Here is a 144,179-nt window from a genome sequence, read left to right as displayed (position 1 = left end):
TGCAGTGCTCGTGCTGTGGATGCAGTGTTGCACAAGGTGGATGCAGTATGTTGTGACGGAAGATACAGTGCCAAGACTGTGAATGCAGTGTGACTCCATTGATTGCTGTGCGCCTGCAGTGCCACTTCATCTGTATACAGCGTCCCTGCAGTGGTTGCAGTGCTGCCAGCATATCCAGGAATGCACATGCTGTGGCCAGTCAGTGTATGCAGTGTCACACAAGCTGGATACAGTATGTTGTGACAGAGAATGCACTGCCCATGAAGGTGGATGCAGTGATCCTGCATTGGTTGCCTTGCACACTATTTTGTCCTTGAATGTGGATGCAGTGAACATGAAGTGGATGCAGTGAATATTCAGTTTTTGCGGTGCACCTGCAGTGCCACTTCAGCTGCAATTGTGTCCCTGCAGTGGTTGCAGTGCTGCCTGCATTGTCCGGGAATGTGGATTCAGGGCCCAGGCAGCCTCTGCAGTGTGACCCAAGCTTGATGCAGTATGTTGTGACGGAGGATACAGTGCCACAACTGTGAATGAAGTGAGACTCCAGTGATTGCAGTGAGCCTACAGTGCCACTTCAATTGTATACAGTGTCCCTGAGTGGTTGCAGTGCTGGCTGCATTATCCAGGAATGTGAATGCAGTGCCCAGGCAGTGTATGCAGTGTCACACAAGATGGATCCAGTATGTTGTGACAGAGGATGCAGTGACCATGAAGGTGGATGCAGTGATCCTGCAGTGGTTTCTGTGCACGCTGTAGTGTCCCTGGATGTGGATGCAGTGAACATGAAGTTGATGCAGTGCACATTCAGTGATTGCGGTACAACTGCAGTGCCACTTCAGCTGCATACAGTGTCACTGCAGTGGTTGCAGTGCTGCCTGCAATGTCTGGGAATGTGGATTAAGGGCCCAGGCAGGCTCTGCATTGTGACCCAAGGTGGATGCAGTATGTTGTGAAGGAGGATGCAGTACTCATGAAGGAGGATGCAGTGATCCTGAATTCATTGCAGTGCAACTGCAGTGTCAATTCATCTGGATGCAGTGTCCCTGAATGTGGATTCAGTGCGCATGCAGTGATGATGTGTGTTGTCATGGAGGACACTGTGCCCATGAAGACAGATGCAGTGATCCTGCAGTGATTGCAGTGCATCTGCAGTGCCACTTCAGGTGGATCCAGAGTCGCTGCAGTGTTTGTAGTGCCTGTTGCACTGTCCCTGAACGTGGATGCAGTGCCCATGGAATGGCTGCAGTGTCACTGAAGGTAGATGCAGTATGTTGTGTTGGAGGAAGCAGTGGCCATGAAGGTGGATGCAGTGATCCTGCAGTAGTTGCAGTGCCCCCTGCAGGGTCCATGAATGAGGATGCCATGCCCTTGCAGTGGGTTCAGTGTCCCACAAGGTGGATGCAGTATGTTATGACGGATAATGCATTGCCCATGAAGGTTCATACAGTGTTCCTGCACTGGTTGTCGTGACCCCTTCTGTGTCCCTGATTGTGGATGCAGTGCCCATGCAGTGGATGCAGTGTCCCACAAGGCAGATGCAGTATGTTGTAATGGAGGATGCAGTGCCCATGATGGTGGATGCGGTGATCCTGCAGTTGTTGCAGTGCCCCCTTCACGTTCCCTGAATTTGGATGCAGTGCCCATGCAGTGGATGCAGTGTTGCACAAGGTGGATGCAGTATGTTGTGAGGGAAGATGCAGTGCCCACGACTGTGGATGCAGTGAGACCGCAGTGATTGCAGTGCACCTGCTGTGTCCCTGTAGTGGTTTCAGTGCTGCCTGCATTATGCGGGAATGCGGATGCAGTGCCCAGGCAGTGGATGCAGTGTCACACAAGTTGGATGCAGTGTGTTGTGACAGAGGATGAAGTGCCCATGAAGGTGGATACTGTGATCCTGCACTGGTTTCCATGCACACTGCAGTGTCCCTGAATGTGGATGCAGTGATCCTGCAGTGATTTCCGTGCACAAAGCAGTTTCCCTGAATGTGGATGCACTGAACATTCAGTGACTGCAGTGCACCTGCAGTGCCAGTTCAGCTGAATGCAGTGTTGTTGCAGTGGTTGCAGAGCCCACTGCAGTGTCTCTGAATGTGGATGCAGGGACCATGCAGCCTCTGTAGTGTGACCCAAGGTGGATGCAGTATGTTTTGAAGTAGGATGCAGTACGCATGAAGGAGGATGCAGTGATCCTTCATTCACTGCAGTGCACCTGCAGTGTCAATTCATCTGGATGCAGTGTCCCTGAATGTTCACTCAGTGCTCATGCACTGGTGATGTATGTAGTCGTCGAGGACACAGTGCCCATTAAGACAGATTCAGTGATCCTGCAGTGATTGCAGTGTGCCTGCAGTGCCACTTCAGCTGAATGCAGTGTTGCTACAGTGGTTGCAGAGCCTACTGCAGTGTCTCTGAATGTGGATGCAGGTCCAATGCAGCCTCTGCAGTGTGACCAAGGTGGATGCAGTATGTTGTGAAGTGGGATGCAGTAACAATGAAGGAGGATGCAGTGATCGTGCAATCATTGCAGTGCACCTGCAGTGTCAATTCATCTGGATCCAGTGTCCCTGAAAGTGGATTCAGTGATCATGCACTGATGAAGTGTGCTGTCATGCAGAATGCAGTGACCATGAAGGCAGATACAGTGATCCTGCAGTGATCGCAGTGCATCTGCAGTGCCACTTCAGGTGGATCCAGTGTCCCTGCAGTGCTTGCAGTGCCCCCAACATTGTCTGGGAATGTGGATGCAGTATGCATGCAGTGGATGCAGTGTCCCACAAGGTGGATTCAGTATGTTGTGATGGAGGATGCAGGGCCCATGAAGGAGGATGCAGTGATCCTGCAGTGTCGCATCACACCCTGCTGTGTTGATGAATGTGGATGCTGTGAACATGCAGTGGATGCAGTGATCCTACAGTGATTGCAGTGCACCTGCATTTCCACATCACATGGAAACAGTGTCCCTGCAGTGGTTGCAGTGCTGCCTCTGTGTCCCTGTAGGTGAATGCAGTGCCCATGCAGTTGATACAGTGTACCTAAAGTTTTATGCAGTATGTTGTGACAGAGGATGCAGTGACCATGAAGGTTGATGTAGTGTCCCTGCAGTGGTTGCAGTGCCCCCGGCATTTTCCTGGAATTTGTATTTAGTGGTCAAGCAGTGGATGCAGTGTCTCACTTGGTGGATGCAATATGTTTTTTTGGAGGCTGTAGTGCCCATGAAGGTGAAAGCAGTGAACATGCAGTGGTTGCAGTGATCCGGCAGTGACTGCAGTGCACTTTCATTTCCACATGACCTGGAAGCAGTGTCCCTGCAGGCGTTGCCATGCCACTGTGTCCCTGATGGTGAATGCAGTGCTCATGCAGTGGATGCAGTGTACCTAAAGGCTTATGCAGTATAATGTGAAGGAGGATGCAGTACCCATGAAGGTGGATGCAGTGTTCCTGCAGTGGTTGCAGTGCCCCCGGCATTGTCCCAGAATGCAGATGCAGTGGTAAAGCAGTGGATGCAGTGTCTCACAAGGTGGATGTAGTATGTTTTGTCCGAGGATGCTGTGCCCATGGATGTTGAAGTGGTGAACCTGCAGTGGGTGCAGTGCCCCCTGCATTGGCTGGTAATTTGGATGCAGTGCCCAGGCAGTGGATGCAGTGTCCCACAAGGTGCATGCAGTATATTGTGATGGAGGATGCAGTGCCCATGAAGGAGGATGCAGTGATCCTGCAGTGGTTGCAGTGCACACTGCTGTGTCGATCAATGTGGATCCTGTGAACATCCAGGGGATGCAGTGATCCTGCAGTGATTGCAGTCTGCCTGCATTTCCACATCACCTGGAAGCAGTGTCCCTGCAGGGGTTGCCGTGCCACTTTCTGTGTCCCTGATGGTGAAAGCAGTGCCCAGGCAGTGGATGCAGTGTGCCTAAAGTGTTATGCAGTATGTTGTGACGGAGGATGCAGTACCCATGAAGGTGGATGCAGTGTTCCTGCAGTGGTTGCTGTGCCCCCGGCATTGTCTGGTAATGTGAATGCAGTGCCCAGGCAGTGGATGCAGTGTCCCAAGCTGAATGCAGTATGTTATGACGGATGATGAAGTTCTCATGAAGGTGGATGCAGTGTCCCAGCAGTGCTTGCAGTGCTCCCCGCATTGTCTGGGAATGTGGATGCAGTAGTCATGCAGTGGATGCAGTTTCCCACAAGAGGATGCCGTACGTTGTGATGGAGGATGCAGGAACCATGAAGGTGGATGCAGTGTGCCTGCAGTGGTTGCAATGCCCCCTGCTTTGTCCTGGAATGTGGATGCAGTGCTTATGCAGTGGATGCAGTGTCCCACAATGTGGAGGCATTTTGGTGTGTTGTAGTATGCAGTGAGAATGCAGGTGCATGTAGTAATCCTGCAGTGATGGCAGTGCGACTGCTGTGCCACGTCAGCTGGATGCGGTGTTGCTGCAGTGGTTCCAGTGCCCCCGGCATTCTCCTGGAATGCGGATGCAGTGGTCAAGCAGTGGATGCAGTGTCTCACAAGGCGGATGCAGTATGTTTTGTTCGAGGATGCAGTGCCCATGAAGGTGGATACAGTGTCCCTTCAGTGGTTGCAGTGCCCCCGGCATTTCCTGGAATGTGGATGCAGTGGTCAAGCAGTGGATGAAGTGTCTCACAAGGCAGATGCAGTATGTTTTGTCAGAGGATGCAGTGCCCATGTAGGTGGAAGCGCTGAACCAGCAGTGCTTATGGTGCCTCCAAGAGTTTCCCTGAATGTGCATGCAGTGCCCATGCAGTGCATGCAGTGTCCCACAAGGTGGAGGCAGTATGTTGTGACGGAGGATGCAGTGCTCAGGAAGGTGGATGCAGTGATCCTGCAGTGGTTGCAGTGCCCCCTGCAGTTTACCTGAATGTGGATGCAGTACCCATGTGGTGGATGCAGTGTCCCACAAGGTGGATACCTTATGTAGTTATGGAGGATCGAGTGATCATGACAGAGGATGCAGTGATCCTGCAGTCATTGCAGTGCACTGGCTGTGCCACATCAGCTGGCTGCAGTGTCCCTGCAGTGGTTGCAGTGCCCCTTACATTTCCCTGAATGTGGATGCAGTGCCCATGCTGTGGGTGCAGTGTCCCACAAGGTGGATGTCTTATTTTGTGATGGAGGACTCAGTGATCATGAAGGAGGATGCAGTGGTCCTGCAGTCACTGCAGTGCACCTGCTGTGTCACTTCAGCTGGCTGCAGTGTCTCTGCAGTGGTTACAGAGCACCCTTCTGTGTCCCTGAATGTGGATGCAGTTCCCATGCAGTGGATGTAGAGTATCAAAAGTTGGTTGCCATATGTTGTGACAGAGGATGCAGTGCCCACGTGCTGGATGCAGTGAGCTGGCAGTGATTCCAGTATGCCTTCAGTGCGACTTCAGCTGGATGCCGTGTCCATGCAGTGGTTGCAATGACCCCTGCATTGTCCTGGAATGTGGATGCAGTGCTCATGCAGGGGGCACTGCAAGCACTGCAGGATCACTGAATCCATCTTCATGGGCACTGCTTCCTCCCTCACAACATACTGCATCTATATTCTGTGACACTGCAGCCATTACATGGGCACTGCATCCACATTCATGGACAGTGCAGGGGCCACTGCAGCCAGTGCACGGACACTGCATCTGGCTGACGTGGCGCTGGTAGAGCACAGCAATCCCTGCTGGATCACTGCATCCACCTTCATGGGCACTGCATCAACCGTCATAACATACTGCATCCACCTTGTGGGACACTGCATCCACTGCATGGGTACTGCGCCAACGATATGGGACAATGCAGTGGGCAATTCAAACCATGCGGGGACACTCCATACTGCTGAAGTTTCACTGCAGGTTCACTGTAATCACTGCAGGCTCGCTGTATCCACCTTTGTGAGCATTGCATCCTCTGTCACCACATAGAGCATCCAACTTCTCTGACACTGCAGCCACTGAATGGGCATTGCATCCACATAACCGGACATTTCAGGAGGGACTGCAACCACTGCAGCAACACTGCATCCAACTTCATGGGCTCTACATAATCCGTCATAACATACTGCAACCAACTTATGGGACTTTGCATCCACTGCATGGGCACTGCATACAAATTAAGGGACAATGCAAGGGACACTGCAAAAACTGCAGGGACAATGCATACAGCTGAAGGGGCACTTCAGGTGCACTGTAATCACTGTAGGCTCACTGCAACCTTCTTTGTGGGCACTGGGTACTCCGTCACAACATACAGCATCCACCTTCTGTGACACTGCACGCACGGTGTGGGCACTGCATCCACATCCTGGCGCACTGCAGCATGCAGTGCAACAAATGATGAGACACTGCATACAGCTGAATTGGCATTGCAGGTGCCGTGAAATCACCGCTGCATCACTGCATCCTCCTTCATGGGCACTGCATCTTCTGTCACAACATACTGCATCCACCTCATGGGACAGTGCATCCACTGCATGGGCACTCCATCCACATTCAGGGACAGTGCAGTGGGCACAGCAACCACTGCAGTATCACTGCATCCTCCTTCATGGGCACTGTATCTTCCGTCACAACATACTTCATAAACCTTGTGGGACACTGCATCCACTGCCTCGGCACTGCAATCCACACTCAGGGAAACTGCATGGGGCACTGCCACCATTGCAGGATCACTGCAACCACGTTCATGGGCACTGCATCCTACTGCACAACATGCTGCCTCCACCTTCGTGAGCAGTGCATCCTCTGTCACAGCGTATGGCATCCACCTTCTGTGACACTGAAGCCACTTCATGGGCACTGAATCCACATTCAGGGAAGGTGCAGGGTGCACTGCAACCACAGCAGGGACACTGCATCCAGCTCAAGTGGCACTGCAGGCTCACTGAAATCACTGCAGTATCACTGCATCCAACAACCTGGGCACTGCATCTTCTGACACAACATGCTGTATCCACCTTTTGGAACATTGCATCCACCTCTTGGGCACTGCAGCAACATTCTGGGACAATGCAGGGGCCACTTCCACCACTGGAGCTTCACAGAATGCAGTGCATGAGTACTGCATCCACATACAGGGAAACTGCATTGGGCACTGCAACCACTGCAGGATCAGTGCATCCTATATCCTGGGCACTGCATCTTCCTTCACAACATGCTGCATCCACCTTTTGGGACACTGCATACACTGCATGAGCACTGACTGCAAATTCAGGGAAACTGCAGGGGGCCCTGCAACCACTGCAGGAACACTGCATCCACCTTCATGGGAACTGCGTCCTCTGTGACAACATACTGCATCCACCTGGTGGGACACTGCATCCACGGCATGGGCACTGCATTTGCCTTACCAGACATTGCAGGAGGCTCTGCAACCACTGCAGCAACACTGCATCCACCATCATGGGCACTGCATCCTATGTCACAAGGTACTTCATCCACCTTGTGGGACACTGCACCCACTGCATGGGTACTGCAGCAACATCCTGGGACAATGCAGCGGGCAATGCAAACCAAGCATGGACAATTCATACCGCTGAAGGTGCACTGTAGGTGCACTGTAATCACTGGAGGCTCACTGTATTCACCTTCATGAGCATTGCATCCTCTGACACAACATACAGCATCCAACTTCTCTGACACTGCAGCTAGTGCATGGGCAGAGAATACACATTCAGGGAGATTGCGGGTGCCACTCACAGCACTGCAGAGACACTGCATCTGCCATCATGGGCACTGCAACATCCGTCATAACAGACTGCATCCACCTTGTGGCACACTGCATCCACTGCATGTGCACTGCATCAAAATTCAGCGACAATACACAGGGCACTGCCAACACTGCAGGGACAATGTATACAGCGGAAGGGGCACTTCAGGTGCACTACAATCACTGCAGCCTCACTGCATCCTCCTTCGTGGGCACTAGATCCTCCGTCACAACATGCTACATCCACCTGTGGGACACTGAAAACACTGCATAAGCACTGACTACAAATTCCGGGAAAATGCAGGGGGCCCTGAAACCACTGAAGGGACACTGCATCCACCTTCATCAGAACTGCGTCATACATCACAATATACTGCATACACCTTGTCGGACACTGCATCCACTGCATGGGTACTGCAGCAACATTCTAGGACAGTGCAGCGGGCAATGCAAGCCATGCAGGGACACTGCATACCACTGAAGGTTCACTGCAGGTGCAGTGTACTCACCGCAGGATCCCTGTATCCACCTTCATGAGCCTTGCATCCCCCGTCACAACATACAGCATCCAACTTCTCTGACACTGCAGCCACGGCATGGGCACTGCCTCCACATTCAGGGACAGTGCAGGGGGCATGGACACAACTGCAGGGATACTGCATCAACCTTCATGGCACTGCATCATCCTTCATAACAGCCTACATCCACATTGTGGCCCACTGCATATACTGCATGTGCACTGAATCAAAATTCAGGGACAAGGCATGGGGCACTGCAAACACTGCAGGTACAATGCATACAGCTGAAGGGCCAATTCAGGCGAAGTGCAGTCATTTCAGGCTCAATGCATCCTCCTTCAGGGGCACTGGATCCTCCGTCACAACATATTGCCTCCACATTCTGTGACACTGCATCCATGGCGTGGGCACCGCATCCACAATCTCGGACACTGCAGTGGGCAATGCAACCACTGCAGGATCACTGCATCCACGTTCATGGGCACTGCATCGTCCATCACAACATACTGCATCCATCTTGTGGGACACTTCATCCACTGCATGGGCACTGCATCCACATTACCAGACATTTCAGGAGGCACTGCAAACACTACAGAGACACTGCATCCAACTACATGGGTACTACATCATCTGTCATATCATACTGCATCCAACCAGTGGGACTTTGCATCCACTGCATGGGCACTGCATAAATATTCAGGGACAATGCGGGGGGCACTGCAACCACTGCAGGTTCACTGCATCCAGTCCATGAGCACTGCATCCACATTCAGGGAAACTCCAGGGGGCACTGCAACTACTGCACGATCAGTGCATCCAGCATCATGTGCACTGCATCATCTGACACAACATATTGCATGCAGCTTGAGGTACAATGCATCCACAGCATGCGACAGCACCCACCTTCATGGGCACTGCATCATCCGTCATGACATACTGCATCCACCTTCTGGGACACTGCAACCATTGCATGGGTACTGCAGCAACATTCTTGGACAATGCAGTGGGCAATGCAAGCCATGCACGGACACTGCATACTGCTGAAGGTTCACTGCAAGTGCACTGTAATCTGTGCAGGCTTGCTGCATCAAACTTCGTGAGCATTGCATCCTCTGTCACAACAACAGCATCCAACTACCGTGACACGGCAGCCACAGCACGGGCACTGCATCCACATTCATGGACAGTGCATGGGGCACTGCCACCACTGCAGGGACACTGCATCCAACTTCATGGGCACTACATCATCCGTCATAACAGACTGCATCCACCTTGTGGCACACTGCATCCACTGCATGTGCACTGCATCAAAATTCAGGGAAACTGCATGGGGCACTGCCACCATTGCAGGATCACTGCATCCATCTTCATGGGCACTGCATCCTTCATCACAAAATGCTGCATCTACTTTTGTGAGCACTGCATCCCCTGTCACAACGTACTGCATCCACCTTCGGTGACACTGAAGCCACTGCATGGGCACTGAATTCACATACAGAGAAGGTGCAGGGTGAAGTACAACCACAGTAGGGTCATTGCATACAGCCGAAGTGGCACTGCAGGCACACTGAAATCAGCGCAGGATCACTGCATCAACATCCTGGGCACTGCATCTTCCGTCACAACATGCTGCATCCACCTTCTGGGACACAGTATACACTGCCGCAGCACTGCAATCCACACTCATGGAAACTGCATGTGGCACTGCCACCATTGCAGGATAACTGCATTCACCTTCGTGCCCACGGCATCCTATGTGACAACATGCTGCATCCACCTAATGGGACACTGCATACACTGCATGTGCCGTGCATCCACACTCAGGGAAATTGCAGGAGTCCCTGCAACCACTGCAGGATCACTGCATCCACCTTCATGGGCACTGCATCCTCCCAGACAACAGTTTGCATGCACGTTTTGGGAAACTGCATCCACTGCATGGTCACTGCAGCAACATTGAAGGACAATTCAGGGGCACTGCAAACCATGCGGGGACACTGCATGCAGCTGAAGGAGCATGGCAGGCGCACTCTAATCACTGCAGGCTCACTGCATCCCTCTTCATGAGCACTGCATTCTCCGTCACAACCTACTGCATTCACATTCTGTGACACTGCATCCATTGCATGGGCAATGCATCCACATTCAGGGACAGTGCAGGGGGCACTGCAACCACAGCAGAGACATTGCATCAAGCTGAAGTGACACCGCAGGTGGACTGCAATCCCTGCAGCATGACTGCATCCAACTTCATGGGCACTGCATCCTCCACGACAACATACTGCATCTACCTGGTGGGACACTGCATCCACTGCATGGGCACTGCACCCACCTTACTGGACATTGCAGGAGGCACTGCAACCAATGCAGCAACACTGCATCCAACTTCATGGGCACTACAACGTCTGTCATATCATACTGCATCCAACTTGTGGGACACTTCATCCACTGTATGCGCACTTCATCCACATTAGGGGACGTTTCAGGAGGCACTGCAACCACAGCATACACTGCATCCAACTTCATGGGCACTACATCATGTGTCATATCATACTGCATCCAACTTGTGGGACTTTACATCCACTGCAGTGGCACTGCATCAAAATTCAGGGACAATGCAGGGGGCACTGCAACCACTGCAGGATCAGTGCATCCACCTTCATGGGCACTGCATCATCTGTCAGAACACATCACATCCACGTTGTGGGACAATGCATCCACTGCATGGGTACTGCAGCAAGATTCTGGGACAATGCAGTGGTCAATCCACACCATGCATGGACACTGCATACCGCTGAAGGTTCACTGCAGGTGCAGTGTACTCACTGCAGGATCCCTGTATCCACCTTTGGGAGCATTGCATCCTCTGTCACAACATACAGCATCCGACTTCTGTGACACTGCAGCCACTGCATAGGCACTGCATCCACATTCAGGGACAGTGCAGGGGGCACTGCCACTACATTAGTTTCACTGCATCCAGTGCCTGAGCACTGCATGCACATTCAGGGAAACTGCCGGGGGCACTGACACCACTGCAGGATCAGTGAATCCTCCTTCATGGGCACTGCATCATCTGTCACAACATATTGCATACACATTGAGGGACAATGCATCCACAGCATGTGCACAGCATCCACCTTCCTGGGCACTGCATCATCCATCATAACAGACTTCTTTGACCTTGTGGCACACTGCATCCACTGCATGTGCACTGCATGCACATTCACAGAAACTGCAGTGGGCACTGCAGCCACTGCAGGATCAGGGCATCCACCTTCATGGCTACAGCATCCTCCATCAGAAAATAGTGCATCAATCTTGTTGGACTCTGCATCCAAGGCATGGGCACTGCATGCAGATTCTGGGAATCTGCAGGGGGCACTGGAACCACTGCAGAATCACTGCATACAATGCAATAGCACTGCATCCACATACCCCAACTATGCAGGTGGCAATTCAACCACTGCAGGATCAGTGCATCCACCTTCATGAGCACTGCATCATCTGTCACTACATATTGCATACACCTTGAGGGACTATGCATCCACAGCATGCACAAAGCATCCACCTTCGTGGGCACTGCATCATCCGTCGTAACATACTGCATCCACATTTTAGCACACTGCATCCACTGCATGGGTACTGCAGCAACATTCTGGGACAATGCAGCGGGCAATGTAAACCATGCAAGGACACTGCATACCGCTGAAGTTTTACTGCAGCTGCACTGTAATCTCTGCCAGCTCGCTTTACCCACCTTCATGTTCATTGCATACTCTGTCGCAACATACAGCATCCAACTTCTCTGACAGTGCAGCCACTTCATGGGCACTGCATCCATATTTAGGGACAGTTTAGGATGCACTGCCACCACTGCAGGGACACTGCCTCCACCTTCATGGGCACTGCATCATCCGTCAAAACAGACTGCATCCACCTTGTGGCACATGGCATCCACTGCATGTGCACTGCATCAAAATTCAGGGACAGTGCATGGGACACTGCAAACACTGCAGGTACAATGCATACAGCTGAAGGGGCACTTCAGGCTCACTGCAATCACTGCAGGCTCACTGCATCCTCCTTCGTGGGCAATGAAACCTCTGTCAACACATATTGCATCCACCTTCTGTGACACTGCATCCACGGTGTGGGCACTTCATCCACACTCTGGGACACCGCAGCATGCACTGCCACCACTGCATACAGTTGAATTTGCACTGCAGGTGCAGTCAAATCAGTGCTGCATCACAGCATCCTACTTCATTGACACTGCAGCCTCTGTCACAACATACTGCATCCACCTTGTGGGACAGTGCATCCACTCCATCCACATTCAGGTACACTGCAGTGGGCACCGCAACCACTGCAGGATCACTGCATCCATCTTCATGGGCACTGCATCTTACATCATAAAATACTGCGTCCACCTTGAGGGACACGACATACACTGCATGAGCACTGCCTCCAAATTCAGGGAAACAGCAGGGGGCCCTGCAACCACTGCAGGAACACTGCATCCACCTTGATGGGCACAGCATATTCCGTGACAAAATACTGCATACACTGCATGGGCACTGCATCCACCTTACCGGACATTGCAAGAGGCACTGCAACCACTGCAGCAACACTGCATCCACCTTCATGGGCACTGCATCCTCCATCACAACATACTGCATCCACCTTGTGGGACACTTCCTGCACCTCATGGGCACTCCATCCACATTACCAGAGATTTCAGGAGCAACTGCATCCACTGCAGTGAAACGTCATCCATCTTCATGGACACTACATCATCCGTCATATGATACTGATCCAACATGTGGACTTTGCAGCCACTGCCTTGGCACTGCAATCCACACTCAGGGAAACTGCTTTGGGCACTGCCACCATTGAAGGATAACTGCATCCACCTTCTTGGGTACTGCATCCTACGTCACAACATGCTGCATCCACCTTCGTGAGCATTACATCCTCTGTCACAACATACTACATCCACATTCAGTGACACTGAAGCCACTGCATGGGCACTGAATCCACATTCAGGGAAGTGGCTGGGTGCACGGGAACCACAGCAGCGACACTGCATCCAGCTGAAGTGCACTGCAGGCACACTGATATAACTGCAGGATCACGGCACCCAACATCCTGGGCACTGCATCCTCCATCACAACGTGCTGCATCCACCTTGTGGGACACTGCATGCACTTCATCGGCACTGCAATCCACAATCTGGGAAAGTGCATGAGCACTGCCTCCAAATTCAGGGAAACTACAGAGGGCCCTGCAACCACTGCAGGATCACTGCATCCACATTCATGGGCACTGCATCATCTGTCACAACATACCATATCCACCTTGTGGGACACTGCATCCACTGCCTAGGCACTGCAATCCACACTCATGGAAACTGCATGGGGCAATGCCACCATTGCAGGATCACTGCATGCACCATCATGGGGACTGCATCCAATGTCACAACATACTACATTCACATTGTGTGACACTGCATCCACTGCATGAGGACTGCAGCAACATTCTGGAACAATGCAGAGGGCAATGAAAACCATGCAGGGACACTGCATGCCGCTGAAATCACCGCAGTGTCACTGAATCCAACATCCTGGGACCTGCATCCTCCGTCACAACATGCCGTAACCACCTTCGTGAGCATTGCATTGTCCATCAAAACATACAGAATCCGACTCCTCTGGCACTGTAGCCACTGCATGGGCACTGCATCCACATTCAGGGACAGTGCAGGGCTCAGTGCCACCACTGAAGGGACACTGCATCCACCCTCATATGCACTGCATCATCCGTCACAACAGACTGCATCCACCTTGTGGCACACTGCATCCACTGCATGTGCACTGCATCAAAATTCATGGACAATGCACGGTGGACTGCACACACTGCAGGGACAATGCATACAGCTGATGCGGCACTTCAGGCACACTGCAATCACTGCTGGCTCACTGCATCCTCCTTCGTGGGCACTGGATTCTCCATCACAGCATATTGCATCCACCTTCTGTGACACTGCATCCACAGCGTGGGCACTACCTTCACATTCTGGGACACAGCAGCGTGCACAGCAACCACTGCAGAGACACTGCATACAGCTTAAGTGGCACTGCAGGCACAGTGAAGGCACTGCTGCATGACTGCATCCTCCTTCATGGGCACTGCATCCTCTCTCACAACATACTGCATCCACATTGTGGGACAGTGCATCCACTGCATGGGCAATGCATCCGTATTCGGGGACACTGCAGTGGGCACCGCAACTACTGCAGGATCACTGCATCCACCTTCATGGGCAGTGCATCTTCCATCACAACATAAGGCGTCCACCTTGTGGGGCACTGCATCCGCTCCCTCCGCACTGCAATTCATACTCAGGGAAAGGGCATGGGCCTTGCCACCATTGCAGGATCACTGCATCAACCTTCATGGGCACTGCATCCTATGTCACAACATGCTGCATACAGCTTGGTGAGCACTGCATCCTCCATCACAAGGTATGTCATCCAACTTCAGTGACACTGAAGCCACTGCATGGGCACTGAATCCACATTCAGGGAAGGCGCAGGGTGCATTGCAACCACAGCAGGGGCACTGTGTCCAGTTGAAGTGGCAATACAGGCACACGGAAATCACCGCACGATCACTGCATCCAACATCCTGGGCACTGCATCCTCTGTCACAACATGCTGCATCCACCTTGTGTGACACGGCATACACTGCATGGGCACTGCCTCCAAATTCAGGGAAACTGCAGTTTGCCCTGCAATCACTGCAGGATCACGGCATCCACCTTCATGGGCACTGCATCCTCCGTGACAACATACTGCATCCACCTGGTGGGACACTGCATCCACTTCCTTGGCACTGCAGCCACCTTACTGGACATTGCAGGAGGCACTGCAACAACTGCAGCAACACTGCATCCACCTTCTTGGACACTGCATCATCCGTCACAACATACTGCATCCACCTTTTGGGACACTTCATGCACTGCATGGGCACTGCATCCACATTACCAGAGATTTCAGGAGGCACTGCAACCACTGCAGTGACACTGAATCCAACTTCATGGGCACTACATCATCCGTCACATCATACTGCATCCAACTTGTGGGACTCTGCATCCACTGCATGGGCAGTGAATCAAAATTCAGGGACAGTGCAGGGGCCACTGCAACCACCGCAGGTTCACTGAATCCCATGCAGGAGCACTGCATCCACATTATGGGAAACTGCATGGCACACTGCAACTACTGCAGGATCACTGCATCCACATTCATGGGCACTGCACCGTCACAACATATTCCATACACATTTTGGGACAAAGCATCCACAGCATGCACACAGAATCCATCTTCATGGGCACTGCATCATCCGTCATAACATACTGCATCCACCATGTGGGACACTGCATCCACTGCATGGGTACTGCAGCAACATTCTTTGACAATGCAGCGGGCAATGCAAGCCATGCAGGGACACTGCATACCATTGAAGGTTCACTGCAGGTGCACTGTAATCACTGCAGGCTGGCTGTATCCACGTTCATGGGCATTGCATCCTCCATCAAAACATACAGCATCCAACTTCTCTGACACTTCAGCCACTGCATGGATACTGCATCCAAATTCAGGGACAGTGCAGGAGGCACCGCAACCACTGCAGGATCCCTGCACCACCTTAATGGGAACTGCATCTTCCATCACAAAATACTGCATTGAACTTGTGTGATTTTGCATCCACTGCATGGGCATTGCATCAAAATTCAGGCAAAATGCAGGGGGTAGTGCAACCACTGCAGGTTCTCTGCAACCAGTGCATGAGCAGTGCATCCATATTCAGGGAAACTGCATGGGGCTGTGCAACCACTGCAGTTTCACTGCATCAAGTGCAGGAGCACTGCGTCCACATTCAGGGAAACTGCAGGTGTCACTGCAACCAGTACAGGATAATTGCATCCACCTTCATGGGCACTGCATCATCTGTCACAACATATTGCATAGAACTTGTGGGACAATGCATCCGCAACATGCGCACAGCATCCACCTGCATGGGCACTGCATCCTCTGTCACAACATACTTCACCACTATGTGGGACAGTGAATGCACTGCATGGGCACTGCATCCACATTCAGGGACACTGAAGTGGGCACAGCAACCACTGCAGGATCACTGCATCCACCTTCATGGGCAATGCATCTTCCGTCACAACATACTGCATCCACCTTGCTGGACACTGCATCCACTGCCTCGGCACTGCAATCCACACTCAGGGAAACTGCATTTGGCACAGCCACCATTGCAGGATCACTGCATCCACCTTCATGGGCAGTGCATACACATTCGGGAACCTGACAGTAGACACCGCAACAACTGCATGATCACTGCATCCACCTTCATGGGCACTGCATCCACGGCACGATCACTGCATCCACCTTCTTGGGCAGTGCATCCTACATCACAACATGCTGCATCCACCTTCATGAGCACTGCATCCTCCATCACAATGTACTGCATCCACACTCGGTGAAACTGAATCCTCTGCATGGGCACTGAATCCACATTCAGGGAAATTGCAGTGTGGACTGCAACCACAGTAGGGACACTGCATCTAGCTGAAGTGGCACTGCAGGCACACTGAAATCACCGCAGGATCACAGCATCCAACATTATGGGCACTGCCTCCTCCATCACAACATACTGCATCCACCTTGTGGGAAACTACATCCACTGCATGAGCACTGCCTCCAAATTCAGGGAAACTGCAAGGGGTCTTGCAACCACAGCGGGAACACTGCATTCACATTCATGGGCACTGAATCCTCCTTGACAACATAATGCATCCACCTGGTGGGACACTGCATCCACTGCATGGGCACTGCATCCACGTTACCGAACATTGCAGGAGGCACTGCAACCACTTCAGTAACACCGCATCCACCTTCATGGGCACTGCCTCCTCCATCACAACATACTGCATCCACCTTGTGGGACACTACATCCACTGCTTGGCACTGCATGCACCTTACCTGACATTTCAGGAGGCTCTGCAACCACTGCAGCCACACTGCATCCACCTTCATGGGCACTGCATCCTCCATCACAATATACTTCCTCCACCTTGAGGGACACTTCAGCCACTGCATGGGCACTGCATCCACTTTGCTGTACATTTCAGTGGGCATTGCATCCACTGCAGCAACCCTGCATCCAACTTCATGAGCACCACTTCATCCAACATATCATACTGCATCCAACTTGTAGGGCTTTGCATCCACTACACGAGCACTGCATCAAAATTCAAGGACAATGCAGTGGGAACTGCAACCACTGCAGGTTCACTGCATCCAGTGCATAACCACTGCATCCACATTCTGAGAAACTGCAGGGGGCACTGCAACCACTGCAGGATCCGTTCATCCACCTTCATGGGCACTGCATCATCCGACATAACATAATGCATCCACCTTGTGGGACACTGCACCCACTGCATGGGTACTGCAGAAACATTCTGGGACAATGCAGCGGGCAAGGAAAACCATGCAGCAACACTGCATACCGCTGAAGGTTCACTGCAGGTGCACTGTAATCATTGTTGGCTCTCTGTATCTACCTGCATGAGCATTGCATCCTCCATCACAACATACAGCATCTGACTTCTCTGACACTGCAGCCACTGCATGGTCACTGCATCCAAATTCAGGGACAGTGCAGGGTACACTGCATAAATATAAGTGCCACTGCAGGTGCGCTGCCATCACTGCAGCATCACCACATCTGCTTTCACGGGCAGTGCATACTACAAGACAAAACACCTGATCACCCGTGATTGATACTGCATCCTCAGAAAGGGCACGGCATTCTGAATCAGGGACACTACAGGGGCACTGCAACCAGTGTAAGGACACTGCATCCAGCTGAAGAGTCAATGCAGGTGTACTGAAATCACTGCACGGACACTGCATCCCCCTTAATGGGCACTGCATCATACGTCATAACATACTGCATCCACCTTTTGGGACACTGCATCCACTGCATCGGCATTGCATCAACATTCAGGGACAATGCAGGCAGCACTGCAAATACTGTAGGGGCACTGCATACCACTGATGAGGCACTGCAGGCACACTGAAATCACAGCATGCTAACTGCAGCCACATTCGTGAGCTCTGCATTGTCCGTCACAACAAACTGCATCCACCTTGTGTGACACTGCAGCCAATGCATGGGCACTGCATCCACATTAAGGGACAGTGCAGGGGGCACTGAAACTACTGCACGCAAAATGCATCCTGCTGCAGTGACAGTTCAGGTGCACTGCAATCACCACAGGATGACTGCATCCACTGCATGGGCATTGTATGGGCACTGAATGCACATTCACAGAAAGTGCAGAGGGCACTGCTGCTACTACCTGATCACTGCACCTACCTTCGTGGCCACTGCATCCTCCGTGAAAACATACTGCATCAATCTTGTGGTACACTGCATCCACGGCATCGACACTGCATCCACATTCAGGGAAACTGCAAGGGGCACTGCAACCACTGCAGGATCAGTGCATCCACCTTAATGGGCACTGCATCATCCATCATAACATACTTCATCCACCTAGTGGGACACTGCATCCACTGCATTGGCACTGCAGCAACATTCTGGGACCATGCAGGGTGCAATGCAAACCATGCAGGGACATGACATACCACTGAAGGGGCACTGTAGGCGCACTGTAATCACTGCAGGCTGACTCCATCCACCTTCCTGAGCACTGCATCCTCCGTCACAACATACAGCATCCACCTACTGTGACACTTCAGCCAATGCATTGGCACTGCATCCCCATTCAGAGACAGTGCAGAGGGCACTGCAACCACTGCAGGGACAATGCATCCAGCTGAAGTGGCACTGCAGGCCCTCTGCAATCACTGCAGAATCACTGCACCCACGGCCTTGTCACTGAAACCACATTCAGGGAAACTGCAAGGGGCACTGGAACCACTGCAGGATCACAGCATCCACTGCATGGGCACCACATCCACATTCCCGGACATTGCAGGTGGCACTGCAACCACTGCTGGACACTGCATACGGCTGAGGAGGCACTGCAGGCGCACTGTAATCACTGCAGGATCACTGCATCCACCTTCATGGGCACTGCATCCTTCATGACAACATACTGCATCCACCTTTTTGGACACTGCATCCAGGGCATCGGCACGGAAATGCACATTCAGGGAAACTGCATGGTGCACTGAAAACACTGCAGAATCACTTCATCCACATTCATGGGCACTGCATCCTCTGTCACAACATACTTCATTCACCTGATAGGAAAATGCATCCACTGCATTGGCACAGCATCCAACTTCGTGGGCACTGCATCATCCGTCACAACATATTGCATTCACCTTCTTTGACACTGCATCCACTGCATGGGCACTGCATCCACATTCATGGAAACTGAAGGGGACACTGCAACCACTGCAGAGAAACTGCAGTCAGCTGAATGTGCACTGCAGGTGAACTGCAATTGCTGCAGGCTCACTGCCTCCACCTTCGTGGGCACTGCATCCTCCATCACAACATACTGCATCCACCTTCTGTGACACTGCAACCACTGCATGGGCACTGGATCCACAGTCAGGGACAGTGCAGCAGACACTGCATAAAGCTGAAGTGGCACTGCAGGTGCACTGCCATCACTGCCTCCACCATCATGGGGAGTGCATACTACAACACAAAACAGTTCATCTGCCTTGTTGGACACTGCATCCACAGAAATGGCATGGCATTTTGAATCAGGTACACTGAATGGGGCACTGCAACCACTGCATTCACACTGCCTACAGCTGAAGTGTCACTGCAGGTGCACTGTAATCACCACACAATCACTGCATCTGCCTTCATGGGCACTGCATCCTCCGTCACAACATACTGCAACCACATTGAGGACAGTGCATCCAATGCATCGACACTGCATCCACATTCAGGGACAGTGCAGGGAACACTGCAACCACTGCAGAGACACTGTATACAACTTCAGTGGCACTGAAGATGCACGGTAATCACCACAGGATCACTGCATCCACGGCATCGGCAGTGCATCCACATCAGGCATACCGCAGTGGGCAGCGGAACAACTGCAGGATCAATGCATCCTCCTTCATGGGCACTACGTCCTCCATCACAACATACTGCATCATCCTTGTATAACACTGCAGCCACTGCATGGTGACTGCAATCCACATTCAGGGAAACTGCATGGGGTACTTCATCCCCTGAAGATTCACTGTATCCTCCTTTGTGGGCACTGGATCCTCCGTCACAACATATGGCATCCACCTTCTGTGACACTGCAGCCACTGCATGGGTACTGCAGCAAAATTCTGGGGCAATTGTGCGGGCAATGCAAACCATGGAGGGACACTGCATACCGCTGAAGGGTCACTGCAGGTGCACTGCAATTACTGCAGGCTCGCTGTATCCACCTTCATGAGCTTGCATCCTCCATCACAACATACTCCATCCACCTTGTATGACACTGCATCCACTGCATCGGCACTGCATCCACATTCAGAGACAGTGCAGGGAACACTGCAACCACTGCAGAGACAATGAATACAACTGAACTGGCACTGCAGATGCAGTGTAATCACCACAGGATCACTGCATCCACTGCATGAGCAGTGCATCCACATTACCGGACGTTTCCTGAGGCACTGCAATCACTGCAGCGACACTGCATCCAACTTCATGGGCACTACATCATCCGTCGTATCTTACTGCATCCAACATGTTGGACTTTGCACCCACTGCACAGGCACTGCACCAAAATTCAGGTACAATGCAGGGAGCACTGCAACCAGTGCAGGTTCACTGCATCCAGTGCATGAGCACTGCATCCACATTCAGGGAAACTGCATGGGGCACTGCAACCAGAGCAGGAACAGTGCATCCACCTTCATGGGCACTGCATCATCCGTCATAATAGACTGCATCCACTGCATGTGCACTGCATCAAAATTCAGGGACAATGCACAGGGCACTGCAAACACTGCAGGGACAATGCGTACAGCTGAAGGGGCAGTTCAGGCGCATGCACTCACTGAAGGCTCACTGCAACCTCCTTTGTGGGCACTGGATGCTACGTCACAACATATTGCATCCACCTTCTGTGACATTGCATCCACGGCATGGGCACAGCATCCACCTTCATGGGCACTGCATGATCTGTAATAACATACTCCATCCACCTTGTGGGACACTGCATCAACTGCACGAGTACCGCAGCAACATTCTGGGACGATGGTGTGGGCAATGCAAACCATGCAGGGACACTGCATACCGCTGAAGGGTCACTGCAGGTGCACTGTAATCACTGCAGGCTCGTGGTATCCACCTTCGTGTGCTTTGCATCCTCCGTCACAACATACACCATCCAACTTCTCTGACACTGCAGCCATGGCATGGGCACTGCATCCACATTCAGGAACAGTGCAGGGGGCACTGCCACCAGTGCAGGGACACTGCATCCACCTTCATGGGCACTGCATCATCCGTCATTACAGACTGCATCCACCTTAGGGCACACTGCGTCCACTGCATGTGCCCTCCATTAAAATTCAGGGAGAATGCATGGGACACTGCAAACACTGCAGGGACAATGCATACATCTGAAGGAGCACTTCAGGCAATCTGCAATCACTACAGGTTCACTGCATCCTCCTTCTTGGGCACTGGATACTCTGTCACGACATATTGCATCCAACTTCTGTGACATGGCATCCACAGCGTGGGTACTGAATCCACATTCTGACACCGCAGCATGCACTGCAACCATTGCAGAGACACTGCAACAGCTGAAGTCTTACTGCACGTGCAGTGAAATCACTGCTGCATCACTGCATCCTCCTTCATGGGCACTGCATTCTCTGTCACAACATACTACATCCACATTGTAGGACACTGCATCCACGGCATGGGCACTGCATCCACATTCAGGGATTCTGCAGTGGGCACCACAACCACTGCAGGATCACTGCATACACCTTCATGGGCACTGCATCTTCCATCACATCATACTGTATCCACCTTGTTGGACACTGCATCCACTGTCTTGGCACTGCAATCCACACTAAGGAAACTGCATGGGACACTGCCCTCATTGCAGGATCACTGCATCCACCTTCATGAGCACTGCATCATCCGTAACAATGTATTCCACCCATGTTAGGTGAAACTGACGCCACTGCATGGGCACCGAGTCCACATTCAGTGAAGGTGCAGGGTGCACTGCAACCACAGCAGGGGCACTGCATCCAGTTGAAGTGTCACTGCAGGTACAGGGAAATTACCACAGGATCACTGCATCCAACATCCTGGGCACTGCATCCTTGCCTCCACCTTGTGCTACACTTCATCCACTGCATGGGCACTGCATACACATTAAAGGACAGTTCAGGAGGCACTGCCACCACTGCAGTGATACCGCATCCAACTTCATGGACACTACATGATCCGTCATAACACACTGCATCCATCTTGTGAGACACTGCATCCACTTCATGTGCACTGCATCAAAATTAATGGGCAAGGCACGGGGCACTGCAAACTCTGCAGGGACAATGCTTACAGCTGAAGGGGATCTTCAGGAGCACTGCAATCACTGCAGGATCACTGCATCCACAGTCATGGGCACTGCCTCCTCTGTCACAACGTCCTGCCTCCAGCTTTGGTGACACTAAAGCCACTGCATGGGCACTGAATCCACATTCAGGGAATGTGCAGTGTGCACTGCCACCACACCAGTGACACTGCATCCAGCTGAAGTGGCATTGCAGGCACATTGAAATCACCACAGGATCACTGCATCCAACATCCTGGGCACTGCATCCTCTGTCACATCATGCTGCATCCACCATGTAGGACACTGTATACACTGAATGAGCACTGCCTCCAAGTTCAGGGAAACTGCAGGGGGCTGTGCTACGACTGCAGCAACACTACATCCACCTTCATGGGCACTGCATCATCCGTGAAAACATACTGCATCCAGCTTGTGTGACATTGCATCCACTGCATGGGCATGCCAGCCACCTTACCGCACATTCCAGGAGGCACTGAAACCACTGCAGCAACACTGCATTCAACTTCATGGGCACTGCATCCTCCATCACAACATACTGCATCCACCTTGTGGGACAGTGCATCCACTGCATGGGCACTGCATCCACATTCACGGACACTGCAGTGGGCACCACAACCACTGCTGGATCACTGCATCCACCTTTCTGGGCACTGCATCCTCCGTCGCAGCATACTGCATCCACCTTGTGGGACACTGCATCCACTGCATGGGTACTGCAGCAACATTCTGTGACAATGCAGCGGGCAATGCAAACCATGCAGCAACACTGCATACCGCTGAAGGTTCACCGCAGGTGCACTGTAATCAAGGCTGGCTTGCTATATCCACCTTCATGAGCATTGCATCCTCCGTCACAAAATGCAGCATCTGACTACTCTGACACTGCAGCCACTGCATGGGCACTGCATCCAAATTCAGGGACAGTGCATGGGGCACTGCCACCACTGCAGCGACACTGCATCCACCTTCATGGGCACTGCATCCTGCGTCACAACATGCTGCATCCACCTTTGTGAGCACTGCATCTTCCGTCACAACATACTGCATCCACCTTAGGTGACACTGAAGCCACTGCATCCGCACTGAATTCACATTCAGTGAAGGTGTAGAGTTCACTGCAACCACAGCAGTGACACTTCTTCCAGCTGAAGTGGCACTGCAGGCATACTGAAATCACCACAGGATCACAGCCTCCAACTTCATGGGCAGTGCATACTGCAACACAAAACAATTCATCCTCCTTGTGGGAAACTGCATCCCCAGAAAAGGGACGGCATTCTGAATCAGTGACACTACAGGGGCACTGCACCCACTGCATGGACACTGCATCCAGCTGAATTGGCAAAGCAGGTGCACTGAAATCACAGCACGATCACTGCATCCCCCTTCATGTGCACTGCATCATCCGACATCACATACTGCCACCACCTTGTCAGACACTGCATCCACTTCATCGGTAGTGCATCAACATTCAGGGACTATGCACAGGACACTGCCAACACTGCAGGGACACTGAATGCCACTGATGAGGCACTGCAGGCGCACGGTAATCACTGCAGGCTCACAGCATCCACCTTCGTGAGCACTGTGTCCTCCAATACAACAAACTGCATCCATCTTCTGTGACACTACAGCCAATGCATTGGCATGCATCCACATTAAGGGACAGTGCAGGGGGCACTGCAACCACTGAATGCACAATGCATCCAGCTGACGTGACAGTTCAAGTGCACTGCAATCACCACAGGATCACTGCATCCACTTCATGGGCACTGCATCAAAATTCAGGGACAATGCATGGGGCACTGTAACCACTGCAGGATCCATGCACCCACCTTCATGGGCACTGCATCATCTGTCACAACATATTGCATGCAGCTTGTGGGACAATGCATCCACTGCTTGGGCAAAGCATTAAAATTCAGAGACAATGCAGGGTGCACAGCAAACACTCCAGGGACAATTCATACAGCTGAAGGGGCACTTCGGGTGCACTGCAACCACTGCAGGCTCACTGCACTCTCCTTCGTAGGCACTGGATCCTCCATCACAAGATATGGCATCCACGGCGTTGGCACTGCATCCAAATTCTGGGACACTGCAGCATTCACTGCAACCACTGCATAAATACTGCATACAGTTGAAGTGGCACTGCAAGTGCTGTGAAATCACCACTGCATCACAGCATCCTCCTTCATGGGCACTGCATCATCCGTGACAACATAATGCATCCAACTGGTGGGACACTGAATCCACTGCATGGGCACTGCATCCACCTTACCGCACATTGCAAGATTCACTGCAACCACTGCAGCAACACTGCATCCAACTTCATGGGCACTGCCTCCTCCATCACAATATACTGCATCCAACTTGTGGGAGACTTCATCCACTGCATGGGCACTGCAACCAAATTACTCGACATTGCAGGTGGCACTGCAACCACTACAGCGACACTGCATCCAACTACATGGGTACTACATCATCTGTCATATCATACTGCATCCAACTTGTGGGACTTTGCATCCACTGCATGGGAACTTCATCCAAATTCAGGGACACTGCAGGGGGCACTGCAACCAAAGCAGGTTCACTGCATCCAGTGCATGAGTACTGCATCCACATTCAGGGAAACTGCAGGGGTCAGAGCAACCACTGCAGGATCATTGCATCCACCTTCATGGGCACTGCATCCGCTGTCACAACATATTGCATACAACTTGTTGGACAATGCCTCCACACCATACGCACAGCATCCATCTTCATGGGTACTGCTTCATCCATCATAACATACTGCATCGACCCTGTGGGACACTGCATCCACTGCTTCAGCACTGCAATCCACACTCAGGGAAACTGCATGGGGCACTGTCACCATTGCAGGATCACTGCATCCACCTTCATGTGCACTGCATCCTACATCACAACATACTGCATCCACATTTGAGAGCACTGAATCATCCTTCACAACGTACTGCATCCACCTTTGGTGACAATGAAGCCACTGCATGGGCACTGAATCCACATTCAGGGATGGTGCAGGGTGCACTGCAACCACACCAGCGACACTGCATCCAGCTGAAGTGGCACCACACACACACTGAAATTACCACAGGATCACTGCATCCAACATGCTGAACACTGAATCCTCTGTCACAACATGCTGCATCCACCTTTTGGGACACTGCATACACCTCATGGGCACTGCAGCAACATTCAGGGACACTGCAGACGCACTGTAAACACTGCAGGCTCACAGCATCGCTCTTCGTGAGTACTGCATTCTCCGTCACATCATACTGCATCCGCCTTCTGGGAAACTTCATCCACTGCATGGGCACTGCATCCACATTGCCGGACATTTCAGGAGGCACTGAAACTACTGCAGCGACACTGCATCCAACTTCATGGGCACTAAATCATCCATCAAATCATACTGCATCCAACTTGTGGGACTTTGCATCCACTGCATGGGCACTGCATCAAAATTCAGGGACAATGCAGAGGGCACTGCAACCACTGCAGCTTCACTGCATCCAGTGCATGAGTACTGCATCCATATTCAGGGAAACTGCAGGGGACACTGAAACCACTGCTGGATCAGTGCATCAACCTTCATGGACACACCATCATCTGTCACAACATATTGCATACACCTTGTGGGACAATGCATCCACAGCATGCGCACAGCATCCACCTTCATGGGCACTGCATCCTACGTCACAACATGCTGCATCCACCTTCGCTGAGCCTGAAGCCACTGCATGGGCACTGAATCCACATGCAGAGAAGGGGCAGGGTGCACTGCCACCACATCAGAGACACTGCATCCAGCTGATTTGACACCTCTGGCACACTGAAATCACTGCTACATCACTGCATCCAACGTCCTGCGCACTGCATCCTCCATCACCACATGGTGCTTCCACCTTGTGGGACACTGCATACACTGCATGAGCACTGCCTCCAAATTCAGGGAAACTGCAGGGGGCCTTGCAACCACTGCAGGAACACTGTGTACACCATCATGGGCACTGCATCCTCCGTGACAACATAGTGCATCCATCTTGTGGGACACTTCAGCAAATGTATTGGCACTGCATCCACCTTACTGGACATTTCAGGAGGCACTGCAACCACTGCACTGCCACTGCATCCAGTCAAAGAGGCACTGCAGGCGCACTGCAATCCCTGCAGAATCACTGCATCCATCTTCATGGACACTGTATCCACATTCCAGAACACGGCATTCGGCACCACAACAACTGCAGGATCACTGCTTCCACCTTCATGGGCACTGCATCCTCTGTCACAATATACTGCATCCACCTTGTGGGACACTGCATCCACTGCCTCGGCACTGCAAGACACATTCTTTGAAACTGCATGGGGCCATGCAACCAATGCAGGATCACTGCATCCAACTTCATGGTCACTCCATATCCGTCATATCATACTGCATCCAATTTGTGGAACTTTGCATCCTCTTCATGGGCACTGAATCAAAATTCAGGGACAATGCATGGGGTACTGCAAACACTGCAGCGACAATGCATAGAGCTGATGGGGAACTTCAGGCTCACTGCAATCACTGCAGGCTCACTGTATCCTCCTTCATGGGCACTGGATCCTCCTTCACAACATTTGGATCCACCTCCTGTGACCCTGCATCCACGGCGTGGGTACTGCGTCCACAACATGGAGCACAGCAGCATGCACTACAACCACTGCAGAGACACTGCATACAGCTGAAGTGGCACTGCAGGCGCATTGAAATCACTGCTGCATCACTGCATCCTCCTTCATGGGTACTGAATCTTCCATCACAACATACTGCATTCACCTTGTGGGACACTGCACCAATGCCTTGGCACTGTTATCCACACTCAGTGAAACTGCAGGGGGCCTTGCAACCACTGCAGGAACACTGCATCCGCATTCCTGCACACTGCATCCTCCGTGACAACATACTGCATCCACCTGGTGTGACACTGCATCGACTGCCTGGGGACTGCATCCACCTTACTGGACATTGCAGGAGGCACAGCAACCACTGCAGCAACACTGCATCCCCATTCATTGGCACTGCCTCCTCTGTCACAACATAGTGCATCCACCTTGTGGGACACTTCATCCACTGCATGGGTACTGCAGCAACATTCTGGGAAAATGCAGCAGGTAATGCAAACCATGCAGGGATACTGCATATGGCTGAAGTTTCACTGCAGGTGCACTGTAATCACTGCAGGCTCGCTGTATCCACCTTCGTGAGCATTGCATCCTCTGTAACAACATACAGCATCCAACTTCTCTGACACTGCAGACACTGCATGGGCACTGAATCCAACTTCATGGGCACTGCATCATCCATCATAACAGATTGCATGCACCTTGTGGCACACTGCATCCACTGCATTTGCACTGCATCAGAATTCAGGGACAAGGCACGGGGCACTACAAGCACTGAAGGGACAATGCATACAGCTCTAGGGGAACTTCAGGTGCACTGCAATCACTGCAGGCTCACTGAATCCTCCTTCGTGGCCACTGGATCCTCCATCACAATATATTGCATCCACCTTCCGTGACACTGCATCCACGGCATGGGCACTGCATCCACATTCTGGGACACTGCAGTGGGCACCGCAACCACTGCAGGATCACTGCATCCACCTTCATGGGCACTGCATCCTCCGTGACAACATACTGCATCCACTGGGTGTGAAACTACATCCACTGCATGGGCACTGCATCCACCTTACCGGACATTGCAGGAGGCACTGCAACCACTGCAGCAACACTGCATCCACCTTCTTGGCCACTGCATCCTCCATCACAACATACTGCATCCACCCTGTGGGACACTTCATCAACTGCATGGGCACTGCATCCACATTATCGGAGATTTCAGGAGGCACTTCAACCACTGCAGCGACACTGCTTCCAACTTCATGGGCACTACATCATCCGTCATATCTAACTGCTTACAACTTGTGGGACTTTTCATCCACTGCATGGGTACTGCATCAAAATTCAGGGACAATGTATGGGGCACTGCCACCACTGCAGGTTCACTGCATCCAGTGCAGGAGCACTGCATCCCCCTTCAGGGAAACTGCAGGGGGCACTGCAACCACTGCAGGATCACTGAATCCACCTTCATGGGCACTGCTTCCTCCCTCACAACATACTGCATCTATCTTCTGTGACACTGCAGCCATTGCATGGGCACTGCATCCACATTCATGGACAGTGCAGGGGACACTGCAGCCACTGCATGGACACTGCATCCACCTGAAGTGGTGCTGGTAGAGCACGGCAATCCTCATGGTTCACTGCATCCACCTCATGGGCACTGCACACTACAACACAAAATACTTCATCCTTCTTGTGGGACAATGCATCCGCAGAAAGGGCACGGCATTCTGAATCTGGGACACTGCAGGGGCACTGCAACCACAGCACGGACACTGCATCCAGCTGAGGTGGCAATGCAGGTGCACTGAAATCACAGCACGATCACAGCATCCCACTTCATGGGCACTGCATCATCCACCATCACATACTGCCACCACCTTGTCATACACTGCATCCACTGCATCAGCACGGCATCAACATTCAGGTACTATGCACGGGGCATGGCAAACACTGCAGGGACACTGCCCACTGCTGATGAGGCACTGCAGGCGCACTGTAATCACTGCAGGCTCACAGCATCCACCTTCGTGAGCACTCCGTCCTCCAATACAACACACTGCATCCACCTTCATGAGCACTGCATCCTCTGTCACTACATACTGCATCCACCTTGTGGGACGCTGCATCCATTGCAGGGGAACTGCATCCACATTCAGGGACAGTGCAGGTGGCACTGCAACCACAGCAGGATCACTGCATCCACCTTCATCGGCACTGCATCATTCATCACAACATACTGCATCCACCTTGTGGGAAACTTCAACCACTGCCTCGGCACGCAATCCAAATTCTGGGAAACGGCATGGGGCACTATATCCACTGCAGGATCACTGCATCCACAGTCAGAGACAGTGCAGGGGGCACTGCAACCACTGCAGTGACACCTCATCAGCTGAAGTGACACTGCATGTGCACTGCATCCACCTTCATGGGCTGTGCTTTCTACAAAACAAAACACTTCATCCACCTTGTTGGACTCTGCATCCAATGCACGGGCACGACATTCTCATTCACAGACACAGCATGGGAACTACAAGTGCAGGATCACTGCATCCACCTTCATGGACACTGCATACTCAGTGAGAACCTACTGCATCTACCGTCTGTGATACTGCAGCCATTGCATGGGCACTGCATGCACATTCAGGGACAGTGCAGGGTGCACTGCAACCACTGCAGGATCTCTGCATCCACCTTCATGGGCACTGCCTCCTCCATCACACCATACTGCATTCACCTTGTGCGACACTGCATCCAATGTATGCGCACTGCATCCAACTTCACGGGTACACCATCATCAGTCATGACATACTGCATCCACCTTGTGGGACACAGCATCCACTGCATGGCACTCCATCAACATTTAGGAACAATGCAGGGGGTACTGTCCCCACTGCAGGGACACTGCATACCGCTGATGAGGCACTGCAAGCCCACTGAAATCACAGCAATGTCAATGCATCCACCTTCGTGAGCACTGCAGCCTCCATCAGAACAAACTGCATCCACCTTCTGTGACTCTTCAGCCAATGCATGGGCACTGCATGCACATTCACAGAAACTGCAGAAGGCAACAGAGCCAATGCAGGATCACTGCATCCACTGCAAGGGCACTGCATCCCCATTCAGGGAAACTGCAGGGAACACTGCCACCAGTGCAGGATCACTGCACCCACCTTCATGGGCAGTGCATCCTCTGTCACAACATACAGCATTCACCTGGTTGGAAACGGCATTCAATGCATGTGCACTGCATCCAGATTCACGGACAATGCAGGCGGGCACTGCAACCACAGCAGGATCACTGTATCCAGCTTCATGGGCACTGCATCCTCCGTGACAACACAGTGCATCCACCTTGTATGACACTGCATCCACTGCGCGGGGACCGCAATCCACATTCAGGGAAACTGCATGGGGCACTGCAAACACTGCAGGATCATGGCATCAACCTTCATGGGCATGGCATCCTTTGTCACAACATACTGCATCCACCAGTGGGACACTGAATCCACTGCATGGGTACTGCATCAAGATCAAGGGAAACTGCAGAGGACACTGCAACGACTGCAAGATCATGGAATCTACCTTCATGGGCACTGCTTCCTCTGACACAACATACTGCATCTACCTTCTGTGACACTGCGGCCATTGCATGGGCACTGCATCCACTTTCAGGGACAGTGCAGGAGCCACTGCAACCATTGCACGGACACTGAATCCAGCTGAAGTTGCACTGCAAGCTCACGGCAATACCTGCTAGATCCATGCATCCACCTTCATTAGCACTGCATCCTCCAACACAACATACAGCATCCACCTTCTGGCACCTGCATCCACATTCATGGAAACTGTGGGGGGCACTGCCGCCACTGCAGGGACTCTGCAGTCAGCTGCAGGCACACTGCCTTTGCACTGCAATCACTGCAGGCTCACTGTATCCACCTTTGTGGGCACTGCATCCTCCATCAAAACATACTGCATCCACCTTCTGTGACACTGCAGCCACTGCATGGGCACTGCATCCACATTCAGGGACAGTGCAGGGGACACTGCATCAAGCTGAAGTGGCACTGCAGGCACGCTGCCATCACTGCAGCATCACCACATCCGCTTTCATGCGCGGTGCATACTACAAGACAAAACACCTCATCCCCCTTGATGGAAACTGCATCCTCAGAAAGGGCACGACTTTCCTTAACATGGACACTGCAGGGGCACTGAAACCACTGTAAGGACACTGCATCCAGCTGAAGTGGCAATGCAGGTGCACTGAAATCACCGCACGATCACTGCATCCCCCTTCATGGGCACTGCATCATCCGTCATAACATACTGCATCCACATTGTGAGACACTGCTTCCACTGCACGGGCACTGCATCCACATTCACCGACAATGCAGCTGGCACTTTAACCACTGCAACATCACTGCGTCCACCTTCATGGTCAGTGCATTCTCCATCACAATATATTGCATCCGCCTTGTGGGATATGGTATCCACTGAAAGAGCACCGCATCCACATTCGCGGACATTGCAGGTGGCACTGCAACCACTGCAGTACCACTGCATTCAGCTTCATGGGCAGTGCATACTACAACGCAAAACACTTCATCCGCCTTTTGGGAAACTGCATTCACAGCAAGGGCACGGCATTCTCATCTAGGGACACTGCAGGGGACACTGCAACCACTGCAGCATCACTGCATCCACCTTCATGAGCCCTAAATCATCCATCACAACATACTGCATCCACCTTGTGCGAAACTGCATCCACTGCCTCGGCACTGCAATCCAACTTCAGAGAAACTGCATGGGGCACTGCATCCACTGAAGGATCACTGCCTCCACCTTCATGGGCACTGCATCCTCTGTCATAGCATACTGCATGCACCTTTGGGACACTTCATCCACAGCATGGGCACAGCATCCACCTTCGTGGGCACTGCATCCACCATCACAACATATTGCTTCCACCTTCTGTGACTCTGCAGCCACTGCATGGCGACTGCATTCACATTCAGGGACAGTGCAGGGGGCAGCACAACCACTGCAGGGACAGTGAATCCAGATGACGAGACACTTCAGGGGCACTTCTATCACTGCAGGATCACTGCCTCCACCTTCATAGGCAGTGCATACTACAACAAAAAACACTTCATCCTCCTTGTGGGACACTGCATCCACTGCATCAGCACTACATCAACATTCAGGGACAATGCAGGCAGCACTGCAAATTCTGCAGGGACACTGCATACCGCTGATGAGGCACTGCAGGCCCACTGAAATCACAGCATGCTCAATGCATCCAAGTTCGTGAGCAATGCATCCTCAGTCACAACAAACTGCATCCACCTTCTGTGACACTGCAGCTAATGCATGGGCCCTGCATCCACATTAAGGGACAGTGCAGGGGCCACTGCAACCACAGCAGAGACATTACTTCCAGCAGATGTGGGACTGCAGGCGCACTGCAATCCCTGCAGGATCACTGCATCCACCTTCATGGGCACTGCATCATCCGTCAGAACATACTGCCTTCACCTAGCATGTCAATGCATCCAATGCACGGGCAATGCATCCAGAAGAAGTGGCACTGCAAGCACACTGAAATCACCACAGTATCACTGCAACCTCCTTCATGGGCACTGCATCCTGGGTCACAACATACAGCATCCATATTTCAGACACTGCATCCACTGCATGGGCAGTGCATCCAAATTCTGGGACTCTGCAGTGGGCACCGCAACCACTGCAGGATCACTGGAACCACCTTCATGGGCACTGCATCCTCCGTGACAACGTACTGCATCCAGCTTTGGTGACACTGATGCTACTGCATGGGCACTGAATCCACATTCAGGGAAGGTGCAGGGTGTGCTGCAACCACAGCAGGGTCATTGCATCCAGCTGAAGTGGCACTGCAGGCACACTGAAATCACCACAGGATCACTGCATCCAACATCTTGGGCACTGCATTCCATGTCACAACATGCTGCATCCACATTTTGGGACACTGAATACACTGCATGAGCACTCCCTCCAAATTCTGGGAAACTGCAGGGGGCCCTGCAACCACGGCAGGAACACTGCATCCACCTTCATGGGCACTGCATCCTCCGTGACAACATACTGCATCCACCTGGTGTGGCACTGCATCCACTAAATGAGCACTGCATCCACCTTAGCGCACATTGCAGGAGGCACTGCAACCAATGCAGCAACAGTGCATCCAACTTCATGGTCACAGCATCTTCCATCACAACATACTGCATCCACCTTGTGGGACACTTCAGCCACTGCATGGGCACTGCATTCACATTACCGGACATTTCAGGAGGCACAGCAACCACTGCAGCGACACTGCATCCAACTTCATGGGCACTACATCATTCGTCATATCATACTGCATCCAACTTGTGGGACTTTGCACCACTGCAGTGCCACTGCATAAATATTCAGGGGCAATGCAGGGGACACTACACACTGCAGGTTCACTGCATCAAGTGCATGAGCACTGCATCCACATTCAGGGAAACTGCAGGATTCACTGCAACCACTGCAGGATCAGTGCATCCACCTTCATGGGCACTGCATCATCTGTCATAAAAGACTTTTTTGGCACACTGCATCCACTGCATGTGCACTGCATCAAAATTCAGGGACAATACTTGGGGCACTGCAAACACTGCAGGGACAATGCATAGAGTTGAAGGGGCTCTTCAGGTGCACTGCCATCACGGCAGGCTCACTGCCTCCTCCATCCTGGGCATTGGATCCTCCTTCCCAACATTTGGATCCACCTCCTGTGACACATCATCCACACCATGGGGCACTGCAGCATGCACTGCAACCACGGCAGTGACACTGCATAGAGCTGAAGTGGCACTGCAGGTGCAGCGAAATCACCTGTGCATTACTGCATCCTCCTTCATGGACACTGCATCCTGTGTCACAACATACTGCATCCACCTTTTTGGACAGTGCATCGTCTGCATGGGCACTGCATCCACATTCAGGGACACCTGCAGTGGGCACCGCAACCACTGCAGGATCACTGCATCCACCTTCATGGGCACTGCATCCTAAGTCACAACATGCTTCATCCACCTTTGTGAGCACTGCATCCTCCGTCACAATGTACTGCATCCACCTTCGGTGACACTGACGCCACTGCATGGGCACTGAATTCATATGCAGGAAACATGCACGGTGCACTACAACCACAGCAGGGACACTGCATCCAGCTGAAGTGGCACCTCATGCACACTGAATTCACCGCAGGATCAATGCATCCAACATCCTGGGCACTGCATCTTCCCTCACAACATGCTGCTTCCACCTTGTGGGACACTGCATACAGTGCATGAGCACTGCCTCTAAATTCAGGGAAACTGCAGGGCGCCCTTCAACCACTGCAGGATCACGACATCCGCCTTCATGGGCATTGCATCCTCCATGACAACATACTGCATCCTACTGCTGGGACACTTCATCCACAGCATGGGCACTGCAGCAATATTCAGGGACAATGCAGGGGCATGGCAAACCATGCAGGGACACTGCATATAGCTGAAGGAGCACTTCAGGTGCACTGTAATCACTGCAGGCTCACTGCATCCGTCTTCTTGAGCACTGCATCCTCCGTCACAACCTACTGCATCCACATTCTGTGACACTGCAGCCATTGCATGGGCAATGCATCCACATTCAGGGACAGTGCAGGGGGCACAGCAACCACAGCAGAGACACTGCATCCAGCTGAAGTGGCACTGTGGGCGCACTGCAATCCCTGCAACATCACTGCATCCACCTTCATGGGCACTGCATCCACCTTCATGGGCATTGCAACTTCCATCACAACACACTGCATCCACGTTCAGGACACTACATCCACTGCCTCAACACTGCCATCCAAACTCAGGGAAACTGCCTGGGGCAATACCATCCACCTTCATTGGCACTGCATCGTACATCACAGCATGCTGCATCCACCTTCGGTGACAGTGAAGCCACCGGATGGGCACTAAATACACATTCAGGGAAGGTGCAGGGTGCACTGCAACCACAGCAGCGACACTGCATCCAGCTGAAGTGGCAGTGCAGGCACATTGATATCACTGCAGGAGCACTGCATCCAACATCCTGGGCACTGCATCCTCCATCACAACATGCTGCATCCACCTTGTGGGGCACTACATACACTGCATGAGCACTGCCTCCAAATTCAGGGAAACTACAGGGGGCCCTGCAACCACTGCAGGAACACTGCATCCAAATTCATTGGCACTGCATCCTCCGTGAGAAAATACTGCATCCACCTGTTGGGACACATCAGCCTCTGTTTGGGCACTGCATCCACATTACCGGACATCTCAGAAGGCACTGCATCCACTGCAGCGACACTGCCTCCAACATCATGGGCACTACATCATCCGTCCTATCATACTTCATCCAACTTGTGGGACTTTGCATCAACTGCATGGGCACTGCTTCAAAATTCACAGACAATGCAGGGGTCACTGCCACCACTGCAGGTTCAGTGCATCCAGTCCATGAGCACTGCATCCACATTAAGGGAAAGTGCACGGGGCACTGCAACCCGTGAAGAGACAATACATAAAGCTGAAGTGTTGCTGCAAGTGCAGTGAAATGACCGCTGCATCACTGCATCCTCCTTCATGGGCACTGCATCTTTCGTCACTACATACTGCATCCACCTTGTGGGACACTGCATCCACTGCCACGACACTGAAATCCACACTCAGGGAAGCTTCACGGGGCACTGCCACCATTGCAGAATCACTTCACCCACCTTCATGGGCACTGCATCCTACGTCACAACATGGTGCATCCACCTTTGTGAGCACTGCATCCTTTGTCACAACGTACGGCATCCACCTTTGGTGACACTGACGCCACTGCATGGGCACTGAATCCATATTCTGGGAACATGCACGGTGCACTGCCACCACAGCAGGGACACTGCATCCAGCTGAAGTGGCACATCAGGCACACTGAATTCACCGCAGGATCACTGCATCCAACTTACTGGACACTGCATCCTCCCTCTCAACATGCTGCATCCACCTTTTGGGACACTGCGTCCTCTGCATGAGCACTGCCTTGAAATCCAGGGAAACTGCAGTGGGCCCTGCATCCACTGCAGGATTGTGACATCCACCTTCATGGGCACTGCCTCCTACGTGACAACATACTGCATCCACATTTTGGGACACAGCATCCACTGCATGGGCACTGCAGCAAAATTCAGGGACAATGCAGGGGCACTGCAAACCATGCAGGGACACTGCATACTGCTGAAGGAGCACTGAATGTGCACTGTCATCCCCGCAGGCTCACTGGATCCCTCTTAATGAGCAATGCATACACCATCACAACATACTGCATCCACCTTATGGGAAACTTCATCCACTGCATAGGCACTGCATCCACATCCTGGGGCACTGATGCATACACTGCAACCAATGATGAGACACTGCATACAGCTGAAGTGGCACTGCAGGCACGTGAATTCACCGCTGCATCACTGCTTCCTCCTTCATGGTCGCTGCATCCTCTGTCACAACTTACTGCATCCACCATGTGGGACAGGACATTCACTGCATGGGCACTGCATCCACATTCAGGGACACTGCAGTGGGCACTGCAACCACTGCATGATTACTGCATCCACCTTCATGGGCAATGCATATCTGTCACAACATACAGCACCCACCTTGTGGGACAATGCATCCACTGCCTCGGCACTGCAATCCACACTCAGGTAAATTGCATGAGTCTCTGTCAAAATTGTAGGATCGCTGCCTCCACCTACATGGGCACTGCATCCTACATCACAACATGCTGCATCCACAATGTGGGACACTGCATACACTGCATGAGCACTGCATCCACATTCAGGGAAACTGCAGGGGCCCTGCAACAACTGCAGGATCACTGCATCCACCTTCATGGGCACTGCATCCTCCATGACAGCATACGACATCCACCTTTTGGGACACTGCATCCTCTGCATGGGCACTGCATCCACGTTCAGGGATAGTTCAGGGGGCACTGCAGCCACTGCAGAGACACTGCATCCAGCTGAAGTGGCACTGCAGCCACACTGCAATCCCTGCAGGACCACTGAATCAACATTCATGGGCACTGCATCCACATTCTGAGACACGGCAGTTGGCACAGCAACAACTGTAGGATCACTGCATCAACATTCCGGGGGCACTACGTCGTCAATAAGAACATACTACATCCACCTTGTGGGACACTGCATCCCCTTCTCGACACTGCAAGAAACATTCATGGAAAGTGCATGGGCTAATGCAACCACTGCAGCAACACTGCATCCACCTTCATGAGCAATGTATCATCTGTCACAACATACTGCATCCACCTAGTGGGACTCTTAAGCCACTGTATGGGCACTGCATCCACATTCAGGGAAGGTGCAGGGTGCACAGCAACCACTGCAGGGACAATGCATCCAGCTGATGTGGCACTGCAGGCACACTGAAATCACAGCAGGATCACTGCGCCCAAAATCTTGGGCACTGCATCCTCCGTCACAACATGCTGCATCCACCTTGTGGGACACTGCATACACTGCATGAACACTGCAACCACCTTATCGGACATTGCAGGAGGCACCGCAACCACTGCAGCAACACTGCATCCACCATCATGGGCCTCACATCCCCCATCACAACATGCTGCATCCACCTTGTGGGACAGTGCATCCAGTGAATGGGTACTGCATCCACATTCAGGGACACTGAAGTGGGCACAGCAACCACTGCAGGATCACTGCATCCACCTTCATGGCCACTGCATCCTACGTCACAACATGCTGCATCCACCTTCGTGAGCACTGCATCCTCTGTCACAACGTACTGCATCCATTTTCAGTGACATTGAAGCCACTGCATGGGCACTGAATCCACATTCATGGAAGGTGCATTCTGCACTGCAACCACAGCAGGGACAGTGCAGCCAGCTGAAGTGGCACTGCAGGCACACTGAAATCACCACAGGATCACCAGATGCTGCATCCTGTGCACTGCATCCTCCATCACAACATGCTGCATCCACCTTGTGGGACACTGCATACACTGCATGAGCACTGCCTGCAAATACAGGAAAACTGCATGGGGCCTTGCAACCACTGCAGGGACACTACATCCAGGTTCATGGAACTGCATCCTCCGTGACAACATACTGCCTGCACCTGGTCAAAACTGCATCCACTGCATGGGCACTGCATCCTCCATCACAGCATACTGCATCCACCTTGTGGGACAATTCATCCACTGCATGGGCACTGCATCCACATTACCAGACATTGCAGGAGGCACACCAACCACTGCAGCGACAGTGCATGCAACTTCATGGGCACTACATCCTCCATCATATCATACTGCGGCCAATTTGTGGGACATTGCATCCACTGCATGGGCACTGCATTAAAATTCAGGGACAATGCAGGGGGCACTGCAGCAACTGCAGGTTCACTGCAGCCACTGAATGGACACTGCATCCACATTCAGGGTCAGTGCAGTGGGGACTGCCACCACTGCAGGGACACTGCATACACCTTCATGGGCACTGCATCATCAATCATAACGGACTGCATCCACCTTGTGGCACACTGCATCCACTGTATGGGCACTGCATCCACATTACCAGACATTTCAGGAGGCACTGTAACCACTGCAACGACACTGTATCCAACTTCATGGGCACTACATCATCCATCATGTCATACTGCATCCAATTTGTGGGACTTTGCATACTCTGCATGGGCACTGCATCAAAATTCAGGAACAATGCAGGAGGCACGGCATCCACTGCAGGTTCACTGCATCCAGTGAATGAGCACAGCATGCACATTCTGGGAAACTGCAGGGGGCACTTCAACGACTGCAGGTTCAGTGCATGCACCTTCATGAAAACTGCATCATCTGTCACAACATATTGCATTTCCCCTGTGGGACAATGCATCCACAGCGTGCACACAGCATCCACCTTCATGGGCACTGCATCATCCGACATAACATACTGCATCCACTTTGTGGGACACTGTATCCACTGCATGGGTACTGCAGCAACATTCTGGACAATGCAGCGGGCAATACAACTATGCAGGGACACTGCATACTGCTGAAGGTTCACTGCAGGTGCACAGTAATCACCGCAGGCTCGCTGTATCCACCTTCGTGAGCATTGTATCCTCTGTCACAACATACAGCATACAACTTCACTGACACTGCAGCCATTGCATGGGCACTGCATCTACATTCAAGGACAGTGCAGGGGGCACTGCCATCATTGCAGGGTCACTGCATCCACCTTCATGGGCACTGCATCATGCATCATAACAGACTGCGTCCACCTTGTGACACACTGCATCCACTCCTTAAGCACTGCATCAAAATTCATGGACAATGCAAGGGGCACTGCAAACATTGCATGGACAATGCATACAGATGAAGGGGCAGTTGGGGCGCACTGTAATCACTGCAGGCTCACTGCATCCTCCTTCTTGGCCACTGGATCCTCCATCACAAGATATTGCATCCTCCATCTGTGACACTGCATCTATGGCACGGGCACTGCATCCACATTCAGGGTCACTGCTATGGGCACAGCAACCACTCCAGGATCACTGCATCTACCTTCATGGGCACTGCATCTTCCGTCACAACATACTGCATCCACCTTGTGAGACACTGCATCCACTGCCTAGGCACTGCACCCACACACAGGGAAAACAGCATGCGGCATTGCCACCATTGCAGGATCACTGCATCCACCTTCATGGGAACTGCATCCTACTCACAACATACTGCATACACCTTCGTGAGCACTGCATCCAGCGTCACAACGTACGGCATCCACCTTGGGTGACACTGAAGCCACTGCATGGGCACTGAATCCACATTCAGGGAAGGTGCATGTGCACAGCAACCACAGCAGGGACACTGCATCCAGCTGAAGTGGCACTGCAGGCATAATGAAATCACTGCAGCATCACTGCATGCAACATCCTGGGCACTGCATCCTCCGTGACAACATGCTGCATGCACCTGGTGGGACACTGCAACGAATGCATGAGCACTGCGTCCAAATTCAGGGAAACTGCAGGGGGCCCTGCGACCACTGCAGGAACACTGCATCCACCTTCATGGAACTGAATCCTCCGTGACAACACACTGCATCCACCTGGTGGCACACTGCCTCCACAGCCTCGGCACTGCATCCTCCGTCACAACCTGCTGCATACACCTTCGTGACCACTACATCCTTCCTCACAACGTAATGCATCCACCTTCATTGAAACTGAAGCCACTGCATCGGCACGGAAACCACATTCAGGGAAGGTGCAGGGTGCACTGCAACCACAGCAGCAACACTGCACACAGGTGAAGCGGCATCTGAGTCACACTGAAATAACCGCAGGATCACTGCATCCAACATCATGGGCACTGCATCCTCCATCCCAACATGCTGCTTCCAACTTGTGGGACACTGCATACACTGCATGAGCACTACCTCCAAATTCAGGGAAACTGCAGGGGGCCCTGCAACCATTGCAGAAACACTGCATCCACCTTCATGGGCACTGCATCCTCCTTGACAACATAGTGCATCCACCTGGTGGGACACTGCAACGACTGCATGGGCACTGCATACACCTTACTGGACATTGCAGGAGGCACTGGAACCACTGCAGCAACACTGCATCCACCTTCATGGGCACTGCATCCTCCATCACAACGTACTGCATACACCTTGTGGGACACTGCATCCACTGCATGGTTACTGCAGCTACATTATGGCCCTATGCAGCGGGCAATGCAAACCATGCAGGGAGACTGAATACCGCTGAAGGTTGACTGCAGGTGCACTGTACTCATTGCAGGCTCACTGGATCCACCTTCGTGAGCATTGAATCCTCTGTCAAAACATACAGCATCTGACTTTTCTGACACTACAGCCACTGCATGGGCACTGCATCCACATTGAGCAACAGTGCAGGGGGCACTGCCACCACTGCAGGGACACTGCATCCACCTTCATGTGCACTGCATCATCCATCATAACAGACTGCATCCACCTTGTGGCACACTGTGTCCACTGCATGTGCACTGAATCAAAATTCAGGGACAATGCATGGGGCACTGTGAACACTGCAGGGACAATGCATGCAGCTGAAGGGGCGCTTCAGGCGCACTTCAATCTCTGCAGGCTCACTGCATCCTCCTTCGTGGGCACTGGATGCTCTGTCACAACATATTGCATCCACCTTCTGTGACACTACACCCAGGGCATGGGCACTGCATCCACAATCTTGTTTACAAGCATGCACTGCAATGAATGCAGAGACACTGCATACAGCTGATGTGGCAATGCAGGTGCAGTGAAATCACCGCTCCATCAGTACATCCTCCTTCATGGGCACTGCATCCTCTGTAACAACATACGGCATCCAGCTTGTGGGACATTGCATCCAATGCATGGGCACTGCATCCACATTCAGGGACAGTGCATGGGCACTGCTACCACCGCAGGATCACTGCATCCACCTTCATGGGCACTGCACCTTCCGTCACAACATAGTACATCCACCTTGTGAGACACTGCATCCACCTCCTCGGCACTGCAATGCACACTCCGGGAAACGGCATGGGGCACTGCCACCATTGCGGGATCACTGCATCCACCTTCATGGGCACTGCATCCTACGTCACAACATTCTGTATCCACCTTTGTGAGCACTGCATCCTCCGTCACAACATACTGCTTCCACCTTCGGTGACACTGAAGCCACTGCATGGGCAATGAATCCACATTCAGTGAAGGTGCGGGGTGCACTGCAACCACAGCAGGGACACTGCATCCAGCTGAAGTGGCACTGCAGGCACAATGAAATCACTGCAGGATCACTGCATCGAACATCCTGGGCACTGCATCTTCCGTCACAACATGCTGCATCCACCTTGTCGGAGACTGCATACACCGCCTGAGCACTGCCTCCAAATTCAGGGAAACTGCAGGTGGCCCTGCAACCACTAAAGGAACACTGCATGCACCTTCATGGGCTCTGCATCCTCCATCACAACTCCACTGCATCCACCTTGTGGGACACTGCATCCACTGCATGGGTACTGCAGCAACATTCTAGCTCTATGCAGCAGGCAATGCAAACCATGCAGGGACACAGCATACAACTGAAGGTTCACTGCAGGTGCACTGTAATCACTGCAGGCTCGCTGTATCCTCCTTCATGAGCCTTGCATCCTCTGTCACATCATACAGCATTCGACTTGTCTGACACTGCAGCCACTGCATGGGCGCTGCATCCACATTCAGGGACAGTTCAGGGGGCACTGCCAACACTGCAGGGACACTGCATCCACGTTCATGGGCACTGATCATCCATCATAACAGACTGCATCCACGTTGTGGGACACAGCATAAACTGCATGGGCACTTCGTCAAAATTCAGGGCCAATGCAGGGGGCACTGAAAACACTGCAGCAACAATGCATATAGCTGAAGGGCCAATTCAGGCCCACTGCAATCACTGCAGGCTCACTGCATCCTCCTTCGTGGGAACTGCATCCTCCGTCACAACATATTGCATCCACCTTGTCGGACACTGCATACACTGCATGAGCACTCCCTCCAAATTCTGGGAAACTGCAGGGGGCCCTGCAACCACTGCAAAAACACTGTATCTACCTTCATGGGCACTGCATCCTCCGTGACAACATACTGCATCCACCTAGTGGGACACTGCATCGACTGCATGGGCCCTGCATGCTGCTTACTGGACATTGCAGGAGGCACTACAACCACTGCAGCAACATTGCATCCCCCTTCATGGGGACTGCATCCTCCGTCACAACAGACTGCATCCACCTGGTGATACACTGCATCCACTGCATGGGCACTGCATCAACGTTACCGGACATTGCTGGAGGCACTGCAACCACTGCAGCGACACTGCATCCAACTTAATGGGCACTACATCATCCGTCATATCATACTTCATCCACCTTGTAGGACACTTTATCCACTGCATGCGCACTGCTTCCACATTACTGGCGATTTCAGGAGGCACTGCAACCACTGCAGTAACACTGCATCCACCTTCATGGCCACTGCATCCTATGTCACGCCATGCTGCATCCATCTTCATGAGCACTGCATCCTCCGTCACAACGTACTGAATCCAACTTCAGTGACACTGAAGCCACTGAATGGGCACTGAAACCACATTCAGTGAAGGTGCAGGGTGCACTGCAACCACAGTAGGGAAACTGCATCCAGCTGAATTGGCACCTCAGGCACACTGAAATCACCGTAGGATCACTGCCTCCACCTTCGTGGGCAGTGCATACTACAACACAAAACACTTCATCCTCCTTGTGGGACACTGCATCCACAGAAAGGGCACATCATTCTGAATCAGGGACACTGCAGGGGAACTGCAACCACTGCAGGGATACTGCATCCAACTGATGTGGCAATGCAGGTGCACTGAAACCACCGAGAGATCACTGCATCCCCCTTCATGGGCACTGCATCATACGTCATAACATACTGCAATCACCTTCTTGGACACTGCATCCAGTGCATTGGCACTGCATCAACATTCAGGGACAATGCAGGGGGCACTGCAACCACTGCAGGATCATTGCATCCACCTTCATGGCCACTGCATCCTCCATCAAAACATAGTGCATCGATCTTATGGGACTCTGCATCCAAGTCATTGGCACTGCATTCACATTCAGGGAAACTGCATGGAGCACTAAAACCACTGCAGAATCACTGCATCCACTGCAATGGCACTGCAGCTACATTCTCTAACAATGCAGGTGGCAATCCAACCTTTGCAACATCACTGCATCCACCTTCATGCTCAGTGCATTCCCATCACAATATGCTGCATCCGCCTTGTGGGATACTGCATCCACTGCACGAGCACTGCTTCCAACTTACCAGACATTGCAGGAGACACTGCTACCACTGCAGCAACACTGCATCCACCTTCATGGGCACTGCATCATCCGTCACAGCACTATGCATCCAAATTGTGGGACAATTCCTCCACTGCATGGGCACTGCATCATCTGACATAGCATACTGCATCGACCTTGTGGGACACTGCATCCACTGCATGGGTACTGAGGCAACATTCTGGGACTATGCAGTGGGCAAGGCAAACCAAGCTGGGAAAATTCATACCGCTGAAGTTTCACTGCAGGTACACTGTGATCACTGCAGGCTTGCTGTATCCACCTTCGTGAGCATTGCATCCTCCATCACAACATACTGCATCCACCTGGTGGGACACTGTATCCACTGCATGGGCACTGCACCCAGCTTACCGGACATTGCACAAGACACTGCAACCACTGCTGCAACACTGCATCCAACTTCATGGGCACTGCATCCTACGTCACAACATACTGCATCCACCTTGTGGGACAGTGCATCGACTGCATGGGCACTGCATCCACATTCATGGAAACTGCATGGGGCAATGCAACCACTGCAGGATCACTGCTTCCACCATCATGGGCACTGCATTCTCTGTCAAAACATACTGCATCCACCTGGTGGGACAATGCATCTACTGCCTGGGCACTACATCCACCTCCGTGAGAACTGCATCCTCTGTCACAGCATATTGCATTCACCTTCTATCACACTACAGCCACTGCATGGTCACTGCATTCACATTCAGGGAAAATGCAGGGGGTGCTGCAACTACTGTAGGGACACTGCATCCAGGTGAAGTGGAACTGCAAGTGCAGTGTAATCCACTGCCTCCACCTTCATGGGCAGTGCATCATCCGTCAGAACATACTGCTTTCACCTAGCGTGTCACTGCATCCAATGCACGGGCACTGCATCCCGCTGAACTGGCACTGCAAGTGCACTGAAATCACCACAGGCTCAATGCAACCTCTTTCATGGGAACTGCATCCTCAATCACAACATACTGCAACCACCTTTGGGACACTGAATCCACTGCAGGGGCAGTGCTTCCAATTTCAGGGAAACTGCAGATGGTACGGCAGCCACTGCAGGAACTGTGCATCCACCTTGATGGGCACTACATCCTCCGTGACAACATACTGCATCCACCTGGTCGGACAATGCCTGCATTGCATGTGCACTGCATCCACATTACCAGACAGTACAGGAGGAACTGCAACCACTGCAGCAACTATGCATCCACCTTCATGGGCACTGCATCCTCCGTCACAACATCCTGCATACAGCTTGTGGGACTCTGCATCCACTGCATGGGCACTGCATCCAAATCCAGGTAAACTGCAGGGTGCACTCCAACTACTGCAGGATCACTGCATCCACCTTCATGGGCACTGCATCATCTGTCACAACTTATTGCATACACCTTGTGGGACAATGCATCCACAGCATGCACACAACATCCACAGTCATGGGCACTGAATCATCCGTCATAACACAATGCATCCACCTTGTGGGACACTGCATCCACTGCGTGGGTACTGCAGCCATATTCTGGGACAATGCAGTGGGAAATGCAAACCCTGCAGCGACACTGCATACTGCTGAAGGAGCACTGCAGGCACACTGTAATCACTGCAGTCTCACTGCAACCCTCTTCGAGAGCACTGCATCCTCCTTCAAAATCCTACTGCATCCACATTCTATGACACTGCAGCCATTGCATGGGCAATGCATCCTCATTCAGGGACAGTGCAGGGGGCACTGCAGCCACTGCAAAGACACTGCATCCAGCTGAAGTCACACTACAGGTGCACTGTAATCCCCACAGGATCACTTCATCCACCTTCATGGGCACTGCATCCTCCATCAGAACATACTGCATTCACCTAGCATGTCACTGCATCAAATGGTCGAGCACTGCATCTGGCTGATCTGGCACTGTAAGCGTGCTGAAGTCACCGCAGGCTCACTGCAACCTCCTTCATGGGCACTGCATCCTTGGTCACAATATACTACATCCACCTTGTGGGACAGTGCATCCACAGCATGGGCACTGCATCCACATTCAGGGACACTGCAGTGGGCACTGCAACCACTGCAGGATCACTGCATCCACCGTCATGGGCACTGCATCTTCTGTCACAACATACTGCATCAATCTTGTGGGACACTGCAGGGGACACTTCAGCCACAGCAGGTTCACTCCATCCAGCTCAACTGGCACTGTAGGCACACTGCTGTTACCACAGCATCACTGCATCCACTGCAAGAGCAGTGCATCCACATTCAGGGACAGTACAGGGGATATGCAACCACTGTAGAGACACTGCTTACAACTGAAGTGGCATTGCAGATGCACTGTAATCACCACAGGATCACTGCATCCACTGCATTGGCAGTGCTTCCACATTCAGGGACACTGCCTTGGGCAGCCCAACAACTGCAGGATCACTGCATCCAGCTTGATGGGCAATGCATCCTTTGTCACAACATACTGAATCCACCTTGTGGGACACTGCATCCACTGCCTCGGCACTGCAATCCACATTCTGGGAAACTGCATGGGGCACTGCAACCACTGCAGGATCACTGAATCCACCTTCATGAGCAGCGCCTCCTCCATCACAACATACTGAATTCACCTTGTGCCACACTGCATCCAAAGCATGCGCACTGCATCCACGTTCACGGGCACTGCATCATGAGTCATTACATACTGCATCCACCTTGTGGGACACTGCATCCACTGCATGACACTGCATCAACATTCAGGGACAATGCATGGGGCAGTTCGAACCATTCAGGGACACTGCATACCACTGAAGGATCACGGCAGGAGCACTGTACTAACTGCAGGCTCACTGCATCCATCTTTGTGAGTACTGCATCCTCCGTCAAAACATACTGCATCCACATTCAGGGACAGTGCAGAGGGTACTGCAAAAACTGCAGGGACAGGGCACCCACTGAAGTGGCACTGCAGCCGTACTGCCATCACTGCAGGGTCCCTGCATCCACATTCATGTGCAGTGCATATTGCAACACAAAACACTTCATCTGCCTTGTGGGACAATGCATCCACTGCACAGACAGAGCATTCTCATTCAGGGACACTTCAGGGGGCACTGAAACCACTGCAGGATCACTGCATCCACCTTCATAGGCACTGCACCCTCCGTCACAGCAGACTGCATCCATCCGTGGGACAATGCATCCTCTGCATGGGCACTGCATGCACCTTAATGGGCACTGCATCATCCGTCATAACATACGGCATCCACCTTGTTGGACACTGCATCCATTGCATGGTACTGCATCACTATTCAGGGACAATGCAGGGGGCATTGCAAATCATGCAGGGACACGGCATACCACTGAAGAGGCAGTGCAGGTGCACTGTACTCACTGCAGGTTCACTGCATCCACCTTCGTGAGCACTGCATACTCCGTCACTACATACTGTATCCACCTTCTTTGACACTGTAGCCACTGAATGGGCACTGCATCCATAATCAGGGAAACTGCAGGGGGCACTGCAACTACTGCAGGATCACTGAATCCACCTTCATCGGCACTGCTTCCTCCCTCACAACATACTGCATCTATCTTCTGTGACACAGCAGCCATTGCATGGGCACTGCATCCACATTCAGCGAGAATGCAGTGGCCACTGAAGCCACAGCATGGACACTGCGTCTGGCTGAAGTGGCGCTGGTAGAGCACGGCAATCCCTGCTGGATCACTGCATCCACCTTCATGGGCAGTGCATACTACAACACAAAACACTTCATCCTCCTTGTGGGACACTGCATCCACAGAAAGGGCATGGCATTCTGAATCAGGGGCACTGCCGGGGCACTGAAACCACTGCATGGACACGGCATCCAGCTGAAGTGGCAATGCAGGTGCACTGAAATCACAGCACAATCACTGCATCCCCCTTCATGGGCACTGCATCATCCGCCATCACATACTGCCCCCACCTTCTCGGACACTGCATCCACTGCATCGGCACTGCATCAACATTCCGGGACTATGCACGGGGCACTGCAAACACTGCAAGGACACTGCCTACCACTGATGAGGCACTGCAGGCGCACTGTAATCACTGCTGTCTGACTGCATCCACCTTCCTGAGCACTGCATCCTCCATCACAACATACAGCATCCACCTACTGTGACACTGCAGCCAATGCATTGGCACTGCATCCCCATTCAGGGCCAGTGCAGAGGGCACTGCAAACACTGCAGGGACAATGCATCCACCTGAAGTGGCATTGCTGACCCTCTGCAATCACTGCAGTATCACTGCATCCACTGCATTCTCACTGAAACCAGACTCAGGGAAACTGCAGGGGGCACTGCAACCGCTGCAGGATCACTGCATCCACTGCATGGGTACTGCATCCACATTCTGGGACAATGCAGGTGGCACTTCAACCACTGCAGCATCACTGCATCCACCTTCATGGGCAGTGCATCCTCTGTCACAACATACTGCATCCACCTTGTGGGACACTGTATCCACTGTATGGGCACCGCATCCACAGTCCCACACATTGCAGGTGGCACTGCAACCACTGCAGTATCACTGCACAAACCTTCATGGGCAGTGCATACTACAAGACTAAAAACTTCATCCACCTTTTGGGAAACTGCATCCACAGCAAGGACACGGCATTCTTATTCAGGGACACTGCAGGCTGCACTGCAACCACAGCAGGATCACTGCATCCTCCTTCATTGGCCCTGCTTCGTCCAGCACAACTTAGAGCATCTACCTTCTGTGACACTGCATCCACTGCATGGTCACTGCAGCCACATTCAGAGACACTGCAGTGGTCACTGCAATCACTGCAGGATCACTGCATCCACCTGCATGGGCACTGCATCCTCCGTCACAGCTTACCAAGTCCACCTTTTGGGACACTGCATTCACTGCCTCAGCACTGCACTCCAACTTCACGGAAACTGCACGGGACACTGCATCCACTGCAGGATGATTGCATCCACCTTCATGAGCACTGCATCCTCTGTCACTACATACTGCATCCACCTTGTGGGATGCTGCATCCATTGCATGGGCACTGCATCCACATTCAGGGACAGTGCAGGTGGCACTGCAACCACTGCAGGATCACTGCATCCACCTTCATGGGCACTGCATCATTCGTCACAACATACTGCATCCACCTTGTGGGAAACTGCAACCACTGTCTCGGCACTGCAATCCAAAATCTGGGAAACTGCATGGGGCACTACATCCAATGCAGGGTCACTGCATCCACAGTCAGAGACAGTGCAGGGGCACTGCAACCACTGCAGGGACACCTTATCAGCTGAACTGACACTGCAGGCGCACTGCATCCACCTTCATGGGCTGTGCTTTCTGCAACACAAAACACTTCATCCGCCTTGTGGGACACTGCATCCAATGCAAGGGCAAGACATTCTCATTCACGGACATGGCATTGGAACTAAAACCAGTGCAGGACCACTGCATCCACCTTCATGGGCACTAAATCCACCATCACAACACACCACATCTATCTTCTGTGACACTGCAACTGTTGCATGGGCACTTCATCTACATTCTGGGACAGTGCAGGGGCCACTGCAGCCACTGGAGGAACACTGCATCCAACTTCATGGGCACTGTATCTTCCATCACAACATACTGCATCCAACTTCTGAGACACTGCAGCCACTGCATGGGAACAGCATCCATATTCAGGGTCAGTGGATGGGAGAGAACACCACGCTGAAGTAGCACTGCAGGGCACTGCCATCACTGCAGGATCACTGCATCCACCTTCATGGGCAGTGCATGCTATAATACAAAACGTTTCATCTGCTTTGTGGAACACTGCATCCCCTGCAAGGGCACGGTATTCTCAATCAAGGACACAGCTGGAGTCACTGCAACCACTGCAGTGATGCCTCATCCACCCTCAGGGGCACTGCATCTTCCGTGATAACATGCTGCATCCACCTTGTGGGACACTGCATCCACACCATGGGCACTATATCCTCATTCAGGGACAGTGCAGGGGGCACTTGAATCACTGCAGGGACACTGCATCCAGCAGAAGTGGCACTGCATGTGCAATGCAATCAGTGCAAGATCACTGCATCCACCGTCACATGCAATCCATCCTCCATTACACCATACAGCATCCACCTTGTGGGACACTGCATCCACTGCATTGGCACTGCAATCCACATCAGGGAAACTGCTTGGGTCACTGCAACCACTGTAGGATCACTGCATCCACCTTCATGGGCACTGACTCCTCCATCACACCATACTGCATTCACCTTATGCTACACTGCATCTAATGCATGCACACTGCATCCACCTTCACGGCCACTGCATTATCAGTCATGACATATTGCATCCACCTTGTGGGACACTGCATCCACTGCATGTCACTGCATCAAAATTCAGGGACAATGCAGGGGGCACTGCAAACACTGCAGGGACACTGCATACCGCTGATGAGGCACTGCAGGCCCACTGACATCACAGCAGGCTCAATGCATCCACCTTTGTGAGCACTGCAGCCTCCGTCACAACAAATTTCATACACCTTCTGTGACTCTCCAGCCAATGCATGGGCACTGCATCCACATTAAGGGACAGTGCAGAGGGCACTGAAACCACTTCAGGGACAATGAATCCAGCTGAAGTGGCAGTGAAGGTGCACTGCAAACACCACCGGATCACTGTATCCACTGCATGGGCACTGCATGCACATTTACAGAAACTGCAGGGGGCAATGCAGCCACTCCAGGATCACTGCATCCAACTAAGCTGGCATTACAGGCACACTTCATTCACTGCACCATCACTACATCCACTGCATGTGCTCTGCATCCATATTCCGGGAAAGTGCAGGGACACTGCAACCACTGCAGGATCACTGCACCCACCTTCATGGGCACTGCATTCTTCATCACAACATATGCATCCACCTTGTTGGACATGCATCCAGTGCATCAGCACTGAAATCCACATTCAGGGAAACTGCATGGGGCACTGCAAACACTGCAGAATCACTGCATCCACATTCATGGGCACTGCATCCTCTGTCACAACATACTGCATCCAGCCGATGGGACAATGCATCCAATGCATTGGCACAGCATCCAACTTCGTGGGTACTGCATCATCCGTCACAACATATTCCATTCACCTTCTTTGACACTGCATCCACTGCATGGGCACTGCATCCACATTCATGGAAACTGCAGGGGGTACTGCAACCACTGCACAGAAACTGCAGTCAGCTGAATGCGCACTGCAGGCGAACTGCAATCGCTGCAGGCTTACTGCATCCACCTTCGTGGGCACTGCATCCTCCATCACAACCTACTGTATCCACCTTCTGTGACACTGCAGCCACTGAATGGGCACTGCATACAAATTCAGGGACAGTGCAGCAGACACTGCATAAAGCTGAAGTGGCACTGCAGGTGCACTGCCATCATGGCCTCGACCACCATGGGAAGTGCGTACTACAACACAAAACAGTTCATCTGCCTTGTTAGACACTGCATCCGCAGAAAGGGCAGGGCATTATGAATCAGGAACACTGCAGGGGGCACTGCAACCACTGCCAGGACACTGCCTCCAGCTGAAGTGTCACCTCAGGTGCACTGTAATAACCACATGATCACTGCTTCCGCCTTCATGGGCACTGCATCCTCCGCCACAACATACTGCAACCACATTGTGGTACAGTGCATCCAATGCATCAGCACTGCATCCACATTCAGGGACAGTGCAGGGAACACTGCAACCACTGCAGAGACACTGCATACAAGTGAGTGGCACTGCAGATGCACTGTAATCACCACAGGACCACTGCATCCGCTGCATGGGCAGTGCATCCACATCAGGCATACTGCAGTGGGCAGCAGAATAACTGCAGGATCACTGCATCCTCCTACATGGGCACTACATCTTCCATCACAACATACTCCATCCACATTGTGTGACACTGCATCCACTGCATGGGGACTGCAATCGACATTCAGGGAAACTGCATGGGGCACTGCAACCACTGCAGGATCACTGCATCCACCTTATGGGCACTGCATCCTTTGTCACAACATACTGCATCCACCTTGTGGGACACTGCATCCACTGCATGGGCACTGCATCAAAATCAAGGGAAACTGCAGGGGGCACTGCAATGACTGCAGGATCACGGAATCCACCTACATGGGCACTGATTCCTCTGACACCACATACTGCATCTACCTTCTGTGGCAGTGCGGCCATTGCATGGGCACTGCATCCACGTTCAGGGACAGTGCAGGCACCACTGTCACCAGTGCACGGACACTGCATCCAGCTGAAGTTGCACTGCAAGTGCTCGGAAATCCCTGCTAGATCCATGCATCCACCTTCATTAGCACTGCATCCTCCAACACAACATACAGCATCCACCTTGTGGGACACTGCATCCAATACATGGGCACTGCATCCACATTCATGGAAACTGCGGGAGGCACTTCCGCCACTGCAAGGACACTGCAGTCAGCAGCAGGTGCACTGCCAGTGCACTGCAATCACTGCAGGCTCACGGCATCCACCTTCGTGGGCACTGGTCCTCCATCACAACATACTTCATCCACCTTCTGTGACACTGCAGCCACTGCATGGGCACTGCATCCACATTCAGGGGGAGTGCAGGGGACACGGCATAAAGCTGAAGTGGCACTGCAGGTGCACTGCCTTCACTGCAGCATCACCACATCCACTTTCATGGGCGGTGCGTACTACAAGAAAAAACACCTCATCCCCCTTGATGGACACTGCATCCTCAGAAAGGGCACAACAGTCTGAATCAGGGACACTGCAGGGGCACTGCAACCACTGTAGGGACACTGCATCCAGCTGAAGTGGCACTGCAGGCACACTGAAATCACCACATGATCACTGCATCCCCCTTCACGGGCACTGCATCATCCGTCATAACATACTGCATCATGTGGGACACTGCACGGGCACTGCATCCACATTCACTGACAATGCAGCTGGCACTTCAACAACTGCAACATCACTGCATCCACCTTCATGGGCAGTGCATTCTCCATCACAATAGACTGCATCCGCCTTGTGGGATACTGCATCCACTGCATGGGCACCACATCCACATTCGCGGACATTGCAGGTGGCACTGCAACCACTGCAGAACCACTGCATCCACCTTCATGGGCAGTGCATACTACAACACAAAACACTTCATCTGCCTTGTGGGACACTGCAACCACTGCGAGGGCACAGCATTCTAATCTAGGGACACTGCTGGGGGCACTGCAACCACTGCAGGATCACAGCATCCACCTTCATGGGCCCTGCATCATCTGTCACAACATACTGCATCCACCTCTTGGGAAACTGCATCCACTGCCTCGGCACTGCAATCCAACTTCAGGGAAACTGCTTGGGGCACTGCATCCACTGAAAGATCACTGCCTCCACCTTGATGGGCACTGCATTCTCTGTCATCGCATACTGCATCCACCTTGGGGGCACTTCATCATGGCATGGGAACAGCATCCACCTTCGTGGGCACTGCATCCTCCTTCACAACATATTGCATGCACCTTCCGTGACACTGCAGCCACTGCATGGGAACTGCATCCACATTCAGGGACAGTGCAGGGGGCACCTCAACCACTGCAGGGACAGTGAATCCAGCTGACGAGACACTGAAGGGGTACTTCCTTCACTGCAGGATCACTGCCTCCACCTTCATGGGTAGTGCATACTACAACAAATAACACTTCAGCCTCCTTGTGGGACACTGCATCCATACAAAGGGCACAGCGTTCTGAATCAGGGACACTGCATCCAGCTGAAGTGGCAATGGAGGTGCACTGAAATCACCACACGGTCACTGCATACCCCTTCACGGCCACTGCATCATACATCATAACATACTGCATCCACCTTGTGGGACACTGCATCCACTGCATCGGCACTGCATCAACATTCAGCAACAATGCAGGTGGCACTGCAAATACGGCAGGGACACTGCATACAGCTGATGAGGCACTGCAGGCCCACTGAAATCACAGCATACTCACTGCATCCACCTTCGTGTGCACTGCCTCCTCCATCAAAACATACTGCATCAATCTTGTGGGACACTGCATCCAAGCATGGGCACTGCATCCACATTCAGGGAAACTGCAAGGCACACTGCAACCACTGCAGGATCAGTGTATCCAGCTTCATGGGCACTGCATCATCCATCATAACATACCACATCCACCTAGTGGGACCCTGCATCCACTGCATGGGCACCGCATCCACATTCCTGGACATTGCAGGAGGCACTGCAACCACTGGTGGACACTGCATACTGCTGAGGGGGCACTGTAGGCACACTGTAATCACTGCAGGATCAGTGCATCCACCTTCATGGGCACTGCATCATCTGTCACAACATATTGCATATACCTTGTGGGAGACTGCATCAACTGCACGGGTACTGCAGCAACATTCTGGGACAATGCAGCGGGCAATGCAAACCATTCAGGGACACTGCATACCGATGAAAGTTCACTACAGGTGCACTGAAATCACTGCAGGCTCACTGTATCCACCTTCGTGAGTATTGCATCCTCTGTCACAACATACAGCATCCAACTTTTCTGACTGTGCAGCCACTGCATGAGCACTGCATCCATATTCAGGGAATCTGCACGGGGCACTGCAACCTCTGCATGCTCACTGCATCCACCTTCATGGGCACTGCATTCTCTGTCACAACATACTGCATCCACCTTGTGGGACACTGCATCCACTTCATGGCTACTGCACCAACATTCTTGGACAATACTGCGGGCATTGCAAACTATGCTGGGGCACTGCATATGGCTGAAGGTTCACTGGAGGTGCACTGTAATCACTGCAGGCTCACTTTATCCACCATCGAGAGCATTGCATTCTCCATCACAACATACAGCATCCAACTTCTCTGACACTGCAGCCTCTAAATGGGCACTGCATCCAAATTCAGGGACACTGCAGGGGGCACTGCCATCACTGCAGGGACACTGCATCCACCTTCATGGCACTGCATCATCTGTCATAACAGCCTGCATCCACCTTGTCAGACACTGCATCGACTGCATGGGCACATCATCCGCATTCAGGGACAGTGCAGTGGGTACTGCAACCACAGCAGGATCACTGCATCCACCTTCATGTTCACTGCATGCTCCGTGACAACATACTGCATAAACCTGGTGTGACACTGCATCCACTGCATGGGCACTGCATCAGAGTTCAGGGACATGGCACAGGGCACTACAAACACTGCAGGAACAATGGATCCAGCTGAAGTGGTGCTGCAGACACGCTGAAATCACTGCAGGATAACTGCATACAACATCCTGTGCACTGTATCCTCCCTCACAACATGGTGCATTCACCTTGTAGGACACTGCATCGACTGCATGGGCACTGCATCCACATTCAGGGACACTTCAGTGGGCACCACAACTGCAGCAGGATCACTGCATAAACCTTCATGTTCACTGCATCCTCTGTGACAACATACTGCTTAAACCTGGTGCGACACTGCATCCACTGCATGGGCACTGCATCCACCCTACCAGACATTGCAGGAGGCACTGCAACCACTGTGGCAACACTGCATCCACATTAATGGGCACTGCATCTTCCGTCACAACATACTGCATCCACCTTGTCCCACAGTGCATTGACTGCATGGGCACATCATCCATATTCAGCGACACTGCAGTGGGCACTGCAACCACTGCAGGATCACTGCCTCCACCTTCATGGACACTGCATCCTCCACCACAACATACAGCGTCCACCTGTTGGGGCACTGCTTCCACTGCATGGGCACTGCACCCAGCTTACCAGACATTGCAGGAGTCACTGCAACCACTGCAGCAACACTGCATCCAACATCATGGGCACTGCATCCTCCATCACAACATACTGAATCCACCTTGTGGGACACTTCATCCACTATATGTGCACTTCATCCACATTACTGGACATTTCAGGAGGCACTGCCACCACAGCATACACCTCATCCAACTTCATGGGCACTACATCAGCCATCATATCATACTGCATCCAACTTGTGGAACTTTGCATCCACTGCAGTGGCACTGCATCAAAATTCAGGGACAACGCAGGGTGCACTGCAACAACTGGAGGTTCATTGCATCCAGTGCATGAGCACTGCATCCACATTCAGGGAAACTGCAGGAGGCACTGCAACCACTGCAGGATCAGCGCACCCATCTTCAAGGGCACTGCATCAACCTTCATCGGCACTGCATCTTCCATCAAAACATACTGGATCCACCTTCGGACACTGCATCCACTGCCTCGGCACTGCAATCAACACTCAGGGAAACTGCATGGGGCAATGCAACCATTGCAGGATCACTGCATCCACATTCATGGGAACTGCATCCTCCGTCATAACAGACTGCATCCACCTTGTGGCACACGGCATCCACTGCATGTGCACTGCATCAAAATTCAGGGACAATGCACGGGACACTGCCAACACGCAGGGACAATGCATACAGCTGAAGGGGCACTTCAGGCTCACTGCAATCACTGGAGGCTCACTGCATCTTCCTTCCTGGGCAATAGATCCTCCGTCACATCGTATTGCATCCACCTTCTGTGACACTGCATCCAGGGCGTGGGCACTGCATCCACATCCTGGGACACAAGCATGCACTGCAACCACTGCAGAGACACCGCATACAGCTGGTGTGGCACTGCATGTGCAGTGAAATCACCACTCCATCACTGCATCCTCCCTCATTGACACTGCAGCCTCTGTCACAACACACTGCATCCACCTTGTGGGACACTGCATCCACTGCATGGGTACTGAAGCAATATTCTGGCCCTATGCAGTGGGAAATGTAAACCATGCAGGGACACTGCATACTGCTGAGGGTTCACTGTAGGTGCACTGTAATCACTGCAGGCTCGCTGTATCCACCTTCTTGAGCATTGCATCCTTCGTCACAACATACAGCATCTGACTTCTCTGACAGTGCAGCCACGTCATGGGCACTGCATCCACATTCTGGGACAGTGCAGTGGGCAATGCCACCACTGCAGGAACAATGCATGCACCTCATGGGCACTGCAACCTCCGTCACAAAATACTGCATCCAACTGGTTGGACACTGCAACAACTACATGGGCACTTCACCCTCCATCAAAACATACTGCATCCACCTGCTGGGACACTGTATCCACTGCATGGGCACTGCATTCAACTTACCAGACATTGCAGGAGGCACTGCGACCACTACAGCAACACTGCATCCACATTCATGGGCACTGCACCCTCCGTCACAACATACTGCATCTACCTTGTGTGACACTTCCTCCACTGCATGGGCACTGCATCCACATTACCAGAAATTGCAGCAGGCACTGCAACCACTGCCATGACACTGCATCCAACTTCATGGGCACTACATCATCCGTCATATCATACTGTACCCAACTTGAGGGACTTTGCATCCACTGCATCGGCACTGTATCAAAATTCAGGGACAGTGCAGGGGGCACTGCCACCACTGCAGATTCACTGCATCCAGTGCATGAGCACTGCATCCACATTCAGGGAAACTGCCAGGGGCACTGCAACCACTGTGGGTTCACTGCATCCAGTGCATGAGCACTGCATCCACATTCAGGGAAACTGCAGGGGGCACTGCAACTACTGCAGGATCACTGCATCCACCATCATGGGCACTGCATCATCCATCATAACATACTGCATCCACCTTGTGGGACACTGCATCCACTGCATGGGTTCTGCAGCAACATTCTGCGACAATGCATTGGGCAATGCAAACCAAGCAGGGACACTACATACTGCTGAAGGTTCACTGCAGGTGCACTGTAATCACTGCAGGCACGCTGTATCTACCTTCGGTGCATTGCATACTCCGTCACCTCATACAGCAACCAACTTCTCTGACACTGCATGGGCACTGCATCCACATTCAGGGATACTGCAGTGGGCACCACAACCACTGCAGGATCACTGCATGCACCTCATGGGCACTGAAACTGCCGTCACAAAATGCTGCATCCACCTGGTGGGAAACTGCAACCACTACATGTGCACTGCATTCAACTTACCGGACATTGCAGGAGGCACTGCAACCACTGCAGCAACACTGCATCCTCATTCATGGGCATTGCACCCTCCATCACAACATACTGCATCCACCTTGTGTGACACTTCCTCCACTGCATGGGCACTGCATCCACATTACCGGAAATTGCAGCAGGCACTGCAACCACTGCCATGACACTGCATCCAACTTCGTTGGCACTGCATCATCTGTCATAACGTACTGCATCCACCTTTTCAGACACTGCATCCACTGCATGGGTACTGAAGCAACATTATAGGACAACGCAGCGGGCAATGCAAGCCATGCAGGGACACTCCCTACCGCTGAAGGTTCCCTGTAGGTGCACTGTAATCACTGCAGGCTCTCTGTATCCACCTTCGTGAGCCTTGCATCCTATGTCACAACATATAGCATCCTACTTCACTGACACTGCAGCCACTGCATGGGCACTGCATCCACATTCAGGGACAGAGCAGGGGGCACTGCCACCACTGCAGGGACACTGCATCCACCTTCATGGGCACTGCATCATCCGTCATAACATACTGCATCCACCTTGTGGGACACTGCATCCACTGCATTGGTTCTGCAGCAACATTCTGCGACAATGCATTGGGCAATGCAAACCAAGCAGGGACACTACATACTGCTGAAGGTTCACTGCAGGTGCACTGTAATCACTGCAAGCTCGTGGTATCTACCTTCGGGTGCATTGCATCCTCCGTCACCTCATACAGCAACCAAGTTCTCTGACACTGCAGCCACTGCATGGGCACTGCATCCACATTCAGGAACACTGCAGTGGGCACCACAACCACTGCAGGATCATGGCATTCACCTTCATGGGTACTGCATCTTCCATCACAACATACTGCAGCCACTGCCTCCACACTGCATCCACATTCAGGGACACTGCAGTGAGCACTGTAACCACTGCAGGATCACTGCATTCACCTTCGTGAGCACTGCATCCTCCATCACAACGTACTGCATCCACCTTCTGTGACACTGAAGCCACTGCATGGGCACTGGATCCACATTCAGAAAGGTACAGGGTGCACTGCAACCACAGCAGGGACACTGCATCCAGCTGAAGTGGCACTGCAGGCATACTGAAATCACCGAGGTATCACTGCATCCAACATCCTGGGCACTGCATCCTCCATCACAAGATGCTGCATACACCTTTTTTAACACTGCATCCACATCATGGGCACTGCCGCAACATTCAGGGACAAGCTAGGGGCACTGCAAACCATGCAGCGACACTGCATACTGCTGAAGGAGCACTGCAGGTGCATTGTAATCACTGAAGGCTGACTGCATCCCTATTCGTGAGCACAGCATGATCTGTCACAGCCTACTGCATCCACATTCTGTGACAGTGAAGCAGATGCATGGGCGCAGCATCCACATTGAGGGAAACTGCAGGCACACTGCAATCCCTGCAGCATCAATGCATCCACCTTCATGGGAGCTGCATCCACTTTCCGGGACATGGCAGTCGGCACTGCAACAACTGCAGGATCACTGCATCAACCTTCATTGGCACTGCAATATCCGTCACAACATACGACATTCACCTTGTGGCACACTGCATCCACTGTCTCTGCACTGCAAGCCACATTCATGGAAAGAGCAGGGGGCAATGCAACCACTGCAGGATCACGGCATCCACCTTCTTGCGTACTGCATCATCTGTCATAACAGACTGCATGCATCTTGTGGAACACTGCATCCACTGCATGTGCACTGCATGAAAATTCAGGGACAATGCAGCGGGCAATGCAAACCATGCAGGACACTGCATACTGCAGAAGGTTAATGGCAGGTGCTCTGTAATCACTGCAGGCTCACTGTATCTACCTTCGTTAGCATTGAATCCTCCATCACAACATACAGCCTCCGACTTCTCTGACACTGCAGCCACTGCATGGGCACTGCATCCAAATTCAGGGACAGTCCAGAGGGCACTGCAACCACTGCAGGATCCCTTCTTCCACCTTAATGGGATCTGCATACAATTTGTGGGACTTTGCATGCACTGTATGAGCATTGCATCAAAATTCAGGCACAATGCAGGGGGCAATGAACCCACTGCAGGTTCACTGCATCCAGTGCATCAGCACTGCATCCACAGTCAGGGAAACAGCAAGGGGCACTGCAACCCCTGCAGGTTCACTGCTTCCAGTGCAGGAGCACTGCATCCACATTCAGGGAAACTGCAGGGGGCACTGCAACCACAGCAGGGACTCTGCATCCAACTGAAGAGGCACTGCAGGCACACTGAAATCACGGCAGGATCACTGCATCCAACTTCCTGGGCACTGCATCCTCCTTCATGACATGCTGCATCCACCTGTGGGACACTGCATAGACAGCATGAGCACTGCCTTGAAATTCAGTGAAACGGTAGGGGGCCATGCAACCACTGCAAGAACAGTGCATCCACCATCATGGGCACAGCATATTCCACGACATCATACTACATCCACCTACAGGGACGCTGCATCCACTGAATGGGCACTGCATCCAACTAACTGGACATTGCAGCAGGCACTGCAACCACTGCAGGGACACTGCATCCACCTTCATGGGCACTGCGTCATCCGTAGTAACAGACTGCATCCACCTTGTGGCACACTGCATCCACTGCATGTGCACTGCATTAAAATTGAGGGACAAGGCATGGGGCAATGCAACACTGCAGGGAAAATGCATACAGCAACAGGGGCACTTCAGGCGCACTACCACCACTGCAGGGACACTGCATCCACCTTCATGGACACTGCATCCACCTTCATGGACACTGCATCCTCCATGACACATACTGCATCCAACTGGTGGGACACTGCATCCACCTTACCGGACATTGCAGGAGGCACTGCACCCACTTCAGCAACACTGCATCCACCATGATGGGCACTGCATCCTCAGTCAGAACATACTGCATCCACCTTGTGGGACACTTCATCCACTGCATGGGCAGTGCATCCACATTACCAGACATTTCAGGAGGCATTGCACCCACTGCAGAGACACTGCATACACCTGAAGTGGCACTGCAGGAGCCATAAAATAACCGCTGCATCACTGCATCCTCCTTCATGGGCACTGCATCCTCTCTCACAATATACTGCATCCACCTTGTGGGACAGTGTATCCACTGCATGGGCATTTCATCCACATTCAGGCACACTGCAGTGTGCACCGCAACCACTGCAGGATCACTGCATCCACCTTCAGGTGCACTGCCTTATCCATCACAACATACTCCATCCACCTTGTGGGACATTGCATCCACTGCTTCGGCACTGCAATCCACACTCAGGGAAACTGCATGGGGCACTGCCACCATTGCAGGATGACTGCATCCACCTTCATGGGCACTGCATCCTCCGTCACAATGTACTGGATCCACCTTCGGTGACACTGAAGTCACTGCATGGGCACTGAATCCACATTCAGGGAAGGTGAAGGGTGCACTGCAACCACACCAGCGACACTGCATCAAGCTGAAGTGGCACTGCAGGCACACTGAAATCACCACAGGATCACTGCATCCAGCATCCTTGGCACTGCATCCTCCATGACAACATACTGCATCCACCTGTTGGGACACTGAATCCACTGCACGGGCACTGCATCCAAATTACCGGACATTGCAGGAGGCACTGCAACCACTGCAGCAACACTCCATCCACCTTCATGAGCACTGCATACTCCTTCAAAACATACTGCAAACACCTTGGTGGAAACTTCAGTCACAGTATGGGCACTGCATCCACATTACCGGACATTTCAGGAGTCACTGCAACCACTGCAGCAACACTACATCCAACTTTATGGGCACTACATCATCTGTCATATCATGCTGCATCCAACTTGTGGGATTTTGCATCCACTGCATGGGCACTGCATCAAAATTCAGGGACAATGCAGGGGGCACTGCATCCACTGCAGGTTCACTGCATCCATTGCATGAGCACTGCATCCACATTCAGGGAAACTGCAGAGGGCACTGCAACCACTGTAGGATCAGTGCATCCACCTTCATGGGCACTTCATCATCTGTCACAACATATTGCATACACATTTTGGGAGAATGCATCCACAGCATGTGCACAACATCCACCCTCATGGGCACTGCATGATCCGTCATAACATACTGCAGACATCTTGTGGGACACTGCATCCACTGCATGGGTACTGCGGCAACATTCTAGGACAATGCAGCAGGCCATGCAAACCATGCAGGGACACTGCATACCGCTGAAGGTTCACTGCAGGTGCACTGCAATCACTGCTGGCTTGCTGTATCCACCTTCAAGAGCATTGCATCCTCCATCACAACATACAGCATCTGACTTCTCTGACACTGCAGCAACTGCATGGGCACTGTGTCCACTTTCAGGGACAGTGCAGGGGGCACTGCCACCACTTCAGGGTCACTGCATCCACCTTCATGGGCACTGCATCTTCCGTCATAACATACTGCATCCACCTTGTGGCAAACTGCATCCACTACCTCGGCATTGCAATCCACACTCAGGGAAACGGCATGGGGCACTGCCACCATTTCAGGATCACTGCATCCACCTTCGTGAGCACTGCATCCTCCATCACAACGTACTGGATCAACCTTCAGTGACACTGAAGCCACTGCATGGGCACTGAATCCACGTTCAGGGAAGGTGCAGGGTGCACTCCAACCACAGCAGGGACACTGCATCCAGCTGGAGTGGCACTGCAGGCACACTGAAATCACCAAAGATCACTGCATCCAACTTCCTGGGGACTGCATCCTCCATCACAACATGCTGTGTCCACCTTTTGGGATGCTGCATACACTGCCTGAGCACTGCTTCCAAACTCAGGGAAAGTGCAGGGGTCCCTGCAACCACTGCAGAAACACTGCATCCAAATCATGGGCACTGCATCCTCCATGACAACTTACTGCATCCACCTGGTGGGACACTGCAACCACTGCATGGGCACTGCATCCACCTTACCGGACATTGCAGGAGACACTGCATCCACTGCAGAAACACTGCATTGATCTTCATGGGAACTGCATCCTCTGTACAAACATACTGCATCCACCTTGTGGGACACTTCATTCACTCCATGGGCACTGCATCCACATTACCGGACATTTCAGGATTCACTGCAACCACTGGAGTGACAATGCATCCACTGCATTGGCACTGCATCCACCTTCGTGGGCATTGCATCCTCTGTCACAACATATTGCATTCACCTTCTTTCAAACTGCATCCACTGCATGGTCACTTCATCCACATTCAGGGAAAGCACAGGAGGACTCTACACCCACTGCAGGGACACTGCATCCAGCTCAAGTGGCACTGCAGTCGCACTGAAATCCCCACAGGACCACTGCATACAACTTCATTGGCACTGCATCCTCCGTCAGAACATACTGCATTCACTTAGTGTGTCACTGCATCCAATGCACGGCCATTGCACCCAGCTGAAGTGGCACTGCAAGTGCACTGATATCACCGCAAGATCACTGCAACCTACTTCATGGGCACTGCATCCTTGGTCACAACATACTTCATCCACCTTTGGGACACAGCATCCACTTCAGGGGCAGTGCATCCACATTCAGGGACACTGCAATGGGCACCGCAACCACTGCAGGAACTGTGCATCCACACTCATGGAAACTGCTTCCTTCATGACAACATACTGCATCCACCTGGTGGGACACTGCATCCACGGCTTGGGCACTGAATCCACATCCTGTGCCAGTGCAGCATGCACTGCAACCACTGCAGAGACACTACGTACAGCTGAAGTGGCACTGCAGGTGCAGTGAAATCACCACTGCATCACTGCATACTCCTTCCTGGGCACTGCCTCCTCCGTCACAACATACTACATCCACCTTGTGGGACACTGCATACACTGCATGAGCACTGCCTCCAAATTCAGGGCAACTGCAGGGGGCCCGGCAACCACTGCAGGAACACTCCATCCACCTTCATGGGCACTGCATCCTCCGTGACATCATACTGCATCCACCTTGTGGGAGACTTCAGCCACTGTATCGGAACTCCATCCAACTTACTGGACATTTCAGTAGGCACTGAAACCACTGCAGTGCCACTGCATCCAGCTGAAGTGGCACTTCAGGTGCACTGAAATCCCTGCAGGATCACTGCATCCACCTTCATGGGCACTGCATCCTCCGCGACAACAAACTGCATACACCATTTGAGACACTGCATCCACTGCATGGGCACTGCATCAACATTCAGGGACAATGCAGGGGCACTGCAAACAATGCAGGGACAATGCATACTGCTGAAGGAGCACTGCAGGCGCTCTGTAATCACTGCAGGCTCACTGCCTCCCTCTTCATGAGCACTGCATCCTTCGTCCCAACATGCTGCATCCCCCTTGTGGGAGACGGCATACACTGCATGAGCACTGCCTCCAAATTCATGGAAACTGCCGGGGGCCCTGCAACCACTGCAGGAAACCTGCATCCACCTTCATGGGAACTGCATCCTCTGTCACAACATACTGCATCCACCTTGAGGGACACTGCATCCACTGCATGCGCACTGCATCCAAATTACTGGACCCTGCAGGAGGCACTGCAGCCAAAGCAGCAACACTGTATCAAACTTCATGGGGACTACATCATATGTCATACTCCATCCAACTTGTGGGACTTAGAATCCACTGTCTGGGCACTGCATCAATATTCAGGGACAATGCAGGGGGCACTGCAACCACTGCAGGATCACTGCATCCACCTTCATGGATACTGCATCATCCGTCATAATATACTTCATCCACCTTGAAGGACGGTGCATCCACTGCATGGGCACGGCATCCACCTTACCAGATTTTGCAGGAGGCAGTGCAACCACTGCAGCCAACTGCATCCACTTACATGGGCACTGCATCCTCCATCACAACATACTGCATCCACCTTGTGGGACACTTCCTCCATGGCATGGGCACTGCATGCAAATTCAGGGCCAATGTATGGGGCACTGTAAACATGGCAGGGACAAGGAATACAGCTGAAGGGGCACTTCAGGCACACTTCAATCACTGCAGGGTCACTGCATCATCCTTCCTGGGCACTGGATCCTCCATCACAACATATTGCATCCACCTTCTGTGACACTGCGTCCACAGCTTGGGCACTGCATCCACATTCTTGGACACTTTAGCATGCACTGCAACCACAGCAATGACACTGCATCCAGCTGAAGTAGCACTACATGCACAGTGAAATAACCGCAGGATCAATGCATCCAACATCCTGGGCACTGCCTCGTCCGACACAACATACTGCATCCACCTTGTGGGACACTTCATCCACTCCATGGGCACTGCATCCACATTACGGGACATTTCAGGAGGCCCTGCAACCAACGCAGCAACACTGCTTCCAACTTCATGGGCACTACATCATCCATCATATCACACTGCATCCAACTTGTGGGAATTTGCATCCACTGCATGGCACTGCATCAAAATTCAGGGACAACGCAGGGGGCACTGCAACCACTGCAGGATCAGTGCACCCACCTTCATGGGCACTGCATCATCTTTCATAACATACTGCATCCACCTTTTGGGACACTCCATCCACTGCATGGGTACTGCAGCAACATTCTCACTCCATCACAACATTCTGGGACAATGCAGCGAGCAATGCAAACCATGCAGGGGCACTGCATACCGCTGAAGGTTCACTGCAGGTGCACTGTAATCACTGCAGGCTCGCTGTATCTACCTACATTAGCATTGCATCCTCCTTCAAAACATACGGCATGCAACTTCTCTGACACTGCAGCCACTGCATGGGCACTGCATCCACATTCAGGGACAGTGCAGGGGGCACTGCAACCTCTGCACATACATTGCATCCAGCTGAGTGGCACTGCAGCCACTTTGAAATCCCTGCAGTACCACTGCATCCACCTTCATGGGCACTGCATCCACATTCTGGGACAGGGCAGTTGGTAGCGCAACCAGGGCAGGATCACTGCATCAACCTTCATGGGCACTGCACCGTCTGTCACAACATACTTCATCCACCTTGAGGGACACTGCATCCACTGCATGGGTACTGCAGAAACAGCCCGGGACAACACATCAGGCAATGCAAAGCATGCAGGGACATTGCATACCACTGAATGTTGACCTCAGGTGCACTGTAATCACTGCAGGCTCACAGTATCAACCTTCGTGAGCATTGCATCCTCCGTCACAACATACTGCATCCACCTTTGGGGACACTTCAGCCACTGTATGGGCACTGCATCCACATTACCGGACATTTCAGGAGGGACTGCAACCACTGCACTGACACTACATCGAACTTCATGGGCACTACATCATCCGTCATATCATACTGCATCCAACTTGTGGGACTTCGCATCCACTGCATGGGCACTGCATCAAAATTCAGGGACAATGCAGGGGGCACTGCAACCACTGCAGGTTCACTGCATCCAGTGCATGAGCACTGCATCCACATTCAGGGACACTGCACGGGGCACTGCAACCACTGTAGCATCAGTTCATCCACCTTCATGGGCACTGCATCATCTGTCACAACATATTGCATACACCTTGTGGGACAATGCATACACAGCATGCACACAGCATCCACATTCATGGGCACTGGATCATCCGGCATAACATAGTGCATCCACATTTTTGGACACTGCATCCACTGCATGGGTACTGCAGCAACATTCTGGCACAATGCAGCAGGCAATGAAAACCATGCAGGGACATTGCATACCGCTGAAGGTTCACTGCATCCACTCTCATGGCCACTACATCATCCGTCATATCATACTGCACCCACCTTGCGGGACACTGCATCCACTGCATGGGCACTGCATCCACATTCAGGGACACTGCAGTGGACACCGCAACCACTGCAGGATCACTGCATCCACCTTCATGGGCACGGTGTCTTCCATAACAACATACCGCATCCAAGTTGTGTGACACTGCATCCACTGCAAGGGCATGGCATACTCTTTCATGGACACTACAGGGGACACTGTAACCACAGCAGGATCAATCCACCCAGCTCAAGTGGCACTGCATGCACACTGCAATCACCACAGGATCACTGCATCCACTGCATGAGCAGTGCATCCACATTCAGGGAAACTGCTGGGTACACTGCAATGACAGCAGGATCACTGCACCTAACTTCATGGGCACTGCATCCTCCATCAAAACATACATCATTCACCTTGTGCAACACTGCATCCACTGCATGGGCACTGCATCCACCTTACCAGACATCGCAGGAGGCACTGGAACCACTGCAGCAACACTGCATCCACCTTCATCATCACTGTATCCTCTGTCACAACATACTGCATCCAGCTGGAGGGACAGTGAATCCAATGCATGGGCACTGCATCCAAATTAAGGGACAGTACAACCACTGCAGAGACACTGCTTACAACTGAAATGGCACAACAGATGCACTGTAATCACCACAGGATCATTGCCTCCACTGCATTGGCAGTGCTTCCACATTCAGGGACAATGCCTTGGGCAGCCCAACAACTGCAGGATCACTGCATCCACCTTCATGGGCACTGCATCCTCCATCACAACATACTGCATCCACCTTGTATGACACTGCATCCACTGCATGGGCACTTCAATCCACATTCAGGAAAACAGCATGCGGCACTGCCACCACTACAGGATCCCCTCATCCACCTTCATGGACACTGCATCCTTTGTCAAAACATACTGCATCCAACTTGTTGGACACTGCATCACTGCATCGGCACTGCAACCCACATTCTGGGAAACTGCATGGGGCACTGCAACCACTGCAGGATCACTGCATCCACCTTCATGAGCACTGCCTCCTCCATCACAGCATACTGCATTCACCTTGTGCCACACTGCATCCAATGCATGCGCACTGCATCCAACATCATGGGCACTGCATCATCAGTCATTACATACTTCATCCACATTGTGGGACACTGCATCACTGCATGGCAGTGCATCAACATTCAGGGACAATGCATGGGGCAGTGCAAACCATGCAGGGACACTGCATACAGCTGAAGGATCATGGCAGGAGCACTGTACTAACTTCAGGCTCACTGCATCCATCTTTGTGAGTACTGCATCCTCCATCAAAACATACTGCATTCACATTCTCTGACACTGCAGCCACTGCATGGGCACTGCATCCACATTCAGGGACAGTGCAGGGGGTACTGCAACAACTTCAGGGACACAGCATCCACTGAAGTGGCACTGCAGCTGCACTGCCATCACTGCAGTGTCCCTGCATCTACATTCATGTTCAGTGCATATTACAACACAAAACACTTCATTTGCCTTTGGGACAATGCATCCACTGCATGGACACAGCATTCTCATTCAGGGACACAGCAGGGGACACTGAAACCACAGCAGGATCACTGCATCCACCTTCATGGGCACTGCACCATCCGTCATAGCAGACTGCATCCATCCGTGGGACAATGCATCCAATGCACCTGCATGGCATGCACCTTCAAGGGCACTGCATCATCCATCGTAACATACTGCATGCACCTTGATGGACACTGCATCCACAGCATGGTACTGCATCACCATTCAGGGCCAATGCTGGGGGCATTGAAAACCATGCTGGGACATGACATACAGTTGAAGAGGCAGTGCAGGCGCACTGTACTCACTGCAGGCTCCTGCATCCACCTTCGTGAGCCCTGCATACTGTCACAACATACTGCATCCACCTTGTTTCACACTGTAGACACTGTATGAGCATTGCATCCATATTCAGGGAAACTGCAGGGGCCACTGAAACCACTGCAGGATCACTGAATCCACCTTCATGGGCACTGCTTCCTCCCACACAACCTACTGTATCTATCTTCTGTGACCTTGCAGCCATTGCATGGGCACTGCATCCCCATTCAGGGACAGTGCAGAGGGCACTGCAACCACTGCAGGGACAATGTATCCACCTGAAGTGGCATTGCTGGCCCTCTGCAATCACTGCAGTGTCACTGCACCCACTGCATTTTCACTGAAATCAGACTCAGGGAAACTGCAGGGGGCACTGCAACCACTGCAGGATCACTGCATCCACTGCATGGGTACTGCAACCACATTCCGGGACAATGCAGGTGTCACTTCAACCACTGCAGCATCACTGCATCCACCTTCATGTGCAGTGCATCCTCTGTCACAACATACTGCATCCACCTCATGGGACACTGCATCCACAGAAGGGACACGGCATTCTAATTCAGGGACACTGAGGGTGCACGGCAACCACTGCAGGATCACTGCATCCACCTTCATGGGCCCTGATTCATCTGTCACAACATAGAGCATCTACCTTCGGTGACAATGCATCCACTGCATGGTCACTGCAGCCACATTCAGAGACACTGCAGTAGTCTCTGCAATCACTGCAGGATCACTGCATCCACCTTCATGGGCACTGCATACTCCATCACAGCATGCTGCATCAACCTTGTGGGACACTGCATCCACTGGCTCGGCACTGCAATCCAACTTCAGGGAAACTGCATGGGGCACTGCATCCACTGTGGGATCATTGCAACCACCTTCATGAACAGTGCATCCTCTGTCACTACATACTGCATCCACCATGTTTGATGCTGCATTCATTGCATGGGCACTGCATCCACCTTCAGGGACAGTGCAGGTGGCACTGCAACCACAGCAGGATCACTGCATCCACCTTCATGGGCACTGCATCATTTGTCACAACATACTGCATCCACCTTGTGGGAAACTGCAACCACTGCCTCGGCACTGCAATCCAAATTCTGGGAAACTGCATGGGGCACTACATCCACTGCAGGATCACTGCATCCACAGTCAGGGACAGTGCAGGGGGCACTGCAACCACTGCAGGGACACCCCATCAGCTTAAATGACACTGCAGGTGCACTGCATCCACCTTCATGGGCTGTGCTTTCTACAACACAAAACACTTCATCCGCCTTGTGGGAATCCGCATCCAATGCATGGGGATGACATTCTCATTCATGGACACGGCATGGGAACTACAACCAGTGCAGTACCACTGCATCCTCCTTCATGGGCACTGCATACTCAGTAAGAACCTACTACATCTACCGTCTGTGACAATGCAGTCATTGCATGGGCACTGCATGCACATTCAGGGACAGTGCAGGCGGCAGTGCAACCACTGCAAGGACATTGCATCCACCTTCATGGGCACTGCATCCTCCATCAGAATATACTGCATTCACCTTGTGGGACACTGCATCCAATGCATGGGCACTGCATCCACATTCACGGAAATGTCAGGAGGCACTGCAACCACCGCAGGATCACCACATCCACCTTCATGGGCACTGCATCCTCCATCACAACATACTGAATCCATCTTGTGGAGACTTCATCCACTGCATGTTCACTGCCTCAACAGTAAGGGACATTTCAGGAGGCACAGCAACAACTGAAGCGACACTGTATCAAATTCATGGGCACTGCATCATCCGTCATATCATACTGCATCCAACTTGTGGGACTTTGCATCCACTGCATGGGCACTGCATCAAAATTCAGGGACAATGCAGGGGGCACTGCAACCACTGCAGGTTCACTGCACCCAGTTCATGAGCATTGCATCCACATTCAGGGAAACTGCAGGTGCACTGCAACCATTGCATGATCTGTGCATCCACCTTCATGGGCACTGCATCATCTGTCACAACATATTGCATACACCTTTTGTGACAATGCTTCCACAGAATGTGCACAGCATCCACCTTCATGGGCACTGCATCATCCGTCAAAACATACTGCATCCACCTTGTGGGACACTGCATCCACCACAGGGGTACTGCAGAAACATTCGGGGACATTGCAGTGGGCAATGCAAACCATGCAGGGACACTGCATACCGCTGAACGTTCACTGCAGGTGCACTGTAATCACTGCAGGCTCACTGTATCCACCTTCATGAGCATTGCATCCTCCCTCACAACATACAGCATCCAACTTCACTGACACTGCAGCCACTGCAAGGTCACTGTATTCACCTTCATGGGCACTGCATCCTCCATCATAACAGACTGCATCCACCTTTTGACACACTGCATCCACTGCATATGCACTGCATCAAAATTGAGGAACTATGCACGGGCACTGAACACACTGCAGGGACAATGCATACAGCTGAAGGGTCAGTTCAGGCACACTGTAATGACTGCAGGCTCACTGCATCCTCCTTCGTGGGCACTGGATCCTCCGTCACAACGTATTGCATCCTCCCTCTGTGGCAATGCATCCACAGCATGAGCACTGCAACCACAATCTGAGACAGAAGCATGCACTGCAAAAACTGCAGAGACACTGCATACAGCTGATGTGGCACTGTATGTGCAGTGAAATCACCGCTCCATCACTGCATCCTCCTTCATGGGCACCGCATCCTCTGTCACAACATACTGCATCCACCTTGTGGGACACTGCATCCAATGCCTTGGCACTGCAATCCACACTTCAGGAACCTGCATGGGGCACTGCCACCATTGCAGGATCACTGCTTCCACCTTCATGGGCACTGAATCCTACGTCACAACATGCTGCATCCACCATCGTGAGCACTGAATCATCCGTCACAACGTACTGCATCCACCCTCGGTGACAATTAAGCCACTGCATGGGCACTGAATCCACATTCAGGGAAGGTGCATGTGCACTGCAACCACAGCAGGGACACTCCATCCAGCTGAAGTGGCACTCCAGGCACACTGAAATCACCGCAGGATAACTAGATCCAACATCCTGAGCACTGCATCCTCCATCACAACATGCGGCATCCACCCTGTGGGACACTGCATACACTGCGTGTGCACTGCATCCACATTCAGGGACACTGCAGTGGGCAACACAACCACTGCACCATCACTGCATCCACCCACATGGTCACCGCATCCTACATCACAACATGCTGCATACACCTGCGTGAGCACTGCAAGCTCCATGACAACATACTACATTCACCTGGTGGGAAACTGCAACCACTGCAAGGTCACTGCATCAACCTTCATGGGCACTGCATCCTCCATCATAACAGACTGCATCCACCTTGTGACACACTGCATCCACTACATATTCATTGCATCAAAATTCAGGAACAATACACGGGGCACTGCAAACACTGCAGGGACAATGCATAAAGCTCAAGGGGCACTTCAGGCACACTGTAATCACTGCAGGCTCACTGCATCCTGCTCCTTGGGCACTGGATCCTCCATCACAATGTATGGCATCCTCCTTCTTTGACGCTGCATCCACAGCATGAGCACTGCATCCACATTGTGGCACACAAGCATGCACTGAAACCACTGCAGAGACACTGCATCTAGTGGAAGTGGCACTGCAGGCACAATGAAATCACCACAGGATCACTGCATCCAACATCCTGGGCACTGCATCCTCTGTCACAACATGCTGCATCCACATTGTGGGACACTGCATACACTGCCTGAGCACTGCCTCCAAATTCAGGGAAACTGCAGGGGGCCCTCCAACCACTGCAGGAACACTGCATGCACCTTCATGGGCACTGCATCCTACGTCAAATCATGCTGCATCCACCTGGTGGGACATTGCAACGACTGAATGGGCACTGCATCCTACGTCACAACATGCTTCATCCACCTGGTGTGACACTGCAACCACGCATGGTCACTGCATCCACATTACAGGACATTGCAGGAGGCAATGCAACCACTTCAGCAACACTGCATTCACCTTCATGGACATGCATCCTCCATGACAACATACTGAATCCACTGGGTGGGACACTTCATCCACTGCATGGTCACTGCATCCATCCTACCGGACATTGCAGGAGGCACTGCAACCACTGCAGCAACACTGCATCCACCTTCATGGGCACTGCGTCCTCCGTCACAACATACTGCATCTACCTTGTGGGACACTTTATCTACTGCTTGGGCACTGCATCCACATTACCGGACACTTCAGGAGGCACTGCAACAACTGCAGCGACACTGCATCCAACTTCATGGGCACTACATCATCCGTCATGTCATACTGCATCCAACTTGTGGGACTCTTCATACTCTGCATTGGCACTGCATCAAAAGTCAGGGACAATGCAGGGGGCACTGCAACCACTGCAGGTTCACTGCATCCAGTGCAAGAGTAATGCATCCACATTCAGGCAAACTGCACTGGGCACTGCATCCACTGCAGGATCAGTGCATCCACCTTCATGGGCACTGCATCCTCTCTCACAACATATTGCATACACCTTTGGGACAATGCATCCACAGCATGTGCACAGCATCCACCTTCATGGGCACTGCATCATCCGTCATAACATACTGCATCCACCTTCGGTGACACTGAAGCCACTGCATGGGCACCGAATCCACATTCAAGGAAAGTGCAGGGTGCACTACCACCACAGCAGCGACACTGCATCCAGCTGAAGTGGCACTGCAGGCACACTGAAATCACCGCAGCTTCACTGCATCCAACATAGTGGGCACTGCATCCTCTGTCACAACATGCTGCATCCACATTTTGGGACACTGCATCCACATCATGGGCACTGCAGCAACATTCAGGGACAATGCAGGGGCACTGAAAACCAAGCATGGACACAGCATACTGCTTAATGAGCACTGCAGGTGCACTGTAATCACTGCAGGCTTACTGCATCCCTCTTCTAGAGAGCTGCCATCTCCGTCACAACCTACTGTATCCACATTCTGTGACAGTGAAGCCATTGCATGAGCACAGCATCCACATTCAGGGACAGTGCAGGGGGCACTGCAATCCCTGCAGCGTAACTCCATCCACTTTCGTGGGAATGTATCCACATTCCTGGAGACAGCAGTCAACACCGCAACAACTGCAGGATCACTGCATCAACCTCCATGGGCACTGCAGCCTCCGTTACAACATACTGCATACATCTTGTGGCACACTGCACCCACTGCCTCTGAACTGCAAGCCACATTCATGGAAATTGCATGGGGCAGTACAACCACTGCAGGATCACTGCATCCACATTCATGAGCGTGGCATTCTATGTCAAAACATACTGCATCCACCAGGTGTGGCAAGGCATCCACTGTCTGGGTACTGCAGTCAAATTCAGGGACAGTGCAGGGGGCACTGCCACCACTGCAGGGACACTGCATCCACCTTCATGGGCACTGCATAGTCCGTCATAACAGACTGCATCCACCTTGTGGCACACTGCATCCACTGCATGTGCACTTCATGAAAATTCAGGGATAATGCATGGGTACTGCAAACACTGCAGGGACAATGCATACAGCTGAAGGGGCACTTCAGGCTCACTGCAATCACTGCAGGCTCACTGCATCCTCCGTCTTGGGCACTGGATCCTCCAGCACAAGATATTGAATCCACCTTCTGTGACACTGCATTCACGGCGTGGGCACTGCATCCACATTCTGGGACACCACAGCACACACTGCAACCACTGCAGAGACACTGCATACAGCTGAAGTGGCACTGCAGACGCAGTGAAATGACCACTGCATCACTGCATCCTGCTTCAGGGGCACTACATCCTCTGTAAATACATACTGCATCCATCTTCTGGGACAGTGCATCGACTGCATGCGTACTGCATTCAAATTCAGGCACACTGCAGTGTGCACCGCAACCACTGCAGGATCACTGCATTCACCTTCATGGGCACTGCACCTTCCATCACAACATACTGCATCCAACTTGTGGGACACTGCATCCATGCCTCGGCACTGCAATCCACACTCAGGGAAACGGCATGGGGCACTGAAGCAATTGCAGGATCACTCCATCCACCTTCATGGGCACCGCATCCTACATCACAACATGCTGCATCCACCTTCGATGACACTGAAGCCACTGCATCAGCACTGAATCCACATTCAGGGAATGTTCAGGATGCACTGCAACCACAGCAGGGACACTGCATCCAGCTGAAGTGGCACTGCAGGCACACTGAAATCACCACAGGATAACTGCATCCAACATCCTGGGCAATGCATCCTCCAGCACAACATGCTGCATCCATCTTGTGGAACACTGTATCCACTGCCTCGGCTCTGCAATCCAGACTCAGGGAAACTGCATGGGGCACTGCCACCATTGCAGGATCAATGCATCCACCTTAATGGACACTGCATCCTATGTCACGACATACTGCATTCACAATGTGGGACACTGCATCCATTGCATGGGTACTGCAGCAACATTCTGAGACAATGCAGCGGGCAATGCAAACCATGCAGGGAGACTGCATACCGCTGAAGGTTCACTGCAGGTGCAATGTAACCACTGCAGGCTCACTGTATCATCCTTCATGAGCATTGCATCCTCCGTCAAAACACAGAGCATCTGACTTCTCTGACAGGGCCGCCAATGCAGGGGCACTGCATCCACATTCAGGGAGAGTGCAGGGGCACTGCCACCACTGCAGGATCAGTGCATCCAACTTTATGCACACTGAATCATCTGTCACAACATACTGCATGCATCTTGTGGGACAATGCATCCAAATAATGCACACAGCATCCACCTTTATGGGCACTGCATCATTTGTCATAACATGCTGCATCCACCTTGTGGGACAGTGCATCCACTGCATGGGCACTGCATCTGCATTCAGGGACACTGCAGTGGGCAACGCAACCACTGCAGGATCACTGCATCCACCTTCATGGGCACTGCATTCTCTGTCACATCGTACTGCATCCACATTGTAGGACATTTCATCCACTGCATGGGCACTGCGTCCACATTACCAGGCAGTTCAGGAGTCACTGCAACCACTGCAGCGACAATGCATCCAACTTCATGGGAACTACATCATCCGTCATATTATACTGCATCCAATTTATGGGACTTTTCATCCACAGCATGGGCACGGCATCAAAATTCACGGACAATGCAGGGGTCACTGCCACCACTGCAGGTTCACTGCATCCAGTTCATGAGCACTGCCTCAACATTCAGGGAAACTTCAGGGGGCACTGCAACCACTGCAGGATCAGTGCATCCATCTTCATGGGCAATGCAAAATATGTCACAACATATTGCATACACATTGTGGGACAATGCATCCACAGCATGCGCAAAGTATCCACCTTCATGGGCACTGGATCCTCCGTCAAAACATATTGCATCCACCTTCTGTGACACTGCACCCACGGTGTGGGCACTGCATCCACCTTCTGGGACACAAGCATGCACTGCAACCACTGCAGAGACACTGCATACAGCTGATGTGGCACTGCATGTGCAGTGAAATCACCGCTCCATCACTGCATCCTCCTTCATGGGCACTGCATCCTCTGTCACAACATATTGCACCAACATTGTGGCACAGTGCATCCAATGCATGGGCACTGCATCCACATTCCGGGACAGTGCAGTGGCCACCGCTACCATGGCAGGATCACTGCATCCCCCTTCATGGGCACTGCATCCTACGGCATAACATTCTGCATACACCATCGTGAGCACTGCATCCTCCTTCACAATGTACTACATCCACCTTCGGTGACACTGAAGCCACTGCATGGGCAATGAACCCACATTCAGCGAAGGTGCGGGTGCACTGTGACCACAGCAGAGACACTGCCTCCAGCTGAAGTGGCACTGCAGGCACAAAGATATCACCGCAGGATCACTGCATCCAACATCCTGAGCACTGCATCCTCAGTCACAACATGCTGTATCCACCTTGTGGGACACTGCATACACTGCCTGAGCACTGCCTCCAAATTCATGCAGACTGCAGGGGGCCCTGCAACCTCTGAAGGAACACTGCATGCACCTTCATGGGCACTTCATCCTCCATGACAACATGCTGCATCCACCTGGTGGGACGCTGCAACCACTTCATTCACACTGCATCCTCCGTCACAAGATACTGAATCCACCTGTTGGGACACTGCATCCACTGCATGGGCACTGCATCCAACTTACCAGACATTGCAGGAGGCACTGCAACCACTGCAGCAACACTTCTTCCAAAATCATGGGCCCTGCATCCTCCTTGACAACATACTTCATCCACCTGTTGGGACATGACATCAACTGTATGGGCACTGCATATACATTACCGGTCATTTCCAGAGGCACTGCAACCACTGAAGTGACACTGCATCCAAACTCATGGTCACTAGATCATCCGTCATATCATACTACATCCAACTTGTGGGACTTTTCATCCACTGCACGGGCACTGCATCAAAATTCAGGGTCAATGCCTGGGGCCCTGCAACCACTGTAGTTTCACTGCATCCAGTGCATGAGCACTGCATCCACATTCAGGGAAAGTGCAGGGGGCACTGCAACCACTGTAGGATCCATGCATCCACATTCATGGGCACTCCATCCTCTCTCACAACACATTGCATACACCTTTTGGGACAATGCATCCACAGCATGTGCACAGCATCCACCTTCATGGGCACTGCATCATCCATCATAACATACTGCATCCACCTTGTGGGACACTTCTTCCACTGCTTGGGTACTCAAGCAACATTCTGGAACAGGGCAGCGGGAAATGCAAACCATGCAGGGATACTGCATACTGCTGAAGTTTCACTGCAAGTGCACTGTATTCACTGCTGCCTCGCTGTATCCACCTTCGTGACCATTGCATCCTGTGTCACCACATACAGCATCCAACTTCTCTGACACTGCAGCCACTGCATGGGCACTGCATCCACATTCAGGGACAGTGCAGCAGACTCTGCATAAAGCTGAAGTGGCACTGCAGGCGCACTGCCATCCCTGCAGCATCACTGCATCCACCATCATGGGCAGTGCATACTACAACACAAAACACTTCATCTGCCTTGTTGGACACTGCATCCACAGAAAGGGCACGGCATTCTGAATCAGGGACACTGCAGGGGTCACTGCCACCCACTGCAGGGACAATGCCTCCAGCTGAAGTGTCACTGCAGGTGCACTGTAATCACCACACGATCACTGCATCCACCTTCATGGGCACTGCATATCCCGTCACAACATACTGCAACCACATTGTGGGACAGTGCATCCAATGCATCGGCACTGCATCCACATTCAGGGACACTGCAGTGGGCACAACAAGGACCGCAAGATCACTGCATCCACCTTCATGGGCACTGCATCTTCCGTCACAACACCCTGCATACACCTTCTGGGACAATGCATCCACAGCATGCGTACAGCATCCACCTTCATGGGCACTGCATCATCCGTCATACCATACTGCATCCACCTTGTGGGACACTGCATCCACTGCATGGGTACTGCAGCAACATTCTGGGACAATGCAGCGGGCAATGCAAACCATGCAGGACACTGCATATCACTGAAGGTTCACTGCAGGTGCACTGTAATCACTGCACCCTCGCTCTATCTACCTTCGTGAGCATTGCATCTTCTGTCACAACATACAGCATCCGACTTCTCTGACACTGCAGCCACTGCATGGGCACTGAATCCACATTACTGGAGATTTCAGGAGGCACTGCAAACACTACAGCGACACTGCATCCAACTTCATGGGCACTACATCATCCGTCATATCATACTGCATCCAACTTGTGGGACTTTGCATCCACTGCCTGGGCACTGCATCGAAGTTCAGGGAAAATGCAGGGGGCACTGCAACCACGGCACGTTCACTGAATCCAGTGCATGAGAACTGCATCCACATTCAGGGAAACTGCAGGGGCCCTGCAATCACTGCAGGAACATGCATCCACGTTCATGGGCACTGCATCAAAATTCAGGGACAATGCTGGGGGCACTGCAACCACTGCAGGTTCACTGCATCCACATTAAGGGAATCTGCAGGGGGCACTGCAACCACTGTAGGATCCGTACATCCACCTTCATGGGCATTGCATCATATGTCACAACATATTGCATACACCTTGTGGGACAATGCATCCACTGCATGGGTACTGCAGCAACATTCTGGGACAATGCAGCGGGCAATGCGAACAATGCAGGGACACTGCATACCGCTGAAGGTTCACTGCAGTTTCACTGTAATCACTGCAGGCTCCCTGAATCCTCCTACGTGAGCATTGCATCCTCCATCACAACATACAGCATCCGACTTCTCTGACACTGAAGCCAAGGCATGGGCACTCCATCAACATTCAGGGACAGTGCAGGGGGCACTGCCACCACTGCAGGAACATTGGATCCACCTTCATCGGCACTGCATCATCCATCATAACAGACTGCATCCACCTTGTGGCACACTGCATCCACTGCATGGTCACTGCATCCAGATTCAGGGAAAATGCAGGGGGCTCTGCAAGCACTGCAGAGACACTGCATCCAGGTGAAGTGGCACTGCAGGCGCACTGTAATACCCACTGGATCACTGCATCCATCTTCATGGACACTGCATCCTGTGTCAGAACAACTACATTCATCTAGCATCTCACTGCATCCAATACACGGGCATGGCATCTTATTGATGTGGCACTGCAAGCACACTGAAATCACCACAGGATCACTGGAACCTCCTTCATGGGCACTGCCTCCTTGGTCACAACATACTGCATCCACTTTTTGGACACTTGATCCACTGCATGGGCATTGCATCCATATTCAGGGACACTGCAGCAGGCACTGTAAACACTGCAAGATGACTGCATCGAACTTCATGAACACTGCATCCACTGTCACAACCTACTGCATCCACCTTGTGAGGCAGTGCATCCACTGCATGGTCACTGCGTCCACATTCTGGGACACTTCAGTGTGCACCGCAACCACTGCAGGATCACTGAATCCACCTTCATGGGCACTGCAACATCCGTCACAACATACTGCATCCAGCTTGTGGGACACTGGATCCAATGCCTCAGCACTGCAATCCACACTCAGGGAAACTGGATGGGGCACTGCCACCATTGCAGGATCACTGCATCCACCTTCATGGGCACTGCATCATCCGTCACAATGTACTGCATCCACCTTGTGGGACACTGCATCCACTGCATGGCCACTGCAGCAACAGTCAGGGACAATGCAGGGGCACTGCAAACCATGCAGGGACACTGCATACTGCTGGAGGAGCACTGCTGGCGCACTGTAATCACTGCAGGCTCACTGCATCACTCTTCGTGAGCACTGCATCCTCCATCACATCATACTGCATCCACCTTGTGGCAAACTTCATCCACTGCATGGGCACTGCATCCACATTTCCGGACATTTCAGGAGGCTCTTCAACTACTGCAGAGACACTGCATCCAACTTCATGGGCACTACATCATCCCTCACATCATACTGCATCCACCTTGTGGACTTTGCCTCCACTGAATGGGCACTGCATCAAAATTCAGGGACAATGCAGAGGGGACTGCAACCACTTCAGGTTCACTGCATCCAGTGCTTGAGCACTGCATCCACATTCAGGGAAACTGCAGGAGGCACTGCAACCATTGCAGAATCACTGCATCCACCTTCATGGGCACTGCATCCTACGTCACAAGATGCTGCATCCACCTTCAAGAGCACTGCATCCTCCGTCACAATGTACTGCATCCACCTTTGGTGACACTGAAGCCACTTCATGGGCACTGAATCCACATACAGGGAATGTGCAGGGTGCAGTGCAACCACAGCAGGGACACTGAATACAGCTGAAGTGGCACTGCAGTACCACTGAAATCACCACAGAATCACTGCATCCAGCATCCTGAGCACTGCATACTCCATCACAACATGTTGCATCCACCTTGTGGGACACGGCATACACTGCCTCGGCACTGCAATCCACACTCAGGGAAACTGCATTGGGCACTGCCACCATTGCAGGATCACTGCATCCACCTTCATGGGCACTGCATAATCCGTCAGAACATACTGCAATCACCTAGCGTGTCAATGCATCCAATGCACGTGCACTACATCCGGCTGAAGAGGCACTGCAAGTGCACAGAATTCACCACAGGATGACTGCAACCTCCTTCATGGGCACAGGATCCTTGGTCACAACATACTGCATCCACATTTGGGGCACTGCATCCACTGCATGATCACTGCATTGACGTTACCGCACATTGCAGGAGGCACTGCAACCACTGCAGCGACACTGCATCCAACTTCATGGGAACTACGTCATCTGTCATATCATACTGCATCCAGCTTCTGGGACTTCACATCCACTGCATGGGCACTGCATCCACATTCAGGGACAGTGCAGGGGGCACTGCCACCAATGCAGGGACACTGCATCCACCTTCATGGGCACTGCATCCTCCGTCACAACATACTACATGCACATTGTGGGACACTGCATCCACCTCATGGGCACTGCAGCAACATTCAGGGACAGTGCAGGGGCACTGCGAACCATGCAGGGACACTGCATACTGCTGAAGGACCACTGAAGGTGCACTGTAATCACTGCAGGCTCACTGCCTCCCTCTTATTGAGCACTGCATCCTGCGTCACAACCTACTGCATGCACTGTCTTTGACAGTGAAGTCATTGAATGAGTACAGCATCCACATTCAGGGACAGTGCAGGGGGCACTGCAACCACTGCAGAGACACTGCATCCAGCTGAAGTGGCACCTCAGGCGCAGTGAAATCACTGCTGCATCACTGCATCCTCCTTCATAGGCACTGCATCCTCTGCTACAACATGCAGCATCCAAGTTCTCTGACACTGCAGCCACTGCATTGGCACTGCAACCAAATTCAGGGACAGTGCAGGGGACACTGCTACCACTGCAGGGATACTGCAAACTGCTGAAGTGGCACTGCAGGTGCTGTGAAATCACCAATGTATCACTGCATCCCCCTTCATGGGCACTGCATCCTCTGTCACAACATACTGCTTCCACCTTGTGGGACAGTGCATCCACTTCATGGGCACTGCATCCACTTTCAGGGACAATGTAGTGGGCACCTCAACCACTGCAGGATCACTGCATCCACCTTCATGGACAGTGCATCCTTCATCACAACATACTGCATCAACAGTGTTGGAAGCTGCATCCAGTGCATTGGCACAGCATCCAACTTCGTGGGCACTGCATCATCCATCACAACATATTGCATTCACCTTCTTTAACACTGCATCCAAGGCATGGGCACAGCATACACATTCATGGAAACTGCAGGGGGCACTGCAACCACTGAAGAGAAACTGCAGTCAGCTGAATGCATACTGCAGGCAAACGGCAATCGCTGCAGGCTCACTGCATCCACCTTTGAGGGCACTGCGTTCTCCATCACAACATACTGCATCCACCTTCTGTGATACTGCATGCATGGCGTGGGCACTGCATCCACATCCTGACGCACTGCAACAAACGATGAGACACTTCATACAGCTGAAGTGGCACTGCAGGTGCAGTGAAATCACCACTGCATCACTGCATCCTCCTTCATTGGCACTGCATCTTCTGTCACAACATACTTCATAAACCTTGTGGGACACTGCATCCACTGCATGGGCACTGCATCCACACTCAGGGACACTTCAGTGGGCACTGCCACCACTGCAGGATCACTGCATCCACCTTCATGGGCACTGCATCCTACGGCACAACATGCAGCATCCACCTTCGTGAGCACTGCATCCTCCGTCGCAACTCATGGCATCCACCTTCTGTGACACCGAAGCCACCGCATGTGCACTGAATCCACATTCGGAGAAGTTGCAGGGTGCACTGCAAGCACAGCAGGGACACTGCAGCCAGCTGAAGTGGCACTGCAGGCACACCGAAATCACCGCAGGTTCACTGCATCCAACAACCTGGGCACTGCATCCTCTGTCACAACATGCTGCATCCACTTTTGGGACACTGCATCCTCCTCGGGCACTGCAGCAACATTCTGGGACAATGCAGGGGCCACTGCCACCACTGCAGGTTCACAGCATGCAGTGCATGAGTACTGCATCCACATACAGGGAAACTGCATTGGGCACTGTAACCACTGAAGGATCAGTGCATCCAACATCCTCCATCACAACATGCTTCATCCACCTTTTGGGACACTGCATACACTGCATGAGCACTGACTGCAAATTCAGGGAAACTGCAGGGGGCCCTGCAACCACTGCAGGAACACTGCATCCACCTTCATGGGCACTTCGTACTCAGTGACAACATACTGCATCCACCTGGTGGGACACTGCATCCCTGGCATGGGCACTTCATTCAGCTTACTGGACATTGCAGGATGCACTGCAACCACTGCAGCAACACTGCATCCACCATCATGGGTACTGCATCCTACGTCACAAGGTACTGCATCCACCTTGTGGGACACTGCATCCACTGCATGGGTACTGCAGCAACATTCTGGGACAATGCAGGAGGCAATGCAAACCAAGCATGGACAATTCATACAGCTGAAGGTTCACTGTAGTTGCACTGTAATCACTGCAGGCTCACTGTAGCCAGCTTCATGAGCATTGCATCCTCTGTCACAACACACAGCATCCAACTTCTCTGACACTGCAGCCAGTGCATGGGCACTGCATCCACATTCAGGGAGAGAGCAGGAGCACTGCCACCACTTCAGAGACACTGTCTACCTTCATGGGCACTGCATCATCCGTCATAACAGACTGCATCCACCTTGAGGAACGCTGCATCCACTGCATGTGCACTGCATCAAAATTCAGGGACAATACATAGGGCACGCAACCACTGCAGGGACAATGCATACAGCTGAAAGGGCACTTCAGGCGCACTACAATCACTGCAGCCTCACTGTATCCTCCTTCGTGGGCACTAGATCCTCCGTCACAACATATTGTATCCACCTTCTGTGACACTGAATCCACGGCTTGGGCACTGCATCCACATTCTGGGACACTGCAGCATGCACTGCAACCACTGCAGAGACACTGCATACAGCTGAATTGGAACTGCAGGCACAGTGAAATCATCACTGCATCACTGCATCTTCCTTCATGGGCACTACATCCTCTGTCTCAACATATGGCATCCACCTTGTGGGACAGTGCATCCACTGCATGGGCACTGCATCCACATTCAGGGACAATGCAGAGGGCACGGAAACCACTGCAGGGACAATGTTTCCACCTGAAGTGGCATTGCTGGACCTCCAATCACCGCAGTATCACTGCACCAACTGCATTGTCAATGAAACCAGACTCAGGGAAACTGCAGGGGGCACTGCAACAACTGCAGGATCACTTCATCCACTGCATGGGTACTGCATCCACATTCCGGGACAATGCAGGTGGCACTTCAACCACTGCAGCATCACTGCATCCACCTTCATGGGCAGTGCATCCTCTGTCACAGCATACTGCATCCACCTTGTGGGACACTGTATCCACCGTATGTGCACCACATCCACAGTCCCACACATTGCAGGTGGCACTGCAACCACTGCAGTATCACTGCACAAACCTTCATGGGCAGTGCATACAACAACATTAAACACTTCATCCATCTTGTGGGAAACTGCTTCCACAGCAAAGACACGGAATTCTCATTCAGGGACACTGCAGGGTGGACTGCAACCATGGCACAATCACTGCATCCACCTTTATGGGCCCTGCTTCATCCATCACAACATAGAGCATCTACCTTCTGTGACACTGCATCCACTGCATGGTCACTCTAGCCACATTCAGAGACACTGCAGTGGTCACTGCAATCACTGCAGGATCACTGCTTCCAGCTTCATTGGCACTGCATCCTCCGTCACAGCATACTGCATCCACCTAGTGGGACACTGCATCCACTGCCTCGGCACTGCAATCTGACTTCAGGGAAACTGCATGGGGCACTGCATCCACTGTGGGATCATTGCATCCAAATTCATGAGCACTGCATCCTCTGTCAATACATACTTCATCCACCTTGTGGGACGCTGCATCCATTGCATGGGCACTGCATCCACATTAGGGACAGTGCAGGTGGCACTGCATCCACCTTGTGGGAAACTGCAAACACTGCCTCAGCACTGTAATCCAAATTCTGGTAAACGGCATGGGGCAATACATCCACTGCAGGATCACTGCATCCACAGTGAGAGACAGTGGAGGGGGGACTTCAACCACTGCAGGGGCACCTCATCAGCTGAAGAGACACTGCAGGCACACTGCATCCACCTTCATGGGCTGTGGTTTCCACAACACAAAACACTTCATCCGCCCTGTGGGACTCTGCATCCAATGCACGGGCAGGACATTCCCATTCACGGACACAGCATGGGAACTACAACCAGTGCAGGATCACTGCATCTACTTTCATGGGCACTGCATCCTCAGTGAGAACCTACTGCATCTACCGTCTGTGACACTGCAGCCATTGCATGGGCACCGCATGCACATTTAGGGACAGTGCAGGGGGCACTGCAACCACTGCAGAGACACTGCAGGCAGCTGCAGGCGCACTGCCCATGCACTGCAATCACTGCAGGCTCATTGTATCCACGTTCGTGGGCACTGCATCATCCATCACAACATACTGCATCCACCTTATGTTACACTGCAGCCCCTGCAAGGGCACTGCATCCACATTCTGGGACAGTGCAAGGGAAACTACAAAAAGCTGAAGTGGCACTGCAGGCGCACTGCTATCCCTGCAAGATCACTGCATCCAACTCAACTGGCACTTCAGGCACACTGCAATAACCACACCATCACTGCATCTACTGCATGGGCACTGCATCCCCATTCAGGAAACTGCAGGGAACACTGCAACCACTGCAGGATCACTGCATCCACCTTCATGGGCACTGAATCCTCCGTCACAACATAGAGCATTCACCTTTTGGGAAATGGCATTCAATGCATGTGCACTGCATCCAGATTCACGGGCCATGCAGGCGCGCACTGCAACCACAGCAGGATCACTGTATGCAGCTTATGGGCACTTCATCCTCCGTGACAACATAGTGCATCCACCTTGTGGGACACTGCGTCCACTACATGGGCACTGCATCCACCTTACTGGATATTGCAGGAGGCATTGCCATCACTGCAGCAACACTGCATCCACCTTCATGTGCACTGGATCCTCCATCACAACATACTGCAACCACCTTGTGGGACAGTGCCTCCAATCCATTGGCACTGCATCCACATTCAGGGACAGTGCAGGGAACACTGCTACTACTGCAGAGACAGTGCATACAACAGAAGTGGCACTGCAGTAGAACTGTAATCACCACAGGATCACGCCATCCATTTCATGGGCAGTGCATCCACATCAGGCATACAGCAGTGGGCAGCAAAACAACTGCAGGATCACTGCATCCAGCTTCATGGGCACTGCATCATCCGTCATAACATACTGCATCCACCTGGTGAGACACTGCATCCACTGCATGGGTACTGCAGCAACATTCGGGGACAATGCAGCGGGCAATGCAAGCCATGCAGGGACACTGCATAACGCTCAACTTTCACTGCAGGTGCACTCTAATCACATCAGGCATGCTGTATTCTTCTTCGTGAACATTGCATCCTCCGTCACAACATACAGCATCCTACTTCTCTGACACTGCAGAGAATGCATGAACACTGCAGCCACATTCATGGATTCTGCAGAGGGGAGTGCACCCATTGCAGGATCACTGCATCCAACTTCATGGGCACTGCATCCTCAGTCACAACATACTGCATCCACCTGGTGGGACACTGCATCCACTGCATAGGCATGGCATCCGCCTTACCAGACGTTGCAGGAGGCACTGCAACCATTGCAGGATCACTGTATCCACCTTGCTGGGCACTGCATCCTCCGTCACAACGTCCTCCATCCACCTTCAGTAACACTGAAGCCACTGCATGGGCTCGGCATCCACATTCAGGGACAGTGCAGGGGGCACTGTCACCACTGCAGGGTCACTGCATCCACCTACATGGGCACTGCATCATCCATCATAACAGACTGCATCCACCTTGTGACACACTGCATCCACTGAATGTGCACTGCATCCAAATTCAGGGAAACTGCAGGGGGCACAGCAACCACTGCAGGATCAGTGAATCCATCTTTAAGGGCACTGCATCATCTGTCACAACATATTGTGTACACCTTGTCATGCAAGGCATCCACAGCTTGTGCACAGCATCCACCTTCATGGGCATTGCATCATCTGTCACAACATACTGCATCCACCTTGGTTGACACTGAAGCCACTTCATGGACACTGCATCCACCTTACTTGACATTGCAGAATGCACTGCAATCACTGCAGCAACACTGCATCCACCTTCATGGGCAATGCATCCTCTGTCACAACATATTGCCTCCAACTTCTGAGACACTGCATCCATGGCGTGGGCACTGCATCCACATCCTGGGGCACTGCAACATGTACTGCAACCAATGATGAGACACTGCATCCAGGAGAAGTGGCACGGCAGGTGCAGAAATATCACCACTGCATCACTGCATCCTCCTTCATCAGCACTACATCCTCCATCAGAACATACTGCATTCACCTAGCGTGTCACTGCATCCAATGCATGGGCACTGCATCCAGCTGAAGTCGCACTGCAAGTGCACTGAAATCACCAGAGGATCACTGCAAACTCCTTAATGGGCACTGCATCCTTGGTCACAACATACTGCATCTACCTTTGAGACACTGCATCCACTGTATGGGTGGTGCCTCCACATTCAGGGACAGTGCAGGGGGCACTTCAACCACTGCAGAGACACTGCATCCAGGTGAAGTGGCACTGCAATCCCTGCAGGATCACTGCATCCACCTTCATGGGCACTGCAGCCACATACTGGGACATGGCAGTCAGCAACGCAACAACTGCAGGATCACTGCATCAACCTTCATGGGCACAGTATCCTCCGTCACAACATAATGCATCCACTGCCTCCGCAATGCAAGCCATATTCATGGAAACTGCATGGGGCAATGCAACCTCTGCAGGATCACTGCATCCACCTTCATGGGCACTGCATTCTCTGTCAATTCATAATGCATCCAATGGTGCGACAATGCATCCACTGCCTGGGCACTGCAACCACCTTCGTGAGCACTGCATCATCTGTCACAACATATTGCATTCACCTTCGTTCACACTGCAGCCACTGCATGGTCACTGCATCCACATTCAGGGAAAATGCAGGGGGCGCTGCAACCACTGCAGGGTCACAGCATCCAGCTGAAAAGGCCCTGCAGGTGCACTGTAATCCCTGCAGGATCACTACATCCACCTTCATGTGCACTGCCTCTTCCGTCAAAACATACTGCATCCACCTTGTGGGACACTGCATCCACTGCCTCGCCACTGCAATAGACATTCAGGAAACAGCATGGGGCACTGCCAACACTGCCGGATCATGGATTCCACCTTCATAAGCACTGAATCCTCTGTCACAACATACTGCATTCACCTTGTGGGACACTGCAGCCACTGCATTGGCACTGCATACACATTCAGGGACAGTTCGGGGGACACTGCAACCATGGCAGGGTCACTGCATCCAGCTGAAGTGGCACTGCAAGCCCACTGCTATCAGCACAGGGTCACTGCATCCTCTGCATGGGCATGGCAACCACATTCAGGGAAACTGCAGGAGCCACTGTACCACTGCAGGATAACTGCATCAACATTCATGGGCACTGCATCCTCCATCAGAAAATACTGCATTCACCTCGTGGGAAACTGCATCCAATGCAGGGGCACTGCATCCACATTCACGGAAATGACAAGGGGCAATGCAAACACTGCAGGATCAGTGTATCCACCTTCATGGGAACTGCATGCTCTCTCAAAACGTGCTGCTTACACCTTGTGGGAAAATGCATCTACTGCATGCGCACAGCATCCACCTTCATGGGCACTGCAGCATCCGTAAGAGCATACTGCATCCACCTTGAGGGACACTGCATGCACTGCATGGTCACTGCAGCAACATTCTGGGATAATGCAGGGGGCAATGCAAACCAAGCAGGGACACTGCATAACACTGAAGGGGCACTGCAGGAGCAGTGTAATCACTGCAGGCTCACTGCTTTAACCTTTGTGTGCACTGCATCCTCCATCACAATATACTGCATCCACTTTCGATGACACTGAAGCCACTGCATGGGCACTGCATCCACATTCATGGAAGGTGCCGAGTGCACTGCAACCACAGCAGGGACACTGCATCCAGCTGAAGTGGCACTGCAGGCACACTGAAATCACCACAGGATCACTGAATCCAACAACCTGGGCACTGCATCCTCCGTCAAAACATGCTTCATCCACCTTGTGGGACACTGCATACACTGCATGCAAACTCAGGGAAACTGCTGGGGCCCTGCATCCACTGCAGGAACACTGCATCTACCTTCATGGGCACTGCATCCTGCGCCACAACATACTGCATCCACCCTTTGGGACACTGCCTCCACTGCATGGGCACTCCAGCAACATTCAGGGACAATGCAGGGGCACTGCAAACCATGCAGGGACACTGCATACTGCTGAAGGAGCACAGAAGGTGCACTGTAAGCAATGTAGGCTCACTGCATTCCTCTTCGTGAGCACTGCATCCTCCGTCACAACTTACTGCATCCAATTTCTGTGACACTTCAGCCATTGCACGGGCACTTCATTCACATTCAGGGACAGTGAAGGGGGCACTGCAACCTCTGCAGAGACACTGCATCCAGCTGAAGGGCACTGAAGGTGCACTGTGATCCCTGCAGGATCACTGCATCCACATTCATGGGCACTACAGCCAGATCCTGGGACACGGCAGTCAGCACTGCAACAACTGCAGGATCACTGCAACCTCCTTCATGGGCACTGCACCCTCCGGCACAACATAATGCATCCACCTTGTGGGACACTGCATCGACTGCCTCGGCAATGCAAGCCATATTCATGGAAACTGCATGGGGCAATGCAATCACTGCAGGATCACTGCCTCCACCTTCATGGGCACTGCATTCTCTGTCAATTCACACTACATCCCCCTGGTGGGACAATGCATCCACTGCCTGGGCACTGCATTCACCTTCGTGATCACTGCATCCTCTTTCACAACATATTGCATTCACCTTCTTTCACACAGCAGCCACTGCATGGTCACTGCATCCACATTCAGGGACAATGCAGGAGGCACTGCAGCCACTGCAGTGACACTGAATCCAGCTGACGTGGCACTGCATGCCCACTGCTATCTGTACAGGGTCACTGCAAACTCTGCATGGGCACTGCAACCACATTCAGGGAAACTGCAGAGGGCACTGCAACCACTGCAGGATCACTGCATCAACATTCATGGGCACTGCATCCTCCATCAGAAAATCCTGCATTCACCTCGTGGGAAACTGCATCCAATGCATGGGCACTGCCTCCACATTCAGGGAAACCGCATGGGGCAATGAAAACACGGCAGGATCAGTGCATCCACCTTCATGTCCACTGCATCCTCTCTCACAAAGTGCTGCTTACACCTTGTGGGACAATGCATCCACTGCATGCACACACAATCCACCTTCATGGGCACTGCATCATCCCTAAGTGCATACTGCATCCACCTTGAGGGACACTGCATACACTCCATGGGCACTGCAGCAAAATTCTGGGACAATGCAGTGGGCACCGCAACCACTGAAGGATCACTGCATCCACCTTCATGGGCACTGCATCCTACGTCACAACATGCTGCATCCACCTTCGTGAGCACTGCATCCTCTGTCACAATGTACTGCATCCACCTTCGGTGACAATGAAGCCACTGCATGGCCACTGAATCCACATTAGGGAAGGCGCAGGGTGCACTCCAACCTCAGCAGGGGCACTGCGTCCAGCTGAAGTAGGACTGCAGGCACAATGCAATCACTGCAGGATCACTGCATGCAACATCCTGGTAATTGTATCCTCCGTCAAAACATGCTGCATCCACCTTGTGGGAAACTGAATACACTACAGGAGCACTGCCTCCAAATTCAGGGACACTGCAGGGGGCCCTGCAACCACTGTAGGATCACTGCATCCACCTTCATGGGCACTGCATCAAAATTCAGGGACAATGCTGGGGGCACTGCAACCACTGCAGGTTCACTGCATCCACATTAAGGGAATCTGCAGGGGGCACTGCAACCACTGTAGGATCCGTACATCCACCTTCATGGGCATTGCATCATATGTCACAACATATTGCATACACCTTGTGGGACAATGCATCCACTGCATGGGTACTGCAGCAACATTCTGGGACAATGCAGCGGGCAATGCGAACAATGCAGGGACACTGCATACCGCTGAAGGTTCACTGCAGTTTCACTGTAATCACTGCAGGCTCCCTGAATCCTCCTACGTGAGCATTGCATCCTCCATCACAACATACAGCATCCGACTTCTCTGACACTGAAGCCAAGGCATGGGCACTCCATCAACATTCAGGGACAGTGCAGGGGGCACTGCCACCACTGCAGGAACATTGGATCCACCTTCATCGGCACTGCATCATCCATCATAACAGACTGCATCCACCTTGTGGCACACTGCATCCACTGCATGGTCACTGCATCCAGATTCAGGGAAAATGCAGGGGGCTCTGCAAGCACTGCAGAGACACTGCATCCAGGTGAAGTGGCACTGCAGGCGCACTGTAATACCCACTGGATCACTGCATCCATCTTCATGGACACTGCATCCTGTGTCAGAACAACTACATTCATCTAGCATCTCACTGCATCCAATACACGGGCATGGCATCTTATTGATGTGGCACTGCAAGCACACTGAAATCACCACAGGATCACTGGAACCTCCTTCATGGGCACTGCCTCCTTGGTCACAACATACTGCATCCACTTTTTGGACACTTGATCCACTGCATGGGCATTGCATCCATATTCAGGGACACTGCAGCAGGCACTGTAAACACTGCAAGATGACTGCATCGAACTTCATGAACACTGCATCCACTGTCACAACCTACTGCATCCACCTTGTGAGGCAGTGCATCCACTGCATGGTCACTGCGTCCACATTCTGGGACACTTCAGTGTGCACCGCAACCACTGCAGGATCACTGAATCCACCTTCATGGGCACTGCAACATCCGTCACAACATACTGCATCCAGCTTGTGGGACACTGGATCCAATGCCTCAGCACTGCAATCCACACTCAGGGAAACTGGATGGGGCACTGCCACCATTGCAGGATCACTGCATCCACCTTCATGGGCACTGCATCATCCGTCACAATGTACTGCATCCACCTTGTGGGACACTGCATCCACTGCATGGCCACTGCAGCAACAGTCAGGGACAATGCAGGGGCACTGCAAACCATGCAGGGACACTGCATACTGCTGGAGGAGCACTGCTGGCGCACTGTAATCACTGCAGGCTCACTGCATCACTCTTCGTGAGCACTGCATCCTCCATCACATCATACTGCATCCACCTTGTGGCAAACTTCATCCACTGCATGGGCACTGCATCCACATTTCCGGACATTTCAGGAGGCTCTTCAACTACTGCAGAGACACTGCATCCAACTTCATGGGCACTACATCATCCCTCACATCATACTGCATCCACCTTGTGGACTTTGCCTCCACTGAATGGGCACTGCATCAAAATTCAGGGACAATGCAGAGGGGACTGCAACCACTTCAGGTTCACTGCATCCAGTGCTTGAGCACTGCATCCACATTCAGGGAAACTGCAGGAGGCACTGCAACCATTGCAGAATCACTGCATCCACCTTCATGGGCACTGCATCCTACGTCACAAGATGCTGCATCCACCTTCAAGAGCACTGCATCCTCCGTCACAATGTACTGCATCCACCTTTGGTGACACTGAAGCCACTTCATGGGCACTGAATCCACATACAGGGAATGTGCAGGGTGCAGTGCAACCACAGCAGGGACACTGAATACAGCTGAAGTGGCACTGCAGTACCACTGAAATCACCACAGAATCACTGCATCCAGCATCCTGAGCACTGCATACTCCATCACAACATGTTGCATCCACCTTGTGGGACACGGCATACACTGCCTCGGCACTGCAATCCACACTCAGGGAAACTGCATTGGGCACTGCCACCATTGCAGGATCACTGCATCCACCTTCATGGGCACTGCATAATCCGTCAGAACATACTGCAATCACCTAGCGTGTCAATGCATCCAATGCACGTGCACTACATCCGGCTGAAGAGGCACTGCAAGTGCACAGAATTCACCACAGGATGACTGCAACCTCCTTCATGGGCACAGGATCCTTGGTCACAACATACTGCATCCACATTTGGGGCACTGCATCCACTGCATGATCACTGCATTGACGTTACCGCACATTGCAGGAGGCACTGCAACCACTGCAGCGACACTGCATCCAACTTCATGGGAACTACGTCATCTGTCATATCATACTGCATCCAGCTTCTGGGACTTCACATCCACTGCATGGGCACTGCATCCACATTCAGGGACAGTGCAGGGGGCACTGCCACCAATGCAGGGACACTGCATCCACCTTCATGGGCACTGCATCCTCCGTCACAACATACTACATGCACATTGTGGGACACTGCATCCACCTCATGGGCACTGCAGCAACATTCAGGGACAGTGCAGGGGCACTGCGAACCATGCAGGGACACTGCATACTGCTGAAGGACCACTGAAGGTGCACTGTAATCACTGCAGGCTCACTGCCTCCCTCTTATTGAGCACTGCATCCTGCGTCACAACCTACTGCATGCACTGTCTTTGACAGTGAAGTCATTGAATGAGTACAGCATCCACATTCAGGGACAGTGCAGGGGGCACTGCAACCACTGCAGAGACACTGCATCCAGCTGAAGTGGCACCTCAGGCGCAGTGAAATCACTGCTGCATCACTGCATCCTCCTTCATAGGCACTGCATCCTCTGCTACAACATGCAGCATCCAAGTTCTCTGACACTGCAGCCACTGCATTGGCACTGCAACCAAATTCAGGGACAGTGCAGGGGACACTGCTACCACTGCAGGGATACTGCAAACTGCTGAAGTGGCACTGCAGGTGCTGTGAAATCACCAATGTATCACTGCATCCCCCTTCATGGGCACTGCATCCTCTGTCACAACATACTGCTTCCACCTTGTGGGACAGTGCATCCACTTCATGGGCACTGCATCCACTTTCAGGGACAATGTAGTGGGCACCTCAACCACTGCAGGATCACTGCATCCACCTTCATGGACAGTGCATCCTTCATCACAACATACTGCATCAACAGTGTTGGAAGCTGCATCCAGTGCATTGGCACAGCATCCAACTTCGTGGGCACTGCATCATCCATCACAACATATTGCATTCACCTTCTTTAACACTGCATCCAAGGCATGGGCACAGCATACACATTCATGGAAACTGCAGGGGGCACTGCAACCACTGAAGAGAAACTGCAGTCAGCTGAATGCATACTGCAGGCAAACGGCAATCGCTGCAGGCTCACTGCATCCACCTTTGAGGGCACTGCGTTCTCCATCACAACATACTGCATCCACCTTCTGTGATACTGCATGCATGGCGTGGGCACTGCATCCACATCCTGACGCACTGCAACAAACGATGAGACACTTCATACAGCTGAAGTGGCACTGCAGGTGCAGTGAAATCACCACTGCATCACTGCATCCTCCTTCATTGGCACTGCATCTTCTGTCACAACATACTTCATAAACCTTGTGGGACACTGCATCCACTGCATGGGCACTGCATCCACACTCAGGGACACTTCAGTGGGCACTGCCACCACTGCAGGATCACTGCATCCACCTTCATGGGCACTGCATCCTACGGCACAACATGCAGCATCCACCTTCGTGAGCACTGCATCCTCCGTCGCAACTCATGGCATCCACCTTCTGTGACACCGAAGCCACCGCATGTGCACTGAATCCACATTCGGAGAAGTTGCAGGGTGCACTGCAAGCACAGCAGGGACACTGCAGCCAGCTGAAGTGGCACTGCAGGCACACCGAAATCACCGCAGGTTCACTGCATCCAACAACCTGGGCACTGCATCCTCTGTCACAACATGCTGCATCCACTTTTGGGACACTGCATCCTCCTCGGGCACTGCAGCAACATTCTGGGACAATGCAGGGGCCACTGCCACCACTGCAGGTTCACAGCATGCAGTGCATGAGTACTGCATCCACATACAGGGAAACTGCATTGGGCACTGTAACCACTGAAGGATCAGTGCATCCAACATCCTCCATCACAACATGCTTCATCCACCTTTTGGGACACTGCATACACTGCATGAGCACTGACTGCAAATTCAGGGAAACTGCAGGGGGCCCTGCAACCACTGCAGGAACACTGCATCCACCTTCATGGGCACTTCGTACTCAGTGACAACATACTGCATCCACCTGGTGGGACACTGCATCCCTGGCATGGGCACTTCATTCAGCTTACTGGACATTGCAGGATGCACTGCAACCACTGCAGCAACACTGCATCCACCATCATGGGTACTGCATCCTACGTCACAAGGTACTGCATCCACCTTGTGGGACACTGCATCCACTGCATGGGTACTGCAGCAACATTCTGGGACAATGCAGGAGGCAATGCAAACCAAGCATGGACAATTCATACAGCTGAAGGTTCACTGTAGTTGCACTGTAATCACTGCAGGCTCACTGTAGCCAGCTTCATGAGCATTGCATCCTCTGTCACAACACACAGCATCCAACTTCTCTGACACTGCAGCCAGTGCATGGGCACTGCATCCACATTCAGGGAGAGAGCAGGAGCACTGCCACCACTTCAGAGACACTGTCTACCTTCATGGGCACTGCATCATCCGTCATAACAGACTGCATCCACCTTGAGGAACGCTGCATCCACTGCATGTGCACTGCATCAAAATTCAGGGACAATACATAGGGCACGCAACCACTGCAGGGACAATGCATACAGCTGAAAGGGCACTTCAGGCGCACTACAATCACTGCAGCCTCACTGTATCCTCCTTCGTGGGCACTAGATCCTCCGTCACAACATATTGTATCCACCTTCTGTGACACTGAATCCACGGCTTGGGCACTGCATCCACATTCTGGGACACTGCAGCATGCACTGCAACCACTGCAGAGACACTGCATACAGCTGAATTGGAACTGCAGGCACAGTGAAATCATCACTGCATCACTGCATCTTCCTTCATGGGCACTACATCCTCTGTCTCAACATATGGCATCCACCTTGTGGGACAGTGCATCCACTGCATGGGCACTGCATCCACATTCAGGGACAATGCAGAGGGCACGGAAACCACTGCAGGGACAATGTTTCCACCTGAAGTGGCATTGCTGGACCTCCAATCACCGCAGTATCACTGCACCAACTGCATTGTCAATGAAACCAGACTCAGGGAAACTGCAGGGGGCACTGCAACAACTGCAGGATCACTTCATCCACTGCATGGGTACTGCATCCACATTCCGGGACAATGCAGGTGGCACTTCAACCACTGCAGCATCACTGCATCCACCTTCATGGGCAGTGCATCCTCTGTCACAGCATACTGCATCCACCTTGTGGGACACTGTATCCACCGTATGTGCACCACATCCACAGTCCCACACATTGCAGGTGGCACTGCAACCACTGCAGTATCACTGCACAAACCTTCATGGGCAGTGCATACAACAACATTAAACACTTCATCCATCTTGTGGGAAACTGCTTCCACAGCAAAGACACGGAATTCTCATTCAGGGACACTGCAGGGTGGACTGCAACCATGGCACAATCACTGCATCCACCTTTATGGGCCCTGCTTCATCCATCACAACATAGAGCATCTACCTTCTGTGACACTGCATCCACTGCATGGTCACTCTAGCCACATTCAGAGACACTGCAGTGGTCACTGCAATCACTGCAGGATCACTGCTTCCAGCTTCATTGGCACTGCATCCTCCGTCACAGCATACTGCATCCACCTAGTGGGACACTGCATCCACTGCCTCGGCACTGCAATCTGACTTCAGGGAAACTGCATGGGGCACTGCATCCACTGTGGGATCATTGCATCCAAATTCATGAGCACTGCATCCTCTGTCAATACATACTTCATCCACCTTGTGGGACGCTGCATCCATTGCATGGGCACTGCATCCACATTAGGGACAGTGCAGGTGGCACTGCATCCACCTTGTGGGAAACTGCAAACACTGCCTCAGCACTGTAATCCAAATTCTGGTAAACGGCATGGGGCAATACATCCACTGCAGGATCACTGCATCCACAGTGAGAGACAGTGGAGGGGGGACTTCAACCACTGCAGGGGCACCTCATCAGCTGAAGAGACACTGCAGGCACACTGCATCCACCTTCATGGGCTGTGGTTTCCACAACACAAAACACTTCATCCGCCCTGTGGGACTCTGCATCCAATGCACGGGCAGGACATTCCCATTCACGGACACAGCATGGGAACTACAACCAGTGCAGGATCACTGCATCTACTTTCATGGGCACTGCATCCTCAGTGAGAACCTACTGCATCTACCGTCTGTGACACTGCAGCCATTGCATGGGCACCGCATGCACATTTAGGGACAGTGCAGGGGGCACTGCAACCACTGCAGAGACACTGCAGGCAGCTGCAGGCGCACTGCCCATGCACTGCAATCACTGCAGGCTCATTGTATCCACGTTCGTGGGCACTGCATCATCCATCACAACATACTGCATCCACCTTATGTTACACTGCAGCCCCTGCAAGGGCACTGCATCCACATTCTGGGACAGTGCAAGGGAAACTACAAAAAGCTGAAGTGGCACTGCAGGCGCACTGCTATCCCTGCAAGATCACTGCATCCAACTCAACTGGCACTTCAGGCACACTGCAATAACCACACCATCACTGCATCTACTGCATGGGCACTGCATCCCCATTCAGGAAACTGCAGGGAACACTGCAACCACTGCAGGATCACTGCATCCACCTTCATGGGCACTGAATCCTCCGTCACAACATAGAGCATTCACCTTTTGGGAAATGGCATTCAATGCATGTGCACTGCATCCAGATTCACGGGCCATGCAGGCGCGCACTGCAACCACAGCAGGATCACTGTATGCAGCTTATGGGCACTTCATCCTCCGTGACAACATAGTGCATCCACCTTGTGGGACACTGCGTCCACTACATGGGCACTGCATCCACCTTACTGGATATTGCAGGAGGCATTGCCATCACTGCAGCAACACTGCATCCACCTTCATGTGCACTGGATCCTCCATCACAACATACTGCAACCACCTTGTGGGACAGTGCCTCCAATCCATTGGCACTGCATCCACATTCAGGGACAGTGCAGGGAACACTGCTACTACTGCAGAGACAGTGCATACAACAGAAGTGGCACTGCAGTAGAACTGTAATCACCACAGGATCACGCCATCCATTTCATGGGCAGTGCATCCACATCAGGCATACAGCAGTGGGCAGCAAAACAACTGCAGGATCACTGCATCCAGCTTCATGGGCACTGCATCATCCGTCATAACATACTGCATCCACCTGGTGAGACACTGCATCCACTGCATGGGTACTGCAGCAACATTCGGGGACAATGCAGCGGGCAATGCAAGCCATGCAGGGACACTGCATAACGCTCAACTTTCACTGCAGGTGCACTCTAATCACATCAGGCATGCTGTATTCTTCTTCGTGAACATTGCATCCTCCGTCACAACATACAGCATCCTACTTCTCTGACACTGCAGAGAATGCATGAACACTGCAGCCACATTCATGGATTCTGCAGAGGGGAGTGCACCCATTGCAGGATCACTGCATCCAACTTCATGGGCACTGCATCCTCAGTCACAACATACTGCATCCACCTGGTGGGACACTGCATCCACTGCATAGGCATGGCATCCGCCTTACCAGACGTTGCAGGAGGCACTGCAACCATTGCAGGATCACTGTATCCACCTTGCTGGGCACTGCATCCTCCGTCACAACGTCCTCCATCCACCTTCAGTAACACTGAAGCCACTGCATGGGCTCGGCATCCACATTCAGGGACAGTGCAGGGGGCACTGTCACCACTGCAGGGTCACTGCATCCACCTACATGGGCACTGCATCATCCATCATAACAGACTGCATCCACCTTGTGACACACTGCATCCACTGAATGTGCACTGCATCCAAATTCAGGGAAACTGCAGGGGGCACAGCAACCACTGCAGGATCAGTGAATCCATCTTTAAGGGCACTGCATCATCTGTCACAACATATTGTGTACACCTTGTCATGCAAGGCATCCACAGCTTGTGCACAGCATCCACCTTCATGGGCATTGCATCATCTGTCACAACATACTGCATCCACCTTGGTTGACACTGAAGCCACTTCATGGACACTGCATCCACCTTACTTGACATTGCAGAATGCACTGCAATCACTGCAGCAACACTGCATCCACCTTCATGGGCAATGCATCCTCTGTCACAACATATTGCCTCCAACTTCTGAGACACTGCATCCATGGCGTGGGCACTGCATCCACATCCTGGGGCACTGCAACATGTACTGCAACCAATGATGAGACACTGCATCCAGGAGAAGTGGCACGGCAGGTGCAGAAATATCACCACTGCATCACTGCATCCTCCTTCATCAGCACTACATCCTCCATCAGAACATACTGCATTCACCTAGCGTGTCACTGCATCCAATGCATGGGCACTGCATCCAGCTGAAGTCGCACTGCAAGTGCACTGAAATCACCAGAGGATCACTGCAAACTCCTTAATGGGCACTGCATCCTTGGTCACAACATACTGCATCTACCTTTGAGACACTGCATCCACTGTATGGGTGGTGCCTCCACATTCAGGGACAGTGCAGGGGGCACTTCAACCACTGCAGAGACACTGCATCCAGGTGAAGTGGCACTGCAATCCCTGCAGGATCACTGCATCCACCTTCATGGGCACTGCAGCCACATACTGGGACATGGCAGTCAGCAACGCAACAACTGCAGGATCACTGCATCAACCTTCATGGGCACAGTATCCTCCGTCACAACATAATGCATCCACTGCCTCCGCAATGCAAGCCATATTCATGGAAACTGCATGGGGCAATGCAACCTCTGCAGGATCACTGCATCCACCTTCATGGGCACTGCATTCTCTGTCAATTCATAATGCATCCAATGGTGCGACAATGCATCCACTGCCTGGGCACTGCAACCACCTTCGTGAGCACTGCATCATCTGTCACAACATATTGCATTCACCTTCGTTCACACTGCAGCCACTGCATGGTCACTGCATCCACATTCAGGGAAAATGCAGGGGGCGCTGCAACCACTGCAGGGTCACAGCATCCAGCTGAAAAGGCCCTGCAGGTGCACTGTAATCCCTGCAGGATCACTACATCCACCTTCATGTGCACTGCCTCTTCCGTCAAAACATACTGCATCCACCTTGTGGGACACTGCATCCACTGCCTCGCCACTGCAATAGACATTCAGGAAACAGCATGGGGCACTGCCAACACTGCCGGATCATGGATTCCACCTTCATAAGCACTGAATCCTCTGTCACAACATACTGCATTCACCTTGTGGGACACTGCAGCCACTGCATTGGCACTGCATACACATTCAGGGACAGTTCGGGGGACACTGCAACCATGGCAGGGTCACTGCATCCAGCTGAAGTGGCACTGCAAGCCCACTGCTATCAGCACAGGGTCACTGCATCCTCTGCATGGGCATGGCAACCACATTCAGGGAAACTGCAGGAGCCACTGTACCACTGCAGGATAACTGCATCAACATTCATGGGCACTGCATCCTCCATCAGAAAATACTGCATTCACCTCGTGGGAAACTGCATCCAATGCAGGGGCACTGCATCCACATTCACGGAAATGACAAGGGGCAATGCAAACACTGCAGGATCAGTGTATCCACCTTCATGGGAACTGCATGCTCTCTCAAAACGTGCTGCTTACACCTTGTGGGAAAATGCATCTACTGCATGCGCACAGCATCCACCTTCATGGGCACTGCAGCATCCGTAAGAGCATACTGCATCCACCTTGAGGGACACTGCATGCACTGCATGGTCACTGCAGCAACATTCTGGGATAATGCAGGGGGCAATGCAAACCAAGCAGGGACACTGCATAACACTGAAGGGGCACTGCAGGAGCAGTGTAATCACTGCAGGCTCACTGCTTTAACCTTCGTGTGCACTGCATCCTCCATCACAATATACTGCATCCACTTTCGATGACACTGAAGCCACTGCATGGGCACTGCATCCACATTCATGGAAGGTGCCGAGTGCACTGCAACCACAGCAGGGACACTGCATCCAGCTGAAGTGGCACTGCAGGCACACTGAAATCACCACAGGATCACTGAATCCAACAACCTGGGCACTGCATCCTCCGTCAAAACATGCTTCATCCACCTTGTGGGACACTGCATACACTGCATGCAAACTCAGGGAAACTGCTGGGGCCCTGCATCCACTGCAGGAACACTGCATCTACCTTCATGGGCACTGCATCCTGCGCCACAACATACTGCATCCACCCTTTGGGACACTGCCTCCACTGCATGGGCACTCCAGCAACATTCAGGGACAATGCAGGGGCACTGCAAACCATGCAGGGACACTGCATACTGCTGAAGGAGCACAGAAGGTGCACTGTAAGCAATGTAGGCTCACTGCATTCCTCTTCGTGAGCACTGCATCCTCCGTCACAACTTACTGCATCCAATTTCTGTGACACTTCAGCCATTGCACGGGCACTTCATTCACATTCAGGGACAGTGAAGGGGGCACTGCAACCTCTGCAGAGACACTGCATCCAGCTGAAGGGCACTGAAGGTGCACTGTGATCCCTGCAGGATCACTGCATCCACATTCATGGGCACTACAGCCAGATCCTGGGACACGGCAGTCAGCACTGCAACAACTGCAGGATCACTGCAACCTCCTTCATGGGCACTGCACCCTCCGGCACAACATAATGCATCCACCTTGTGGGACACTGCATCGACTGCCTCGGCAATGCAAGCCATATTCATGGAAACTGCATGGGGCAATGCAATCACTGCAGGATCACTGCCTCCACCTTCATGGGCACTGCATTCTCTGTCAATTCACACTACATCCCCCTGGTGGGACAATGCATCCACTGCCTGGGCACTGCATTCACCTTCGTGATCACTGCATCCTCTTTCACAACATATTGCATTCACCTTCTTTCACACAGCAGCCACTGCATGGTCACTGCATCCACATTCAGGGACAATGCAGGAGGCACTGCAGCCACTGCAGTGACACTGAATCCAGCTGACGTGGCACTGCATGCCCACTGCTATCTGTACAGGGTCACTGCAAACTCTGCATGGGCACTGCAACCACATTCAGGGAAACTGCAGAGGGCACTGCAACCACTGCAGGATCACTGCATCAACATTCATGGGCACTGCATCCTCCATCAGAAAATCCTGCATTCACCTCGTGGGAAACTGCATCCAATGCATGGGCACTGCCTCCACATTCAGGGAAACCGCATGGGGCAATGAAAACACGGCAGGATCAGTGCATCCACCTTCATGTCCACTGCATCCTCTCTCACAAAGTGCTGCTTACACCTTGTGGGACAATGCATCCACTGCATGCACACACAATCCACCTTCATGGGCACTGCATCATCCCTAAGTGCATACTGCATCCACCTTGAGGGACACTGCATACACTCCATGGGCACTGCAGCAAAATTCTGGGACAATGCAGTGGGCACCGCAACCACTGAAGGATCACTGCATCCACCTTCATGGGCACTGCATCCTACGTCACAACATGCTGCATCCACCTTCGTGAGCACTGCATCCTCTGTCACAATGTACTGCATCCACCTTCGGTGACAATGAAGCCACTGCATGGCCACTGAATCCACATTAGGGAAGGCGCAGGGTGCACTCCAACCTCAGCAGGGGCACTGCGTCCAGCTGAAGTAGGACTGCAGGCACAATGCAATCACTGCAGGATCACTGCATGCAACATCCTGGTAATTGTATCCTCCGTCAAAACATGCTGCATCCACCTTGTGGGAAACTGAATACACTACAGGAGCACTGCCTCCAAATTCAGGGACACTGCAGGGGGCCCTGCAACCACTGTAGGATCACTGCATCCACCTTCATGGGCACTGCATCAAAATTCAGGGACAATGCTGGGGGCACTGCAACCACTGCAGGTTCACTGCATCCACATTAAGGGAATCTGCAGGGGGCACTGCAACCACTGTAGGATCCGTACATCCACCTTCATGGGCATTGCATCATATGTCACAACATATTGCATACACCTTGTGGGACAATGCATCCACTGCATGGGTACTGCAGCAACATTCTGGGACAATGCAGCGGGCAATGCGAACAATGCAGGGACACTGCATACCGCTGAAGGTTCACTGCAGTTTCACTGTAATCACTGCAGGCTCCCTGAATCCTCCTACGTGAGCATTGCATCCTCCATCACAACATACAGCATCCGACTTCTCTGACACTGAAGCCAAGGCATGGGCACTCCATCAACATTCAGGGACAGTGCAGGGGGCACTGCCACCACTGCAGGAACATTGGATCCACCTTCATCGGCACTGCATCATCCATCATAACAGACTGCATCCACCTTGTGGCACACTGCATCCACTGCATGGTCACTGCATCCAGATTCAGGGAAAATGCAGGGGGCTCTGCAAGCACTGCAGAGACACTGCATCCAGGTGAAGTGGCACTGCAGGCGCACTGTAATACCCACTGGATCACTGCATCCATCTTCATGGACACTGCATCCTGTGTCAGAACAACTACATTCATCTAGCATCTCACTGCATCCAATACACGGGCATGGCATCTTATTGATGTGGCACTGCAAGCACACTGAAATCACCACAGGATCACTGGAACCTCCTTCATGGGCACTGCCTCCTTGGTCACAACATACTGCATCCACTTTTTGGACACTTGATCCACTGCATGGGCATTGCATCCATATTCAGGGACACTGCAGCAGGCACTGTAAACACTGCAAGATGACTGCATCGAACTTCATGAACACTGCATCCACTGTCACAACCTACTGCATCCACCTTGTGAGGCAGTGCATCCACTGCATGGTCACTGCGTCCACATTCTGGGACACTTCAGTGTGCACCGCAACCACTGCAGGATCACTGAATCCACCTTCATGGGCACTGCAACATCCGTCACAACATACTGCATCCAGCTTGTGGGACACTGGATCCAATGCCTCAGCACTGCAATCCACACTCAGGGAAACTGGATGGGGCACTGCCACCATTGCAGGATCACTGCATCCACCTTCATGGGCACTGCATCATCCGTCACAATGTACTGCATCCACCTTGTGGGACACTGCATCCACTGCATGGCCACTGCAGCAACAGTCAGGGACAATGCAGGGGCACTGCAAACCATGCAGGGACACTGCATACTGCTGGAGGAGCACTGCTGGCGCACTGTAATCACTGCAGGCTCACTGCATCACTCTTCGTGAGCACTGCATCCTCCATCACATCATACTGCATCCACCTTGTGGCAAACTTCATCCACTGCATGGGCACTGCATCCACATTTCCGGACATTTCAGGAGGCTCTTCAACTACTGCAGAGACACTGCATCCAACTTCATGGGCACTACATCATCCCTCACATCATACTGCATCCACCTTGTGGACTTTGCCTCCACTGAATGGGCACTGCATCAAAATTCAGGGACAATGCAGAGGGGACTGCAACCACTTCAGGTTCACTGCATCCAGTGCTTGAGCACTGCATCCACATTCAGGGAAACTGCAGGAGGCACTGCAACCATTGCAGAATCACTGCATCCACCTTCATGGGCACTGCATCCTACGTCACAAGATGCTGCATCCACCTTCAAGAGCACTGCATCCTCCGTCACAATGTACTGCATCCACCTTTGGTGACACTGAAGCCACTTCATGGGCACTGAATCCACATACAGGGAATGTGCAGGGTGCAGTGCAACCACAGCAGGGACACTGAATACAGCTGAAGTGGCACTGCAGTACCACTGAAATCACCACAGAATCACTGCATCCAGCATCCTGAGCACTGCATACTCCATCACAACATGTTGCATCCACCTTGTGGGACACGGCATACACTGCCTCGGCACTGCAATCCACACTCAGGGAAACTGCATTGGGCACTGCCACCATTGCAGGATCACTGCATCCACCTTCATGGGCACTGCATAATCCGTCAGAACATACTGCAATCACCTAGCGTGTCAATGCATCCAATGCACGTGCACTACATCCGGCTGAAGAGGCACTGCAAGTGCACAGAATTCACCACAGGATGACTGCAACCTCCTTCATGGGCACAGGATCCTTGGTCACAACATACTGCATCCACATTTGGGGCACTGCATCCACTGCATGATCACTGCATTGACGTTACCGCACATTGCAGGAGGCACTGCAACCACTGCAGCGACACTGCATCCAACTTCATGGGAACTACGTCATCTGTCATATCATACTGCATCCAGCTTCTGGGACTTCACATCCACTGCATGGGCACTGCATCCACATTCAGGGACAGTGCAGGGGGCACTGCCACCAATGCAGGGACACTGCATCCACCTTCATGGGCACTGCATCCTCCGTCACAACATACTACATGCACATTGTGGGACACTGCATCCACCTCATGGGCACTGCAGCAACATTCAGGGACAGTGCAGGGGCACTGCGAACCATGCAGGGACACTGCATACTGCTGAAGGACCACTGAAGGTGCACTGTAATCACTGCAGGCTCACTGCCTCCCTCTTATTGAGCACTGCATCCTGCGTCACAACCTACTGCATGCACTGTCTTTGACAGTGAAGTCATTGAATGAGTACAGCATCCACATTCAGGGACAGTGCAGGGGGCACTGCAACCACTGCAGAGACACTGCATCCAGCTGAAGTGGCACCTCAGGCGCAGTGAAATCACTGCTGCATCACTGCATCCTCCTTCATAGGCACTGCATCCTCTGCTACAACATGCAGCATCCAAGTTCTCTGACACTGCAGCCACTGCATTGGCACTGCAACCAAATTCAGGGACAGTGCAGGGGACACTGCTACCACTGCAGGGATACTGCAAACTGCTGAAGTGGCACTGCAGGTGCTGTGAAATCACCAATGTATCACTGCATCCCCCTTCATGGGCACTGCATCCTCTGTCACAACATACTGCTTCCACCTTGTGGGACAGTGCATCCACTTCATGGGCACTGCATCCACTTTCAGGGACAATGTAGTGGGCACCTCAACCACTGCAGGATCACTGCATCCACCTTCATGGACAGTGCATCCTTCATCACAACATACTGCATCAACAGTGTTGGAAGCTGCATCCAGTGCATTGGCACAGCATCCAACTTCGTGGGCACTGCATCATCCATCACAACATATTGCATTCACCTTCTTTAACACTGCATCCAAGGCATGGGCACAGCATACACATTCATGGAAACTGCAGGGGGCACTGCAACCACTGAAGAGAAACTGCAGTCAGCTGAATGCATACTGCAGGCAAACGGCAATCGCTGCAGGCTCACTGCATCCACCTTTGAGGGCACTGCGTTCTCCATCACAACATACTGCATCCACCTTCTGTGATACTGCATGCATGGCGTGGGCACTGCATCCACATCCTGACGCACTGCAACAAACGATGAGACACTTCATACAGCTGAAGTGGCACTGCAGGTGCAGTGAAATCACCACTGCATCACTGCATCCTCCTTCATTGGCACTGCATCTTCTGTCACAACATACTTCATAAACCTTGTGGGACACTGCATCCACTGCATGGGCACTGCATCCACACTCAGGGACACTTCAGTGGGCACTGCCACCACTGCAGGATCACTGCATCCACCTTCATGGGCACTGCATCCTACGGCACAACATGCAGCATCCACCTTCGTGAGCACTGCATCCTCCGTCGCAACTCATGGCATCCACCTTCTGTGACACCGAAGCCACCGCATGTGCACTGAATCCACATTCGGAGAAGTTGCAGGGTGCACTGCAAGCACAGCAGGGACACTGCAGCCAGCTGAAGTGGCACTGCAGGCACACCGAAATCACCGCAGGTTCACTGCATCCAACAACCTGGGCACTGCATCCTCTGTCACAACATGCTGCATCCACTTTTGGGACACTGCATCCTCCTCGGGCACTGCAGCAACATTCTGGGACAATGCAGGGGCCACTGCCACCACTGCAGGTTCACAGCATGCAGTGCATGAGTACTGCATCCACATACAGGGAAACTGCATTGGGCACTGTAACCACTGAAGGATCAGTGCATCCAACATCCTCCATCACAACATGCTTCATCCACCTTTTGGGACACTGCATACACTGCATGAGCACTGACTGCAAATTCAGGGAAACTGCAGGGGGCCCTGCAACCACTGCAGGAACACTGCATCCACCTTCATGGGCACTTCGTACTCAGTGACAACATACTGCATCCACCTGGTGGGACACTGCATCCCTGGCATGGGCACTTCATTCAGCTTACTGGACATTGCAGGATGCACTGCAACCACTGCAGCAACACTGCATCCACCATCATGGGTACTGCATCCTACGTCACAAGGTACTGCATCCACCTTGTGGGACACTGCATCCACTGCATGGGTACTGCAGCAACATTCTGGGACAATGCAGGAGGCAATGCAAACCAAGCATGGACAATTCATACAGCTGAAGGTTCACTGTAGTTGCACTGTAATCACTGCAGGCTCACTGTAGCCAGCTTCATGAGCATTGCATCCTCTGTCACAACACACAGCATCCAACTTCTCTGACACTGCAGCCAGTGCATGGGCACTGCATCCACATTCAGGGAGAGAGCAGGAGCACTGCCACCACTTCAGAGACACTGTCTACCTTCATGGGCACTGCATCATCCGTCATAACAGACTGCATCCACCTTGAGGAACGCTGCATCCACTGCATGTGCACTGCATCAAAATTCAGGGACAATACATAGGGCACGCAACCACTGCAGGGACAATGCATACAGCTGAAAGGGCACTTCAGGCGCACTACAATCACTGCAGCCTCACTGTATCCTCCTTCGTGGGCACTAGATCCTCCGTCACAACATATTGTATCCACCTTCTGTGACACTGAATCCACGGCTTGGGCACTGCATCCACATTCTGGGACACTGCAGCATGCACTGCAACCACTGCAGAGACACTGCATACAGCTGAATTGGAACTGCAGGCACAGTGAAATCATCACTGCATCACTGCATCTTCCTTCATGGGCACTACATCCTCTGTCTCAACATATGGCATCCACCTTGTGGGACAGTGCATCCACTGCATGGGCACTGCATCCACATTCAGGGACAATGCAGAGGGCACGGAAACCACTGCAGGGACAATGTTTCCACCTGAAGTGGCATTGCTGGACCTCCAATCACCGCAGTATCACTGCACCAACTGCATTGTCAATGAAACCAGACTCAGGGAAACTGCAGGGGGCACTGCAACAACTGCAGGATCACTTCATCCACTGCATGGGTACTGCATCCACATTCCGGGACAATGCAGGTGGCACTTCAACCACTGCAGCATCACTGCATCCACCTTCATGGGCAGTGCATCCTCTGTCACAGCATACTGCATCCACCTTGTGGGACACTGTATCCACCGTATGTGCACCACATCCACAGTCCCACACATTGCAGGTGGCACTGCAACCACTGCAGTATCACTGCACAAACCTTCATGGGCAGTGCATACAACAACATTAAACACTTCATCCATCTTGTGGGAAACTGCTTCCACAGCAAAGACACGGAATTCTCATTCAGGGACACTGCAGGGTGGACTGCAACCATGGCACAATCACTGCATCCACCTTTATGGGCCCTGCTTCATCCATCACAACATAGAGCATCTACCTTCTGTGACACTGCATCCACTGCATGGTCACTCTAGCCACATTCAGAGACACTGCAGTGGTCACTGCAATCACTGCAGGATCACTGCTTCCAGCTTCATTGGCACTGCATCCTCCGTCACAGCATACTGCATCCACCTAGTGGGACACTGCATCCACTGCCTCGGCACTGCAATCTGACTTCAGGGAAACTGCATGGGGCACTGCATCCACTGTGGGATCATTGCATCCAAATTCATGAGCACTGCATCCTCTGTCAATACATACTTCATCCACCTTGTGGGACGCTGCATCCATTGCATGGGCACTGCATCCACATTAGGGACAGTGCAGGTGGCACTGCATCCACCTTGTGGGAAACTGCAAACACTGCCTCAGCACTGTAATCCAAATTCTGGTAAACGGCATGGGGCAATACATCCACTGCAGGATCACTGCATCCACAGTGAGAGACAGTGGAGGGGGGACTTCAACCACTGCAGGGGCACCTCATCAGCTGAAGAGACACTGCAGGCACACTGCATCCACCTTCATGGGCTGTGGTTTCCACAACACAAAACACTTCATCCGCCCTGTGGGACTCTGCATCCAATGCACGGGCAGGACATTCCCATTCACGGACACAGCATGGGAACTACAACCAGTGCAGGATCACTGCATCTACTTTCATGGGCACTGCATCCTCAGTGAGAACCTACTGCATCTACCGTCTGTGACACTGCAGCCATTGCATGGGCACCGCATGCACATTTAGGGACAGTGCAGGGGGCACTGCAACCACTGCAGAGACACTGCAGGCAGCTGCAGGCGCACTGCCCATGCACTGCAATCACTGCAGGCTCATTGTATCCACGTTCGTGGGCACTGCATCATCCATCACAACATACTGCATCCACCTTATGTTACACTGCAGCCCCTGCAAGGGCACTGCATCCACATTCTGGGACAGTGCAAGGGAAACTACAAAAAGCTGAAGTGGCACTGCAGGCGCACTGCTATCCCTGCAAGATCACTGCATCCAACTCAACTGGCACTTCAGGCACACTGCAATAACCACACCATCACTGCATCTACTGCATGGGCACTGCATCCCCATTCAGGAAACTGCAGGGAACACTGCAACCACTGCAGGATCACTGCATCCACCTTCATGGGCACTGAATCCTCCGTCACAACATAGAGCATTCACCTTTTGGGAAATGGCATTCAATGCATGTGCACTGCATCCAGATTCACGGGCCATGCAGGCGCGCACTGCAACCACAGCAGGATCACTGTATGCAGCTTATGGGCACTTCATCCTCCGTGACAACATAGTGCATCCACCTTGTGGGACACTGCGTCCACTACATGGGCACTGCATCCACCTTACTGGATATTGCAGGAGGCATTGCCATCACTGCAGCAACACTGCATCCACCTTCATGTGCACTGGATCCTCCATCACAACATACTGCAACCACCTTGTGGGACAGTGCCTCCAATCCATTGGCACTGCATCCACATTCAGGGACAGTGCAGGGAACACTGCTACTACTGCAGAGACAGTGCATACAACAGAAGTGGCACTGCAGTAGAACTGTAATCACCACAGGATCACGCCATCCATTTCATGGGCAGTGCATCCACATCAGGCATACAGCAGTGGGCAGCAAAACAACTGCAGGATCACTGCATCCAGCTTCATGGGCACTGCATCATCCGTCATAACATACTGCATCCACCTGGTGAGACACTGCATCCACTGCATGGGTACTGCAGCAACATTCGGGGACAATGCAGCGGGCAATGCAAGCCATGCAGGGACACTGCATAACGCTCAACTTTCACTGCAGGTGCACTCTAATCACATCAGGCATGCTGTATTCTTCTTCGTGAACATTGCATCCTCCGTCACAACATACAGCATCCTACTTCTCTGACACTGCAGAGAATGCATGAACACTGCAGCCACATTCATGGATTCTGCAGAGGGGAGTGCACCCATTGCAGGATCACTGCATCCAACTTCATGGGCACTGCATCCTCAGTCACAACATACTGCATCCACCTGGTGGGACACTGCATCCACTGCATAGGCATGGCATCCGCCTTACCAGACGTTGCAGGAGGCACTGCAACCATTGCAGGATCACTGTATCCACCTTGCTGGGCACTGCATCCTCCGTCACAACGTCCTCCATCCACCTTCAGTAACACTGAAGCCACTGCATGGGCTCGGCATCCACATTCAGGGACAGTGCAGGGGGCACTGTCACCACTGCAGGGTCACTGCATCCACCTACATGGGCACTGCATCATCCATCATAACAGACTGCATCCACCTTGTGACACACTGCATCCACTGAATGTGCACTGCATCCAAATTCAGGGAAACTGCAGGGGGCACAGCAACCACTGCAGGATCAGTGAATCCATCTTTAAGGGCACTGCATCATCTGTCACAACATATTGTGTACACCTTGTCATGCAAGGCATCCACAGCTTGTGCACAGCATCCACCTTCATGGGCATTGCATCATCTGTCACAACATACTGCATCCACCTTGGTTGACACTGAAGCCACTTCATGGACACTGCATCCACCTTACTTGACATTGCAGAATGCACTGCAATCACTGCAGCAACACTGCATCCACCTTCATGGGCAATGCATCCTCTGTCACAACATATTGCCTCCAACTTCTGAGACACTGCATCCATGGCGTGGGCACTGCATCCACATCCTGGGGCACTGCAACATGTACTGCAACCAATGATGAGACACTGCATCCAGGAGAAGTGGCACGGCAGGTGCAGAAATATCACCACTGCATCACTGCATCCTCCTTCATCAGCACTACATCCTCCATCAGAACATACTGCATTCACCTAGCGTGTCACTGCATCCAATGCATGGGCACTGCATCCAGCTGAAGTCGCACTGCAAGTGCACTGAAATCACCAGAGGATCACTGCAAACTCCTTAATGGGCACTGCATCCTTGGTCACAACATACTGCATCTACCTTTGAGACACTGCATCCACTGTATGGGTGGTGCCTCCACATTCAGGGACAGTGCAGGGGGCACTTCAACCACTGCAGAGACACTGCATCCAGGTGAAGTGGCACTGCAATCCCTGCAGGATCACTGCATCCACCTTCATGGGCACTGCAGCCACATACTGGGACATGGCAGTCAGCAACGCAACAACTGCAGGATCACTGCATCAACCTTCATGGGCACAGTATCCTCCGTCACAACATAATGCATCCACTGCCTCCGCAATGCAAGCCATATTCATGGAAACTGCATGGGGCAATGCAACCTCTGCAGGATCACTGCATCCACCTTCATGGGCACTGCATTCTCTGTCAATTCATAATGCATCCAATGGTGCGACAATGCATCCACTGCCTGGGCACTGCAACCACCTTCGTGAGCACTGCATCATCTGTCACAACATATTGCATTCACCTTCGTTCACACTGCAGCCACTGCATGGTCACTGCATCCACATTCAGGGAAAATGCAGGGGGCGCTGCAACCACTGCAGGGTCACAGCATCCAGCTGAAAAGGCCCTGCAGGTGCACTGTAATCCCTGCAGGATCACTACATCCACCTTCATGTGCACTGCCTCTTCCGTCAAAACATACTGCATCCACCTTGTGGGACACTGCATCCACTGCCTCGCCACTGCAATAGACATTCAGGAAACAGCATGGGGCACTGCCAACACTGCCGGATCATGGATTCCACCTTCATAAGCACTGAATCCTCTGTCACAACATACTGCATTCACCTTGTGGGACACTGCAGCCACTGCATTGGCACTGCATACACATTCAGGGACAGTTCGGGGGACACTGCAACCATGGCAGGGTCACTGCATCCAGCTGAAGTGGCACTGCAAGCCCACTGCTATCAGCACAGGGTCACTGCATCCTCTGCATGGGCATGGCAACCACATTCAGGGAAACTGCAGGAGCCACTGTACCACTGCAGGATAACTGCATCAACATTCATGGGCACTGCATCCTCCATCAGAAAATACTGCATTCACCTCGTGGGAAACTGCATCCAATGCAGGGGCACTGCATCCACATTCACGGAAATGACAAGGGGCAATGCAAACACTGCAGGATCAGTGTATCCACCTTCATGGGAACTGCATGCTCTCTCAAAACGTGCTGCTTACACCTTGTGGGAAAATGCATCTACTGCATGCGCACAGCATCCACCTTCATGGGCACTGCAGCATCCGTAAGAGCATACTGCATCCACCTTGAGGGACACTGCATGCACTGCATGGTCACTGCAGCAACATTCTGGGATAATGCAGGGGGCAATGCAAACCAAGCAGGGACACTGCATAACACTGAAGGGGCACTGCAGGAGCAGTGTAATCACTGCAGGCTCACTGCTTTAACCTTCGTGTGCACTGCATCCTCCATCACAATATACTGCATCCACTTTCGATGACACTGAAGCCACTGCATGGGCACTGCATCCACATTCATGGAAGGTGCCGAGTGCACTGCAACCACAGCAGGGACACTGCATCCAGCTGAAGTGGCACTGCAGGCACACTGAAATCACCACAGGATCACTGAATCCAACAACCTGGGCACTGCATCCTCCGTCAAAACATGCTTCATCCACCTTGTGGGACACTGCATACACTGCATGCAAACTCAGGGAAACTGCTGGGGCCCTGCATCCACTGCAGGAACACTGCATCTACCTTCATGGGCACTGCATCCTGCGCCACAACATACTGCATCCACCCTTTGGGACACTGCCTCCACTGCATGGGCACTCCAGCAACATTCAGGGACAATGCAGGGGCACTGCAAACCATGCAGGGACACTGCATACTGCTGAAGGAGCACAGAAGGTGCACTGTAAGCAATGTAGGCTCACTGCATTCCTCTTCGTGAGCACTGCATCCTCCGTCACAACTTACTGCATCCAATTTCTGTGACACTTCAGCCATTGCACGGGCACTTCATTCACATTCAGGGACAGTGAAGGGGGCACTGCAACCTCTGCAGAGACACTGCATCCAGCTGAAGGGCACTGAAGGTGCACTGTGATCCCTGCAGGATCACTGCATCCACATTCATGGGCACTACAGCCAGATCCTGGGACACGGCAGTCAGCACTGCAACAACTGCAGGATCACTGCAACCTCCTTCATGGGCACTGCACCCTCCGGCACAACATAATGCATCCACCTTGTGGGACACTGCATCGACTGCCTCGGCAATGCAAGCCATATTCATGGAAACTGCATGGGGCAATGCAATCACTGCAGGATCACTGCCTCCACCTTCATGGGCACTGCATTCTCTGTCAATTCACACTACATCCCCCTGGTGGGACAATGCATCCACTGCCTGGGCACTGCATTCACCTTCGTGATCACTGCATCCTCTTTCACAACATATTGCATTCACCTTCTTTCACACAGCAGCCACTGCATGGTCACTGCATCCACATTCAGGGACAATGCAGGAGGCACTGCAGCCACTGCAGTGACACTGAATCCAGCTGACGTGGCACTGCATGCCCACTGCTATCTGTACAGGGTCACTGCAAACTCTGCATGGGCACTGCAACCACATTCAGGGAAACTGCAGAGGGCACTGCAACCACTGCAGGATCACTGCATCAACATTCATGGGCACTGCATCCTCCATCAGAAAATCCTGCATTCACCTCGTGGGAAACTGCATCCAATGCATGGGCACTGCCTCCACATTCAGGGAAACCGCATGGGGCAATGAAAACACGGCAGGATCAGTGCATCCACCTTCATGTCCACTGCATCCTCTCTCACAAAGTGCTGCTTACACCTTGTGGGACAATGCATCCACTGCATGCACACACAATCCACCTTCATGGGCACTGCATCATCCCTAAGTGCATACTGCATCCACCTTGAGGGACACTGCATACACTCCATGGGCACTGCAGCAAAATTCTGGGACAATGCAGTGGGCACCGCAACCACTGAAGGATCACTGCATCCACCTTCATGGGCACTGCATCCTACGTCACAACATGCTGCATCCACCTTCGTGAGCACTGCATCCTCTGTCACAATGTACTGCATCCACCTTCGGTGACAATGAAGCCACTGCATGGCCACTGAATCCACATTAGGGAAGGCGCAGGGTGCACTCCAACCTCAGCAGGGGCACTGCGTCCAGCTGAAGTAGGACTGCAGGCACAATGCAATCACTGCAGGATCACTGCATGCAACATCCTGGTAATTGTATCCTCCGTCAAAACATGCTGCATCCACCTTGTGGGAAACTGAATACACTACAGGAGCACTGCCTCCAAATTCAGGGACACTGCAGGGGGCCCTGCAACCACTGTAGGATCACTGCATCCACCTTCATGGGCATTGCATCCTCCATGAAAACATACTGCATCCACCTGGTGGGACACTGCATCCACCGCATGGGCACTGCCTCCACCTTGCCAGACATTGCAGGAGGCACTGCAACCTCTGCAGCAACACTGCATCCACCTTCATGGGTACTGCATCCTCCGTCACAACATACTGCATCCACTTTGTGGGACACTTCATCCACTGCATTGGCACTGCATCCACATTACCAGACATTTCAGGAGCCACTGCAACCACTGCAGTGACACTGCATCCAACTTCATGGGCACTACATCATCAGTCATATCATACTGATTCCAACGTGTGGGACTCTGTATCCACTGCATGGAAACTGCATCAAAATTCAGGGACAATGCAGGGGACACTGCAACCACTGCAGGTTCAATGCATCCATTGCAGGAGCAGTGCATCTACATTCAGGGAAACTGCACCAGTCACTGCAACCACTGCAGGATCAGTGCAGCCACCTTCATGGGCACTGCATCATCGGTCACAACATATTGCATACACCTTGTGGGACAATGCATCCACAGCATGTGCACAGCATCCACCTTCATGGGCACTGCATCATCCGTCATAACATACTGCACCCACCTTGTGGGACACTGCATCCACTGCATGGGTACCGCAGCAACATTCTGGGACAATGCAGCGGGCAATGCAAACCATGCAGGGACACTGCATACCGCTGAAGTGTCACTGCAGGTTCACTGTAATCACTCAGGCCCACTGTATCCACCTTTGTGAGCATTGCATCCTCCATCACAACATACAGCATCTGACATTTCTGACACTGCAGCCATTGCATGGGCACTGCATCTACATTCAGGGACAGTGCAGGGAGCACTGCCACCACTGCATGGACACTGTCTCTACCCTGATGGGCACTGCAGCATCCGTCGTAACAGACTGCATCCACCTTGTGGCACACTGCATCCACTGCATGGGCACTGCATCAAAATTCAGGGACACTGCATGGGGCACTGGAAATTCTGCAGGGACAATGCATACAGCTGAAGGGGCACTTCAGACACATTGCAATCACTGCAGGCTCACTGCCTTCTCCTTCGTGGGCACTGGATCCTCCATCACAACATATTGCATCCACCTTCTGTAAAACTGCATCCACGACCTGGGCACTGCATCCACATTCTGGGACACCGCAGCATGCACTGCAACCACGGCAGAGACACTGCATACAGATGAAGTGGCACTGCAGGTGCAGTGAAATCACCGCTGCATCACTGCATCCTCCTTCATGGGCACTGCATCGTCTGTCACAGCATACTGCATCCACCTTTTTGACACTGCATGCATTGCCTCGGCGCTGCAATCCACAATCAGGGAAACTGCATGGGGAACTGCCCACATTGCAGGATCACTGCATCCACCTTCATGGGCACTGTATCCTATGTCACAACATGCTGCATCCACGTTCGTGAGCACTGCATCTCCGTATCAATGTAGTGCATCCACCTTCGGTGACACTGAAGCCACGGCATGGCCTCTGAATCCACATTCAGGGAAGGTGCAGGGTGCACTCCAACCTCAGCAGGAGCACAGCATCCAGCTGAAGTGGCACTGCAGGCACAGTGCTATCTTTGCAGGATCACTGCATCCAACATCCTGGGCACTGCATCGTCCATCAAAACATGCTGCATCCACCTTGTGGGACACTGCATACACTGCCCGAGCACTGCCTCCAAATTCAGGGACACTGCAGGAGGCCCTGCAACCACTGCAGGAACACTGCCTCCACCTTCAAGGGCACTGCATCATCCGTCATAACAGACTGCATCCACCTTGTGGCACACTGCAACCACTGCATGGGCACTGCATCAAAATTCAGGGACAATGCACGGGGCACTGCAAACACTGCAGGGACAATGAATACAGCTGAAGTGGCACTTCAGACGCACTGAAAATCACAGCAGGCTCACTGCATCCTCCTTCGTGTGCACTTGATCCTCCATCACAACATATAGCATCCACCTTCTGTGACACTGCATCCTCAGCGTGGGCACTGCATCCACAGTCTGGGACACTGCAGCATGCACTGCAACCACTGCAGAGACGCTGCAGACAGCTGAAGTGACATTGCAGGTGCAGTGAAATCACCACTGCATCACTGCAACCTCCTACGTGGGCACTGCATCTTCTGTCACAGCATACTGCCTGCACCTTCTGGGACAGTGCATCCACTCCATGGGCACTGCATCCTCTGTCAAAACATATCGCATACACCTTGTGGGACAATGCATCCACAGCATGTGCACAGCACCCACATTCATGGGCACTGCATCCTCTGTCACAACATTGTCCATCCACCTTGTGGGACATTGCATACACTGCATGAGCACTGCCTCCAAATTCAGGGAAACTGCAGGTGGCTCGGCAACCAATGCAGGAATACTGCGTCCACCTTCATGGGCATTGCATCCACATTCAGGGACACTACAGTAGGCACCACAACCACAGCAGGGACACTGCATCCACCTTCATGAGCACTGCATCATCAGTCATGACAGACTGCATCCACGTTGTGGCACACTGCATTCACAGAATGTACACTGCATCAAAATTCAGGGACAATGCACTGGGCAAGGCAAACACTGCAGGCACAATGCATACAGCTGAAGGGACACTTCAGGTGCACTGCAGTCATTTCAGGCTCACTGCATCCTCCTTCATGGGCAATAGATCCACTGTCACAACATATTGCATCCACCTTCCGTGACACTGCATCCACGGCATGGGCACTGCATCCACATTCTGGGACACTGCAGGGGGCACCGCAACCACTGCAGGATAACTGCATCCACCTTCATGGGCAATGCATCTTCCATCACAACAAACTGCATCCACCTTGTGGGACACTGCATCCACTCCCTCGGTACTGCAATCCACACTCAGGGAAACTGCATGGCGCACTGCCACCACTGCAGGAACACTGCATCCACCTTCAGTGGCACTGCATCCTCCGTGACAACATACTTCATCCACCTTTTGGGACACTGCATCCACTGCATAGGCACTGCATCCAGCTTACTGGACATTGCAGGAGGCACTGGAACCAGTGCAGGATCCGCGCATCCACCTTCATGGGCACTGCATCATTGGTTCACAACATTTGCATACACCTTGTGGGACAATGCATACACAGCATGCGCACAGCATCAACCTTAATGGGCACTGCATCATTCGTCATAACATACTGCACCCGCCTGTCGGGACACTGCATCCACTGCATGGGTACTGAAGCAACATTCTGGGAGAATGCAGCAGGCAATGGAAACCATGCAGGGAGACTGCATACCGCTGAATGTTCACTGCAGCTGCACTGTAATCATTTGAGGCTCTCTCTATCCACCTTCGGGAGCTCTGCATCCTCCATCACAACATACAGCATCTGACTTCTCTGACATTACAGCCACTGTGTGGGCACTGCATCCAAATTCATGGACAGTGCTGGGGGCACTGCAACCACTGCAGGGACACTGCATCCTCCTTCGTTGGCACTGGATCCTCAGTCACACATATTGCATCCACCTTCTGTGACACTGCATCCAAAGCGTGGGAACTGCATCTACATTCTGGGCCACTGCAGCATGCACTGCAACCACTGCAGAGACACTGCATACAGCAGAAGTGGCAGTGCAGGCACTGTGAAATCACCGAAACAGCACTACATCCTCCTTCATGGGCACTGCATCATCTGTCACAACATGCTGCATTCACCTTGTGGGACACTGCAAACACTGCATGAGCAGTGCATCCAAATTCAGGGAAACTGCAGGGGGCCATGCAACAAGTGCAGGGACACTGGATCCACCTTCATGGGCACTGCATCCTCTGTCACAACATATTGCATCCACCTTGTGGGACACTTCATTCACTGAATGGGCAGTGCATCCACATTCAGGGACAATGCAGGAGGCACTGCAGCCACTGCAGTGACACTGAATCCAGCTGACGTGGCACTGCATGCCCACTGCTATCTGTACAGGGTCACTGCAAACTCTGCATGGGCACTGCAACCACATTCAGGGAAACTGCAGAGGGCACTGCAACCACTGCAGGATCACTGCATCAACATTCATGGGCACTGCATCCTCCATCAGAAAATCCTGCATTCACCTCGTGGGAAACTGCATCCAATGCATGGGCACTGCCTCCACATTCAGGGAAACCGCATGGGGCAATGAAAACACGGCAGGATCAGTGCATCCACCTTCATGTCCACTGCATCCTCTCTCACAAAGTGCTGCTTACACCTTGTGGGACAATGCATCCACTGCATGCACACACAATCCACCTTCATGGGCACTGCATCATCCCTAAGTGCATACTGCATCCACCTTGAGGGACACTGCATACACTCCATGGGCACTGCAGCAAAATTCTGGGACAATGCAGTGGGCACCGCAACCACTGAAGGATCACTGCATCCACCTTCATGGGCACTGCATCCTACGTCACAACATGCTGCATCCACCTTCGTGAGCACTGCATCCTCTGTCACAATGTACTGCATCCACCTTCGGTGACAATGAAGCCACTGCATGGCCACTGAATCCACATTAGGGAAGGCGCAGGGTGCACTCCAACCTCAGCAGGGGCACTGCGTCCAGCTGAAGTAGGACTGCAGGCACAATGCAATCACTGCAGGATCACTGCATGCAACATCCTGGTAATTGTATCCTCCGTCAAAACATGCTGCATCCACCTTGTGGGAAACTGAATACACTACAGGAGCACTGCCTCCAAATTCAGGGACACTGCAGGGGGCCCTGCAACCACTGTAGGATCACTGCATCCACCTTCATGGGCATTGCATCCTCCATGAAAACATACTGCATCCACCTGGTGGGACACTGCATCCACCGCATGGGCACTGCCTCCACCTTGCCAGACATTGCAGGAGGCACTGCAACCTCTGCAGCAACACTGCATCCACCTTCATGGGTACTGCATCCTCCGTCACAACATACTGCATCCACTTTGTGGGACACTTCATCCACTGCATTGGCACTGCATCCACATTACCAGACATTTCAGGAGCCACTGCAACCACTGCAGTGACACTGCATCCAACTTCATGGGCACTACATCATCAGTCATATCATACTGATTCCAACGTGTGGGACTCTGTATCCACTGCATGGAAACTGCATCAAAATTCAGGGACAATGCAGGGGACACTGCAACCACTGCAGGTTCAATGCATCCATTGCAGGAGCAGTGCATCTACATTCAGGGAAACTGCACCAGTCACTGCAACCACTGCAGGATCAGTGCAGCCACCTTCATGGGCACTGCATCATCGGTCACAACATATTGCATACACCTTGTGGGACAATGCATCCACAGCATGTGCACAGCATCCACCTTCATGGGCACTGCATCATCCGTCATAACATACTGCACCCACCTTGTGGGACACTGCATCCACTGCATGGGTACCGCAGCAACATTCTGGGACAATGCAGCGGGCAATGCAAACCATGCAGGGACACTGCATACCGCTGAAGTGTCACTGCAGGTTCACTGTAATCACTCAGGCCCACTGTATCCACCTTTGTGAGCATTGCATCCTCCATCACAACATACAGCATCTGACATTTCTGACACTGCAGCCATTGCATGGGCACTGCATCTACATTCAGGGACAGTGCAGGGAGCACTGCCACCACTGCATGGACACTGTCTCTACCCTGATGGGCACTGCAGCATCCGTCGTAACAGACTGCATCCACCTTGTGGCACACTGCATCCACTGCATGGGCACTGCATCAAAATTCAGGGACACTGCATGGGGCACTGGAAATTCTGCAGGGACAATGCATACAGCTGAAGGGGCACTTCAGACACATTGCAATCACTGCAGGCTCACTGCCTTCTCCTTCGTGGGCACTGGATCCTCCATCACAACATATTGCATCCACCTTCTGTAAAACTGCATCCACGACCTGGGCACTGCATCCACATTCTGGGACACCGCAGCATGCACTGCAACCACGGCAGAGACACTGCATACAGATGAAGTGGCACTGCAGGTGCAGTGAAATCACCGCTGCATCACTGCATCCTCCTTCATGGGCACTGCATCGTCTGTCACAGCATACTGCATCCACCTTTTTGACACTGCATGCATTGCCTCGGCGCTGCAATCCACAATCAGGGAAACTGCATGGGGAACTGCCCACATTGCAGGATCACTGCATCCACCTTCATGGGCACTGTATCCTATGTCACAACATGCTGCATCCACGTTCGTGAGCACTGCATCTCCGTATCAATGTAGTGCATCCACCTTCGGTGACACTGAAGCCACGGCATGGCCTCTGAATCCACATTCAGGGAAGGTGCAGGGTGCACTCCAACCTCAGCAGGAGCACAGCATCCAGCTGAAGTGGCACTGCAGGCACAGTGCTATCTTTGCAGGATCACTGCATCCAACATCCTGGGCACTGCATCGTCCATCAAAACATGCTGCATCCACCTTGTGGGACACTGCATACACTGCCCGAGCACTGCCTCCAAATTCAGGGACACTGCAGGAGGCCCTGCAACCACTGCAGGAACACTGCCTCCACCTTCAAGGGCACTGCATCATCCGTCATAACAGACTGCATCCACCTTGTGGCACACTGCAACCACTGCATGGGCACTGCATCAAAATTCAGGGACAATGCACGGGGCACTGCAAACACTGCAGGGACAATGAATACAGCTGAAGTGGCACTTCAGACGCACTGAAAATCACAGCAGGCTCACTGCATCCTCCTTCGTGTGCACTTGATCCTCCATCACAACATATAGCATCCACCTTCTGTGACACTGCATCCTCAGCGTGGGCACTGCATCCACAGTCTGGGACACTGCAGCATGCACTGCAACCACTGCAGAGACGCTGCAGACAGCTGAAGTGACATTGCAGGTGCAGTGAAATCACCACTGCATCACTGCAACCTCCTACGTGGGCACTGCATCTTCTGTCACAGCATACTGCCTGCACCTTCTGGGACAGTGCATCCACTCCATGGGCACTGCATCCTCTGTCAAAACATATCGCATACACCTTGTGGGACAATGCATCCACAGCATGTGCACAGCACCCACATTCATGGGCACTGCATCCTCTGTCACAACATTGTCCATCCACCTTGTGGGACATTGCATACACTGCATGAGCACTGCCTCCAAATTCAGGGAAACTGCAGGTGGCTCGGCAACCAATGCAGGAATACTGCGTCCACCTTCATGGGCATTGCATCCACATTCAGGGACACTACAGTAGGCACCACAACCACAGCAGGGACACTGCATCCACCTTCATGAGCACTGCATCATCAGTCATGACAGACTGCATCCACGTTGTGGCACACTGCATTCACAGAATGTACACTGCATCAAAATTCAGGGACAATGCACTGGGCAAGGCAAACACTGCAGGCACAATGCATACAGCTGAAGGGACACTTCAGGTGCACTGCAGTCATTTCAGGCTCACTGCATCCTCCTTCATGGGCAATAGATCCACTGTCACAACATATTGCATCCACCTTCCGTGACACTGCATCCACGGCATGGGCACTGCATCCACATTCTGGGACACTGCAGGGGGCACCGCAACCACTGCAGGATAACTGCATCCACCTTCATGGGCAATGCATCTTCCATCACAACAAACTGCATCCACCTTGTGGGACACTGCATCCACTCCCTCGGTACTGCAATCCACACTCAGGGAAACTGCATGGCGCACTGCCACCACTGCAGGAACACTGCATCCACCTTCAGTGGCACTGCATCCTCCGTGACAACATACTTCATCCACCTTTTGGGACACTGCATCCACTGCATAGGCACTGCATCCAGCTTACTGGACATTGCAGGAGGCACTGGAACCAGTGCAGGATCCGCGCATCCACCTTCATGGGCACTGCATCATTGGTTCACAACATTTGCATACACCTTGTGGGACAATGCATACACAGCATGCGCACAGCATCAACCTTAATGGGCACTGCATCATTCGTCATAACATACTGCACCCGCCTGTCGGGACACTGCATCCACTGCATGGGTACTGAAGCAACATTCTGGGAGAATGCAGCAGGCAATGGAAACCATGCAGGGAGACTGCATACCGCTGAATGTTCACTGCAGCTGCACTGTAATCATTTGAGGCTCTCTCTATCCACCTTCGGGAGCTCTGCATCCTCCATCACAACATACAGCATCTGACTTCTCTGACATTACAGCCACTGTGTGGGCACTGCATCCAAATTCATGGACAGTGCTGGGGGCACTGCAACCACTGCAGGGACACTGCATCCTCCTTCGTTGGCACTGGATCCTCAGTCACACATATTGCATCCACCTTCTGTGACACTGCATCCAAAGCGTGGGAACTGCATCTACATTCTGGGCCACTGCAGCATGCACTGCAACCACTGCAGAGACACTGCATACAGCAGAAGTGGCAGTGCAGGCACTGTGAAATCACCGAAACAGCACTACATCCTCCTTCATGGGCACTGCATCATCTGTCACAACATGCTGCATTCACCTTGTGGGACACTGCAAACACTGCATGAGCAGTGCATCCAAATTCAGGGAAACTGCAGGGGGCCATGCAACAAGTGCAGGGACACTGGATCCACCTTCATGGGCACTGCATCCTCTGTCACAACATATTGCATCCACCTTGTGGGACACTTCATTCACTGAATGGGCAGTGCATCCACATTTCCAGACATTGCAGGAGGCACTGCAACCACTGCAGCGACACTGAATCCAACTTCATAGGCACTACATCATCCGTCATATTATACTGCAACCAACGTGTGGGACTTTGCTTCCACTGCATGGGCACTGCATCAAAATTCATGGACAATGCAGGGGGCACTGCAACCATTGCAGGTTCACTGCATCCAGTGCATGAGAAATGCATCCACCTTCAGGGTTACTGCTGGGGTCACTGCAACACCTGCAGGATCCATGCATCCACCTTCATGGGCTCTGCATCATCTGTCACAACATATTGAATACACCTTGTGGGACACTGCATCCACTGCATGGCTACTGCAGCACCATTCAAGGACAATGCAGTGGGGAATGAAAACCATGCAGGGACACTGCATACCGCTGAAGGTTCATTGCAGGTGCACTGTAATCACAGCAGTCTCGCTTTATCCACCTTGGTGAGGATTGCATCCTCCGTCAAAACATACATAATCCAACTTCTCTGACACTGCAGCCACTGCATGGGCACTGCATCCACATTCAGGGACAGTGCAGGGGGCACTGCCACCACTGCAGGGACATTGCATCCACCGTCCTGGGCACTGCATCATCTGTAATAACAGACTGCATCCACCTTGTGATACACTGCATGCACTGCATGTTCACTGCATCCAAATTCAGGGACAATGCATGGGGCACTGCAAACACTGCAGGGACAATGCATACAGCTGAAGGGGCAATCCAGGTGCACTGCAATCACTGCAGGCTCACTGAATCCTCCTTCCTGGGCACTGGATGCTCCCTCACAACATATTGCACCCACCTTCTGTGACAGTGCATCCACGGCATTGGCACTGCATCCACATTCTGGGACACTGCAGCATGCACAGCAACCACTGCAGAGACACTGCATACGGCTGTAGTGGCACTGCAGGTGCAGTGAAATCACTGCTGCATCATTGCATCCTCATTCATGGGCACTGCATCCTCTGTCACAACATACTGCATCCACCTTGTGGGACAGTGAATCCACTGCATGGGCACTGCATCCACATTCATGGACACAGCAATGGGCACCACAACCACTGCAGGATCACTGTATCCACCTTCATGGGCAGTGCATCATCCGTCACAACATACTTCATCCACCTTGTGGGACACTGCATCCACTGCATGGGTTCTGCAGCAACATTCTGGGACAATACAGCAGGCAATGCAAACCATTCAGGGACACTGCATACCGCTGAGGGTTCACTGCAGGTGCACTGTAATCACTGCAGGCTCGCTGTATCCACCTTCGTGAGCATTGCCTCCTCCGTCAAAACATGCAGCATCCAACTTCTCTTGACACTGAAGCCACTGGATGGGCACTGCATCCACCTTCATGGGCCCTGCATCATCTGTCACAACATACTGCATCCACATTGTGGGAAACTTCATCCACTGCCTCGGCGCTGCAATCGAACTCCAGGGAAACTGCGTGGGGCCCTTAATCCACTGAAGGATCACTGCCTCCACCTTCATGGGCACTGCATTCTCTGTCATAGCATACTGCATCCACCTTGTGGGACACTTCATCCACGGTTGGGCGCTGCATCCTCCATCACAATATGTTGCATCCACCTTCTGTGACACTGCAGCCACTGCATAGGAATTGCATCCACATTCAGGGACAGTGCAAGGGACAGTGGATAAAGCTGAAGTGGCACTGCAGGCGCATTAACGTCATTGCAGGATCACTGCCTCCACCTTCATTGGCAGTGCATAGTTCAACAGAAAACACTTCATCCTCCTTGTAGGACACTTCATCCACAGAAAGGGCATGGCATTCTGAATCAGGGTCACTGCAGGGGCACTGCAACCACTGCAGGGACACTGCATCCAGCTGAAGTGGCAATGCAGGTGCACTGAAACCACTGCATGATCACTGCATCCCCCTTCATGGGCACTGCATCATACGTCATAACATACTGCATCCACCTTGTGGGACACTCCATCCACTGCATCGGCAGTGCATCAACATTCAGGGACAACGCAGGTGTCACAGCAAACACTGCAGGGACACTGCCTACCGCTCATGACGCACTGCAAGCCCACTGAAATCACAGCATGCTCACTGCATCCACCTTCGTGAGCACTGCATCCTCCGTCACAACAAACTTCATCCACCTTCTGTGACACTGCAGCCAATGCATGGTCACTGCATCCACATTAAGTGACAGTGCATGGGGCACTGCAACCACTGCACGCACAGTGCATCCAGCTGAAGTGACTGTGCAGGTGCACTGCCATCACCACACAATCACTGCATCCACTGCATGGGCACTGCATGCGCATTCACAGAAACTGCACAGGGCACTGCAGCCACTGCAGGATCACTGCATCCACCTTCATGGCCACTGCATCCTCCATCAGAACATACTGCATCAATCTTGTGGGACACTGCATCCAATGCATGGACACTGCATCCTCATTCAGGGAAACTGCAAGGGGCACTGCAACCACTGCAGGATCAGTGCATCCACCTTCATGGGCACTGCATCATCCATCGTAACATACTGCATCCACCAAGTGGGACACTGCATCCAATGCATGGGCACTGCAACAACATTCTAGGAACATGCAGCGGGCACTGCAAACCATGCAGGGACACTGCAAGCCGCTGAAGGAGCACTACAGGTGCACTGTAATCACTGCAGGCTGACTCCACCCACCTTCGTGAGTGCTGCATATTCCATCACACATACAGCATCCACCTACTGTTACACTGCAGCCAATGCATTGGCACTGCATCCCCATTCAGGGACAGTGCAGAGGGCACTGCAACCACTGCTGGGACAAGGTGTCCACCTGAAGTGGCACTGAAGGCCCTCTGCAATCACTGCAGTATCACTGCACCCACGGCCTTGGCACTAAAACCACATTCAGGGAAACTGCAGGGGCACTGCAACCACTGCAGGATCACTGCATCCAATGCATGGACACTGCATCCACATTCCCCGACAATGCATGTGACACTTCAACCACTGCAGCATCACTGCATCCAACTTCATGGCCAGTGCATACTACAACACTAAACACTTGATCTCCATTGTGGGACACTGCATCCATTGCAAGGGCACGGCATTCCCATTCAGGGACACTGCAGGGTACACTTCAACCACTGCAGGATCACTGCATCCACCTTCATGGGCCCTGCATCATCTGTCACAACATACTGCATCCACCTTGTGTGAAACTGCATCCACTGACTCGGCACTGCAATCCAACTTCAGGTAAACTGCATGGGGCACTGCATCCACTGCGGGATCACTGCCTCCAGCTTCATGGGCACTGCATTCTCAGTCACAGCATAGTGCATCCACCTTGTGGGACAATTCATCCAAGGCATGGGCAAAGCATACACATTCGTGTGCACTGCATCATCCAGCACAACATATTGCGTCCACCTTCTGTGACACTGCACCCACAGCATGGAACTGCATTCACATTCAGGGACAGTGCGGGGGTCACCACAAACACTGCTGGGACACTGAATCAAGCTGAATTGACACTGCAGGGGCACTTCCATCACTGCAGGATCACTGCATCCACCTTCATGGGCATTGCTCGCTACAACACAAAACTCTTCATCTGCCTTGTGGGACACTGCATCCACTGCATCGGCATTGCATCAATATTCAGGGACAATGCAGGAGGCACTTCAAACACTGCAGGGACACTGCATACCGCTGATGAGGCATTGCAGGCGAAATGCAATCACAGCATGCTCACTGCATCCACCTTTGTGAGCACTGCATCCTCCGTCACAACAAACTGCATCCACCTTCTGTGACACAGCAGCCAATGCATGGGCACAGCATCCACATTAAGGGACAGTGCAGGGGGCACTGCAGCCACTGCAGGGAGAATGCATACAGCTGAAGTGGCAGGGTGGGTGCACTGCAATCAACACAGGATCACTGCATCCACTGCATGGGCACTGCATGCACACTGATAGAAACTGCAGAGGGCACTGCAGCCACTGCAGGGTCACTGCATGCACCTTCATGGCCACTGCATCCTCAGTCAAAACATACTGTATCAATCTTGTGGGACACTGCATCCAATGCATGGGCACTGCATACACATTCAGGGAAAATGCAAGGAGCAGTGCAACAACTGCAGGATCAGTGCATCCACCTTCATGGGCACTGTATCCTCTGTCATAACATACTGCATCCACCTTGTGGCACACTGCATCCCCTGCATGGTACTGCATCACCATTCAGGGACAATGCAGCAGGCATTGTCAACCATGCAGGGACACAGCATACTGCTGAAGAGGCAGTACAGGCACACAGTACTCACTGCAGGCTCACTACATCCACCTCCGTGAGCACTGCATTGTCATAACATACTGCATCCAGCTTCTATGACACGTTAGCCACTGGATGGGAACTGCATCCATATTCAGGGAAACTGCAGGGTGCAGTGCAACCAATGCAGGATCAGTGAATGCACCTACATGGGCACTGCATCATCTGCCATCACATACCGCCACATCCTTGTTGGACACTGCATCTACTGCATCGGCAGTGCATCAACATTCAGGAACTATGCACGGGGCACTGCAAACACTGCAGGGACACTGCCTACCGCTGATGAGGCACTGCAGGCACACTGTAATCACTGCAGGCTCACAGCATCCACCTTCATGAGCACTGCTTCCTCCAATACAACAAACTGCATCCACCTTCTGTGACACTGCAGCCAAGGCATGGGCACTGCATCCACATCAAGAGACAGTGTAGGGGTCACTGCAACCACTGCACACACAATGCATCCAGCTGATGTGACAGTTCAAGCGCACTGCAATCACCACAGGATCACTGCATCCACTCCATGGGCAGTGCATGCACACTCACAGAAACTGCAGAGGGCACTGCAGCCACTGTAGGATCACTGCATCCAACTTCATGGCCATTGCATTATCCGTCAAAACATACTGCATCCACCTTGTGGGACACTGAATCCAATGCATGGGCACTGCATCCACATTCAGGGAAACTGCAAGGGGCACTGCAACCACTGCAGGATCAGTGGATCCACCTTCATGGGCACTGCATCATCCATCATAACATACAGCATTGACATTGTGGGACACGGCATCCACTGCATGGGCACTGCAGCAACATTCTGGGACCATGCAGGGCGCAATGCAAACCATGCAGGGACACTGCATTCCGATTTGGGGGCACTGCAGGCGCACTGTAATCACTGCAGGCTGACTGCATCCACCTTCGTGAGCACTGCATCCTCTGTCACAACATAGAGCACCCACCTACTGTGACACTGCAGCCAATGCATTGGCACTGCATCCCCATTTAGGGACAGAGCAGAGGGCACTGCAACCACTGCAGGGACAATATAGCCACCTGAAGTGGCATTGCTGGCCCTCTGCAATCACCGCAGTTTCACTGCACCCACTGCATTGTCACTGAAACCAGACTCAGGAAAACTGCAGGGGGCACTGCAACAACTGCAGGATCACTGCATCCACTACACGGGTCCTCCATCCACATTAAGGGACAATGCAGGTGGCACTTCAACCACTGCAGCATCACCTCATCCACCTTCATGGGCAGTGCATCCTCTGTCACAACATACTGCATCCACCTTGTGGGACACTGTATCCACCGTATGGGCACCACATCCACAGTCCCGCACATTGCAGGTGGAACTGCAACCACTGCAGTATCACTGCACAAACCTTCATGGGCAGTGCATACTATAACACTAAACACTTCATCCGCCTTGTGGGAAACTGCATCCACAGAAAGGACACAGCATTCTCATTCAGGGAAAGTGCAGGGTTCACTGCAACCACCGCAGGATCACTGCATCCACCTTCATGGGCCCTGCTTCATACATCACAACATAGAGCATCTACCTTCTGTGACACTGCATCCACTGCATGGTCACTGCAGCCACATTCAGAGACACTGCAGTGGTCACTGCAATCACTGCAGGATCACTGCATCCACCTTCATGGGCACTACATCCTCTGTCACAGCATACTGCATCCACCTAGTGGGACACTGCATCCACAGCCTTGGCACAGCAATCCAACTTCACTGAAACTGCATGGGGCACAACATGCACTGTGGGATCATTGCATCCACCTTCATGGGCACTGCACCCTCTGCCATAACATACTGCATCCACCTTCCTTCACACTGCAGCCACTGCATTGGCACTGCATCCACATTCAGGCACAATGCAGGGGGCACTGCAGCCACTGCAGAGACAGTGCATCCAGCTGAAGAGGCGCTGCATGCACAATGTAATCCCCGCAGGATCACTGGATCCTCCTTCATGGGCAATGCATCCTCCGTCAGACCATATTGCATCCACCTTGAGGGACACTGCATGCACTGCATGGGCACTACAACAACATTCAGGGACAATGCAGGGGCACTGCAAACCATGCAGGGACACTGCATGCCGCTTTGGGGGCACTGCAGGCGCACTGTAATCACTGCAGGCTCACTGCATCCCTCTTCGTGAGTACTGCATCCTCCATCACAACCTACTGCATCGACCTTCTGTGACACTGCAGCCATTGCATGGGCACTGATTCCAAATTCAGGGAAGGTGCAGGGTGCACTGCAACCACTGCAGGAACACTGCATCCACCTACATGGACACTAAATAATCCGTCATATCATATTGCATCCAACTTGTGGGACTTTGCATCCACTGCATGGGCACTGCATCAAAATTCAGGGACAATGCAGGGGGCACTGCAACCACTGCAGGTTCACTGCATCCAGTGCATGAGCACTGCATCCACATTCAGGGAATCTGAACGGGGCACTGCAACCACTGCAGGATCTGTTCATCCACCTTCATGGCCACTGCATCATCTGTCACAACCTATTGCATACACCTTATGGGACAATGCATCCACATCATGCCCACAGCATCCACCTTCATGGGCACTGGCTCATCCATCATAACATACTGCATCCACCTTGTGGGACACCTTATCCACCGTATGGGCACCACATCCACAGACCCACACATTGTAGGTGGCACAGCAACCACTGTAGTATCACTGCACCACCCACCATCATGGGCAGTGCATACTACAACACTAAACACTTCCTCCGCCTTGTGGGAAACTGCATCCACAGCAAGGACACGGCATTCTCATTCAGGGACACTGCAGGGTGCACTGCAACCACCGCAGGATCACTGCATCCACATTCATGGGCACTGCTTCCACCCTCACAACATTCTGCATCTATCTTCTGTGACACTGCCGCCATTGCATGGGCACTGCATCCACATTCAGGGACAGTGCAGGGTCCACTGCAGCCACTGCACGGACACGGCATCTGGTTGAAATGGCGGTGGTACAGCACAGCAATCCCTGCTGGATCACTGCATCCACCTTCATGGGCAGTGCATACTACAAGAAAAACACTTCATCCCCCTTGTGGGGCACTGCATCCCCAGAAAGGGCACGGCATTCTGAATCAGGGACACTGCAGGGGCACTGCAACCACTGCATGGACACTGCATCCAGCTGAAGGGGCAATGCAGGTGCACTGAACTCACAGCACGATCACTGCCTCCCACTTCATGTTCAGTGCATCATCTGCCAGTGCATACTACCACCACCATGTGGGACACTGCATCCACATTCATGGAAACTGCAGGGCACAATGCCACCACTGCAGGCACACTGCAGTCAGCTGCAGGCACAATGCCCCTGCACTGCAATCTCTGCAGGATCACTGCATCCACCTTCCTGGGCACTGCAACCTCCATCACAACATACTGCATCCACCTTCTGTGACACTGCAACCACTGCATGGGCACTGCATCCACATTCAGGGACAGTGCAGGGGACACTGCATAAAGCTAAGTGGCACAGCACACCCTCTGCCATCACTGCAGGATCACTGCATCCACCTTCATGGGCAGTTCATACTACCACACAAAACACTTGATCCCCCTTGTGGGACAGTGCTTTCACAGAAAGGGCACTGCATTCTGAATCAGGGACACTGCAGAATCACAGCAACCACTGCAGGGACAATGCAGTCAGCTGAAGCTGCACTCGAGGCCCACTGCAATAACTGCAGGCTCACTGCATCCACATTCGTGGGCACTGCATCGTCCATCACAACATACTGTATCCACCTTCTGTGACACTGTAGCCACTGCATGGGCACTGCATCCACATTCAGGGACAGTGCAGCAGACACTGCATAAAGCTGAAGTGGAACTGCATGCGCACTGCCATCACTGCTGCATCACCACATCCGCTTTCATGGGCGGTGCATACTACAATTCAAAACACTTCAACCACCTTGTGGGACACTGCATCCACTGCAAGGGAAAGACATTCTGAATCAGGGACACTGCAGGGGCCACTGTAACCACTGCAGGATCACTGCATCCACCTTCATGGGCCCTGCATCATCCATCACAACATACTGCATCCACCTTGTGGGAAACTGCATTCCCTACCTCAGTGCTGCAATCGAACTTCAGGGAAACTGCATTGGGCCCTGCATCCACTGAAGGATCCCTGCCTCCACCTTCATGGGCACTGCATTCTCTGTCATAGCATACTGCATCCACCTTGTGGGACACGTCATCCACGGCATGGGCACAGCATCCACCTTCGTGGGCACTGCATCCTCCCTCACAACATATTGCATCTACTTTCTGTGACACTGCAGCCACTGCATTGGAACTTCATCCACATTCAGGGACAGTGCAAAGGACAGTGGATAAAGCTGAAGTGGCACTGCAGGCGCATTGACGTCATTGTAAGATCACTGCCTCCACCTTCATTGGCAGTTCATAGTACAACAAAAAACACTTCATCCTCCTTGTGGGACACTGCATCCACAGAAAGGTCACTGCATTCTGAATCAGCGACACTGCAGGGGCACTGCAACCACTGTAGGGACACTGCATCCAGCTGAAGTGGCAGTGCAGGTGCACTGAAATCAGTGCACAATCACTGCATCCCCCTTCATGGACACTGCATCATCCGTCATAACATACTGCATCCACGTTGTGAGGCACTGCATCCACTGCACAGGCACTGTATCCACATTCACTGACAATGCAGCTGGCACTTCAACCACTGAAACATCACTGCATCCACCTTCATGGGCAGTGCATTCTCCATCACAATATACTGCATCTGCCTTGTGGGATACTGCATCCACTACATGGGCACCGCATCCACATTCCCGGACATTGCAGGTGGCACTGCAACCACTGCAGTACCACTGCATCCACCTTCATGGGCAGTGCACATTACGACACAAAACACTTCATCCGCCTTGTGGGACACTGCATCCACTGCAAGGGCACGGCATTCTCATCTAGGGACACTGCAGGGGGCACTGCAACCACTGAGGGTCACAGCATCCACCTTCATGGGTACCGCATCATCTGTCACAACATATTGCATACACCTTGTGGGACAATGCACCAACAGCATGCACACAGCATCCAGCATCATGGGCACTGCAACATACGTGATAACATACTGCATCCACCTTGTGGCTCTTGGCATCCACTGCATGTGCACTGCATCAAAATTCAGGGACAATGCACGGGGCACTGAAAACACTGCAGGGACAATGCATACTGCTGAAGGGGCACTTTAGGTGCACTGCAATCACTGCAGCCTCACTGCAGCTTCCTTCGTGGGCACTGGATCCTCAGTCACAACATATTGCATCCGCATTCTGGGACACAGCAGCATGCGCTGCAACCACTGCAGAGACACTGTATACAGCTCAAGTGGCACTGCAGGCGCACTGTAATCCCCACAGGATCACTGCATCCACCTTCATGGTCACTGCATCCTCTGTCACAACATACTGCATTCACCTAGCGTGTCACTGCATCCAATGCACGGGCACTGAATCCCGCTGAACTGGCACATCAAGTGCGCTGAAATCACCGCAGGCTCACTTCAACCTCCTTCATGGGCACTGCATCTTTTGTCACAACATACTGCAACCACCTTTGGGTCACTGAATCCACTGCATGGGCAGTGCATCCACATTCAGGGACACTGCAGATGGCACTGCAAACACTGCAGGAACTGTGCATTCACCTTCATGGGCACTGCATCCTCCGTGACAACATACTTCATCCACCTGCTCAGACACTGCATCCACTGCATGTGCACGGAATCCACCTTACCGGACATTGCAGAAAGCACTGCAACCACTGCAGCAACTCTGCATCCACCTTCATGGGCACTGCCTCCTATGTCACAACGTTGTGCATCCACATGGTGTGACACTTCATCCACTGCATGGGAACTGCATCCAACTTACCAGACATTGCAGGACGCACTGCAACTACTGCAGCAACTCTGCACCCACCTTCATGGGCACTGCATCATCCGTCACAACATACTGCACCCCCCTTGTGGGACACTGCATCCACTGCATGGGCACTGCATCTAAACTCAGGTAAACTGCAGGGAACACAGCAACTGCTGCAGGATCAGTGCCTCCACCTTCATGGGCACTGCATCATCTGTCACAACATATTTCATACAACTTGTGGGACAATGCATTCACAGAATGCGCACAGCATCCACCTTTATGGGCACTTTATCATCCGTCATAACACAAGGCATCCACCTTGTGGGACACTGCATCCACTGCATGGGTACAGCAGCAACATTCTGGGAAAATGCAGCAGGAAATGCAAGCCATGCAGGGACACTGCATACTGCTGAAGGAGCACTGCAGGCGCACTGTAATCACTGCAGGCTCACTGCAACCCTCTTCGAGAGCACTGCATCCTCCTTCAATTCCTACTGCATCCACATTCTGTAACACTGCAGCCATTGCATGGGCACTGCATCCACATTCAGGGACAGTGCAGGGGGCACTGCAACCACTGTAGAGACACTGCTTCCAGCTGAAGTTGCACTGCAGGCGCACTGCAATCCCTCCAGGATTACTGTATCCACCTTCATGGGCACTGCATCCACATTTCAGGACATGGCAGGTGGCACCGCAGCAACTGCAGGATCACTGCATCAACCTTCATGGGCACTGCATCCTCCGTCACAACATACTGCATCCACCTGGTGGGACAATGCATCCACTGACTGGGCACTTCATCCAACTTCGTGGGCACTACATCCTCTGTCACAACATATTGCATTCACCTTCTTTCACACTGCAGCCATTGCATGGTCACTGAATCCACATTCAGGGAAAATCCAGGGGTGCTGCAACCACTGCAGAGACACTGCCTCCCGCTTAAGTGGCACAGCAGGTGCACTGTATTCCCCACAGGATCACTGCATCCACCTTCATGGGCACTGCAGACTACAACACAAAACACTTCATCCCCCTTGTGGGACACTACATCCACAGAAAGTGCACCACATTCTGAATCAGGGACACTGCAGGGGCACTGCAACCACTGTAGCGACACTGAATCCAGCTGAAGTTGCAATGCAGGTGCACTGAAATCACTGCACGATCACTGCATCCCCCTTCATGGACACTGCATCCAAATTCAGGGAATCTGCAGGGGGCACTGCAACCACTGCAGCATCACTGCATCCACTGCAATGGCACTGCATCCACATTCCCAAACAATGCAGGTGGGAAATCAAGCGCTGCAGCATCACCGCCGCCACCTTCATGCACAGCGCATTTCCGTCACAATATACTGCATCCGCCTTGTGGGATACTTAATCCTCAGCATGGGCACCACATCCACATTCCTGGACATTGCAGGTGGCACCGCAACAACTACAGAATCACTGCATCCACTTTCATGGGCGGTGCATCCTACAACACAAAACACTTTATCCGCCTTCTGGGACACTGCATCCACTGCAAGGGAGGACATTCTCCTTCAGGGACACTGCAGGGGGCACTGCCAACACTGCAGGATCACTGTATCCACATTCATGGGCACTGGTTCATCCGTAATAGCATACTGCATCCACCTTGAAGGACACTTCATGCACTGCATGGGCACTGCAGCAACATTTTGGGACAAGGAAGGGGGCAATGCAAACCATGCAGGGACACTGCCTACCCAGAAGGGGCATTGCACGTACAGTGTAATCACTGCAGACACGCTGCATCCACCTTCATGAGCACTGCATTCTCCTTCTCAACGTACTGCATCCACATTCGGTGACACTGAAGCCACTGCATGGTCACTGAATCCACATGCAGGGAAAATGCAGGCGGTGCTGCAAGCACTACAGGGACACTGCATCCAGCTGAAGAGGCACTGCAAGCGCACTGTAATCCCTGCAGGATCACTGCATCCACATTCATGGGCACTGCGTCCTCCATCACAACATATTGCATCCACCTTCTGTGACACTGAAACCACTGCATGGGAACTGCATCCACATTCAGGGACAGTGCAGGGGACAGTGAATAAAGCTGAAGAGGCACTGCTGGCGCATTGCCGTCATTGCAGGATCACTGCCTCCACCTTCATTGGCAGTGCATAGTACAACAAAGAACACTTCATCCTCCTTGTGGGACACTGCATCCACAGAAAGGGCACGGCATTCTGAATCAGGGACACGGCAGGGGCACTGAAACCACTGCAGTGACACTGCATGCAGCTGAAGTGGCCATGCAGGTGCACTGAAATCACCACAGGATCACTGCAGCCCTCTTCATGGGCACTGCATCATACGTCATGACATACTGCATCCACCTTGTTTGACACTTCATCTACTGCATCGGCACTGCATCAACATTCAGAGACAATGCAGGCGTCAGTGTACATACTGCAGGGACACTGCATACTGCTGATGAAGTACTGCAGGCCCACTGAAATCACAGCATGCTCACTGCATCTACCTTCGTGAGCACTGCATCCTCCGTCACAACAAACTGCATCCACCTTCTGTGACACTTCAGCCAATGCCTGGGCACTGCATCCACATTAAGGGACAGTGCAGGGGGCTCAGCAACCACTGCAGGAACACTGCAACCACCTTCACGGGCAATGCATCCTCCGTCACAACATACAGCATTCACCTTGTGGGAAACGTCATTCAATGTATGGGCACTGCATCCACATTCACGGGCAAGGCAGGCGGGCACTACAACCACAGTAGGATCACTGTATCCAGCTTCATGGGCACTGCATCCTCCGTGACAACATACTGCATCCACCTTGTGGGACACTGCATCCACTTCATGTGCACTGCATCCACCTTACCAGTTATTGCAGGAGGCATTAAAACCACTGCAGCAACACAGCATCCACCTTCATGGGCACTGCATCCTCCGTCACAACAAACTGCATCCACCTTCTGTGACACTGCAGCCAATGCCTGGGCACTGCATTCACATTAAGGGACAGTGCAGGGGGCACGGCAACCACTGCATGCACAACGAATCCAGCTGATGTGACAGTACAGGAACACTGCCATCACCACAGGATCACTGCATCCACCTTCATGGGTACTGCATCCTTCATCACTACATACTGCATCCACATTTTTGGACACTGCATCCCGTGCATCGGCACTGAAATCCACATTCAGGGAAACTGCATGGGGCACTGCAAACACTGCAGAATCACTGCATCCACATTCATGGGCACTGCATCCTCTGTCACAACATACTGCATCCACGTGATGGGACAATGCATCCACTGCATTGGCACAGCATCCAACTTAGTGGGCACTGCATCATCCATCACAACATGTTGCATACACCTTCTTTGACACTGCATCCACTGCATGGGCATTGCACCCACATTCATGGGCACTGCATCTTCCGTCACAACATACTGCATCCACCTTGTGGGACACTGCATCCACTGCCTCGGCAGTGCAATCCACACTCAGGGAAACTGCATGGGTTACTGCCACCATTGTAGGATCACTACATCCACCTTCATGTGCACTGCATCCTACGTCACAACATGCTTCATCCACCTTCGTGAGCACTGCATCCTCCGTCCCAATGTATTGCAACCACCTTCTGTGACACTGAAGCCTCTGCATGGGCAGTGAATCCACATTCAGAGAAGGTGCAGGGTGCACTGCAACCACAGCAGGGACACTGCATCCAGCTGAAGTGGCACTGCAGGCACACTGACATCACTGCAGGATCACTGCCTCCACCTTCATGGGCACTGCATTCTCTGTCACAGCATACTGCATCCACCTTGTGGGACAGTGCATCCACAGCCTGCGCACAGCATCCACCTTCATGGGCACTGCATAATCCGTCACAACATACTGCATACACCTTATGGGACACTGCATCCACAGCATGGGTACTTCAGCACACTTTGGGACAATGCAGCGGGCAATGCAAACCAAGCAGGGACAATTCATACCGCTGAAGTTTCACTGTCGGTGCACTGTTATCACTGCAGGCTCGCTGTATCCATCATCGGGAACATTGCATCCTCTGTCACAACATACAGCATCCAAATTCTCTGACACTGCAGCCAGTGCATGGGCACTGCTTCCACATTCAGGGAAAGTGCAGAGGGCCCTGCCACCACTGCAGAGACACTGCATCTACCTTCATGGGCACTGCATCATCCGTCATAACAGACTGCATCCACCTTGTGGCACACTGCATCCACTGCATGGGCACTGCATCAAATTTCAGGGACAATGCACAGGGCACTGCAAACACTGCAGGGACAATGCATACAGCTGAAGGGGCACTTCAGGTGCACTGTAATCACTGCAGGATCACTGCAACCTTCATCGTGGGCACTGGATCCTCCATCACAACATATTGAATCCACCTTCTGTGACACTGCATGCACGGCATGGGCACTGCATCCACATCCTGGCGCACTGCAGCATGCACTGCAACAAATGATGAGACACTGCATACAGCTGAAGTGGCACTGGAGGTGCAGGGAATTCACCGCTGCATCACTGCATCCTCCTTCATGGGCACAGCATCATCTGTCACAACATAATGCATCCAGCTCGTGGGACAGTGCATACACTGCATGGGCAGTGCATCCACATTCAGGGACACAGCAGTGGGCACCGCAACCACTGCAGGATCACTGCATCCACCTTCATGGGCACTGTATCTTCTGTGACAACATACTGCCTTCAACTTGTGGGACACTGCAGCCACTGCATTGGCACTGCATACACATTCAGGGACAGTTCATGGGGCACTGCAACCACTGCAGGGACACTGCATCCAGCTGAATTGGCACTGCATCCTCCATCACAACATACTGCATTCACCATAGGGGACATTGCATCCACTGCGTTTGCACTGCATCCACATTGAGGGACAATGCAGGGGCACTGCAGCCACTGCAGTGACACTGAATCCAGCTGAAGTGGAACTGCAGGCAGACTGCTATCAGCGCAGGATCACTGGATCCTCTGCATGGGCACTGCAACCACGTTCAGGGAAACTGCAGGGGGCACTGCAACCACGGCAGGATGACTGCATCAACATTCATGGGCACTGCATCCTCCATCAGGAAATACTGCATTCACCCCGTGGGAAACTGCATCCACTGCCTCGGCACTGAAATCCACAATCAGGGAAACTGCATGGGGCACTGGCACCATTGCTGGATCACTGCATCCAACTTCATGGGCACTGCCTCATATGTAACAACATGCTGCATCCACCTTCATGAGCACTGCATCCTCCGTCACAACGTAAAGCATCCCACTTCGGAGACACTGAAGCCAAGGCATGGGCACTGATTCCACATTCAGTGAAGGTGCAGGGAGCACTACAACCACGGCAGCGACACTGCATCCAGCTGAAGTGGCACTGCAGACACACTGAAATCACCGCAGGATCACTGCATCCAAAATCCTGGGCACTGCCTCCCCTGTAACAACATACCACATCCATGTTGTGGGACACTGCATCCACGGGGTGGGCACTGCAATCCACACTCAAGGAAACTGCATGGGGCTCTGCCACCATTGCAAGACACTGCATCCACCTTCATGGGCACTGCATCCTCCGTCATATCATACTGAATACACCTTGCTGGACACTGCATCCACTGCATGGGTATTGCAGCAAAATTCTGGGACAATGCAGTGGGCAATGAAAACTATGCATGGACACTGCTTACCGCTGAAGGTTCACTGCAGGTGCACTGTAATCACTGCAGGCTCTCTGCATCCACCTTCATGGGCACTGCATCCTCCATCACAACATACTGCATCCACGTGTGGGACACTTCATCCACTGCATGGGCACTGCATCCACATTACCAGACATTGCAGGAGGCACTGCAACCCCTGCAGTGACACTGCATCCAAATTCATGGGCACTGCATCATCCGTCATATCATACTCCATCCAACTTGTGGGACTTTGCATCCACTGCATGGGCACTGCATCAAAATTCAGGGACAATTCACGGGGCACTGCAAACACAGCTGGGACAATGTATACAGCTGAAGAGGCACTTTAGGCACACTGCAATCACTGCAGGCTCACTGCATCCTCCTTTGTGGGTATTGATCAACATACATACATACAACATACAGCATCTGACTTCTCTGACACTGCAGCCACTGCATGGGCACTGCATCCACATTCAGGGACAGTGCAGGGGACACTGCCACCACCGGAGGGACACTGCATCCACCTTCAAGGGTACTGAATCATCCGTCATAACAGACTGCATCCACCTTGTGGCACACTGCATGTACTGCATGTGCACTGCAAAGAAATTCTTTGACAAAGCACAGGGCACTGCAGGGCCAATGCATACAACTGAAGGGGCACGTCAGGTGCACTGCAATCACTGCAGGCTCACTGCATCCTCCTTCGTGTGTACTGGATCATCCATCACAACATATTGCATCCACCTTCTGTGACACTGTATCCACGGCGTGGGCACTACATCCACATTCTGGGAGATTGCAGCATGCACTGCAACCACTGCAGAGACACTGCATAGAGCTGAAGTGGCACTGCAGTTGTAGTGAAATCACCTCTGCATTACTGCATCCTCCTTCATGGGCAATGCATCCTACATCACAACATGCTTCATCCACCTTGTGGGACACTGCATACACTGAATGAGCACTGCTTCCATATTCAGGGAAACTTCAGGGGGCCCTGTAACCACTGCAGGATCACAGCATCCACCTTCATGGGCACTGCATCCTCCGTGAAAATATGCTGCATCCACCTTTTGGGAGACAGCATCCAGTGCATGGGCACTTCAGCAAAATTAAGGGACAATGTAGGGTCACTGCAAACCATGCAGGGACACTGCATACTGCTGAAGGAGCACTGCAGGCGCACTGTAATCACTGCAGGCTCACTGCTTCATTCTTCGTGAGCACAGCATCCTCCATCACAACCTACTGCATCCACATTCTGTGACACTGCAGCCATTGCATGGGCACTGCAGCCACATTCAGGGACAGTGCAGGGTCAATGCAACCACTGCAAAGACACTGTATCCAGCTGAAGTGGCACTAAGGGCACACTGCAATCTCTGCGGGATCACTTGATCCAACTTCATTGGCACTGCATCCACATTCAAGGATAGTGCAGTGGGCTCTGCCACCACTGCAATTGCACTGCTTTCACCTTCCTGGGCACTGCCTCATGTGTCATAACATACTGCATCCACCTTTTGGCACACTGCATCCACTGCATGTGCACTGCATCAAAATTCAGGGACAAGGCAGGGGGCACAGCAAACACTGCAGGGACAATGCTTACAGCTGAAGCTGCACTTCAGGTGCACTGCAATCATGGCAGGATAACTGCCTCCTCCTTCGTGGGCACTGGATCATCCATCACAACATATTGCATCCACCTTCTGTGACAGTGCATCCATGGCGTGGGCACTGCATCCACATTCTGGGACACCACAGCATGCACTGCAACCACTGCAGAGACACTTCATAGTGTGGAATTGGCACTGCTGGTGCAGTAAATTCACTGCCACATCACTGCATCCTCTTTCATGGGCACTGCATCCTCTGTCACAACACACTGCATCCACCTTGTGGGACAGTGCATCCACTGCATGGGCACTGCATCCACATTCAGGGACACTGCAGTGTGTACTGCAACCACTGCAGGATCACTGCATCCACCTTCATGGGCACTTCATCTTCCATCACAACATACTGCATCCACCTTTTGCTACACTGCATCCACAGCCTTGGCACTGCAATCCACACTCAGGGAAACTGCATGGGGCACTGCAAGCACTGCAGGATCACTGCATCCACTGCATGGGTACTGCATCCACATTCTGGGACAATGCAGGTGGCACTTCAACCACTGCAGCATCACTGCATCCACCTTCATGGGCAGTGCATCCTCTGTCACAACATACTGCATCCATCTTTGAGACACTGGATCCACCATATGGGCACCACATTCACAGTCCCGCACTTTGCAGGTGGCACTGCAACCACTGCACCCACCTTCATGGGCAGAGCATGCTACAACACTAAACACTTCATCAGCCTTGTGGGAAGCTGCACCCACAGCAAGTACACGGCATTCTCATTAAGGGAAACTGCGGGTGCACTGCAACCACCTCAGGATCACTGCATCCACCTTCATGGGCCCTGCTTCATCCATCACAACATAGAGCATCTACCTTCTGTGACACTGCATCCACTGCATGGTCACTGCAGCCACATTCAGAGACACTGCAATCACTGCAGGATCACTTCATCCATCTTCATGGGCACTGCATCCTCCGTCAGAGCATACAGCATCCACCTTGTGGCACAGTGCATCCACTGCCTCGGCACTGCAAACCACGCTCATGGGAACTGCATGTGGCAATGCAACCACTGCAGGATCACTGCTACCACCTTCATGGGCACTGCATTCTCTGTCAAAACATACTGCACCCACCTGGTGGGACGCTGCATCCATTGCATGGGCACTGCATCCACATTCAGGGGCAGTGCGGATGGCACTGCAACCACTGCAGGATCACTGCATCCACCTTCATGGGCACTGCATCTTTTGTCACAACATACTGCATCCACCTTGTTGGAAACTGCAACCACTGCCTCAGCACTTCAATCCAAATTCTGGGAAACTGCATGGGG

This window comes from Equus caballus, chromosome 6 (genome assembly GCF_041296265.1).
Source record: "Equus caballus isolate H_3958 breed thoroughbred chromosome 6, TB-T2T, whole genome shotgun sequence".
Lineage (NCBI taxonomy): Eukaryota > Metazoa > Chordata > Mammalia > Perissodactyla > Equidae > Equus > Equus caballus.
The sequence above is the reverse complement of the archived record's forward strand: the minus strand, read 5'-3'. Positions refer to the sequence as shown.